The sequence below is a fragment of the Artemia sp. Qi Xiang Cuo genome, chromosome 7 (genome assembly GCF_049724085.1).
Source record: "Artemia sp. Qi Xiang Cuo chromosome 7, ASM4972408v1, whole genome shotgun sequence".
NCBI lineage: Eukaryota > Metazoa > Arthropoda > Branchiopoda > Anostraca > Artemiidae > Artemia > Artemia sp. Qi Xiang Cuo.
Window position 1 is genome coordinate 46,905,192 of NC_142800.1, and position 128,461 is coordinate 47,033,652.

General features: G+C 34.3%; 1 protein-coding gene across 1 annotated transcript; it reads right to left on the reverse strand.

Moving 5' to 3' along the window:
• Nucleotides 1-34,583: 34,583 nt before the first annotated feature.
• Nucleotides 34,584-120,139, reverse strand: LOC148950346 (uncharacterized). The gene is made up of 4 exons (XM_089091842.1): nucleotides 119,951-120,139; nucleotides 108,491-108,589; nucleotides 71,001-71,237; nucleotides 34,584-34,724 (listed from the first exon to the last, which is right to left on the reverse strand). The coding sequence occupies exons 1-4, from the start codon at nucleotides 120,137-120,139 to the stop codon at nucleotides 34,584-34,586; spliced, it is 666 nt and encodes a 221-aa protein (XP_088947968.1).
• Nucleotides 120,140-128,461: the final 8,322 nt, after the last annotated feature.

The window sequence follows — 128,461 nt, forward strand, 5'->3', positions numbered from 1 at the left end:
GCCACCACAGTTAGTTTGACTGTCCTCTGACCTCTGTAATTGTTTGACTGCCCAAAATAAAAGGAACCATTTTTTTTTTTTACTGTAAATACATCCTGAAAGGTAACATTGAGGAATTCTAGAGCTATAATGATTGAAAGATGAAGATGGTTAGACCAAGTTCTACGGACGAAGGATAATAGATTGCCATAGATTATGCCTTTTGGCCTTCCATATGGGGTCGTCTCCGAAAAGTAGGTCGTCTCCGAATGCGGTGGTAGGGAGTCATAAGAAGAGATTTCAAGTAAAATGAAACTTGATGGGAGGGGTAAAGAGTGAAACATCGAATAGATTGAGGTGGAGGAAAAATATGTGCCGCTGTCTTTTTCTCACGTGGCTTGGTGCTGCAATGAGTCGTTTGTATTAGCAACAGTAGTATAAACTAAAAAGGGAACATATAGTATTTATTAGACCTCCCAAATTAATGCAGTAGGGTTGACAGTAACATTTAATGTAGCCTAACTCAACGCCATGATAAAATTAAATTATGTGATTTTGGAATTGGCAAGCTCATGTTACACATAAAGGTGTCAATAACTTTCAATTTATTATTTGTTCTGTGTTATTAAGAAATATTTTTCATTAATACAAAAAAGGAATAGTTCTAGATATCAAGTTCTGTAAATTGTTAGTGTAAATTGTAGGAAGAACAATTGCAAATAGTCTTACAATTGACGATTAATGGCACGAATTGACGATGAATAGCAATTAATCTGAAAATATCTCCTAAAATTAGCTTTTCCAAGAAAGTAAAGAGTCATATTAAGACCTAGAACGAAAAAAATGAATTTATAAAGTAATCAAACTTAAAACTGCCAAACAGGTAGAAATTACTGTGCTGGATAAATGAAGTCCAAAATGAACAGAACTTAAAATAGATTGTCACATCAAACGCAAAGATAACAGACACTGCTACAGATGAAAAAATGAAACCGAGAAGCGAACGAAAACAATCAAATGAATATAAGTCAAACTTAAACGAACAAAATTACTGTAAACAAGAGTAGTGATACCCCCCTCCCCAATACCATCTAGATGCCAAAGTGTCCTTTGCGCTTTAATGAAAACAAATCAGTTTTCAGAAGTTTTTACTTTGTTATTACAATACTGTAAAGTGAGACATTGCTAAGAATTTCAGGAATACATATCTATAAAATTAACAATAAATATGATTTCATTAGTCTGCTAAGCAATAAATTTATCCTGAATTCTTTGCTTTTAAAACATTCATTTCAAAAGTATAGAAAATCAATTGTTAAATTGTGCCTAGGATCATGAATTTAAAATATTGCCCCAACAAACTAAGCTGACCACAGCCAACGCTCTAGCGTCGCCTGTAGTAAAGAGCCACAAGCCTTCAATCTATTAAAAAAAATTTGTACTGGGTCATTTCGTATGGAAGAGGTGGTCTTACAAACTTGGGGGGGGGGGTCAATTTGTTGGAAATTGAAACTTATACTACCATTTATAAGAGTTGAAACCGATTGGTGGGCAACCATCACCACTATCGTACCCGTTTGTGCCCCCCCCCCCCGTAGCCTCCATATGCAACCGATGAAAATTGTAAGATAGTCATATTGTTCAAAATATACGAAAGATTCAATAAGTATATCCCCGAGAATAATATGACCCTTACAGCCCCTGACAAAGGGATGTAAATAAGTGGTGAAATGGGTTGAACACTTTAGTCCTCTGAACAATCTGAAATTGGCCCAAGAGGAGCCTAATGTAACCATAAATTGGGGTCCGAAAAAGAGCCACCAACAATTTTTTTCCTGATTGGCTTGTAAACTATATTTTTACGTCCAAGAACTAATAAGATCTCAGTTCATAAGGAAACAATATTGCTTCTTTTCCAAAACTGACCCAACAAATGGCCATGAAAGGGTCAAAAACTTTTCCTTGGCCACTTGTCATGGAAGAGTGATCATACAACCTTGAGAGGGAGCTCATCTGAGATAGCCATTTTGTTCAAAATAGACTAGATACTCAATAAATATGCCTCCAGGAATGACATAACCCCTACAGCCTACTGAGGAAGGGATATAAACAGTGCAAATAGTCTATTATTTAAACTTTTCTTTTATAATGGAAACGTGGACACTTATTTGATGTTAGGTGAGTGATCGGCAGGTGAGTGATCGAAACTTTCCGAGATCATTCGTTGAGTCAAAAGTATTAAAGATTATATTATGGGGAGGAGGAGGGGGTGTATGTGAGAAAATGGGTCGAACACTTTTCTCCTCGAATCAACTTGAAATTGAACCAAGAACTGCCTAATGTACCCTAAACTTGGGACCCGGGATCTTAATACGGACAGAAAAATAAAAAAATATTGGTTTACCCCAAAAACTGGCCCAATAAAGGGCCATAAACGGGTCAAAAACTTTCTCTGGTCGCTTCCTATGGAAGAGTGACCATAGATACTGGGGAGGGGCTCATTTAAAATATCTGTTTTGTTCAAATAGTCATGAAGTCCAATAAATATACCTACAGTCAAGACACGACCCCTACAGCCCCCAGGGCAAGGGTCATAAATGTTACAAATTGTCAATTGTTTACGTATAAGTTTTGTTATGAAAAAAAGGGGCTTGATTGATATTGGGTGAGTATTATGTGTTCCATGGCTTCCACAACACAGATTGTAATGTTTTTCAAGATACCCTGGATTCCACAACACAGATAGCCAGGATTTTAAAGGGTCAGATAGCTGGGATTCTGCAACACCAGGGATCCCCGTAACGCAATGGAAGACACACCCCTGTTTTAAATAGTGTTACGTCAATTTTCCTTTTGGGAAGACACGCCCCTTGATTTTAAATGGTCCCTGTTTAAATGGTCAGGTGTTATGTAATAGAGGATGACGCAATCTTGCTTAACCTTGCTTCAGTATTAGAAAAACCTTCTTTCTCTTTAAAAAACCTACATTTTCATTTAAAAACCAGTGAGGATTCCTTCACCCCCAAGAATTGTGCTTATAAACCTTCTTTCTCTTTAAAAAACCTAGGATTTTCCCTTTAAAGACCTTTGAGTGTTCCTTTACCCCCAAGAATTTTCTTAAAAACCATCTTTCTCTTTAAAAAACCTATATTTTCATTTAAAAACCAGGGAGGTTTCTTTTACCCCCAAGAACCCCCCCGAAAAACCTACATTACTTTAAGAATCTCCTAAAAACCTTCCTTCTCTTTAGAAAACCTACATTCTCCTTTAAAAGCCAGTGATTCCTTTGCCCCCAAGAATTTTCTTTAAAATCTTCTTTCTCTTCAAAAAACCTAAATTTTCATTTGAAAATTAATGCAGGTTCCTTTACTCCCAGTATATCATTTCCCAGTATATCAGACGGCAATTTGGTTTTGTCTCGATTCTCGGGTATTTTCGACGTGGAGAACTGTTATAGAGACTATTAATTTCTATCGGTCAATGAATTCTTGAAAATTCATACCCCTCGTTAATTTCTCGAAAAACAGCAGGTAGTATTCTAACCGAAAGCCCAATATACAGACAGACATCCAATGTAAACAGAATTCACCTGCCATATTGTTTTCTATTAGACATGGTATTCCTAAAAAAACACCTGTCTTCTAACTAGATGCCCCATGCAATTCCTTTGTCTCCGGAGCACTATAAATAGACGCTAAAAGGGAGATTTTCCTTAAGTCTTAAATAATTTATTTAAAGCGACAAAAAAATTAAAAATGGAAGCCTTTTGAAAGTATATGGTAAAGACATGCCAAGAATTAAGCCTCTTTCTTTATAAGATAAATCTCCATAAAAAGTTATATTACTATTAGAATTTTCTCAGTAGTGGGGGGGGGGGGGTTCAGGACCGACGACAGCCCAATCCCCTTCGAATCCCGATCGAGAGACTTTTTTTTTCAAAGTTGTAGGTATTAGGCTATTCCCTGGGAGCCATAGGAAAAATAGCATTGGATTTTAAACGGAGCCCTCTGACGTCATTTGACACACCCCTTTTCTGAGTATGTCTTGTATACTTTGCTCGTTTTAAAATATGCTCTTTTCAATACGTTACCCCCCCCCCCCCCATTCAACAATGAATTATTTCAAAAAGAATTATTCTTTTACTCAAAAAAGTGTCCTTTCTACAATCTTTCACTCTTATGTCTAGAGACGCTTGTTAAAACCTCGGCATTCATCAAATGTGTCAAAATCTTTACACGCGGTTTGCGGTCTAAACAGAGACATATGTGAATGCGTCTCAAGAGAGGTGGATTTTCCTTAGCATGGAAAGGATTGTCATTAATTAAGCTTGCGAGGTTTCACGGCTCTACGTAATTCTAGACGGTCTGAAAGAGAGGACAATTTTCTCTGCAAATTAATGTATAATAATCATATTTAAGCCTGGAAATTGCGTTTAAGGAGAGAGGACGGAGCAATACAAATATTTATATACATTTTAGACAAAAAGTCTAGTTTTTAAGCTGTTTATTGCTCCTAAATGGTAAAAAATAGGATTTTCAGGTTAATTTCTAGCATGGAGTATATTTAAATGTCTTCTAAAGTAAGGGTATTTCTATGCCTACTGCCTGGTTTCTCACAAATTTTACTTTTCTTGGAAAGTAGTGACTTATTTAAAGGTGGGAGGGGAGAGGGCAATGGCAAAACTATGGTTTCCAATAAAGTTTTTATTAAGTTTCGCCTTCCTAGAAAGGAAGGGGTGGGTCTAATCAAATTGCCATAGATTATTTGATGACTATTTTATCCTTTCTTGAAAAGGGTTGACCTATTTTAGACAAGGTTTAAATATTTATAGCTTCTTTTTTTCTTCTCTAGAAGAGAGGGTACTAATTTTTCACTTCTTCTGTAACAGGGAGACATTATTTTATGCTAATTTATTCTATTTTTTCTAGAATTTTCAAATTCTCCCCCCACGCAACAGAAGGGAAAGAGGGAACGAGCCAACCCCAGTAAGGGCATCGGTCATCAAATATGCTCCCCCTTCAGGACTGGCACTGCCTATGCAACCCTTGGCTCCCCATCAAGAGAAGCCCGGTCCTTCCAGGGCTGTGTCATCCGCAGTGCCTTCCAGACCAGCTCTGCAAGCCCAAGATCCACACCACTGACCTGCCATGTTACCTGCAAAATCCGCAGTTCAATCCACGCAGTCCTCTATGCAAGCTGGCAGAAAATTAAAGAGTGAATGGGCGGCAGCTCACAGGATGGTGAGCCCCGCTGCTCCAACCCCTCAAGCCAGTAACATCGCTGCCGCAGGTGGACAAGCTCATGACATAGCTGGTCCCTCCACCCTCTATCAAACGTTGCCGGGGCCTTAAAGAGCCCACACCCAAGCGCCGCCAGAATTTGGAGATGTGAGTATATTTTTTTTCAATCAATTTTTTTACGAGGATCAGGCTATGGAAATATCTCACTATTTTTCAACATAGTAAAAGCTTGTCAAAGGTATTAAAAGGCTTTTCGCTAGAATACTAAAGTTTCCCCCTACCTCTTGTTTTAAATTTCACTGCCCCCCAAGGGATATCTAAATATAATATAATTTTTTTTTAATTGTAAACAAAACCGCTCTTTCTAATCTTTAATCTTTTCTGTCACCTCATTTTCTTTTCCTACTGCAGACATCATCGCAATTTTTTCAACTTAATAATGATATTTTTACCTGTCATAGAGCCTTTTCAGGCCTTGAAGGAGTTTTTATTCTTTTTTATATTTAGTTTTGACTTTTTGTTAGAATATTAGAGGTCTCTAAATAAGACTGTTTTTTCAATTTTTTTATGCCTTTCTTTTCACAATTTTCCTGCCTAGTAAAAGAATTTTTCTCGCTTCTTTCAGCCCTTGAAGAGAATTTCTTCACCATTTTCAACATTTTAGGGCAATTTTGACATGTTAGAGACGTTAAAGAGGTTTTACCTAGCTTTTCTAGTCTACCTTATTTTATTGTTTAAGTGGCTACTCTTACCTCTCCAGCTCCCCCCTAGTTTTAAATTTCATCGCCCCTCAGAAATAAGCTTGTTTTTCACCATTTTTTAGGCGTTGTAAGGAAACTTTTACACTAATAAGTGCTTACTCGTTTTATATGTATGGATTTTCCCTAGAATATTAAAGTTTCCCCAAAGTTTCAAGGGACTCAAAAATAAGGCTGCTTTTCAGCTTTTAAGGGCCTACTCGCTAGCTTTTGGGAGTCATCTGTGTTCCCCTCTAACAATCCACTGTTAGCTTCAGTCATACCTTCTTTTTCTTCTAGACTAGCCGGCTTTTCAAGTTTTTTTTCTCGCCATTTTTCTTACCTGTGAGTAGAGTGCTATGTACCATTTTGCTTGCCTTATGCTCCTTCCTGTGCTATTTGCTTGCCTTATGTTCCTTGGTACCTTTCCAGAGCATGTACTTATGGATTCGCTTGGTTTATGTTCCTTCATGTGCTATTTGCTTGCCTTATGTTCCTTGGTACCTTTCCAGAGCCTGTACGGATTTGCTTGCCTTATGTTCCTTCCTGTGCTATTTGCTTGCCTTATGTTCCTTGGTACCTTTCCAGAGCATGTACTTATGGATTTGCTTGGTTTATGTTCTTTCCTGTGCTATTTGCTTACTTTACGTTCCTTGGCACCTTTCCAGAGCATGTACTTATGGATTTGCTTGGTTTATGTTCCTTCCTATGCTATTTGCTGGGACCTCTACACCTTTTCAAAGAGAGTGAGTATCCTCTCACAACTATGCTTCCTGGGCACCTTTCCAGAGCATGTACTTATGGATTTGCTTGGTTTATGTTCCTTCCTGTGCTATTTGCTTGCCTTATGTTCCTTGGTACCTTTCCAGACCATGTACTTATGGATTTGCTTGCCTTATGTTCCTTCCTGTGCTATTTGCTTGCCTTATGGTCCTTGGTACCTTTCCAGAGCATGTACTTATGGATTTTCTTGGTTTATGTTCCTTCCTGTGCTATTTGCTTGCCTTGTGTTCCTTGGTACCTTTCCAGAGCATGTACTTATCGATTTACTTTGTTTATGTTCCTTCCTGTGCTATTTGCTTGCCTTGTGTTCCTTGGTACCTTTCCAGAGCATGTACTTATGGATTTACTTGCCTTATGTTCCTTCCAGTGCAATTTGCTTGCCTCATGTTCCTTGGTACCTTTTCAGAGCATGTACTTATGGATTTGCTTGCCTTATGTTCCTTACCGTGCTATTTGCCTGCCTTATGTTCCTTGGTACCTTTCCAGAGCATATACCTATGGATTTGCTTGCCTTATGTCCTTCCTGTGCTATTTTCTTGCCTTATGTTCCTTGGTACCTTTCCAGAGCATGTACTTATGGATTTGCTTGGTTTATGTTCCTTCCTATGCTATTTGCTGAGACCTCTACAACTTTTCAAAGAGCGTGAGTATCCTCTCAAATGGCCTTATACTTTGCAGGGACGTATAGGAATTCCCATACTATTTGCTGGGACCTCTAGACCTTTTCAAAGAGAGTGAGTATCCTCTCACATGGCCTTATACTTTGCAGGGACGTATAGGAATTCTCATACTATTTGCTGGGACCTCTACACCTTTTCAAAGAGAGTGAGTATCCTCTCACACCAATACTTCCTTGCTACCTTTCCAAACAAAGTGATAAAAAAGAAACATGTCTTTAGCAACTTCGTTCATCGTGATAGTGTATAAGATTGAAAACCTACAAGAAAACCTACGCTTGAGGCAGTGCAGTTTGACGTGCACATTGCAAAAAGCAACCAATCCTGTACCTATAAAGTGAACAAACACGTTTTGAGAGTATAATTGAGATTGTATAACACAACAAGACTGGTTTTTGAGGCAACACCCATTTTTTAGGGCCAATCAGAGAGAGCGGAGGTTACTCTATATACGAAAACTTGATTAGTGATTGGATTTGAATAAAAGGAGTGATTTTCATTCGCCCTTGAGATTTTGTATATAACGGACATGCGTTACGATTAAACTTTCATAAAGTTCTAAGACACCGTGGATAATGCATTTGTATTGACTTAGAATTGACATATTATTGACTTAGAATCTTTGGCTACAGTGATTTATAATGTGAGTTCAGTTTAGTAAATTTTCTTAATTTATTTCCAAATAAAATCATTTTACATAGTCACCCCTCCAGGAAATTCAAATTCAGGGCATACCCCTCCCTCCACAATACAAACTCTACTATATGATGTTTATTCTCGATAGAAAGCGTAAACTACACTCTTTTTTCCATTACGTAAACCCCATCTTCCCTCCCTCCTCTGTTTACGACTTTAATTCATTCATTAGAAATAATTCTTCCGCTCAAAAATGTCATTTTCCCATCATGCATTTAAAATTATCAAAATAGAATGTGCTCTCTCTGCGGTCTAAATAAAACCGTGTCTGATTAAGATTTTAATCCTCTTACAAGAGGGATGATTTTGTAAACAGCCTTCGCACGCGCATTGTCCAAATTATGAAAACAAAGGAACAGAAATGATTAAGGCCACATGCTTTGCGTAATTCTAGACGGTTTGAAAAATGGGTGAATTATTTACAAAATTAAAAGAGATATTTTTAGGACATTGGAAATTATTTAATTGTTTGTGTTCTATTTTCAAATGTCTTGTATGAAAGCAAATAATATTTCAGTTAAATCTTCAAAGTTTTACCTACATGGAAAGGAAGGGATAGGGCATTTTAAATGCTCTTATTTTCAATTTCATGGATTTTGTAGATGATTAAGAGGCTTTTATAAAAAATTTTTTTCTATAATACAATTATCCTATACTAAATTTTTCTTCTTTTTTAAGGATTCCGACAAATACTCTCCCCTTGAAAAGAGAGCAACATGGAACGATGCCACATCAATTCAAGCTGCAAGGCCTTCCATCTTAAGATATGCAGGTACCTTTACACATGCTCTAAGCCACCCATTGGTCACTCAACTTTTAATGCCCTGAGCCTCTCATGCCAGTGCCAGCTCTGCACAAACCCCTATGCAACCTGGCAGAAAACTGAAAAGGTGGGAGGCTTCTCATAATGCCTCAGCCCCGTCTACTCAAGATCGTGAGGTTGCCCCCCTTCATGCTTTGCCAGGGCCTTCAGGCACACAAATGCAGTTAGAATTTGGAAATGTAAGCATTTTTACCTCTACTTTCTACCTGGTTATAGAAATATCTACCTATTTCTTTCCATATTTTTTTAGCCTTTTCATTTCACCATTTTTCAACACAGTAAAAGTGTGTGTGTCAGAGATATTAAAATGTTATTTTCGCTATAATATTAATCCCCCACCCAACCATTGTTTTAAATTTCTCTGCTCTCTCCCCTCAGAGATACCTAAATATAATGTAATTTTTTTTTGCTTGTCAGAGAAACAACTCTTTTGCTATTAGTCAAAACATTGCATTGTCTATGCCACACCAAACTAGCGAATATTTATTGGGGGGAGGGGGGCTTTTTAGGTGTTAATTTTTTTTACTATGGATGAGGAGGGTAGCATGGAGAAGTTATTGGTGTCTTTAATAAAAACAGTGAACGGCGCAATTTCACGATTGCGTCACACCAACTACCCAATGTCATTATCAGATAAGGAGCAACGGACACTAGATAAGGGGACAATTTGTTGAGTTTGTAGGGGTGCTCTTGCCCCAAAAGACGCTGTCCAGGATCTTATTGACCCCAATTCAACGGGGAAAAGTAATTTCGGGGGTGGGCTCACAATTCATTTAATTTAAAAATTAAACAGCAACTCTTTCTTCCGGTTTTTATACATAATTCTAACTACGATCTGAAGTATTTGCTACCAGCAATGGCAAATCTTCAAAGAAATGGAACAGTGGATGATGCATGGGTGATTGACAGCTTTTCCTACAAAATCATTCCTAAATTGTCGGAAAAGTTGCTTGTTTTGGAATTTATGTGGAGATATGTTGAAGACGACATTAAGTACACAAATGAAATTCGCTTTTTAGATTCCTACAGTTTTTTCCCCAAATCATTGAGCGAATTAATTCAGGTGCAAAAAAACGATGACGGCTGCAATGCTTTCCCCCTTCTCAAGCAACAATTTCCAAATGATTTATATGATTTTGTTGACGGTCAAGGGCATATATCCTTATGATTATTACTGCTCCATGTCGAGATTCACTGAGGAAACTATTCCCTCGATCGAATCGCTTTAAGACATTCTACACGATCGTAGGTGCACCCCTGATGAATACAGTTTTGCTAAGAAAAAGTGTGGGCAGAGGGAGGGTGTAAAAATGGGTTTGACTACTGCAAGCTGTATTTGTGGAGTGATGTGTTAACTTTGTTAGACATTATGTGTAAAAATACGGACAAAATATACGAGAAATTTAATCTTGATTTAGGATATTATTTTTCATCTCCTCATCTGGTAATGGACCTCATCCTAAAAATTAGCGGGGAAAAAATCAGGCTGATCACCGACATCAATCAGCACCTGTTCATCGAGAGGTCAATGAGGGGTGGATACGTTTTTCGCGGAGATCGTATCTTGGAAACTGATCCAACTGGAGAGAAGACGGGGACAAAATCAGATGCAGTTTTCCTTATGAATTCTCTCTACCCCTTGGCCATGCCCCATTATGCGCTACCTTGCGATGACTATAAATGGCTCAATGACCCTCAAGCCTCCAATTTCCCCAACATTGACAGTGTTGAGGACAATGGGCCGGTTGGATGGTTTTTGAAATTGATGGGGAGATACCAGTTGAGCTTCACGATTCGGTAAAGGATTTTGTTTTTCCATGCATCAATAGACCTGTGTCTAGGGACTCTTTGAGCCCTCGCAAATGACGTTTGGTCAAGGTGGACGGATTGCATTGGTCACCTTCAAAACAAAAACTTATTGCCGACCTTCTGCCGAAGAAAAATAATGTTGTACATCATGTGGCTTTAAAATGGATGTGCAACAACGCTTTCAACTTCAAAAAGGTTCATAGAGCCCTCCAGTTTAGCCAAAAACCCTATCTGAAAATTTTTGTTGACACTTTTGTCAAGAAACGTTCTGAAGCGCAGACAAAAGCCGAAAAAGAAATCTATAAGCTCATTTTAAATTCGGCTTTTGGTAAAATGTGTGAAAGTGTTCGCAATAGGAATCGTTGTGACGTCGTGAGCGACCCCGAACAATGTGCTCGAATTATTGCCCATCCAAATTACACTTCCTTTAAAATCATTGGCCCGGACATGGTTCTATTGAATAGAAAAAAAAGAAGCATTGTATTAAATAAAAATATTGCTGCAGGCAGTGCGATCTTGAAGATCTCTAAGAAACTTCTGTTTAAATTCTACTACTATATGGCTTAGGTAAGGTGGTTGGAGAAGGGATACGTAGGGGTTTGCTGCAAGGACACAGATTCTCTACTGCTAAAAGTAAAAACCTAAAACCTAATTAATGATTTACCTAACGGTAAAATCATCTGCTTATGAATTATCTGTCCTAATGAGCGGGAGCCTCACTCGCCGATTGTGGACCTTTTAACGTCCACTCAGCTTTTATTTTTTAAATCATACCCGGAAAGTTACATGATCTTTCGGGATATTAATGTAAGTACAAAAATTAATTTTATGCAGATGCGCTAGACGAGGAAATAAAAAACGTTGCAAAGGAGTACCCACCTGCTATGTGGATAAGAATTTCGACATGGACATCTATAGGAATTGTATTGTTGAAAATACAATTCCACGAGCAAAATTGTTGGCAATTCATTTACTGAACTACAGGAACTTCACTGAAAATATAGAAAAAATTTCCATGAGTAACATTTCCGACAAGGTTTATGTTTGTCAAGACGGTGTGACTACCCTCCCCCTGGGGCATTATTTAACTTCCGACCGAGCCGAATGTGTTAGCCATAGGGAAAGTCTCAGTTTGAGTAAAGTCCAATAAATTTCCCAAAACCTTGGGGGGAGGGGGGCCTCGCGGCCCGGGGGGCACCTGGCCGGCCACCAGGAGGGAGGGGGCGCCGCCACTACCAAATGTATCTTTTTTTGTAAATATACATGTTGCATTCAAATTAAAAAAAAATTATTTAAAAAAGTGATATTATTCTAAGTGTATTTTTTCATTAAATGTTGTTTTTTCTTATAAATAAATAAAGTATATTTATTAAAGTGCTTTTTCTAGTGCATTTTTTTAAATGTTTTTTATTATAAATAAATTTAAAAAAAATCTCAAGTGTATTTTTCTGTAATGTATTATTTGTAAAGTGTTGTTTTTTTATGTTAATAATACAAGAAATATGATTCTTTATTGATTTTTTCTTCTCGTTATTCCTGAACGGAATAATAGGAAAATTATTTAGTCATTAGACAACTATAGTCTACAGTTAATTGTAGGTGAACTGTTGAAGGGAACACGTATCAATTTAAAACACCATTCAGATCGTTTCTGTGCGGTCCATCAATGTCAGGCAAAACGAAACTCTTATCTAAAATAATTAAAAATTGCGATAAAATTTTTTAGGAAAATCTGAAAAAAATCTGCTATAATTACATTATCTAGCAGGAGTCATGCAATAAAATAAAAGCAATTGGCATATTGGAATTGGTGCGTATAAAATTTCTAGTGGGAGTCGATATGTTCAACAATATTGAACTAAACTCTTTGATGATTTTTGACGATCTAGTTGCATCTTTTGAGTAATTGTCCAGGAAAGGCTGCAATTGTTCACCGTTTACTCTCATCATGAACAGATTCCCATTACTCTGGTTCTACACAACCTCTTTCATCAGAGCAAATGTAAGCGAATACTTGCATTGAACTGCCCCTACTATACCATCTGCAGGGTTTTTCATGATTCTAGCTCGCTAATAAACCTCAATAAACAAAAATATCCAGGCTCCCCCAAATTTCTGCTCTCTGCGCTCATTGGAACGGAAATTAAAAGTTCTAGTGCCCTTTTTAAGTGACCAAAAAAATGGAGGGCAACTAGGCCCCCTCCCACACTCATTTTTTTCCCCAAGTCTCCCGATCAAAATTTTGAGATAGCCATTTTGTTCAGCATGGTCGAAAATATTATAACTATGTCTTTTAGGATGACTTAATCCCTCGAAGCCCCCAGGGAGAGGGCTGAAAGTTATGAACTTTACCCAATGTTAACAGATAGTATTGGTTATTAGGACCCGGCTCAATGGTAACCGAAACTCTAAAAAACGGGAAGTGGATACAAATAGATACATCAAAAGAATTTGATTTTAATGCTGATTTCAAATATATAAGTTTCATCAAGTTTAATCCTACTCATCAAAAGTAACGCGCCTGAGAAAATTTGGCTGATTTTCGAAAAAAGGGGGAAAGACCCCCTAAAAGTTATATAACCTGAATGAAAATCACACCATCATATTCCTCGAATCAGAGAACTCTGCTGTTGATGTTTTAAGCTCCCATCTGCAAAAATGTGGAGTAATGTATTTTTTGCCAGAAGAAAGATCACCGATGTGTTCTTATTTGTTTATTGTTTTTTTTTCAGGGGTGATCGTGTCGACCAAGGGGTCCTAGAATATCGTGAGAGGGCTCATTAGAATGGGAATTAAAAGTTCTAGTGCCCTTTTCTAGTGACAAAAATTAGATGGTAACTAGGCCCCCTCCCACGCTCATTTTTTTCCCAAAGTCACCTGATCAAAATTTTGAGATAGCCATTTTGTTCAGCATGTTCGAAAATATTATAAGTATGTCTTTTAGGATGACTCAATCCCCCCAAGTTCCCGGGAGGAGGGCTGAAAGTTATGAACTTTAGCCAATGTTAACATATAGTATGGGTTATTGGGAAGTATACAGTACAGACGTTTTCAGGGGAGATTTTTCCAGGTAGTGGGGGGGGGGGTCGGCGGTTATGTGGGAGGATCTTTCCATGAAGGAAGTTTTCATTAGGGAAGGGACATTGCTATGAAGGGGACGCCGGACTTCCCAGCATTATTTAAAAAAAGATCAGAAATTAAATATAAAAAACAATTTTTTCAACTGCAACAGCAGCAACATCAAAACTTTAAACGAACAGAAAATATTACATATATGATTGGGTTCACCCCCTAGTCAATACCTCACTCTTTAAGCCAGAGATTTTTTATTACTTTCATAAGAGATATTTATTCTAATTAACGGCCTTTGTAATTAAGCAGTCAGTTTTAAAGAATTGGAACAAAATTTGAACTTTCGCTTAAAGAGCAAGGTATTGACTAGGGGGCGAACCCCCTAATATACGTATTAAGAATATATGAATATAGAAGTTCGTTACGTAAATTAATTCGTAAGTTGCGTATATTTATTACTAATAAAAACGTTCATAAATAAAATGAAACAAGTTTCGACAAACAAGTTTTGACTTTCTCACAACTATATTTTTTTTAAACAATAAAAATTTTTAGCGTAAAGAGCAAGGCGTTGGGGAGGGGACAGCCCCTTTCATATACGGAATAATTTCTGTTCGTTTTAAGTTTTAATGTTGCTTCTTACTTTCAGTTAAAATAAAAACTTGTTTTTTTTTATTTAATTGTATTTAAGGATGAAAAACCCCCCAGAAACCCAAGGGCGAAGGTTGTAAGTTCTACCCTGGGGGCATGTAAGGTTTTTGTAGATAGAGTTGTCATAAAACTTCAAAAGGGGCAAAAGGGACCTTGAAAGGTATGCCCACACTACTGCTAATAATTGCTGCAAGGCTCTAAAAGGTCCTTTTTGGTTGTATTTAAAAAAAGAGCATGGGAAACTTATCGAAGGAGGATTTGGTTCTGGACACTTGGCTAGAAATTCCTCAGCCCGGGCCATTAACTCCTCGGAGGCCTCCTTGACTGCTCTCGGTCCTCCAATGAATTGTGCCACAAGCTGGTCAATCTAGGCCTGAAAGAAATAAGTATGAATGGAAATAGCAGGAATTTTCTAAATTCTTAGCTATAAAATGAACATCCCCAGGGTCTTCTAATATCTCCCCCCTCTCACGCACACAACACTACTTTTAGCTTTTTCCTTTGAAGTATATAACTTGTGCCTTTAAAGCTTAATCAAAAGGTAAAACAAAAGAGTAAGCTCTTAAATCAATAAAAAAAAATAGAGTAAAAAGCTGACAATGTGAAAAATTCTCCTAACAAGTTGAAAAGAGCCTTATTATGGGAAGGCACTGACGACCCCCTCCAAAAACTAGCGAGTAGGCGCTAGAAAAGAGGAAAAAGAGCCTTATTTCTGAGGGACGGTGAAATTTAAAATTATGGGGAGGGAGCTGGAAAGGGAAGAGTAGCGACACTCGACAAGCCGAATACAACATTATTATGTTGAAAAATAGTTAGATATTTCCATAGCACAGGTAAGAAAAGTGGCGAGAAAAAAACTTGAAAAGCCGGCTAGTCTAAAAGAAAAAGAAGGTATGAATGAAGCTAACAGTGGATTGTTAAAGGGTAAAGGTAAAGGTAAAGGATGCGGCACTAGACCCTTAAGGTCCAAACCGGCGGTGCTGATCTCCGTTTCGTGGCCCTTCAGCCAGGAAGTGCAATGAGGGGCTGGGGGCCAGCCAACCTATGCTTTCGCAAACCCTTCCTGTTTACCTTCCCCAGATTTCTCCAGGTACCCATTTAGAGCTGGGTTGACTCTGGCTAAGCTTACAGGGTCACACCACTGACCCGCGTCCCAAACTAAGAAACTGACCACACCAGGGATTGAACCCGAATTCACGGATTCTCAGCCCAGCGCGCGTCCACTTAGCCAGAACGGCTAAGTGACACAGATGACTCCCAAAAGCTAAGAGACACAGATGACTCCCAAAAGCTAGCGAGTAGGCCCTTAAAATCTGAAAAGCAGCTTTATTTCTGAGTCCCTTGAAACTTTGGGGAAACTTTAAATTCTAGGGAAAATCCATACATATAAAACGAGTAAGCACTTATTAGTGTAAAAGTTTCCTTACAACTCCTAAAAAATGGCGAAAAACAAGCTTATTTCTGAGGGGCGATAAAATTTAAAACTAGGGGGAACTGGAGAGGTAAGAGTAGCCACTTAAACATTAGAAAAGCTAGGGAAAACCTCTTTAACGTCTCTAACATGTGAAAAATTGCCCTAAAAATTTGAAAATGGTAAAAATTCCCTTCAAGGTCTGAAAGAGGCGAGAAAAATTCCTTTACTAGGCAGAAAAATAGCGAAAAGAAAGGCCTAAAAAAGTTGAAAAAACAGTCTTATTTAGAGACCTCTAATATTCTAACAAAAAGTCAAAACTAAATATAAAAAAGAATAAAAACCCCCTTCAAGGCCTGAAAAGGCTCTATGACAGGTAAAATATCATTATTAAGTTGAAAAAATGGCAAATGATATCTGCAGTAGGCAAATAAAATGAGGTGATAGGAAAGATTAAAGATTAGAAAGAGCGGTTTCTTTGACAAGTAAAAAAAATTATATTATATTTAGATATCCGTGAAATTTAAAACAAGGGGTAGAGGGAAAATTTATTATTCTAGCGAAAAGCCTTTTAATGCCTCTGACAAGCTTTCTCTATGTTGAAAAATAGTTAGATATTTCCATAGCCTGATCCTCGTAAAAAAATAGATTGAAATAAAAAATATGCAATAATTTTTTCTCCTATTAATTTGTTATTACATTTTCATTAGAGATGGGTTAGGAAATATATTTAAGCAATAATACAAAATATTTCTTACGAAAAAAAAAATTATTACAAAACGAAAATAAGTAGACATAATTTCAAATTGTCACCAAATCATATATATATATATATATATATATATATATATATATATATATATATATATATATATATATATATATATATATATATATATATATATATATATATATATATATATATATATATATATATATATATATATATATATATATATATATATATATATACATATATATACATATATATGTACATATATATGTACATATATATATATATATATATATATATATATATATATATATATATATATATATATATATATATATATATATATATATATATATATATATATATATATATATATATAATAGAAACATAACAAAGTAATGCATAAACATAAAAAGTAAATAATGGAAACATAACAAAATATTTTTATTGAAATAACGACATATAGAATATCATCATAAAAATAAAAATAAATGCTTTTGAGTTCATTCCATAAAATACTTCATTATGTTTTCTCTTGACATGACACTTACATGTCAAAGAATAATGTAAAACAATATAAATGCAAGTATAAGTAAAACTACTACTACTACTACTACTAACAACTCACCGCAGCACCGAGCCGTCTGAGGCCAACACAACTACGCACGCTCCTCCGCCACCCCAATCTATTCAAGGCCTCCCTTTTTACACCCGCCCACGAAGTTCCCATTTCCTTTAAATCTTTCTTTATGACGTCCTCCCACCCCAGACGGGGACGACCTGCTTTCTGTTTAGCCCTCGACGGTTGGCCGGAAAGGACAATCGTCGGCAATCTGTCATCCGTCATCCGCACAACATGACCTAGCTACCTCAGCCTTTCTTTCATTATAGCCCTAGAGAGCGGTATTGAACCACATTTTTCGTACAGCCTATTGTTTGAAACAGGTCAGTCAACCGGGTACCCAGAACGATCCGTAGGCAATTTCTCTGGAAAACATCTAGCAAATCTTCATCCGCTTTTCGGAACGTCCATGCTTCAGAGCCATATTTGAACACTGTCATCACTGTAGCTTCCAATATTCCAATCTTGGTTTGCAAACTTATCTTCCTATTCTTCCAAACTTTTTTTAACTGTGAAAAGACACCTTGAGCCTTCGCTATTCTATTTTTAACATCTTCACTAGTAGAATGGCCCCTATTGATCCCGGGTGAACCACATAGTTTATGGTTTTTGTCAGTGAGAATGGAAAAACAGGATTTTTCTCACTTTGATGGATGTTTTCTGGATTATTGAGTCTAACGGGACAGAGTCAATGACACTTCCTTCAAGATCTTCAATTCCCCTTTCGTGAATCAATAATTCCCCTTAGAAAAAAAAAATGAATTCCCCTTTCTTGACAAATCAATCAACCAGGACATCATCTGTCAGACATTAAAAAACTTCGCCCAGAAACAATTCTCCAGGAATAGACCCAAGACATTAATAAAAACTTTGCCCTGGAAACAATTCTACTGGTCGAACTCCAAAAGATATTAATAAAACTTTGCCCTGGAAATAATTCTCCAAGAAACATCTTAGAGATGAAGAGTTTTAGTGCGGGAAAGGGTTTCCCAGTAATTTCAAATATGACAGCACAGGGATGCCAAAAACAAAAGGAACACGCTGAAATTACGTTGAGGGGCTATTTGGGCGAAAGTGTTTTAGACATTTTAGGGAATTATTTCGGCGAAACAGTTAGAGAAATTTTAAAAGAGGATTTTAGAAGAGGATTTAGAAGAGGATTTGAGGGTGAAACTCTGTGGTCGTTATAATACATACGTTCCATTTGAACAGTGTCGTGAGGTCCCTACCCCAACCCCAAAGGACACCAATCCCCTACCCCAACCCCGAAGGAAGCCCCCAGTCCCCAAAGGTCTCCCGGGCTCCCAAAGGACCACCCAGCCCTCATGGGCCCCCCAGACCCCCAAAGGCCCTCCCCGGGCCCCTAAAGGCCCCTAAGCCCCCATTTTTAATACTTTTTATGGCTTTATTATATCTTTTCAGAACAAGTTATTTTCTTAGTGACCGTCCTTAACCCATTTTACAAGTTGAAGTACCCATCCTTTTCCCCACAACTTTACTATACTGCTTTTTGAATGCTCCAACACCAAGCAATACTTTTCAAAGGCATTTCAGAACAAGTTCTTTTCTTAATGTCCCTCATAAACCCATTTTACAAATTGAAGTACCCAACCTTTACGCCCAATACTTTACTTTACAGCTTTTTGAATGCTCCAACAACAATCAATACTTTTCAAAGGGCATTTCAGAACAAATTCTTTTCATAATGTCCATCATAAACCCATTTTACAAGTTGAAGTTCCCATCCTTTTCGCCCACAACTTTACTTTACAGCTTTTTGAATGCCCGACACCAAGCAATACTTTTCAAAAGGCATTTCAGAACAAGTTCTTTTCTTAGTGACCGTCCTAAACCCATTTTAAAATTGAAGTACCCATCCTTTTCACCCACAACTTAGTTATAGGTAAGAGTTTTAGTTTGGTTTAGTTTTAGTTAAAAGTTTTTTAACTTAGAGTCTTAGCTTAGAGTTTTGTTAGAGTTCTAGTTTAGTTTAGTTTTAGTTAAGAGTTTAGAGTTTTTACTTTAGAGTCTTAGCTTAGAGTTTTATTCAGAGTTCTAGTTTAATTTAGTTTAGTTACAGTTCAGAATTTAGAGTTTTAGCTTAGAGTCTTAGCTTAGAATTTTACTTAAAGTTGTAGTTTGGTTAAGTTTTAGTTAAGAGTTTCGAGTTTTAGCTTAGAGCCTTAGCTTAGAGTTTTTGTTAGAGTTCTAGTTTAGTTTAGTTTTAGTTAAGAGTTTAGAGTTTTACCTTAGAGTCTTAGCTTAGAGTTTTAGTTAGAGTTGAAGTTTAGTTTAGTTACAGTTAAGAATTTAGAGTTTTAGCTTAGAATCATAGCATAGTTTTTGTCGAAGTTCTAGTTTAGTTTAGTAATAGTTAAGAGTTTACAGTTTTAGCTTAGAGTCTTAGCTTAGAGTTTTTGTTAAAGTTGAAGTTTAGTTTAGTAATAGTTAAGAGTTTAGAGTTTTAAAAAGCTTTCTGCAGATGCATTTTGTAAATTTGGCCCTGACCACGGTCTTTTACAGTTCTTTTCGTAGTTTAATTTAATTGCTAGTGTTTGTTGAGTTTTTTTTCTGTTTTTCTTTTTTATTATTATGTACTCCACTTGTACTACTTTTTGTTAGTTGTGGGTAATAAATGATTGATTGATAGCTTAGAGTTTTACTTAAAGTTTTAGTTTGGCAAAGTTTTAGTTAAGAGTTTGGAGTTTTAGCTTAGAGTCTTAGCTTAGAGTTTTTTTTGTTAGAGTTCTAGTTTAGTTTAATTTTAGTTAAGAGTTTGATGTTTTACCTTTGAGTTTCAGTTAGAGTTCTAGTTTAGTTTAGTTTTAGTTAAGAGTTTGGTGTTTTACTTGGCCCTGAGTTTAGAGTTTTTTAACAAAAGCTTAGAGTTTTTGTTAGAGTTGAAGTTTAGTTTAGTAATAGTTAAGAGTTTAGAGTCTTAGCTTTGAGTCTTAGCTTAGAGTTTTTTAGTTAGAGTTCTAGTTTAGTTTAGTTTTAGTTAAGAGTTTGATTTTTACCTTTGAGTTTCAGTTAGAGTTCTAGTTTAGTTTAGTTTTAGTTAAGAGTTTGGTGTTTTAGCTTAGAGTCTTAGCTTAGATTTTTTGTTAGAGTTCTAGTTTAGTTTAGTTTTAGTTAAGAGTTTGGTGTTTTACATTAGAGTCTTAGCTTAGAGTTTTAGTTAGAGTTCTAGTTTAGTTTTAGTTAAGAGTTTAGAGTTTTTTAACAAAAGCTTAGAGTTTTTGTTAGAGTTGAAGTTTAGTTTAGTAATAGTTAAGAGTTTAGAGTCTTATCTTTGAGTCATAGCTTAGAGTTTTTGTTAGAGTTCTAGTTTAGTTTAGTTTTAATTAAGAGTTTGATTTTTACCTTTGAGTTTCAGTTAGAGTTCTAGTTTAGTTTAGTTTTAGTTAAGAGTTTACAATTTTAGCTTAGAGTCTTAGCTTAGAGTTTTTGTTAGAGTTCTAACTTATTTTAGTTTTAGTTAAGAGTTTTGTGTTTTACATTATAGTCTTAGCTTAGAGTTTTAGTTAGAGTTCTAGTTTAGTTTTAGTTAAGAGTTTATAGTTTTTTAGCTTAGAGTCTTAGCTTAGAGTTTCTGTTAGAGTTCTAGTTTATTTTAGTTTTAGTTAAGAGTTTAGAATTTTTAGCTGAGAGTCATAGCTTAGAGTTTTTGTTGAAGTTCTAGTTTAGATTAGTTTTAGTTAATAGTTTAGAGTTTTAGCTTAGATTCAGCTTAGAGTTTTTGTTAGAGTTAAAATTTAGTTTAATAATAGTTAAGAGTTTAGAGTTTTAGCTTAGAGTCTTAGCTTAGATTTTTTGTTAGAGTTCTAGTTTAGTTTAGATATAATTAAGAGTTTGGAGTTTTAACTTAGAGACTTAGCTTAAAGTTTTAGTTTAGTTTTAGTTAAGAGTTTAGAGTTTTTTAGCTTAGAGTCTTAGCTTAGAGTTTTTGTTAGAGTTCTAGTTTAGTTTAGTTTTAGTTAAGAGTTTGGTGTTTTACCTTAGAGTCATAGCTTAGATCTTTTGTTAGATTTCTAGTTTAGTTTAGTTTTAGTTAAGAGTTTAGAAATTTACCTTAGAGTCATAGCTTAGACTTTTAGTTAGAGTTCTAGTTTAGTTTAGTTTTAGTTAAGAGTTTAGAGTTTTTAGCTTAGAGTCTTAGCATAGTTTTTGTCGAAGTTCTAGTTTAGTAGTAGTTAAGAGTTTAGAGTTTTAGCTTAGAGTCTTAGCTTAGAGTGATTGTTAAAGTTGAAGTTTAGTAATAGTTAAGAGTTTAGAGTTTTAGCTTAGAGTCTAAGCTTAGAGTTTTTGTTAGACTTCTAGTTTAGTTTAGATATATTTAAGAGTTTGGAGTTTTACCTTAGATAATTAGCTTATAGTTTTAGTTTAGTTTTAGTTAATAGTTTAGAGTTTTACCTTAGATTCTTAGCTTAGAGTTTAGTTAGAGTTCTAGTTTAGTTTTAGTTAAGAGTTTTTAGCTTAGAGTCTTAGCTTAGAGTTTTTGTTAGAGTTTTAGTTTAGTTTAGTTTTAGTTAAGAGTTTAGAGTTTTTAGCTTAGAGTCTTAGCTTAGTGTTTTTGTTGAAGTTCTAGTTTAGTTTAGTTTTAGTTAAGAGTTTTAGCTTAGAGTCTTAGCTTAGAGTTTTTGTTAAAGTTGTAGTTTATTTTAGTAATAGTTAAGAGTTTAGAATTTTATCTGAGAGTCTTAGCTTAGATTTTTTGTTAGAGTTCTAGTTTAGTTTAGATGTAGTTAATAGTTTTGAGTTTTACCTTAGAGACTTAGATTAGAGTTTTAGTTTAGTTTTAGTTAAGAGTTTGGAGTTTTACCTTAGATTCTTAGCTTAGAGTTTAGTTAGAGTTCTAGTTTAGTTTTAGTTAAGAGTTTTTAGCTTAGAGTCTTAGCTTAGAGTTTTTGTTAGAGTTGAAGTTTAGTTTAGTAATAGTTAAGAGTTTAGAGTTTTAGCTTAGAGTCTTAGCTTAGAGTTTTTGTTATAGTTCTAGTTTAGTTTAGATATAGTTAAGAGTTTGTTGTTTTACATTAGAGACTTAGATTAGAGTTTTAGTTTTGTTTTAGTTAAGAGTTTGGAGTTTTACCTTAGATTCTTAGCTTAGAGTTTAGTTAGAGTTCTAGTTTAGTTTTAGTTAAGAGTTTTTAGCTTAGAGTCTTAGCTTAGAGTTTTTGTTAAAGTTTTAGTTTAGTTTAGTTTTAGTTAAGAGTTTAGAGTTTTTAGCTTAGAGTCTTAGCTTAGTGTTTTTTTTTTAGTTATAGTTTAGTTTAGTTTTAGTTAAGAGTTTTAGCTTAGAGTCTTAGCTTAGAGTTTTTGTTAAAGTTGAAGTTTAGTAATAGTTAAGAGTTTAGAGTTTTAGCTTAGAGTCTAAGCTTAGAGTTTTTGTTAGAGTTCTAGTTTAGTTTAGATATAGTTAAGAGTTTGGAGTTTTACCTTAGAGACTTAGCTTAGAGTTTTAGTTTAGTTTTAGTTAAGAGTTTAGAGTTTTTTAGCTTAGAGTCTTAGCTTAGAGTTTTTGTTAGAGTTCTAGTTTAGTTTATTTTTATTTAAGAGTTTAGATTTTTTACATTAAAGTCTTAGATTAAAGATTTTTTTATAGATCTAGTTTAGTTTATTATTAGTTAAGAGTTTAGAGTTTAACCTTAGAGACTTTGCTTAGAGTTTTAGTTATAGTTAATGTTTATTTTAGTTACAGTTAAGAGATTAGAGTTTTATATTGTAGTCATATCTTAGAGTTTTACTTAAAGTTGTAGTTTAGTTAAGTTTTAGTTAAGAGTTTAGAGTTTTAGCTTAGAGTCTTACCTTAGAGTTTTTTGTTAGAGTTCTAGTTTAGTTTAGTTTTAGTTAAGAGTTTAGAGTTTTACCTTAGAGTCTTAGCTTAGAGTTTTAGTTAGAGTTCTAGTTTAGTTATAATTAAGAATTTAGAGTTTTAGCTTAGAGTCATAGCTTAGAGTTTTAGTTAAAGTTATAGTTTAGTAAAGTTATAGTTAAGAGTTTAGAGTTTTACCTTACAGTCATAGCTTAGAGTTTTAGTTAGAGTTCTAGTTCAGTTTAGTTTTAGTTAAGAGTTTAGAGTTTTAGCTTAGTCTTAGCTTATAGTTTGTGTTAGAGTTCTAGTTTAGTTTAGTTATAGTTAAGAGTCTTCAGTTTTTAGCTTAGAGTCTTAGCTTAGAGTTTCTGTTAGAGTTCTAGTTTACTTCTAGTTAAGAGTTTAGAGTTTTAGCTTAGAGTCTTAGCTTATAGTTTGTGTTAGAGTTCTAGTTTAGTTTAGTAATAGTTAAGAGTTTAGAGTTTTAGCTTAGAGTCTTAGCTTAGTGTTTTTGTTGAAGTTCTAGTTTAGTTTTAGTTAAGAGTTTAGAGTTTTAGCTTAGAGTCTTAGCTTAGAGTTTTTGTTAAAGTTGAAGTTTAGTTTAGTAATAGTTAAGAGTTTTAGCTTAGAGTTTTTGTTAGAGTTCTAGTTTAGTTTAGTTATAGTTAAGAGTTTGGAGTTTTACATTAGAGACCTAGCTTAGATTTTTAGTTTAGTTTAGTTTTAGTTAAAAGCTTAGAGTTTTTTAGCTTAGAGTCTTAGCTTAGAGTTTTTGTTAGAGTTCTAGTTTAGTTTAGTTTTAATTAAGAGTTAAGAGTTTTTAGCTTAGAGTCTTAGCTTAGAGTTTTAGTTACAGTTCTAGTTTAGTTTAGTTTTAGTTAAGAGTTTAGAGTTTTACCATAGAGTCTTAGCTTAGAGTTTTAGTTAAATTTAAATTTTATTTTAGATACAATTAATAATTTAGAGTTTTATATTAGACTTAGACTTATAATTAGAGTTCTAGTTTGGGTAAGTTTTAGTGAAGAGTTTAGAGTTTTAGCTTAGAGTCTTACATTAGATTTTTTGTTAGAGTTCTAGTTTACTTTTATTTAAGAGTTTAGAGTTTTACCTTAAAGTCTTAGCTTAGAGTTTTTGTTAGAGTTATAGTTTAGTTTAGTTTTAGTTAAGAGTTTAGAGTTTTATCTTAGAGTCATAGATTAGAGTTTTAGTTAGAGTTATAGTTTAGTAAAGGTATAGTTAAGAGTTTAGAGTTTTACCTTAGAGTCATAGCTTAGAGTTTTAGTTAGAGTTCTAGTTCAGTTTAGTTTTAGGTAAGAGTTTAGAGTTTTAGCGTAGTCTTAGCTTATAGTTTGTGTTAGAGTTCTAGTTTAGTTTAGTTATAGTTAAGAGTCTCGAGTTTTTATCTTAGAGTCTTAGCTTAGAGTTTCTGTTAGAGTTCTAGTTTAGTTTACTTATATTTAAGAGTTTAGAGTTTTAGCTTAGAGTCTTAGCTTATAGTTTTTGTTAGAGTTCTAGTTTAGTTTAGTAATAGTTAGAAGTTTAGAGTTTTAGCTTAGAGTCTTAGCTTAGAGTTTTTGTTTGAGTTTTGGTTTAGTTTAGTCATAGTTAAGAGTTTTAAATTTTACCTTAGAGACTTAGCTCAGAGTTTTAGTTTAGTTTAGTTTTAGTTAATAGTTTAGATTTTTAGCTTAGAGTCTTATCTTAGAGTTTTTTTAGAGTTCTAGTATAGTTTAGTTATAGTTAAGAGTTTGGAGTTTTACCTTAGAGACTTAGCTTAGAGTTTTAGTTTAGTTTAGTTTTACTTAAGAGTTTAGAGTTTTAGCTTATAGAAGCTGCTTTTCTTATTTTTTCCTTTAGGAACTTCATTAGACTATTAGCCTCAGTAATACGACCTGCTTTGAAAAAATTGATTTTTTTTCTTATAAGTTTTTTAAAAGACTCAGTAACATAAGGGTTATCTGTAGAACGCGTTTTAAATTTTTTCTCATTGAAGTTGAATTCATAATTATTCCTCAATAAATTTTGGAGGGACAAAGCCATGTAGTCAACGTCATTTGTTTGATACACAGTGGACCAATTTTCAGTAGTAATCCAGGAGCCAAAATTGAAAAGTCCTGAGTCAGTTATCTGGGATGTTGGATTCTTTCAGTTCTTCTATATCTGGCTTAACGTTAGTTCTTTGTGTTGTTGGAATTGACACATCTGGTGCAGCAACAGATGCTTCAGGGACTTTCAGGGGCCTTAATGACAACAGTAGGCATAGGTAGATCAGCAAAGCGATCAACGGGTATTCCCAGATTAGCCGGGACTTCTGACCATAACTAGGATAAATTATATTTAGCTCACAAATGCAAGATTTTCTACTTGAAAGTAAATATAATCTAGATGTCGAACAGGAAAGAATTGATCGATGCTTGGAAGTTGCCGGTGGTATTAAAAATATCGTTTGGTTAAATGAGCCTAGGGAGTGGGTTAGAGACTTTTCCTTCCAACTTACCAGAGCGTCAGGTTTAAGAGGGTTGATAGGATGAGTTCCTTTGGAAACTCCTCATATGTCATAGAGACCCTCAACCAGCAACTGAGCGTGGCCGTTCAAGCCCAATTTTGATTCGCTTGCCAAAATCTTGCCTTTTCCGACTTCGATACCTGGAGTATCCATCCCAATCTATTCAAAGCCTCCCTTTTTACACCCTCCCAGGAAGCTCCCATTTCCTTTAAATCTTTCTTTATGATGTCCTACCACCTCAGACGAGGACGACCTACGTTCCATTTAGCCTTAGATGGTTGGCTAAAAAGGACAATCTTTGGCAATCTGTCATCCTTAATCCGCAGAACGTGCCATAGCCATCTCAATCTTTCTCTCATTATAGCACTAGACAGTGGGATTGAACCATATTTCTCGTGCAGCCTACTGTTTACAACTACAACTACAGCCTACAAGTGGAAGGGCTGGGGAGTATAGCAAATGTACCACCATTAACCGGAATTTCTTCATTCTCCTCTTGAATACTCCTCCTCCTAGCCTACTTTTGTAAGTTTCTATACCGTTTGAAAAAATCTGACTAATGAAAAAAAATTATTAAAGTTTGATTCAAAGATAATAGTTTTGATTTATTTATCTTAGCAGTAAAAGTTGATTGCGAATTTCAAAAAAGCTTGATACGCGGACGTTTCTCCTTTTCCTTTGTATTTCTTCACTACTAGCGGGGCAATAGATTGAATAGATCATCGTAAAGCTGTTTAAGAGTTCATTTGAAAGTTAATGCTTACTCTAAAGGCTTTTTGTAAATTAGTGTGATGATGCCATAATGACATGCCTTATTTTACTGGAATGGGACTTATATGTCATTCCTGGATTCGAAGGACTGGAAACTACAAACAGTGTACTATTGAAATCTTCTTGGTCGAAATCCCTAAGCCCGTGGTTCTAAACCCCTCCTTGAATATTCCCTCTTCGAGTCCCTTTAGTAACAGGAAGTTTGAATATGCGTGGTCAAAGAAAGTGTAACAAAAAAATCCAATTAACGCTAAATAAGAAATACTAACAATTCCACAGATTAAAGAAAGTAATAATTTTTAATATGAAATTTTTTTTTTGAGAATTTCTAAGAGATTGAGACCCCTCGAAAATAATGTAACATCAAATCTAAATCCAAATTGAAGGGTTGAAACGGTCATTATCTTAAACTTGTTAACTATATCCCTTACCTTTAAGAACAAAGACAATCAATTTTCTTTCTTTCTTTTTCTATTGATAGCAATGATTTTCCCTTTTTTTCAGCGAAAGCAGGTTATCAGAAAATATTGGAGAGGGAGATAGCCAATAGGTCAATTCTTTTGTTGGCTTCTTACGAGTATCTTCAGGGGCACGCTAGCTTTGCAGGCTATGCACTTTTTTTCGATGTCTCCCCCCCCCCAAGTGGTTGGAAGTACAGGCATCTTGAGGAACATTGCTTGGGATGCTCTCTGATGAAAGTAAAGAGTGAAGTTGAAACTTAAAGGAACAAAAACGATTGTTTTGCAGCATCTGTAACACTTATCTATGAATTATTGCAAAATAGTTTCTTTTTTTCATTGATTTGATCCAAAAACGAGTCGGTTCACTAGAGAGAAATCAGCAAAAAGAAAGAAAACTCTTGTTTTAAATATAAATGTAGAACAATAATAGAATAATGAAAACCCAACAAATTTTGTTGCAAAATATGCAAAGCCACCTACTTAGCCACTAAGTTTTGATTACGCCACGTTTTTAGGACCGAATGTATATACCATGTCCAAATAAAGTTATATTAAAAAACAAAAAACAAAACAGGAGAGTTCATTTTTTTTTATAAGACTAAATGATTAGTCATTTGAACTTCACTATTCTGTTGATCCAAAGTATACAAGAATGGAATGAGATGGCACTGAAGACGTCAACCGAGTTCAAATTCTTATAGCTGATGAAAGTCATTTTATCTAGCAGCTAAGTCTTATATAGAAGGATCAAACACGTGATCGTTTTTTTTTTTTTTCATTTTATAACTGAAAAAAAACAAAAAAACGAAAAGTCTGTTAAACAAATATCTAATTAATAAAATAAAAAAAAAAAAAAAAAAAAAAAAAGAACCTCTTCATTGAAGGGTATGACAGTCTGCTTTCGTGAGGAAAAGAGCTATATTTGAGAGGTTAGAACAGTAACAAACATAACAAGCTGCACATATACATACTTATAATCTAATTATACTGAAATTCTGTTTTCTAGTTAACGCACTGGGGCAGTAGCTTTCGAAATAATGAGGACCAGAGCCAGACTCTAACTAACAACATATTTGATAAAGAGGAAAAGTTTCCGACCTATTTTACATGTTGCTAAGAAATAGTTGACAAATGATTAGGATAAATAGGATTAAGTGTTTGTGCAAGAAAATAATTCATCTGGTCATCCCTATCAATTTGCTTTAAACGCTATGCATGTAAATTTGTTTGATGAAATAAAATAGCTTATTAGACAGGATATAACCACACAAAAATAAATACTTACTGATACGATTCTTTTTTTATAAATTGTATTTATACATTAGTACGGAAAAAAGAAAGGAGAGGAATATTTCCCCTTAAAATCGGTCCCAACATTCTGAATACGTGTACAATATATACTTTATACTTTAATATTGTTAGCATTAAATTTGTTTCGAATATAAAATAAGTCTAAGATTGATGGTAATGCGAAAAAGGTATAAAACGGAACATACTTCAACATAAAGTCATGCAAGATTTAGTGCTTAGCGACGGTAATATTGTACATAGTCTACAAAATTATTTTTCTATGATATTTTTATGCACAATCTATGACATCACTTCCAGGATTGAAAATGATGAATCGATGATAATACCATGCAAGACAAGCTACTTTACTTGACTTTACAATGTTTAAGATGATAGAGTAATTATTTATTTTATGCTCAACTTAGGACAATTGACACGGTCATCCACAGTAGAGACATCACCGCAAATCCCGTCCCTAAGCTTCAAAGACTAAATTTTCTTGAATGAAAATTCTTTAACTTACCAGGCCCCACAACGTCTTCATATTAAAAATGAAAATTTCTTCTAGAAATCGCTCCGATTTAGAAGAAAGTCAAAGCACTAATAAAACGACAGTAATTCATCTTAGGTTTTTTTTTTTTACTAATTGTTGTCCATTGAATATCTCTCATTTAACGCCGGATATACTGCTAACCTAAATTTTCTATTTTGAAAAATTGTGAGCCAAAACAATGCGAGGTGTTTAGGAGACAGTCATGAAAAACCCTTGATGCTGACACTCTCCGAAATTTGAAATTATCCACTTTTTTCGGCTGACTTCATTAAAATATCTTACGTAGAGATCACTTTATCACCCCTTTTAAGAAAACTATCCACACATATACATATCTAATGAGGACTCACTAATGAGTTTTGTGGTCTAATTTTCCAGATATTAATATAAAAACGCAACTGTATTTTTTATAAATATATTTTTCTGTTTTATTTTGTAATTAGCAATTTACTGGAAAGCTAAAAAAAAGACATTTTTGAAGTAAAAACAATACTTAGTGAAAATAAAATCATAATCATAGCTGAAATACAGTTCAACAATTTCAATTTTTAAAAGGATTGACACAAAGATATAAGAAAAAATTCAAAGATAATAAAAGCGACTATCTAACAAAGCATCCGGTACTCTTCTAACGTTCTGTCCTATCAAATATGCACATTTCTGGGCATATTGACACGAAGCAGGGACTCTAATAGCTCCTGGCCAGTTATAATACGTAAATGTCAATTTGTAAGAGATTCTTTGCAGCATGTCTGGAGGAACTTTGGATTCAGAGTCCAAGACGATATAATGGGTGAGATAGACTGTCCCTTGGCTTACATGTTGCGAAACGAGGAAAAAATCATGCTTAAAAAAAAGATGCTTTAAATAAATTACTACGAGGTTGACAGAAAGATTCCTCAAATAGACTTCCTTTGATAAAAGTAAAAGAATGAAAAAAAAAATCATATTTCAGCTATATATTCTATGACCCTCATCATGACACAGAGAAAAAAAACAAACAAAAACTTAAGAGGCCTTTAACGTTTCCTCAGCCAAATTAGGGTTAAGCCTGGACTGGGAAGCTAGAGCATGTGAAACTGATAGGAGACTTGGGCCCTATGGTTTAGTCTATTAGATACGCATAAACAGTTCTTGGTAACGAGCAATAAGTAAAAAACGAAACGCGCCCATAGTAACCATAACTCTAAAATGGCACCTTGATAACAATAAAAATATCGAAGAATCTCAACAAAAGAGGAAATTTGAAAATTAAAGGAAAAGAGGAAACGCCCCATAAAAGGGGTTCGAGCTTGATGAAATTGCAGAATAACGTTCAGAACGACAAAGAACCTAATTGTGGAGATTTCAAGTTTGTTTTGCACAAAACACGAAATTTGGTATCCTCCCAAGAAATTTGGCAATGGTTGCATGTTTATATGTTTCCATTCCACTCCTCCAGGGGTGATGATATTGAAGAAGAAGTGGTTATATAATATCGAAAGAGGAGTCATTTGAGTGTTCAGGGTCATTTTTAAGCAGCAATAAGTCATGCAGCAGGAAAGTACTGATTTCGGCCATTTTGTGCTGTGAATTAGTTCCTGGCCTGAACAGGGTCAAAACGCTATCAAGAAAAAATGTTCAGATATTTAACAGTTCATAATCATTATCATTTATGATCTTAAAAGTTTCAGATCTTGCTACAGCAAAACATTGTCGAGAAAAATTCTGGGTAAATCGGCTTAGAACAATCAAAAAGTTGTATAAATATCCTCCCAGTTTCAAAGGTCATGCTGCAACATGGTGCCACATTTGTGCCGAAACATCAATACAGTCAATACAATATGGAGGGTGTAAAAATATGCACCGTGATACTAACTTTTATATAGTGTTTCATTTCTACACACTAGTTATTTGAGCATGGCGGAAAGTCAGTAGCTATTTTGGGAAGAGCAGAGGGAGGGCCCTAGCCCTCCCAACAAATTTAAAGGCCAAACTTTCCATCGTTCGTAAGAGGTTCTTGCGATGAATATGAAGAAGGAATTTAACCTCTAGCATCCCCTTATTTTGAATAATATACCTGGACTAAGCTTTGGACATGGATACAATGGGGAGAATGGCTCCCCGATTATAACAATATGTGAAGTAAAATTTACATTTACATGATACTATTAGGCGGCAGGAGAGACTTTTTAGGATAAGTACGGAACGAATTGAACATTGATGGGCATTGTAAGCTAGTTGCTAAGTAAATTTATTTATATTGATTAGATGTTCATTAATTGATTATTTCTCATTATTTTGTTTGTTGCAATGACCTGATGACTGCTCTTTGTAATAAGTATCGTATGGTTACCTGCACAAAGGCAAAAAAGGAAGTACATTTTCCCGGAAGCAAAATTTTTCTAGCGAATCTTTCCGTAAAAATATAAACATCATTTCTCAAAAACTATTTTGACATGTCAGGCCCATCTGAAAAAAATTACAGGGAATCGTCTTTTTCAGGGATGGTTTCCATTGTCGAAGCATTGCTATGCAAAAGTTAAATTATAGCATTAAGGTCAGGAGCAGTTGGGGCGGGATGAAAAATCCTCTATATTTCCACACAAAAGATATTAACAATGAACAAAAATTAAACCTAAACACAAGTTTTTCAAATTAAAGTCAAGAGCGACATTAAACCTAAAAGCAAATAGATATTATCCTGTATATGAGGAGGCCGCACCTCATACTCCAACTCTTTATGGTTAAGTTTGATTTTTTTTTTTTCACAAATGCATCAAGAACGAATGGTCAAATAAAAGAGCAATGTGATAAAGCGATGCTTTTTCTTACTTTTATTCCTTTACATTTTTAAATTTCTTCCCGTCGTAAGTTTAGCTTGGCTATTTACTTGTCTTCGAAAAAACTGTTTTTCGACAAGTTTTTTTTAATGAATTTGAGTAATTTAGAGTAATGATTCGAGGACTGTTTTAATTTTAGTTTTAATAATCACATTTTATAGCAAGTCTTATTTTATTTATATATGCACTTTGCTGAGAACTGCCCTTGGATATAGAGCGGAAATATTCATTTACGGTTCAAAAAAATTTCACTTACATAAATGAATTCCCCATTGCTTTACCTGTTTTTGATTTTATTCAAGTTCGCAATTTGAGTTTTTCAAATGCATTACGAAACAGTTCTTATTTAAAAAATAGCCAACGAAAACTATTCAGAGCTGTCTATTTGAATTTTTTTACCATGGTTCACAAGTGTCGCGCTCAATCGTAGAAAGGTAAATTTTTCCTTCAAAATGCAGGCCAAAATCTGACTAAACATCATATTTTACATGGAAAAAGCGTCGCTGAACTTGGAGAAAATGTCAGCTCTACTTGGTACCGTTTTAGGTTCCGTCTTTTCGATGTTTGACATGAAAAGTTGAAATACTAATTCGAAAAGCACATGTTTTCATGTATATTTAGACGTTTTGTAGGGGGAGAAGAATTAATCCCAGTTCCTCTAGAATTTCACGTCAATATAAATTCTGCAGGATGTGTCTCAGAAATATCCATCATTAGAATGTCTAATGCGGTCAGACTGGAGATAGAAAAAATCAAAACCACAATTTTATAAAACACATCAATCAAAGAAATATATTCAATTACATTAAAATCAATTAAAAAATATATAAATTTGCAGTTATCTGGTTTTAGTGTAGCTTACTTACCTTGGAGAATTTTTTTGCCCAATTTGACATTTTTTTTTAAATTTCTAACTAAAAACTTACTAATTAGCTAAAACTGTTAAGCTAAATGTATTAAATTTACGATTATAGTCTTTGCTACAAGAAAAAGTCTTACATATCTATTTAAGATAGTCACAAAGATTTTAATTGAAGATGATCAGCCCGCATTTGTACATCCAAACATCGTAATGTAGGCAGGGGCTACTTTGATTGATGTGACATTAAAGGACACCCTAGAGGGTAAATCATTTTGATCAAAAGTTTCCATCAATCAATTGATTAAAGCATAATTGACCGTCTAGGTACCTGTTTGATGCTTGAGCCAAGCGTTGATGGTGATTGATAGAAAGTTTGAATGACCCAATCGGTTCTTTGACGGTCAATCGTGCTTTAATCAGTTGATTGATGGAAGTTTTTGATCAAAATGATTGACCGTTTAGGGTGTCCTTAAGTCAATTCTACTTAATTAAGAAAATAATACAAAACATAAGCCCACGCAAAATAATTCAGTCATAGCTTGATTTTTTAAATAACCACCAAAGTCTGAAATCACTCAAAACACGGGGTTAATTTACAGCAGAATTTGTACTTTTTTTGACATTACTATCAAATAATCTCAATAACTGAAAGAGGTAGGAGAAAAAAATCAAGGCAATCTGGCAATCATGAGAGACTTTACGTGATTTTTAATTCTTACGTGAAAAAGAGTATTTCAAATATCAGATGCATCTAAACAGCAAAAGCAACGATACCATTTCCATAAGATCAATGGAGAAATTTCGTCCGAAGAAATTCAAAGTTCCCGCAAATTAAATACATTCACAATTATTAAGCAATAATGAAAAGTAAAAAATACACACGGCCAATTTGAGAAAAGTCTGAATTGAGTAAAATGTCATGATTTTTGTTTATGTCCTTTAACCTCCACTATGCTGTAATTTATTCTTATATAAATATTACAGAATTGACCAATAACGAAAAAAATTTGAATCACTCCTACAATAGGGAACCTGTTGAAAATGAGAATAAAATTCAAAAACCGCTTTGCTGGAGGACGAAGAAATTCTAATATTCAGAGTCGAGTTTTCATAACTTTAAGTTACATTTCAAACATGCATATTCTTTATCTCAATAAATCGTATATTTTTCAGTCTATTCCATTTATTCCCTCCCCAGGGAAAAAAAAATTGAAGGGAAATATTGAAAAGAAGCAGCCAATGTGTGACGCTCTTACGAGAGAAACGAATAAAACATAACAAATAAAGAATGTAAGTAGAAATGAGTAAAGCAAAAAGAAGGAGTCGGAGAAGAGAAGGGGTCGAATACAAGGTGCATTGTTCATAATAATTTCGGGGTATGGACACGCTCAGAGGATCAAGACAGAAAGTAATCGGTAAATGTGGCTTTTTCACCATTACTCAAAGGTATTTTACTGTAAACCCGACCAGCTGTCACCGTGTGTCCACGGGTGCAAATACCATGGGTTGGGCATCAAAGAATTAGATAACTTGTTCATACTGTAAAATCAATCAGCCCTACTAACTACATTTATGAGCTTCTACCCAAAATATCCAGAAAGTTATTAGTTTGAAGCCGTTAGACTAGCTGCTACGTCTGGCTTACTTGGCTTACGTTTCTACGTATTTTGGGCATATCTCAAATATACATACCTTCAATTTTCTAAACCTCTATTTTGAATTTGAGTCCAGTGGCGGTTGTGACCTCTATTGCCCCTTAAGAAAAATCCTTCATTAGCACCCTCCAGTCTACCACAAAAATTTTTAGGCCAAATTCTAACAAACTTTCATTTATTATCAAGATAATTTTCAAATTATTAAATAATTAATAATTTGCTTTGTAATAAGTTTTTCATCTATTATTTAAATTAATAATAATTTCAAGTTAATGTTTTAAGTTATTATTGTTTAACTATTTAATTAATTTAAATTTTCATTTTACTAGTTAATTAACAATTTATTAATTATTTTCATTTAGTAACTGTAATTTCTACTTTATTTTAATAAAAACAAACTTCAAAATTACAAAATGATGATTATAGCCATTAGAATAATTATTTGAAATAAAGCCCCCCTAAAGTTTCTGTGTCTGGGGAAACTCCCCTCTCAGTGAACAGTAAGCACATTCACTGATACTAACAAACCATACACATCATGTTAATTTTTAGATACAAGAAAAAATTCACAGAAGTTTTATTTCTATATATAATAGAAAATTACTCTTTTGGCTTCAATTAGTCCATCACGATCACTATCCCTCTCGTCCCTTGTCCTCTTGTCATTTTGAATTTTGTTTGATGCTCCACAATAATTTTGTCGTAAGTCTTGAGGGTTTTTGTGGCCCCATCTTTGTACTCAATATGTGAAGTTCCTTCCTGAAACAAATGTATAACATTGAGTGACAGTTAGTTATGTGGTATTTCGCTATTAATCAAGACCTACTACGATTTTTAAAAAATAAGGTTTACACAAGCAGAAAAAATCTCAATACAAGAGCAGCGTGGGTTTTGCGAAAATCAATTGTGCTGCCATATCATATTCATCTGCAAGTTTCGCTTAAGGAATCAAGTGGCAAACTCAGATAATCATGGTGTTTATTGACTTCCTGAAAGCCTTAGACTCTATTCCCTACGAAGCTATATGGAAGATTCTACTGCACTATGGGATTGTACTGAATATTCCCAACATAATAAAAGCACTAAATCAGGATGTTATGTGCTATACAGACAGGGAGCGGTTTAACAGAGCAGTCCGCTTCAGAATACTTCGTGCACCAAGGCCGCATTTGGCGCCGCTACTATTCGCAATACTTTGTTCTCCGTGAATACAAGCTCAAATTTGGGGTTTAGCTACACTCGGAAACGTCTGAAAGAATAGAAAATTTTCCAACAAACTGAAGATTAGAATTTATTGCAGCAACGTTATGTTTGTCCTCACCTATGGTTGCGATACCTGGGGTTTCAATGCGAAATAGTATACGCAGTTTCATTACTTTCACAATAATTGTCTAAGGTCGATATTAAATACAGACTAGTAAGTATACCAGGACCTAAGTCTAAGTAATTAAATTCCAAACCAACTAAGAAAAAGAATTGAATTTCAAGCAGTTTGTGTGTTATTTTGAAGAACAGCCCTATGATCAACATACGTCCTGCAAAACAGATAGACAGATGTTGGATTCGGGCAACATTCATAATATTTGTTTTAGACCCCGGCACCGCGCCGGCAGATCGACCGAACGCCGCCGACGAGAGGCCCGGTCGAACGCCGCCGAAGTGTCGTAACGCCGCCGGCGTGCCGCAGGCACGCCGCCGCCGACAGAGACGGCGGCGTTCGGTCGACTTTAAATTAATTTTGCGGCAATTCTTTATTGCGTCAACCGCAAAGTCGGAGCTTTTCCTTCTCGTGTGGTTTAGTATTTCGATTTTCCTGATTAGAAATCAAGCAGGGCTTGCACTATCTCCAAATTTTCGGGTATTTCCCCGAAAATCTATGCGTCACCCCGAAAAAAAAATTGGTTCCCCGAATCCCCGAAAATCACGCAATCACGGCGCCATCCCTAGCGATTTATCACCAGTGACTTTCCCTGCCAAATATTAATTTGCATACCATAATTCTTCACTACTTTCTTGTTCATTATTTTTGTCTCTCTTGTTACTTTGCATAAAAACCAAACAGATGCAATATGCAATTGCAAATATTGCAATATACACAGTTCTTCACATGTTGACAAAAGACAGTATCGTCTTTATGAAATGAGTTTAAATCATTTCGAATGTAGTTTCCCAATCGCTATTTCTAACATCGTTCGTAGTCAAGAATTTTATTTTCAAACTGAATAGTATTATAGAACAAATTCACTACTATACAGCTTTAGCCTTCAGTTGGATTTTGAAATTGACAGCCGACAGATTGTTTCTACAGCTGAATTGTAAGTTTGCATTTTTTTTTTACTGTTTTTAGATAAGATTTCTTAAATGTGTAATACTCAATTGTTGAACGCCTGATAGAAAATACAATCTTCTTTCTGAAACTTTTTGACCCCCCCCCCCAAAAAAAAAACTTTCTATTGATACAAAATTTAGCTATAGACTAAGTTTTGTATAAGGTTGGGGAATTAAAGATTGAACCTGAAGTTATCCAAAAATTATTATTCATAAATAAATTGTAAATTATTGCCTATAGGGGGGTGGGGGGGATAGGGGGCTATCATTTTTAAATGATAATACCTCATTTTTTTTTATTGAAAGAAGGGATGCCAAAAAGATAATTATTTTTTTCATTTAAAGTGGAAACAGAAGAAAATGATATCAAATTCCCTGGGAAACCATTGAAATACTTTGATAGACCCAGGGCCCCCTATTAAGACTTATTCATTGTCTTGCGTATTTTGTAATCTCTGGTAAGGCTACTGGCCTAATTTTACTTTTGTTTGTTGTCCCTTTTAATTAGCTCATGTGGACTCTATTTAATAATGCGATAAATTTTAGGATTATTTTCTGCATAGTATGAGTTGTATGGGAATAATTTTGACACAGTTGTTGTTCCAATTCTACACATTTCGTCATACCCTCAATTTTTTTCCAGGAACACTAAGCTGTTGACGTTATTTTGCGTGTTTGTTTGAACAATATTTGTTAATTATTAATACCTAGATAATTATTAAGTAACTTATTTTTCTAATGAAAGCTGAGACAGTATCCTATCAAGGTGGTATCCAGAGAGGGGGGGGGGGTAGGGGGTATTACATTTAAATGATAATATATAAAAATTTTTTTTATTGAAAGCAGGGATCCCAAAAAGTTAATTTTTTTTTTAATTTAAAGCAGAGACGGCATTTTATCAAGGTGGTATCCAGAGGGGGGGGGGATGAGGTATCATATTTAAATGATAATACCTGGATGATTTTTTTTTTTTGAAAGCAGGGGTGCCAATAAGTTAATTTTTTTTATTTAAAGCAGAGACGGTATCCTATCAAGATGGCATCCAGGGGGGGGGGGCATAGGGCGTTATTACATTTAAGTGATATTACCTTGATTTTTTTATTGAAAGCAGGGATGCCAAAAAGTTGAAAAGTTGACAAAAATTCTCTTGATGAATAACGAAGAAGATCAGTTTCCAGCCAGCGACTTGTGAATTTTTGAACTCATGAATAGGCTCGAATCTGTTGTAAATTTAAGCTGTGATTTGAGAAAGACTGATGAAAACATTAATGTTTGCGGTCTGCATTGATCACGCCGGCGGCGCGCCACCAACATCTTACCGGCGGCGCGGCGCAGCGTGCTGTTTTTGGCCCCGCCGCCACCGGTCTTCCCTCATCGGCGCGGCGCCGAGGTCTAATTTGTTTGTTCGAAGTTTCAGAGTCAACGTTATGATGACTTTTTATAAGTATCATTATTAACAAATGGGTCACACACACAAAAAAATACAACATTGAAATATTTTGTTTTAAGTAAAATCTAACGCTGAAAATGGAAGAACTACTATCGGAAATGTAAAAGATGAGAGGTGAGGTTACGGAGAAGTTGCAGCAAATTGAAAATACCGTTGCCAGCGCTGGATCTGCACGTAGAATGGGCTACGTTTGAGAAGAAACAGGATAGAAAAGTTAGTTCTTTGGAAACTAAAGTTCAGCAACTCTCACTAATGTTGAAAAAGTTAGAATTTGAATCTAAGAAAAATAACTTGGTGCTATACGAGTTCAACCCAGAAGCAAGGGGTCGTTCGCTAAAGGATGACTTATTATAGTGTTTTCGTAGGGTCGTTCCCAGTTTAGACATTCACTGGAGTGACATTAAAGAGGTGTTTAGAATGAAAACTCGTTCTGGAGAAGTCTCAACGGTCTGTATTAGATTCACAATTAAAGATGACTCGCTTATACGGAGCAATCGATATCTGAGAGAATACGGACTGAAAGCGACCCCTGATTATACCAAGGCTAAAAGGGAGGCGAGAAACAAGTTGAGACCGATTCTAGAGCATGCGAAATGTGAAGGTAGATCCGATGCATTCTTACAGGAGACGAAATTTCAAATAGGAGACCAAACGTTTTATAACGACTCTGAAACTCAACGAGAGATTCAAACTGTCCGAAATTCTAGCGGGACAAGTATGAATTTGGTCAGTGGGGAAAGTGACAGGGTTGCAGTTGGGAATATAGAATCGTTTATGAGTGATGTGTCCGATACTACGGTCATAAACGGCAAAGCGACAGAGACACAGGCAAGGATGTCTCAAGGGCCAGTGGATTCGGAAGTTAGACCGGTACGGATTCAAAAAAGACTGGCGGCGAGAAGACTGGAAGATGCAAATTGCTAACCCAATACTAGAGTGAGAAGAGGGACTAAGAACACGTCGGAAGGAAGAGTCTGGGAAGGACGGAAGAGAAGCAGAGGCTTGATATCGGACACACGAATCAAATTCTTTTTTAAAACTAAGAAGCATATACTCACTCCCAAATTATTCACTCAATCTATGTCTAAAATATTGGTTAAAACAAATACATCGCATAGAAGCACGAAATTCCTCTAGGGCTTATTTACCTTTTACTTCCGCCGGAAACGTGTTCAAGACTTGAGGACCAATATACATAATAGAAAGTTTAAATCTGGTTGCGATTGGAACTGGTGTTCTAACCAATTCAACATTTCTAGTTTCATTACTATGTTCACTTTCTTTATAAAATTCCGAAGAACATGCAGGTAACAAATTAGAAAAATAATTTATAGTTAAAAAATTATTCATAAAATATAACAAAACCGAAAAATGGGAAATATGGTAAAATTTCTGGGAAAAATCACTGTGTCAAATTTCTTACAGCTTTATTTTGTAACACATGAAGCGGGTATAAATGGCTAGTGAACGTCGACGACCAGCGTTTAACACAGTAAACCCAAATATGGATAAATAAGAGAAAAATATAACATTCTAATAACCTTTACGGGGAAAAAATTCTTCGCTTGTGCAGAATTCCAAAATTTTTGGCTAATTTTGTACTTATAAATGCAATATTATCTTTCAAACTTAGGTATTCATCTACCCTGACACCAATATACTTTACAATACTTTTCCGTTTTACACGTTTATTTTCTGACTCGATTTCTTCAATCCATGGCTAGTAATTCGCACTTCTGCTATAAAACACGAAGATTCTTTTCTTCTGATAACAAGCAGCTTGTTCACTCACATACACCTTTCGATTATCACCATTCCTTGTTTCATGCCATTTTTCAAATCTGCTTCTGTTTTCGCAGCCATTATAAACTGAGTATTATCAACAAAACTTGGAAATATTGCTCGCACCAAGCTATCATTGTATCTTGGCGTTGACAGCTGTTTGAGGCATCGATTAAGATCATTAATGCATACAATAAATAACAGAGCACCCAACACAGACCCTTGTGGAATACCGTAACTCACTGCTATCTCTTCTGGCAGGAATTTGCCCGGCAATACTCTTTCCGCTCTCCCTTCAAGAAATGAAGCATTAATTTCAGAATTTTAAAACGGATTCCAGCATTTTTAAGCTTAGCCAATAAAATCTCAAGATCAACATAGTCTGAAGCCTTCATAATATCCATAAAAATTGAAGCCACCATTAAACCTGAATCCAGGCAATCGTTAGCAAATGTAATCAAAGATCATAAAGCATGCTCATTAGACGTATTTTTTCAAGAGCCAGATTAACTAGAGTGAAAAGAAACATCTTTTTTTCAAAATAATCTACCAATCATCTGTAAATTAGTGTCTTAAAAACAAGAGAAATCACTTGAAGTAGAGATATCAGACAGTAGTTATTCATATCTTCCTTATCGCCTCCTTTACACAGAGGCATAACCAACTGGCTTCTTAAGTAATTAGGGGACACTCTAAATTCAAAACATTGATTAAAAAGGTGCAACATATGACTGGTTACAATTGGGCAATTTTTTTTAACTGTTTGCAAGATTATAAAGTCCATTCCAGCAGCTTATTTATTCATACTTTCCAAAGTATCCTCAATTTTACATGATTTCACTGGTTGAAGATAAATGATTGTATCACTTGCTTCAGGAAGAAAATTCTGGTATGTACCATCACCATTTATGCGCTCCACACATGTCGATTTGTTTAGCCCATCTTCTGAAAAGTGGGTACACAAGTCACTGGCCAAACCACTATCCGAATACAACGGGGGATTACTTGGAATTATTGGTATACTATTTGGGTTTATTACCGGCTGAATCAGTTGCTAAGTTTTTTCCGGGCTTCCTTCAAAATCTTTAAATTTCTATTTTTGTTTTTTTAACGACTTTATAACTTTCTAATAAATTCTTTACCATGTTCTTTATCAGATATCGAACCTTGAGTCGTTCTCCTTTTATACATCGCTTGCCTTTTTTTCACTGAGGATAGTAATCCTTTTACCAAATGTGGTATCAATTTCTGTACTATCCTGAAGAACCTCAAAATCTGCACTTTCTAGCTTCCACTTAAACTTCAAACGCACATTTCCATCTATAAAGGGCACCGTTGACAAACTTTTATTATTGGGACTAGGATCAGTTATTCCAGGCACAGGTATTGCAACCCCAAAATAGTCGGATACATTATTAATAATTACTGTATCGCACAAATAATTACTATTTACGAAAAAAATATCCATTATAGACTCCGAAGTTTCTGTCCCTCGTGTGCAAATGTTAAGTGCAGGAAAAAAACCAAAATTAACCTTGTGCTAAAAAATGTCTTGCCTTACTATTTCTACTAACTATATTAAAATCAATATTATAAACTCAACATATAAAACATGAAATTCTTGAACTTGGCCACTTTCCCAAAAATTCATTTATCATTTCGATAAAATCTACAACATTATCTGAAGGTAGTCTATAAATTACTACAACCATAAGTTTATTATTTGTATGAGGAACCATATCACTTACATTAAGAACCATAGACTAAAATTTCATTTCAAAATTAATCACAAAATTTGATCTAATCTGTTCATCAAATTCACTTTTTACATACACAGCTAAACTACTAAGTTGGTGCAGTACCCTATTTTGTATATACATTTTATAACCTTCTTTTTCTAATAAAGCAAAATTATCATTCCCCAGCAAAATTGTCGTTAGCGCCAGGATATGCAGCTCAGTTTAAAGACATACCTCATCAAGGAACTCATACGTTGTACTTATTCCATAACATTTCATGTTTTAGACTTTCATTTCTCTCATATTCTTCTAATCACTCATCATAGGTAGCGCCATCGCGCTGCCTAAGTAAACAACGATGTTGGATCAATATATTATTATTTTTTTTTGGTCAATTTTTCACAAGCCAGATCACTTCGTATCGAAGGAGTTGTCGTAGAAACTTAGAAAAGGGCTCATTCAGTTGGAAATTGGAGTGGCTTGTGCCCTTTTTAATAGTCGAAAATGACTGGAAAATGACACCCCTTCCACGCCAACCATTTCCCCAAACACATCCAATCAAAATATTGAGATAGCCATTTTTTTCAGCGTAGTTGATTTCCAGATAGAAAATATGTTTTTAACAAAGACACTTCCCCACAACCCTCGGGGGAAGGGTTTTAATTTATGCCTTGGGACATATAAGAACGATGTTGGCACAATGTATTATTTATTGTTTTTTTTCTTTAGACCAGGGCACTTCGTATCGAAGAGGTTGTGTAGAAACTTCGATAAGGGCTCATTCAACTGGAAATTAGAGTGGCATGTGCTCTTTTTAATAGTCGAAAGTATTAAAAAGGGCAACTAACAACCCTTCCCCGCCCAGCATTTCCCGAAACACATCCAATGAAAATTTTGAGATAGACATATTGTTCAGCTTAGTTGATTTCCCAATAGAAATTATGTTTTTGAGGAGGATACTTCCCCACAGCCCTCACCGCAAGGGCTGTAAGTTATACCCTGGGGGCATATAAGGTTTTTTGTAGAAAGTGTTGTCGTAGAAGCTTCAAAAAGGCTCATTAGATTGGAAATTCAAAGGGGTATTGCCCTTTTTAATAGTCGAAAGTGATTGGACGGCAACTAACACCCCTCTCACGCCCACTTTTGCCCCTAACACATCCAATCAAAATTTTAAAATAGCCATTTTTGTTCAGCGTAGTTGAAAATTCTGAAAATTAGGTCTTTGAGGATAACTACGCCCCCAGAACCCTCAGGGCAAGGGTTGTAAGTTATGCACTGGGGACATATACGGTTTTTATAGAATGCGTTGTCGTAGAAACTTCAAAAAGGGCTCATTCGATTGAATATTGAAATGGCTAGTGCCCTTTTTAATAGTTGAAAGTCATTGGAAGGCAACTAATAAACCTTCCACGTCCACCATTTCTCCAAACATATCCACTCAAAATTTTTAGATCGCCATTTTGTTCAACGCAGTTTAAAGTTCTTGAAATTATACCTTTGAGCAGGACACTCCTCCCACAGTCTTCAGGGCAAGGGTTATAAGTTATGCCCTGGGGGCATATAAGGCTCATTCGATTGGAATTTCAAAGGGCTAGTGCCTATTTTAATAGTCGAAAGTGATTTGAGGGCAACTAACCACCCCTCTCACGCCCACCTTTTCCCCAAACAAATACAATCAAGATTTTTAGATTGACATTTGATTCAACAGAGTTAAAAGTTTTGGAAATTGGTTCTTTATGGATGACAGCCCCTCCCCCCCCCCAAAACGCTCAGGGCAAGGCTTGTAAGCTATACCCTGGGGGCATATAAGGTTTATATGGAAAACGATGTTGTAGAAACTTCAAAAAGAACTCATTCAATTGGAAATTGAAAGGGCTAATGCCCTTTTTAATAGTCGAAAGTGATTGAAGGGCAACTAACCCCCCTCTCACGCCCACCATTTGCCCAAACACATTCAATCAAAATTTTGAGATAGCCATTTTGTTCAACGTAGTTGAAAGTTCTGGAAATTAGGTCTTTTAGGATGATAACTCCCTCAGAGCCCTCAGTGGTTTTATAAGGTTTATGTAGAAAGTTGTTGTAGAAATTTCAAAAAGGGCTCGATTTGATTGGAAATTGAAATTGCCCTTTTTAATAGTCAAAAGTGAGTGGAGAGCAATTAACCAACCTCTCACGCCCACCATTTGCCCAAAAGAATTCACTCAAAGTTTAGAGATAGCCATTTTTTTCAAAGTGGTTGAAAGTTCTGGAAATTATGTATTTAAGGATGACGAACTCCCCAGCGACCCCAAGGCAAAGGTTGTATGTTATACCCTGGGGGCATATAAGGTTTGTATAGATTTGTCGTAAAAACTTCAAAAGGGGCTCATTCATTTGGAAGTGAGAGGGCTTCAATTGGAAATTAAGAGGGCACTTTTTAATAGTCGAAAGTGGTTGGAGGGTAACTAACAATCTCTCACGCCCACCATTCCCCCAAACACATCCAGTCAAAATTTTGAGATAGCCATTTTGTTCAACGTAGTAGGAATTTCTGGAAATTAGGTCTTTGAGGATGAGAGCCCCCCAGCCCTCAGGGCAAGGGGTGTAAGTTATGCTGTGGGAGCATTTGAGTTTTTTTAAAGAGTTGTCGTAGAAACTTCTAAAGGGCTCATTTGATTGGAAATTAAAAGGGTTAGTGCCTTTTTTAATAGTTGAAAGTGATTGGAGAGCGACTAACTCCCCTCTCATGCCCACCATTTCCCCAAACACATCCAATCAAAATTTTGAGATAGCAGTAGTAAGCTAGTATGCACTCCAGCCAGTGATTGCGTAATAAGCCTTACCACGGGCCAGGCATCTATATATTTGAACCCTACGCCTAAGGCATAGATATGCGTGTTTAGGTTTTCAATGCATTGGACGGTTACCAGGGTCATTTGCAAAGAGGTATCATTTCTATAGTAATTTGAAATATCATATGGAATTTGCTTGATGGTATATACTTTGCGTACGTGCCCGTACCAAAACAGGTTGTGTGTGTACTTTCAAGTAATTGGGTTACCAGGCTCATTTAATACCGGTCCTATTAAGGACAAGTTTTTTCTGACGTAGATTTCTAGTTCATGATATACAAGTTTGTTTTTTTTATGTTAAATCCGTGGTCATTCATCTGTAAGTTGATTAGTAGGTTTTTTTTTAAAAACTTGGCTATTCGTTTCATGGGTTTCATTAATAGAACGAGTAATGCATTTGAAAAGGGTAATTACTTCTTTAGTTTACGAGATTTGCGAATTTTTTTTTGCGAAAAGATATTTGCGAAAAGATATTTGCGTAGACGCTTACAAGGGACATTGCTAGAAAGTATTCAATAGCTTAATTGAAAAGTAACGATAGAATGACATTGTGACTTGACCTAGCTTTACCTCGCCGATGTGGTCTGTATAATACGTAAGTAACGTTTGAAAAATATTGTCAATTTAAAAAGAACGGGATGAAAGGTGTTTGGAGGGGGGTGGGGTGCATAGTGGGGTGAGGTGCACGAGGGTTCAGTTAAAGAGGAGACAGTGGCACGGAGGGATTTCGGTTATCCACGGGGTCAGTTACACGGGGGACGCAGTTGCCCGGGGGCAATCCCTTTTTTTTTTCGTAAATCGGGCTCCCTGTTTTCAAAATCCCTTTTTCTTCTGAGGCTTGGAGCATTTGGTGACTAGATATTAAACGTAATGAAATTTAGCACGGAGGTTCAGTTGTACAGGTGTTTCAGTTATACAGGGGTTCAGTTACATGGGTGTTCTTTGTGTTAAATAAGTAGTTTTTGTATCTTTTAAAAGAACTTTACGAGGATTGAGAGACTCAGTTGACTAATTCCATATGATTTTTCTTTACTTGATGCTCATTAAAAACGAAATTTTTGTGTTAATTAAGTAGTTTTTTTATCTTTTAAATGAGCTTTACGGGGATTGAGAGACTCAGTTGCCTAATTCCGTGTGATTTTTCTTTACTTGATGGTCATTAAAAACGATATTTTTGTGTTAAATAAGTAGTTTTTGTATCTTTTAAAAGAGCTTTACGGGGATTGAGAGACTCAGTTGCCTAATTCCGTGTGATTTTTCTTTACTTGATGGTCATTAAAAACGAAATTTTTGTGTTAAATAAGTAGTTTTTGTGTCTTTTAATAGATATTTACGGGGATTGAGACACTGAGTTTCAATAGTACTATTTAATTGTCTTTTATATTTTTAATATATATTATTTAAGAGTAATAAAAATTTTTAGAATTTTTTTCTATTAATAGAGAATTACGGTGATTGAGAGACTCAGTTGCCTAATTCCGTGTGATTTTTCTTTACTTGATGGTCATTAAAAACGAAATTTTAGTGTTAAATTAGTAGTTTTTGTATCTTTTAAAAGATCTTTACGGGGATTGAGATACTCAGTTGCCTAATTCCGTGTGATTTTTCCTTACTTGGTTGTCATTAAAATCGAAATTTTTGTGTTACTTAAGTAGTTTTTGTATCTTTTAAAAGAGCTTTATGGGGTTTGAGAGACTCAGTTGCCTAATTCCGTGTGATTTTTCTTTACTTGATGGTCATTAAAAACGAAATTTTCGTGTTAATTAAGTAGTTTTTATATCTTTTAAAAGAACTTTTCGGGGATTGAGATACTCAGTTGCCTAATTCCGTGTGATTTTTCCTTACTTGGTTGTCATTAAAAACGAAATTTTGTGTTAAATAAGTAGGTTTTTTATCTTTTAAAAGATCTTTATGGGGATTGAGAGACTCAGTTGCCTAATTCCGTGTGATTTTTCTTTACTTGTTGGTCATTAAAAATGAAATTTTTGTGTTAAATAAGTAGTTTTTGTATCTTTTAAAAGATCTTTACTGGGATTGATAGACTCAGTTGCCTGATTACGTGTGATTTTTCTTTACTTGGTGGTCGTTAAAAACGAAATTTTTGTGTTAAATAAGTAGTTTTTGTATCTTTTAAAAGAGCGTTAAGGGGATTGAGAGACTCAGTTGCCTAATTCCGTGTGGTTTTTCCTTACTTGGTAGTCATTAAAAACTAAATTTTTGTGTTAAATAAGTAGTTTTTTCTATCTTTTTAAAGATCGTTAAGGGGTTTGTGAGACTCAGTTGCCTTTTTCCGTGTGGTTTTTGTTTACTTGGTTGTCTTTAAAAACGAAATTTTTGTGTTAAATAAGTAGTTTTTGCATCTTTTAAAAGAGCTTTAAGGGGTTTGAGAGACTCAGTTGCCTAATTCCGTGTGGTTTTTATTTACTTGGTCGTCATTAAAAACAAAATTTTAGTTTTAAATTATTAGTTTTTGTATATTTTAAAAGAGCTTTAAGGGGTTTGAGAGACTCAGATGCATGTTTCAGTGTGGTTTTTCTTTTCTTTGTGGTCATTAAAAAAGAAATTTTTGTGTTAAATAAGTAGTTTTTGTATCTTTTAAAATAGCTTTAATGGTTTTGAGAGACTCTGTAATGCACTAGTTTTTCAGTAAATACACTCAATATCCTAAAAGTGTTTAATTCAAAATTTTTTAGAACTTTGAAATTTCTCAACTTTATTTATTTCTTTCTTTCTGTACATAACTTAAAATATCAAAATATGCTTACAGTTCTAACAATTGCGCTCTGTGATTGGTCAGAGACACGATGTGACTTTCCCACTGGCATTCTATGACAGGTTATTGACAGAACTCTGTGATTGGTCAGAGACACGATGTGACTTTCCCACTGGTATTCTATGACTGGTTATTGACACAACCTAATCTATTGCATGTATTAAATCAGTATTTTTTACTCAGTGGAACGATAAACACATAAGTCATATCTTTAAAAAAAAAGTGAAGATGGAACATTTTAATAAAGTGTGTTTACATAAAAGGGTTATTTTAGCATTGAATGCCGACAAAGAGAAATATTTAAACTTTGAAACAAGTACAGGTGGTAGCACTATTGGAAATGTCTGCATGCATTGTCATGACAGTAAGGAATTAAATTTCTTTGGAATACCGAAAAAATTCAACTCTTATGTTGGTGGTTATGCGAGATTGAGATCTCCAGAGATGATTGCACTCAAAGAGAATGCCAACATAAAAATAATCATTGATGATAGAGGACAACTCCTTGCTACTGTTGCAGGTAACACATTACCTACTGATACATCCAATCGTCACCTTTCAGGTATTAGCATTCAACGGAAGGTCAATAAAAAAAAGGCGTACTCTTATACTAATATCGTAAACCATATCTTGTCTACGTGCCGAAACTGTTACCTGTGTAAAAATAATTTGATAATAGACAGTGAAATTTCAAGAAAAATAAAAAGGGCATTGTCAGAAAATATCACTATGGAATCTAAATATGAATCGATGAAAAACAAAACACCAGCAAACGTTACTGACATTGGTCAAACAGTCATTGAACCAAATAATACCAAAGACGAAAAGCATATTGAGCCTTTTGATGAGACACCAGTAAAAATTGTGTATGACTCAAAATGGAATAATGATTATTCTACTGATTACGAACTAAGAGAAGACAATAGCTATAATATCAAGAGAGAACATGGTGAACTATTTTATGGAACAGATTCAAAATGTCCAAAGTTAATTGTTGATATTAATAATGTATCATAATATATTTATTGTATTAATATTCTACATAGCATTATTTCATTAAAAATATATTTTGCATTACATTGTTATGTGATAATTATTTTTAGAGTAAGCTAGCATATCAAACGTTTAGAATGTCTAATAAAACGTCGGAGATGTAAGAAAAGGAATTTGCATACATCTATTGTCAGACACATGGGGACAAATTTTTCTTGAATTCACCTCCTTGATAAATAAAAAAAGACATTTCATTCAAGAAATTATAACGAAACTCTAAGTAAGCTACAAACTCTGTCTTGAAGTTACCTCATGGATACACAATACAGAAATTTCATTTAAGAAATTATCAAAAATTGTAAGTAAGTAGCAAATACTTTCAAAAATATGTTAATACGTTTAAGCAATATATATCTTTAAGCTTTACCCGTCTTTATTCTTTAGAATAGTTTTATTCATTTCATTAAATTATGAAGAAATTGTAAGTAAGTAACAATAGCTTTCTTGAATTCGCTTCCTGGACACAATACATATATTTAATTCAAGAAATAATAATAAAATCGCAAGTAAGTAATAAAGTCTTTATTATTTTCCCCTATTGGATAAACAATACTGAAATTTAATTCAAGAAATTATGAAGGAATTCTAAATAGGTAACAAAATAATGTTAACTCATGGATACACAATGCAGAAATTTCATTTAAGAAATTATCAAAAATTTAAAGTAAGTAGCAAATACTTTCTTGAATTCGCCTCCTGGGTAAATAAAAAAGACAGTTCATTAAAGAAATTATGAAAAATTGTAAGTAAGTAGCAAATTCTTTCTTGAATTCACCTGCTGAATAAACAAAAAAAGACATTTCGTTCGAGAAATTACGACAAAATTCCAAGTAAGTAACAAACTCTTTATTGTTTTCATAACTTAGATACACGATGTAGAAATTTAATTCAAGAAATTATGAAAAATTCTCATTAATGAGAAATTTCTTTCTTGAAGTCAACTCTTGGATACACAATACGAAAATTTCATTTAAGTATTTATGAAAAAAAACAATTTCTTTTTAGAAGTCAACTCTTGGATACACACTACAGAAAAGTCATTCAATAAATTATTAAAATATTTTTAAGTAAGTAACAAACTCTTTTTGTTTTCACTTCTTGTATATATCGTACAGATACTTCATTCAAGAAATTATGAAAAAAATCGCAAGTAGCTAACTTTTTTTTTTCTATCTATCAAACAAAATTTTCACTTAGCTAAACGGTTTAAATGTTTAATTCAAGAAATTAGGAAAACATACTCATTAAGTGACACTTTGTTTCTTGAAGTCAACTCATAGATACACAATATGGACATTTCATTCAAGAATTTCATGACTTAGATACACAATGTAGAAATTTGATTCAAGAAATTATGAAAAATTCTCAGTAAGTAACAATTTCATTCTTGAAGTCATCTCTTGGATACACAATGAGTAAATCTCACTCAAGAAATTATGAAAATATTTGTAAGTAAGTAACAAACTCTTTATTGATTTCACCTCTTGGATATACATTACAGATGCTTCATTCAAAAAATTGTGAAAAAATCGCAAGTAAGTAACTTTTTTTCTCTTTATCACAAACAATTTTCACTTAGCTAAATGATGTAGAAATTTAATTCAAGAAATTATTGAAAAATTCTCAGTAAGTAACAATTTCTTTATTTAAGTCAACTATTTTATAATCAATAATTAAATTATATAAAATATATGATTACAATAGTTCAACTTATGATCTATTTCTTTAACTAATTTACCTACTTGAATAACAAACCATAAAGTTCGTACTAGAAACTATAATATACGTCGTAGTACGTATCAAACTCCATATTGTTTTCTCGTTATATATTTACGAGCAAGTAATTAAATAAAATAATTTTTTACAAATTACTCAGTCTATTTTGAAATTTATTTCTTGTTTTACACGGTTGGATAAAAAAAAAAAAAAAAAAAAAATACAATTCTTAAAATAAAAATTGACAAATAAAAAAGAAATAAACAAACTTATTTTTTTTAACGATTTAGATAAACTTTTTAGAAATAAAATAAATGAAATTAAGAAAAAAATTATCAGTAATTAACAATTTCTTTCTTGAAGTTAACTCTTGGATACACAATACGGAAATTTAATTCAAGAAATTATTAAAATATTTTTAAGTAAGTAAAAAACTCTTTATTAATTTCACCTCTTGGATATACAGTACAGATACTTCATTAAAGAAATTATTAAAAAATCTCAAGTAAGTAGCTTTTTTTTCTTTATCACAAACAATTTTCACTTATCTAAAAGATGTGGGAAATTTAATTCAAGAAATTATGAAAAAATTTTCAGTAATTAAAAATTTATTTCTTTAAGTCAACTCTTGGATACACAAAATTAGGAAATTTCATTCAATAAATTAAAAAAAATATTTGTAAGTAAGTAACAATCTCTTGATTTATTTCACCTCTTGAATATACAGTACAGATACTTCATTCAAGAAACGTGATTAAACACGTTTTGAAACTACATGCTATTTGTATGCCTTTCCTTGGCACCTTTCCAAACGAACAGGGATTCCCCACTGGTTCCTACACATTGCAAAAAAGTGAGCAGTACGAAAACTCCACGTTTTCAACCAGACTGTTTTTTTAGGGACCAATAAGGAGAGATATGCAAATTCTACATAGGTTTATTTCATTTTTTTTAGGTTCATCTAGACGTCGTTACGGGGGCGCCCGGAACTTCGTGTAAATGTACCTTTAAAAAAGGAAATTAAGCTCTGTCGACTTTGCCTATCTCTCCGTATTGGTGCCTCAAAAAACAGGCTGGTTGAAAACGTGGAGTTTTCGGACTGCTCACTTTTTGCAATGTGTAGGAACCAGTGGGGAATCCCTGTTCGTTTGGAAAGGTGCCAAGGAAAGGCATACAAATAGCATGTAGTTTCAAAACGTGTTTAATCACGTTTCTTGAATGAAGTATCTGTACTGTATATCCAAGAGGTGAAAACAAAAAGAGTTTGTTACTTACTTACAAATATTTTTTATAATTTCTTGAATGAAATTTCCGTATTGTGTGTATCCAAGAGTTGACTTCAAGAAAGAAATTGTTACTTACTGAAAATTTTTTCATAATTTCTTGAATTAAATTTAACACATCTTGTAGATAAGTTTAGAAGGTTTGTGATAAATAAAAAAAAGCTATTTACTTGTGATTTTTTCATAATTTCTTGAATGAAGTATCTGTACTGTATATCCAAGATGTGAAATTAATAAAGAGTTTGTTACTTACTTACAAATATTTTCATAATTTATTGAATGAAATTTCCGTATTGTGTATCCAAGAGTTAACTTCAAGAAAGAAATGGTTACTTACTGAGAATTTTTTTCATAATTTCATGAATTTAATTTCTACATCTTATATCTAACTCGTGAAAAAAATAAATTTTGTTACTTACTTAGAATTTTGTCATAATTTCTTGAACGAAATGTCTTTTTTTTGTTTTTTTTTTTTATCCAACAGGTTAATTAAATAAAGAAATTTCAAATTATAATTATAATTTTTTAAAAATTTATTTAATTAAATTTATATGTCGTATATCTAACTCGTGAAAAAAATAAAGAGTTTTTTACTTACTTAGAATTTTGTAATAATTTCTTTATAGAAATTTCTTTTGTGATTGTCCATCAGGTAAATTAAAGAAAGAATTTGCTTCTTAGTTACAATATTATCATAATTTCTTGAATCAAAGTTCCGTGTTACGTATCCAAGAATTGACTTAAAGAAAAACATTTTTGCTTAATTATAATTTTTAAATAATTTCATGAATTAAATTTCTACATCATTTAGCTAAGTGAAAATTGTTTGTGATAAAGAGAAAAAAAAGTTACTTACTTGCGATTTTTTCACAATTTCTTGAATGAAGTATCTGTACTGTATATCTAAGATTAGAAATAAATTAAGAGTTTTTTACTTTGTTACAAATATTTTCATAATTTCTTGAATGATATTTCTGTATTGTGTATCCAAGAGACGACTTAAAGAAAGACATTGTTACTTACTGAGAATTTTTTCATAGTTTTCTGAATAAAATTTCCACATCGTGTATCTAAGTTATGAAATTCTTGAATGAAATTTCCATATTGTGTATCCATGAGTTGACTTCAAGAAACAAATTGTTACTTACTGAGAATTTTTTTCCTAATTTCTTGAATTAAATTTCTACATCGTGTAGCTAAGTGAAAATTGTTTTTGATAAAGAGAAAAAAAGGTACTTACTTGCGATTTTTTCATAATTTCTTGAATGAAGTATCTGTACTGTATATCCAAGAGGTGGAAACAAAAAGAGTTTGTTACTTACTTACAAATATTTTCATAATTTCTTGAATGAAATTTCTGTATTGTGTATCCAAGATTTGACTTCAAGAAAGAAATTGTTTTTTTTCATAATTTCTTAAATGAAATTTCCTTATTGTGTATCCAAGAGTTGACTTCAAGAAAGAAATTGATACTTACTGAGAATTTTTTCATAATTTCTTGAATTAAATTTCTACAACGTGTATCTAAGTCATGAAAACAATAAATAGTTTGTTACTTAATTGGAATTTTGTCATAATTTCTCGAACGAAATGTCTTTTTTGTTTATTCAGCAGGTGAATTCAAAAAAGAATTTGCTACTTACCTACAATTTTTTCATAATTTCTTTAATGAACTGTCTTTTTTATTTACCCAGGAGGCGAATTCAAGAAAGAATTTGCTACTTACTTAAAATTTTTGATAATTTCTTAAATGAAATTTCTGCATTGTGTATCCATGAGGTAACATGAGTGTGTTACCTATTTAGAATTCCGTCATAATTTCTTGAATGAAATTTCATTATTGTGTATCCAATAGGGGGAAACAATAAAGACTTTATTACTTACTTGCGATTTTATTATTATTTCTTGAATTAAATATCTGTATTGTGTCCAGGAAGCGAATTCAAGAAAGCTATTGTTACTTACTTACAATTTCTTCATAATTTAATGAAATGAATAAAACTATTCTGAAGAATAAAGACGGGTTAAGCTTAAAGATATATATTGCTTAAACGTATTAACATATTTTTGAAAGAATTTGCTACTTACTTACAATTTTTGATAATTTCTTAAATGAAATTTCTGCATTGTGTATCCATGAGGTAACTTCAAGACAGAGTTTGTAGATTACTTAGAGTTTAGTCATAATTTCTTGAATGAAATGTATTTTTTTATTTATACAGTATGTGAATTCAAGAAAAAATTTGTCACAATGTGTATGACAATAGATGTATGCAAATTCCTTTTCTTAAATCTCCGACGTTTTATTAGACATTCTAAACGTTTGATATGCTAGCTTACTCTAAAAATAATGAACACATAACAATGTAATGCAAAATATATTTTTAATGAAATAATGCTCTGTAGAATATTAATACAATAAATATATTATGATACATTATTAATATCAACAATTAACTTTGGACATTTTGAATCTGTTCCATAAAATAGTTCACCATGTTCCCTCTTGATATTATAGCTATTGTCTTCTCTTAGTTCGTAATCAGTAGAATAATCATTATTCCATTTTGAGTCATACACAATTTTTACTGGTGTCTCATCAAAAGGCTCAATATGCTTTTCGTCTTTGGTATTATTTGGTTCAATGACTGTTTGACCAATGGCAGTAACGTTTGCTGGTGTTTTGTTTTTCATCGATTCATCTTTATAGTCCATCGTGATATTTTCTGACAATGCCCTTTTTATTTTTCTGGCAATTTCACTGTCTATTATCACATTATTTTTACACAGGTAACAGTTTCGGCACGTAGACAAGATATGGTTTACGATATTAGTAGAAGAGTAGGCATTTCTTTTATTGATCTTCCGTTGAATGCTAATACCTGAAAGGTGACGATTGGATGTATCAGTAGGTAATGTGTTACCTGCAACAGTAGCAAGGAGTTGTCCTCTATCATCAATGATTATTTTTATGTTGGCATTCTCTTTGAGTGCAATCATCTCTGGAGATCTCAATCTCGCATAACCACCAACATAAGAGTTGAATTTTTTCGGTATTCCAAAGAAATTTAATTCCTTACTGTCATGACAATGCATGCATACATTTCCAATAGTGCTACCACCTGTACTTGTTTCAAAGTTTAAATATTTCTTTTTGTCGGCATTCAATGCTACAATAACCTTGTTATGTAAACACACTTTATTAAAATGTTCCATCTTCACTTTTTTTAAAGATATGACTTATGTGTTTATCGTTCCACTGCGTAAAAAATACTGATTTAATACATGCAATAGATTAGGTTGTGTCAATAACCAGTCATAGAATACCAGTGGGAAAGTCACATCGTGTCTCTGACCAATCACAGAGTGCTGTCAATAACCGGTCATAGAATGCCAGTGGGAAAGTCACATCGTGTCTCTGACCAATCACAGAGCGCAATTGTTAGAACTGTAAGCATATTTTGATATTTTAAGTTATGTACAGAAAGAAAAAAATAAATAAAGTTGAGAAATTTATAAGTTCTAAAAAAGTTTGAATTAAACACTTTTAGGATATTTAGTGTCTTTACTGAAAAACTAGTGCATTACAGAGTCTCTCAAACCCCTTAAAGCTATTTTAAAAGATAAAAAAACTACTTATTTAACAAAAAAATTTCGTTTTTAATGACAACCAAGTAAAGAAAAACCACACGGAAACAGTCATCTGAGTCTCTCAAACCCCTTAAAGCTCTTTTAAAATATGCAAAAACTACTTATTTAACACTAAAATTTAGTTTTTAATGAAGACCAAGTAAAGAAAAAACACACGGAATTAGGCATCTGAGTCTCTCAAACCCCTTAAAGCTCTTATAAAAGATGCAAACACTACTTATTTAACACAAAAAGTTCGTTTTTAAAGACAACCACGTAAACAAAAAACACACGGACACAGGCAACTGAGTCTCTCAAACCCCTTAAAGCTCTTTTAAAAGATAGAAAAACTACTTATTTAACACAAAAATTTCGTTTTTAATGACTACCAAGTAATGAAAAACCACACGGAATTAGGCAACTGAGTCTCTCAAACCCCGTAAAGCTCTTTTAAAAGATACAAAAACTACTTATTTAACACAAAAATTTTGTTTTTAACGACCACCAAGTAAAGAAAAATCACACGGATTCAGGCAACTGAGTCTCTCAATCCCTGTAAAGATCTTTTAAAAGATACACAAACTACTTATTTAACAAAAAAATTTCGTTTTTAATGACCAACAAGTAACGAAAAATCACACGGACTTAGGCAACTGAGTCTCTCAATCCCCTTAAAGCTCTTTTAAAAGATACAAAAACTACTTATTTAACACCAAAATTTCGTTTTTAATGACCAACAAGTAAGGAAAAACCACACGGAATTAGGCAACTGAGTCTCTCAATCACCGTAAAGTTCTTTTAAAAGATACAAAAACTACTTATTTAACAAGACAATTTCGTTTTTATTGACCATCAAGTAAACAAAAATCACACGGAATTAGGCAACTGAGTCTCTCAATCCCCCTAAAGCTCTTTTAAAAGATACAAAAACTACTTATTTAACACAAAAATTTCGTTTTTAATGACCAACAAGTAAGGAAAAATCACACGGAATTAGGCAACTGAGTCTCTCAATCCCCGGAAATTTCTTTTAAAAGATACAAAAACTACTTATTTAACACTAAAATTTCGTTTTTAATGACAAACAATTAAATTAAAATAACACGTAATTAGGAAACTGAGTCTCTCAATCACAGTAAATATATTATTAAATATAAAAAAACAAATAATTAAAAAAATTTATTAATATATAAATTACAAAAAATATCAGAAAAAAACAAATGACTAATTAAACTTTTTCTCTAAATACCCATAAAGATATTTTAAAAGAAACAAATACTACTTATTTAACACAAAAATTTCGTTTTTAATGACCATCAAGTAACGAAAAATCACACGGAATTAGGCAACTGAGTCTCTCAATCCCCGTAAAGCTCTTTTAAAAGATAAAAAAACTACTTAATTAACACAAAAAGTTAGTTTTTAATTAAAAACAAGTAAAAAAAAATCACACGGAATTAGCCAACTGAGTCTCTCAATCCCCGTAAAGATCTTTTAAAAGATACAAAAACTACTTATTTAACACAAATATATCGTTTTTAATGATCATCAAGTAAATAAAAATCACACGGAATTAGGCAACTGAGTCTCTCAATCCCCGTAAAGTTCTTTTAAAAGATACAAAAACTACTTATTTAACACAAAGAACCCCCATGTAACTGAACCCCTGTATAACTGAAACCCCTGTACAACTGAACATCCGTGCTAAATTTCATTACGTTTAATATCTAGTCACCAAATGCTCCAAGCCTCAGAAGAAAAAGGGTTTTTGAAAACAGGGAGCCCGATTTACGAAAAAAAAAAGTGGTACCCCCCGGGCACCTGAACCCCCTTGTAACTGAACCCGTGTATAACCGAAATCCCTCCGTGCAACTGGATCCTCTTTAACTGAACCCGCGTGCAACTCACCCCGCAATGCAACCCACCCCCTCATAACACTTTTCAGCCATTTCTTTTTAAATTGACAATATTTTTCAAACGTTACTTACGTATTATACAGACCACATCGGCGAGGTAAAGATAGGTCAAGTCACAATGTCATTCTATCGTTAATTTTCATTTAAGCTATTGAATACTTTCTAGCAATGTCCCTTGTAAGCGTATACGCAAATATCTTTTCGAAAATATCTTTTCGCAAAAAAAAAATTAGCAAATATCGTAAACTAAAGAAGTAATTACCATTTTCAAATGCATTACTCGTTCTATTAATGAAACCCATTAAACTAATATCCAAGTTTTTAAAAAAAAACCTACTAATCAACTTACAGATGAATTACAACGGATTTAACATAAAAAAAAAAAACTTTTATATAATTAAATAGAAAACTACGTCAGAAAAAAATTGTCCTTAATAGGACCGGTATTAAATGAGCCTGGTAACCCAATTACTTGAAAGTACACACACAACCTGTTTGGTAGGAGCCCGTACGCACAGTATATACCTTCAAGCAAATTCCATATGATATTTCAAATTACTATAGAAATGATACCTCTTTGCAAATGACCCTTGTAACCGTCCAATGCATTGAAAACTTACACACATATCCATGCCTTAGGCGTAGGGTTCAAATATATAGATGCCTGGCCCGTGGTAAGGCATATTACGCAATCACTGGCTGGAGTGCATACTAGCTTACTACTGATAGCCATTTAATTTAACTTTGTTGAAAGTTCTGGAAATTACGTCTTAGAGTATGACAACCACCCTAACAGCCCTTAGGGTAAGGATTGTAATTTATGCCGTTAGGCATATAAGGTGTTTATAGAAAGCGTTGTCGTAGAAACTAAAAAAGAGCTCATTTGATTAGAAATCAAAGGGCTTGGCGCCCTTTCTAATAGTCGAAAGTGATTGGAAGGCTTGACATTTTTATAGTAAATGTCAATGTGGGTATAATGTATTATTTTTGTTGTTGTTGTTGTCTATACCAGGGCACTTTGTATCGAAGGAGTCGTCGTAGGAACTTCAAAAAGGGCTCATTCGATTGAAAATAGAAAGGGCTAATGCCCCTTTTAATAGTCGAAAGTGATTGGAGGGCAAATAATCCCCCTCCCACGCCCACCCTCCCAATTGCCCATTATCTCTAAAAACTAAATGTTGCCTTAAGATTAAATCAAAATGCACTGTGTTAAGGCTAATTCCCAATACGGCATCTCAGCAGTATCCCAAAAACGACTGAGGGTATTATGTTCAATCTTTCAGGGCTACTTCTGCTCTTAAAATTTAACCAAATCAAAATAGCGTACAAATGAATGTGAATTGTCAGTTTAATATACATATACTGATATTTAGTAATAAAAATGTTAATGTTATTTGATTTATTAAAGTTATGAAAGTAAAAACATTTATATTTTTTAAGTAAAGTGGAAGTTATGTTCTGGCCTTGGGAAGGCATAGGGGTTTTTAGCCCTACTCATGTTAACTTCTCCTCGTTTTGAGTTTGACTCGGTTATTTATTGTAATTTCTGTTCGTTTTGGGTTTCATTTATTTATCGAAGCTGATTTGTGATAGTTTCACGCTTGGTAGATTGTTTGATTTTTTTTTGCTCATTTTTGTTTAAAGGAGTTCTTTACTTTTCTTTGAAAACCTTATTTTGAGGAAACAGTTTTTTAAATTAATATCACAAAAAAAAACATACCGGGAATAAGCACATCCAACATTTCTCACTTGCATCATAATCCTGATACAAAACACCATCTATAAATCTACGACCATCCACTTGGCTTCTTTCAAGTTTTTTAACTTACTAATTAAATTAACCATTATCCAAAACCAAGTATGGGAAAGAGAAGGTTAAAAGAGAAGTAAAGAACCCCAACTTCCCTAGATAACTTCTACGTCTTACAATCTCCGAGGAACTTATTAACTAACTTAAGAAAAAAGAAACAAAAAACAAACTGGTCGATGTTTATACGCATTTAAACTCCGAAATAAAAAAAATCAGTGGGCTTAATATGGCTTTTCTCCCCTCTCACAACAATAGGTTTCGAACCTTGCTCAGGTCATTTACAATTCTAGGTTCCGTTCATGTTGTGGAAAAAAAAAAATGTAAATCTGACTAGAAAGGTAAAGACCCGTGAGCTAAAAAACAAAAGGTACTTCCATATTAAATGACACACAATCAAGAAGTTTGATTAGTTGCATCAGAAAATAACTGGTTTTCCATTCTTTATTCGTAGACAATTAGCATGAGTTCACTAAAATAAACTACTTTGTATATATATTCCAATTCAGGGTATATATTTGCACACTAAGACGGTGGGGTAAAATTCATTTCCTACCCAAACGAATGTTAAATTTGCGTTCAGGATGCAGTTCTGACTATAGATGTAAGTTTGAATTAGGGGGGGGTCCAGGGCCGCTGACAGCCCACCCCCTTTGAATCCCGATCCGGGAACTTTTGTTTAAAAGTTGTAGGTATATGGCTATTCCCTGAGAGTCTTCTGACGTCATTGCAGCCATAGCAAAAATTAACATTGGATGTTATTGTTGGTTGTGTTGGATGGGATTGTTGGTTTTTGGTTATGTTTGTTGGTTTTGATAAACGGTTGATGGTTATGTTTGTTGGCTATGTTTGTTGGTTGCTGGTTATGTGGTTTGGTGGTTGCTGGCTATGTGGTTTGTTGGTTATGTTAATTGCATGTAGGATTTTAGTTGTTGCTTATGTTTGATGGTTATGTTTGTTGGATGTCATTGTTAGTTATGTTTGATGGTTATATTTGTTGGTTATGTTTGTTGATGTTTATGTTGTTGGTTATGTTTGTTGGTTGTTGTTTATATTGTTTGTTGGTTATGTTTGTTGGATGTTGGTTGATGGTCATGTTCGTTGGACGTAGGTTGATGGATGTTATTTATGTATTCTGGTTATGTTTGTTCGTTATGTTTGTTGAATGTTGGATGTTGTTTGTTGCTTATGTTGGTTATGTTTGCTGGTTATGTTTTTTGGTCATGTTTGTTGGTTGTTTCTATGGATATATTTGAAGATAAATGCTGTTACTAGCCAATGCCGCCCCTTGTTTCTAGGCAAAATTCCTGGGTGTTTTCTCCCCTATAGATGTCTAAACATGCCTCCCAGGTGACAACACTCCCCAAGATACCTTTCTGTTATAAACCTTAGAGGGATTTTCAGGTGTCCCCTTCGAGGATCCCTTGTGTGTTCTAGGAACTCTATAAATACCCTGGGTAAGGACGAAACAGCATCCGTCTCATCTAGCCAGATGAAGACGTCATAAGTATCTGAAATAATGGAAAATTCCTACAATGAAGTAAGTGTCTTTCTCTATAGCATTTCCTGAACCTCCTTCCCCCACCAAAAAACCTCCCATTTTGCTTTGTTTATACTCGTTTTAAAGCATACAATACGTTCTTTTCAAAGTGTACAAACCCAATCCCCCTTACCTTCGTTCGAAAACAATTAATCCTTTGAAAAAGAATTATTCTTTCATAGGCAGCGCGCTAGCGCTGCCTAAGTAAAGGACGATGTGGGCACGATGTGTTTTTTTCTTCTTCAGTCAGGCACTTCGTATCGAATGAGTTGCCCTAGAAGCTTCGAGAAGGGCTTATTCGATTGCAAATTGGAGTGGCTAGTGCCCTTTATAATAGTCAAAAGTGATTGAGGGCAGTTAGCCCCCCCCCCCCCACGCCCATTATTCCCCCAAACACATCCAATCAAAATTTTGAGATAGTCATTTTGTTCAGCGTAGTTAATTTCCACATAGAATATATATTTTTGAGGAGGATACTCCCCACAACCCTCAGGGCAAGGGTTATGAGTTATGCTCTGGAGGAATATAAGGTTTTTATTGAAATCGTTGTCTTAAAAACTTGAAAAAGGAATCATTTGATTTGAAATTAAAAGGGATAGTATTCTTTTTAATAGTCGAAAGTGATTTGAGGGCAACTAACTCCCCTCTCACACCCGCCTTTTCCCCAAAAACATCAAATCAAAGCCATTTCATTTTGAGATAGCCATTTCATTCAAAGGCTCATTCGATTAGAAATCGAAAGGCCTAGTGCCCTTTTTAATAGTCGAATGGGATTGGAAGGCTTGACATTTTTATAGTAAAGATTGATGTGGGTATAATGTATTATGCTTTGTTGGTGCTTTTGTTTAGACCAGGGCACTTTGTATCGAAGGAATTGTCGCGGGAACTTAGAAAAGGGCTAATTCTATTGAAAATAGAAAGGGCTGATGCCCTTTTTAATAGTCGAAAGTGATAGTGGGGCAACTATTCCCCCATCCATTCCCACCCGCCCAAGCCAGCCCTCCCATTCCTGCTCTTAAAATTTAACTAAATAAAAACAGCGTAAGCGAATCCAAGCTATCAAAGAAAGTAAACAGATTTTTTCGCGAATGGTATCAAGTTTTCCATTTCAGGTCAACTAGAGGAGGTGTGAAACTAAATTAAACAGTACTATTTGTGTCCAGATTTTTAAAAGGGTGTATGTTGTTAAAAATTGCTGAAAATTTTTCTCCAGCATACAAATAGCAAGCCAAACTATGAAGTCTTAAAAAACAAAAATATTTAAAGTATTATTTTCTTTTTTCTTGAAAAGACTATGTCAATATAAAACGAACAGAAATTAATTTAAAAAACTTTTTAGACAAAATAGTTTTTCAAAGAAAAGTAAAGAACTCTATTAAACATAAAATGAGCAAAAATTATTTGTGTTTTCCCGCTAGCTTTTAGGAGGGGGAGTCATCTGTGTCCCAACCCCATGTTAGCTTCATTTATTCCTAATTTTTTTTTTAGGCCAACAACAAGAGCGATCGGCTAGTAGCCCAATTCATTGATGAGGGAGGTACATCAACAGAGGAAGCCACCGACAAAATGGTAGTGTAGGCCGAAGAGTTTATTGCCAGATGGTCAGAAGCAAATCCCCCTCGGTAAGTTTTGCAAGACTTTAAAACATAAGCTTTAAAACTCTTAACTACTAGTAAGGAGTTCCATGAATGGTCTCTCAATACAACCAAAAAGGGTCTTTAAGAGCCTGGTAACATTTATAAGCACTAGTGTGGGCATAGGGAATACCATTTAATGCTTCATAATACAATGATGCATTCCGGCAAGCAGCAGAGGGTGTACAGTTCCAAGGGGGCATGGTACCATTTCATTATAGAATAATCCATTCCAGCGACTTCTATACTCATTCTCTTTCATAGAGAAATACGTTTCAGGGAGCTAAATATGCTCTTATTATTCTTCTAGGTTCACACAGCGACATCGTAGAAAAATATTCAACAGCCACCACTTGAGTTTCGCGACACTGAACGGCTAGTGAGTTCCCCGAAATTGATCTACACAGTTTAGCACAGGATCTCGGCCTCAGCAGTAACTTTTAAGACAATACTTTAGATGGTGTGCCTGTAAGCAAGTTCAATACAACTCCCACCAAGGACAGTGATTTAGGGAAGCAAAGTGGAGCTGGCTCGCCTCCAGTATTGCCACAATTATATTTAGTAGATACCATTTCACATAAAATTCACGCGTATAGGGCTGAGTTTGACGATCCGTTCAATTCCTTATCAAATGGTAGTATTCACACGGATCCTATAGACACCACAAACTTCTATGTCAGCATGAATCGGGCACTTCTTGAACATCATATGCAAGACGCGGGAGGACAGAACAAAATAAAAACATCCATCACGTTTAAAATCATTTTTTAAACGTAAGTTCGGGCGTTTTGCACGATCATCATATACAGAAGAGAATGCGGTCGCTTCATCCGTACTTGCAAAATTTTGAGGGCGTGTTTTTGGATTGGGTGGGAGAAATTTTTAACAGGATGGAGGGATACAATGAGAACGGGAGTGAGTTAGTAGTTTTGTTTATTGAAAAAATAGAATTAAATATAACTAAATTAAAAAAAATGTTTTTAAGAGGTGGGAGGGGGAAAGGTAACTAAAAAATACGAGACAAATTTAAAGGGGTGTCAGGGTGTAAAAAACTCGCTTTGACACGGGCTTGGAGTGTCTCAAATATTCTGTCCTTGTGGCTGGATATAAAACCCGGAGGGATATTATAACAGGATGGAGGGATACAATGAGAACGGGAGTGAGTTAGTAGTTTTGTTTATTGAAAAAATAGAATTAAATATAACTAAATTAAAAAAAATGTTTTTAAGAGGTGGGAGGGGGAAAGGTAACTAAAAAATACGAGACAAATTTAAAGGGGTGTCAGGGTGTAAAAAACTCGCTTTGACACGGGCTTGGAGTGTCTCAAATATTCTGTCCTTGTGGCTGGATATAAAACCCGGAGGGATGACGCTAGTATATTAGGATGGCTTTACTGTTAATGGTGGTGGGGAGGAGGGGGGTCTGAATTTCCAGAAGTAAATTTTAGTTGTTGAAAGGGGCATTATCCAATAACACTCAAAGGGATTGCTATTTTTTAAAGAGCAAACGAGCATTTGAAAGTTGGGGTTACAGTTCCACAATTTGACGAAGAATACGAAAAAGGGGAGCTTCGTGATAAAAAGAGGTAATTTATTCCGTAAGGACACCGTCCGTTGACTCAGTGAAACACTCGTATGGCTTCTTTACGAGCCTGCCAAAGATCCTGAGTCAATTGGACATTTCTTTCCCATCCCCCATATTAGCACGATTTTAAGTGAGGGTAAAGGGTACACTTGACTTCATTACTTTACAATGAGTCTATCAGGTTTCCATTCCGAACTAAAATTAAATAACCATTTGAGACACTGCAAGCATCATGGGTACCAGTCTGTTGAAATGGTTTCAGGGGACAATGCCACCTTACGGATCTAAAGCTTTCCGAACACGCTATTGCAGAGCAACAAGGTGTCATTGGACATAGAAGCTGCACTCACAGATGCGTCCGATCCGTCAAATTTGAATTATGTGAAGAAACATAAAGCCATTGCAGTCTCTTTTGCGAATGCGCGAAGAGATTCAAGTAATACCGTGCAATTTGTAGATTTTGTTGAGATGTTAGGCGGAGAGGATTGTGTTGGTACAGCTATGGTTGGTCTGATTAAAACAGCAAATGAGGCAATTTCGAGGTCACGCTACACACTATCCAATGAATCTATCACCAGAAGACGAGTTGACTAATAAAAATCAAGACATTTGTCGGGTTTGTAAGAAAAATTAATGAGGGGGATGCGAAAGCCCGGAACCATGACCATTTATGGCAGGAAACTTCATCAAGGGGGAGTAACTTTCGGGAGGTTGAGCATAATTCGTGTAGTTTAAATGTTAGACAGCAATACCTTTTACCGGTTTTACACGCAGAATTGTAAATACGATTTGAGATTCATATTACAAGCGTTGGCAAGATTTCAGAAAGGTGAAGTTGTAGATGGCGCATGGGTAGATGGTTCTTATTCTTATAACATCATACCTAAATCATCTGAAAAGTTGCTAGTCTTTGAATTTAAATGACAAGCAATTGATAATGGTAAAGGGTACTTGAATAAAATCCGTTTCCTTGGTTCCTTGAGTTTCTTCCCCAAATCTCTATGTCAATTGATTCAAGTACAGAAAAGTGACGATTTTAATAGTTTCCTCCTCCTTAAACAGCACTTTCCACATGAGCAACTGTATGATTTATGAACGTGAAAGGGCATATACCCGTACGAGTACTACAGCTCCACCTCGAAGATAAGCGAGGTAAAATTACCGCACATCGCAGTTTTATAATTCACTTTGCGATTGTCAATGCACCATTGCCGACAATGAATTTACGAAGAGAGTTTGGGCAAAAGGAAGGTTGTAAAAATTGGTGGGATTATTGTAAAATGTACCTGGCAAGTGATAATTTGACGTTATTGGATTTTGTCTGTAAATATAGGGACAAACACGTAGAGTTTGGGTTGGATTTGGGGCATTATTTTTCCACTCCTCATCTGGTGATGGATTTAATTCTTAAGATTAGTGAAGCAAAAATAGGTCTGATTGCCGAATGCCGAAGTAGATCAGCACCTGTTTGTAGAGAGATCTATGCAGGAAGGGTACGTTTTCATGGGGATCGTATCCTTTAAACCCAACCGACTGGACAACGCACCGATGAAAAGTCGGACACCGTTTTTCTAGGATATGAATTCTCTCTACCTGTCAGCAATGTCTCACTTTTATTTGCCGTGTGGGAATTACCAATGACTTGACGATCCTTCTGCTACAGATTTCCCACACATTCATACTGTTGAGGAAAATAAACAACAAAGATAGTTTTTCAAAATTGACAGTGAAATACCTCTTGAACTTCATGACTCGGTAAAAGACTTAGTTTTCCCCTGCTTAAATAGACCGGTGCCTTGGGACTCTTTGAGTCCCTACAATTTATCTTTGGTAGAGAATACAGGTATGCATTGGACACCTTAAAATCAAAAGATAATTGCCGCCTATAATTCAAAACGGAATATTGCTGTACGCCACGTTCTTTTGCGGTGGATGCTAGCCAACGGTTTCGATGTCACAAAGATTCATAGAACCTTCCAGTTTAATCAAAAACCATATATGAGGACGTTTGTTGACACTTTTCTCAACAAACCGTCTTTAGCGAAAATAAAGAAGCAAATCTTGAAAGTCATTTTAAATTCGGCCTTTGGTAAAATGCGTGAGATTGTGTGTAACAGGAGTCGTTGTGACGTTGTAACCGACCCAAAAGAATGTGCTCGAATCATTGCGGATCCAAACTTCACATCATTCACGATTATAGACTCCAATATGGTCATTTTACATAGAGAGAAAATATACGTGGTTTTAAATAAAAACAATGCCACTGGCAGTGCCATTTTAGAAATTTTGAAAAACTTATGTTGGAGTTTTATTACATTGTGTATACGCGCCAATGGCCGGGGTTGGGAAAAGTTCAGGCGTATTATGGAGATACGGATTTCTTCCTTTTGAAAGTTACAACAAATAATCTGTTACATGATTTGGAAAATGGAGAGTACATTAGGTCTCGGATAGATTATACAAACTGGGATGAGTCCCTCTACCCGGAACTGGTAAAACACCAGGCCCCAAATCAGCTGCTGAAATGAAAATCCAAGACAGGGAGCGACTTGGTATCCCAGGGGGTATTTCCCGGTCCGAATGTGTACTGTGTGCAAACGCACAATGAGACTACCAAAAGAGTCTGCAAGGGGGTGCCGTCATACTATGTAAAAAAAAATTTCAATATAAGTGTTTATAGCAACTGTATAGAGAATAATTTAGTTCCCAGAACTAGTGTCATGGCCATTTGCTTTTTATAATATAGAAACTATACAGTTGGAGTAGAGAAAATGCCATTGCCACCATATCAGACAATGTCTATGTACTCGAGGGTAGTGTGAAAGTACGACCACAAGGCCACTACCTTACTTCAGATCGAGTTGAATGTGTAAATTATAGAAAACAACTCGTTTTGAAGAAAGCTCTATAGTTGAGGGAGTTGAGGGTATACGTTGATATGATAAGGTTTTATCAGCCAGGTTCTTGTCTTACCTAGTTTGCTGATGACGCTGCATTAATATTTTCTAGTCAGTTGTTACATAGTCTGATTTTGAAGGTTAATTACGTTTTAAAAAATGTCCATATTTTTACTAGTTTAAGCTTACTCTCTGTTAATATTGTGAAATTTAGTTTCATTTTAGATTCAAGAGTAGGTGAGCCCCAGGAAATCTATACACAGTTATTATATTTTTACCTTACGCTGACTAGGATTGTAAAATTAGAGCAGAATTAGTGTTTTAGTGAAGGGTCTCGTATTATTAGGAAAAAAAGAGTCATTCCTAAAAATGAAACAGAAGGTTCTCTCTAAAAGAAAAAGAAGAAATGATTATAATGCTTTGTTCTAAATGTATATTTATGATAGACTAACTGAAGATAGTGAACTGAACAGGTATTCTATACAAATTATTTGTATGTGTTTAGGGTATAGTTTTATGTTTAATTAATAATTCTTTGTTTTGAAAGTTACTATGTAATAACACTAGTAACAAAACATTGGCTATAACAGCAGATCTACCCTAACCCATTTCAACAATTGATTTTACCCTCCCCTCCCCTTTCTAGAAAAATAAATGTTTGTATCAGTAACAAGTCACTCACTCTCATACTTTTTCTTGGTTAGTTTTCCCAGGACTTCAGATATGAATTCTGAAGCTTAGATTTGTAAGTAATTTTTAAACTTTATATGTTGACGTAGCCACTATGATCATGTTTTGTTTTAATTGTGATGACCCCCTTCCTTCCCTCTCAATCAAAAAGGGGTTACCGCTCCCCAGATATGGGTAGCTAATTAAATATAGATAATTTTACAGTACCTAGCTTAAGCAAAGAGGGTCACTGGTGACTGGCAAACATCTCTGAGCATCATGTACAGTCATTTGGGCGGAGAGGTTATTTAAGAGTTGTAAGAAAGGAGTCAAAGCACATTATAGACAACTAAAACTATCAAGGACTTTAAATTATTCATCTTAATGCACAAACAAATCAGCAATTAGTGATTACGTACTGAATTAGATCTTGAGGGTCGACTTAGATATATGAAAACTAAGTAAACCCTCAACCCATGAAATTTCAAAAATCTATGAACTTTTCCTCACTTTCTATTCGAATTATCATATATTTATTTTTACTATTTACCCTTAAATATTACCCTTAAAGAAATAAAATAATTTCTTGTGTAGTTAGAGTCGAATTACTATTCATTTGTCTTCAGGAATGCAAATTTTATCCTTATTCTATTGGTATTTTAAGATTGTTAACTGTCAAAACAGGGTTGAATTAGTAAGCCAACCGAAGGTGTGTTTTGAAATAAGGCAATTGCTGGGTTCTGTTTACAACACGAGGTAGACTCAAACTTAAACCAGTCTCAATTTGTGCATTTTTATATCCTGTTTTGACAGTTAACGATCTTAAAATACCAATAGAATAAGGTTAAAATTTATAATAAGGAAAGGATTATAACACGCTATGCGTCAAAAAAGGTGAAAAAACTAGATTTTAGGGACTTTTTTCTAATTTGGAAAGGAGTTGGGTATATATATATATATATATATATATATATATATATATATATATATATATATATATATATATATATATATATATATATATATATATATATATATATATATATATATATATATATATACATGTATATATATTTAAAGTACTAATCAGTAATCTATAAGTCAGATTTGAATCCTACAGTTTAGCTTTGTAAGTTATTTTAAAGCTTTCTTTATGTGATAATAATCACTTTGACAATATTTTATCTTATATATGATCACTTCCTTTATTCTAAATTACCATATTTGACATTATTAAGTAAGAGAGTGTCACGTGTTTGATTCACTTGGCAATCCAATTTTCTATTCATGCGGTCATAGGATTTTTTATCTTTTTCATACTATGTTACTCATTTATGCATAAAATAAAGAAAATTACTAACCTATTCCGTAGAAAGATCATAATCGAAAACATTTTCTGAGACACAAATTATATGATTCCAAAATAGTCAAGTTCTGTATTGATTTCTCACTTTATATAGCCAATTTCAAGTCCAGGGGTTTCCCTAGTAGTTCCAGTCCCAAATTAAGAACAATAATCTTCAATAGTTATGTAAACCTAACCTTACCTTGTACTTTGCGTGCTTCTCTACACCTTTGATAGGAAGTAAGTAGCCACTCACTCCCAAGAAGCTTTGTATTGATTTCTCACTATATATAGACAATTTCAATAGGGAGATAGCGAGTAAGTAGCCCCCTAAAATAGGGAGTAAGTAGCCCCCTCATTCCTAAGGTCAAGATTCTGGGGAAAACCTAACCCTACCTTGTACTTTCCTGCTTCCCTACACCTATGATAGGGAATTAGTAGCCCCCTCACTCCCAAGGTAAATGTCATGGAGGAAACCCATGGATATTTTTGTCAAAAATGGAAAACCTTGACCTTGGGAGTGAGGGGATATTTACTCCCTATCAAAGGTGTAGGGAATCACGTAAAGTATGGGAATGAAGGGCTACTTACTCCCCATCAAAGGTGTAAGGAAGCACAATAAGCACTACCTCAGATACTACTGGCTCACCATATGCTTGGCCTTGTTTTTTGTCCAGCCTGACTTTTTGTTTATTTTTATTAATCCTGGAGCAGTGGCAATATCAAACCGATAATGATAACGAATATTAAGCAATGAGCGACTCGTGCTAAGAGTAACTGAGTGTCTAATAAAAAGAGTTTTTGATAACAATACATATACATATCAAAATAAGTGACTTCTAATGATAATTTTAAATTGATTTAAAATACATTCAATTTATATACACCCATGGAAAGCTACATACCTGAGAAAATGTTACTCATTTTTGTAAAATGGGCAAGGCATCCCCTAAATGACAAGTCACTTTGATGAAAATTCCACTAATTGTTACACCAAAACAACCATACATTCTTTTTTATGTGAGGAAGGTCACCTTTACCTCAATCTTCCCACTTATTCACGCTATAGTCTGAATTCTGTATCCCCAAGGTCTTGAAGATGACTGTTCTACCACAAGGAAGAGTGGAGTGGAATTAAAATATTTTTACAGTATCCCTAAAATGGAAGAGCTAGTTGATTAGCATTTGCTGTAAACAAATACAATTATCAATTCAAACGTTGTAAAATGACAATCTGTTACATATCTAGTAAAGTCACAAACAGTTTCAATATAACATTATGAAACTTTAGCGTAGAGAGGAGGGAGATATGAACATAGAGATAAATCTACAAAATGATGCAGCAAGTAGTCTAGAAATGACCGTAACAAAAAAACTGAGGAGAATACATTGATCAAACACCAAAGTACACATAGGCAGAAGTTACTGATTCCTTGCTAGTTTCTTTCATTTCCATTGTACCCAAAACACCGTTTAATTTAACCCTAAGCAACTGAACGCCCGTGCAAGTGAACCCCGTGAAACTAAGCCACCATATAACTGAGCCCCGTGCATCCAAACCCCCGTGTAACTGAACAATCATGTAAAAGAACCCTTAGACAGCTGAATCGTATTTAAATGAAGCCTTGTGCAACTCAAACCCTGTAAAACTCAACCCCCCGGCAACTCAACGCCATATAACTGAACCCCCGCGTAAATGAACAGCCATGCAACTGTATCCTCTTGCAACTGAACCCCTGTGTAATTGAACCACCATGAAACTAAATCACCGTGAAACTGAATCATCGTGCAGTTTAACTGTCGTGCAATTGAGCTAACATACTCAGCTTTTCAATATTCTACAAGTACAACACAATATTATTTGGTAAAACTCAAGTTAGAATCACCGTTTACACGCTCAACCTTATCAAACTTGTTTTTTTTTTCATGTCATAACACAAATGTTAGTTAAGATGATTCATAAGAAATTCTGTTTTATGGTCACAAAAACAAAGACAATCAGACATCACAAGCAATTAAAGCCATATTTACATCTCCTTTGTATGTCTGTTAATGGGGTTCGTTTCGGCCTTTCACTGTCTGCGAGTCCGGGCGTCTACCCACCCACCAGAAAAATACTCCCCGTGGACCCCCTCCAAGAAAATACCACCCACTAAAAATACCCTCCCATGAAAATATCTTCCTAGAAAATACTCCCCCAGCAGTTAGTTGGTTTGTGGGTTATTTAAAGTGCAATCACTTTTGACTAAAAAAAAGAAATTGGAACTCTCAATTTCTGATCGAACGAGCCTCCTCCGACGTTTCTATGACCATAAGGCTGAGGGAAAGGGAATGAGGATGGGGCAGTTCCACCTCCTATACAGAATAAATTCTTCTTATCTTAATGTTGCCCTTTACTTTCATCACAACAGCACAGACCAGAAATATTCCCAGCAATCAAGAGAGATAAAAATTGATTCCACATTTTTGGGCCTTTTTTAACGTTCCCCAAAATTTGTGTTCTCAAAAAAAAAAAAAATCGATTCCACATTCGTTTTCAAAATTCCTGAAAATTTGTTTTTGTGATTAAATTCTACTGTAAAGATCAGAGAATATTTTTTTAATGATAAATTTTTTTAATATTTGGAATATTTGTTCAAAATAGACTTTTTAAGTTATCACTTACAGAATGTACAGGAAGAACAACTGTAGCTGTGGTTAGAGTTTCAAAGTTAGTTCACCTCTCTTCAGGGCCTCTTCTCAGGGCCTTTCTGATTGTTTCAAGTTTTCATATAAAACTCCTTTAATTGGGTTTTTCTTACTGGTTCATTACTTTTTTCCTCTCTCTCTCCCTCTTTGTTTCTTATTATGCTATAGTAAAAATCTTATTTTTAATTTTATTTGCAATATTATTTGATACCTCTATGGATTCAAGTAAAACCCAACGGCGTAAATTTTTTTCTGAGAATCTGTTCAACAAGGAATCAAATAGAAAAAAAGACATTGTTTGCCAGCTTTATTAAGTTCTCAATTAAGACATGAGACCCACCAAAACTATTTGAAAAAATGTCCAACTTACGATTTGCCACATGAAGGTCTGTCCAGTTTCATGAAAAAGTACGTCTTCACCGGGACCGTAGATCAACACCGTCTTTTGCAACCCATTCAATGTACATGTAAATTTTCCTTCTTCATCGATTTTTTGATGGTTTTGTTCTAAATAGGGTTTCAAAAAAAGATGGAACACGCCAAGAAAGTTCTGGTCGAGCCAATAATTTAAGACTTTCCGTTGTAAATCTACAATAAAGGGAAGACCCTTTAAAAAACAACATCCCTTTTATACAAACAAGTAATTTTTTACTGTTTTAAAACACTAACTGTTTTAAACTTAGCCTAAAAGTCCCTGTTAAACATCTATAATCTTGTCTTAGTGGCGTTTCATATTGGATTTATTAAGAGTTTCAGAAAATAATAGCCCATAGGTAGGAAGCATGAAATTATGTGATATAAATTTAAGGAGGAACGATGGAGTTTATTGGCAAGGAGCAGTGCTGATGATGAATAAGGAAGCTGCCCAGTCTTTTCTAGATTAAGAAGTTATTAATTAGTAGAAGGCTAGTAGCTTATTTTACGACTAATAAATGGAGGGCATCAGGGACAGTAGTAAAAGCCCCTGTAGAACTGACTGATGGAAATAATTGTGACTGAGACAAATTTTACCTACAGCTACAGGAACAAATAGACGGGGTCCAACGTAGAAATGCGGTTTCTTTATTAGTGAATTTTAATTGTCATAATTATTTGATATTAATTATTGGTATAATTTATTTGGTTTCAAAATGGTCCATAAGTTAGAATTTTATTCACAAAAGGGTAAGGCAGCTATACTTTTTTGATTGTATTAATCAAAAAAACTTTTGGCAAAAAATAAGTTTAAAAAAAAATTGAAGAACTCCATTAAACCAAAACTGAACAAAAATAGAATCAAATAGTCAACCAAGCATACAACTACCACAAATCATTATCAATAAACAAATGAAACCCATAACAAACAAAATTAAAATAAGTCAAACTCAAAACGAGCAGAAATTAATCTGAGTAGGGTTGTAAACCCTATGCTTTCTAAAAGCCAGAATATAATTTATATTTTACTGAAAAAAATATGCATTTTCAGTTTAATACACATATGCTGATATTTATTCCTTAAAATCTGAATTAATTTTTCTTTTATTAAAGTTATAATAGTGAAAACATTTAAAAGAGTTTTTTCTGGTGAAGTACACATTATATTCTGGCTTTTAGAAAGCATAAGGTTTAGAACCCTACTCAGATTAATTTCTGCTCGTTTTGAGATTGACTTATTTTAATTTCTTTTTGTTTTGGGTTTCATCTATTTATTGATACTGATTTGTGGTAACAAAATGGCTCTATCAAAATTTTGATTGGAAGTGTTTTGGAGAAATGATAGGCATGGAGGGAGGCATTTGCCAACTGATCATTTTTGACTAATAAAAAAAGGCACTAGTCCTCTCAACTTTCAATCGAATGAGCCCTGTTTGAAGCTTCTACGACAAAACTTTCTATAAAAATGTTTTATGCCTCAAATACATTACTTACGACCCTTGTCATGAGGGCTATTGGGGGAGGGTTGTCATCCTCAAAGACACAATTGCCAAGCCGTTCAACTATATTGAACAAAATGACCATACCAAAATGCTGATCGTAAATTTTTGGGGAAATGATTGGCTTTGGGGGGGGGGGGGGATTTCCCCTCAAAATACATCCGACTATTGAAAAGGGCAATAGCCCTCTTAATTTCCAATCGAAAGAGCCCTTTGAAGTTTTTACGACATCACTTTCTATATGACATTATATGCCCCCAGGGTATAACTTACAACCTTGGCCCTGAGGGCTGTTGGGGATTGTGATACTCAAAAACATAATTTCCAGACCGTTCAACTACGTTCAATAAAACTGCTATATCAAAATGTTGATTGAAACTGTTAGGGGAAATGATGGGTATGGAGGGGGTGGCATTCAACCTCCGATCGGTTTTGACAATTAATAAGGGCACTAGCCCTCTTAATTCCCAATTGAATGAGACCTTTTTGAAATTTCTACGACAACGCTGGCAAAGACTAAATTTGCGAAACTTTCAACTGCGTTGAACAAAATGTCTATCTCAAAATTTGGATTGGATATTTTTGGTAAAATGGTAGGGTTGATAGGGGCTTTAGTTACCCTAACATCGCTTTTGACTATTAAAAAGGGAACTAGCGCTTTCAATTTCAAATTGAATGAGCCCTTTTCGAAGTTTCTACAACCACGCTTTCTATAAAACAGTATATGTCCCCAGGGCATGAGTTAAAATCCTTGCGCTGAGGACTGTAGGGGGGGGAGTGCCATCCTCAAAGATATAATTTACGGACTTTTCAACTACGTTTAAAAGAATGGATATCTCAATATTTTTATTCTACGTTTTTGGGGAAATGATGGGCGTGGAACGGGTGTTAGTTTTTCTCCAATCACTTTTGACTAATAAAAAAGGCACTAGCCCTTTGAAGTTTTCAAAGTTTCTATAACATCGCTCTATAAGAACCTTCTATGACCCCAGGGCATAACTTAAGAACCTTGCCCTGATGGGTGAGGGTGGTTTGTCATCCTCAAAGACATAATTTCCAGAACTTTCAAATACGTTGAACAAAATGGTTATCTCAAAATTTTGATTGGATGTGTTTGGGGAAATTGTGGGGGTGAGAGGGAGGTTAGTTGCCCTGCTAATCACTTTCGATTATTAAAAAGGGCAATAGCCCTTTCAATTTCCAATCGAATGAGTTTTTTTTGAAGTTTCTGCGACAACTCTTTCTATAAAAACCTTATATGCCCAAGGGTATAACTTACAACCCTTACTCTGAGGGCCCTGGGGGGATATGGTTAGGGAAAAGGTGGGCATGAGGGGGCTAGTTGCCCTCCAATTACTTTCGACTATTAAAAAGGGTACTAACCCTTTGAATTTCCAATCGCATGAGCTTTTTTTCAAGGCTCTACGACAAAGCTTTCAATAAAAACCTTATATACCCCAAGGGCATAATTTACAAACCCTATCCTGAGGGCTGTGGGGGGAGTGTCCTCCTCAGAGACATAATTTCCAGCTTCAACTGCCTTGAACAAAATGGCTATCTTAAAATTTTGATTAGATGTGTTTGGGGAAATGTTGGGCCTGATAGGGGGGCTAGTTGCCCTAAAATCACTTTCGACTATTAAAAAGGGCACTAGCCCTTTCAACTTTCAGTCGAATGAGTTGTTTTTGAAGTCTCTACAAAAGCTCTTTCTATAAAAACCTTATGTGCACCCAGGGCTTAACTTACAACCCTTGCCCTGAGGGGTCTGTTATCGTCAAAATCATAATTTCCAGAACTTTCATCTACGTTGACCAAAATAGCTATCTCAAAATTTTGATTGAATATGTTAGGGGAAATGGTGGGCGTGAGAAGGGGGTTAGTTGCTCTCCGTTTAACTTTCGACTATTTTAAAGGACATTAGCCCTTTCAATTTCCAATCGAATGAGCCCCTTTGAAGGTTCTACGACAACACTTTCTAAAAAAATCTTACATGCCCAAGGGTATAACTTCAAACCCTTGCCCGTACGGCTCTGAGGGGGGTTTTCATCTGAAAAGACCTAATTTCCAGAACTTTTAACTAAGTTGAATGAAATAAATATTTCAATCTATTAAAAAGGATGGATGTGTTTGCGGAAATGGTGGGTGTGACAGGGGAGGGGGGTAGTTGCCCTCCAATTACTTTTATCTATTAAAAAGGACACTTGCCCTTTTAATTTTCAATCAAATGAGCCCTTTTTGAAGTTTTAAGATAACACTTTCGATAAAAACCTCATATACCCCCAGGGCATAACTTACAATCCTTGCAGTTTTGCAGTTTTGCTATCTAAAAATTTTGATTGGATGGGTTTGGGGAAAACGTGGGCGTGAGAGGGGGGTTAGTTGCCCTCAAATCACTTTCGAAAATTAAAAAGGGTACTATCCGTTAGAATTTCAAATCGAATGAGCCCTTTTTCAAGTTTCTATGACAAAGATTTCAATAAAAACCTTATATGCCCCTAGGGCATAACTTGAAATCCTTGCCCTGAGGGTTGTGAGGAAGTGTCCTCAAAAATATATTTTCTATCTGGAAATCAACTACGCCGAACAAAATGGCAATCTCAAAATTTTCATTGGATGTGTTTGGGGGAATAATGGGCGTTGGGAGGGGGGGAGCTAGTTGCCCTCCAATCACTTTCGACTGTTAAAAAGGGCACGGGACCTTTGAATTTCCAATCGAATGAGCTTTTTTTGAAGTTTCTACGACAACGCCTTCTTTAAAAACCTTTTATGGCCCCAGCGCATAACTTAAAACCCTTGCCCTGAGGGTTGTGGGGGAGTGTCCACCTCAAAAACATATTTTCTATCTGGAAATCAACTACGCTGAACGAAATGGCTATCTCAAAAATTTGATTAGATGTGTTTGGGGAAATGATGTGCGTGGGGGGGAGGGGGGCTAGTTGCCCTCCAATCACTTTCGACTATTGAAAAGGGCACTAGCCCTTTGAATTTCCAATCAAATGAGCCTTTCTTTAAGTTTCTACGACAACACCCTGTAAGTTTCTTCTATAAAAACCTTATATGCCCCCATGGCATAACTTAGAACCCTTGCCCTGAGGGTTGTGGGGGAGTGTCCTCCTCAAAAACATATTTTTATCTGGAAATCAACTACGCTAAACAAAATGGCTATCTCAAAATTTTGATTGGATGTGTTTGGGGGGATGATGGGCGTGGGAGGGGGGGCTAGTTGCCCTCCAATCACTTTCGACTATTAAAAAGGTTACTTCGAATTTCCTTCGAATAGCCCTTCGATTTTCCAATTGAATGAGCCTATTTGGAAGTTTCTACGACAGCACCTTCTATAAAAGCCTTATATGCCCCCAGGACATAACTTAAAACCCTTTCCCTGAGGGTTGTGGGAGGGTGTCCTCCTAAAAATCATATTTTCTATCAGGAAATTAACTACGCGGAACAAAATGGCTATCTCAAAAATTTGATTGGATGTGTTTGGGGAAATGAGGGTCGGGGGGGGGGGGGCTAGTTGCCCTCCAATCAGTTTCGACTATTGAACATGGCACTAGAACTCTTAATGTCCAATCGAATGAGGCCCTTTTGAAGTTTCTACGACGACTACTTCCATATGAAGTGCCCAGCTCTAAAGGAAAAAGAAATAATAAATAGTACATTGTGCCAACATCGTTCCTATATACCCTCAGGGCTTAACTTAAAACCCTTGTCCCGAGGGTTGTGGGGGAGTGTCCTCCTCAAAAACCTATTTACTATCTTGAATTCAATCACACTTAACAAAATGACGATCTAAAAATTATGATTGTATGTGTTTGAGGAAATGATGGGCGTGGGAGGGGGGCAAGTTGCCCTCCAATCACTTTCGACTATTAAAATGGGCATTAGCCCTTTGAATTTCCGATCGAATGATCATTTTTTGAAGTTTCTACGACAACACCTTCTATAAAAACCTTATATGCCCCCAGGGCATATCTTAAAACCCTTGCCCTGAGGGTTGTGGGGGAGGGTCTTCCTCCAAAACATTTTCTATCTGGAAATCAACTACACTGAACAAAATGGCTATCCAAAAATTTTGATTGGATGTGTTTGGGGGAATAATGGGCGTGCGTGGGGGGGATGGCTAGTTGCCCTCCAATCACTTTCTACTATTAAAAAGGGTACTAGCCCTTCAAATTTACAATCGAATGAGCCTGTTTTTAAGTTTCTACGACAACGCCTTCTATAAAAACTCTATGTGCCCCCAGGGCATAACTTAAAACCCTTGCCCCGAGGGTTATGGGGGAGTGTCAAAAAGATATTTTCTATGTGGAAATCAACTACGCTGAACAAAATGGCTATCTCAAAACTTTGATTGGATGTGTTTGGGGGAATAATGGGCGTGCGTGGGGGGATGGCGGGGGGGGGATAGTTGCCCTCCAATCACTTTCGACCATTAGAAAAGGTACTATCCCTTCAAATTTCGATCTAAATCAGCCTGTTTTGAATTATCTACAACAACATCTATAAAAACATAATATGCCCCTAGGCCATAAATTAAAACCCGTGCCCTAAGAGTTTTGGGGGAGTGTCAAAAAGATATTTTCTATGTGGAAATTAACTACGCTGAACAAAATGACTAACTCAAAATTTTGATTGGATGTGTTTGGGGGTATGATGGGCGTGGGGGGTGCTAGTTGTCCTCCAATCTCTTTCGACTTAAAAAGAGCACTAGCCACCCCAATTTCCAATCGAATGAGCCCTTTTCGAAGTTTCTACGACAACTCCTTCGATACGAAGTGCCTGTCGAAGAAAAAAAAAACAACACAGTGTGGCCACATCGTTCTTTACTTAGGCAGCGCTCGCGCGCTGCCTACGGTAGTTTGTTATTTAACAGGAACTTACATCACTCCCCTCTATGCTGTGTCTGGTTTTCAACTGATGGAACTACCCAGCATTTCTTATTTGATTGTGGTCTTGTCCAAGTCTTGAGAAGGCAGGGGGGTTGTCAGTCCTACTCTTGTTAATTTCTGCTTATTGTGCGTTTGATTGGGCTATTTATTGTAATTTTTACTCTTTTTTAAGTTTCGTTGATTTATTGATAGCGAGTTGTGGTGAAAAAAAAAACACCCGAAAAAAAAATTATTTTATTTCTGATCATTTTTGGCTAAGTAGAGCTCTTTACTTTTCTTTGATTTTTTTTAAATTAATTACATTAAAAGATAAAATTGGAATTATTATCAGTTCCTTGGAGACCAGTCTCAGGTACCTACTCTGCTTTGGTCCGTGCTTGGCCGACGATATTAAGTTGCCTTTCCCAGAGGCTATTGTCAATTTTAAACAACTGAAATATCATACGATATCAACCACTTTGCATCTTTTTATTATGACTAATCTTAATGACTTGAGTACAAGAATGTTGTACTAGCCTACTTATGTATTTACAACTATTGAATATCATTATTTTTCAGTAAAATTAAAGCCGATTTTCATTTAATTTTAATGCTTTTGTTAGGCTCTCCCAAACCCACTGAAATTTGCCGAAAAAACTATTTAAGATTTCATTCTTTTTTTCTTCTTTTACTGCCAAGACATATATCTCTATTGTTTGTTATATTTCAATTGGTATCATCAGGCAAAATATTACTGAAAATCGTAATTGTAGCATACTCTAGTTTGTAATAAATTTTCGACATAAATTCTACATAAGAAAATTGAACCAGGTAGCCCCTTGAGCACTACATACTGAACCATCTTTGTCCCAGTTATGGCTAGTCATTTCTGTCTCTTATGGAGTAAAATACCAACTACAGATGGGAAAAATTGATAAAAATCTAAATCAGTAATTTTTGGTGCATTGCACCGCTTAACATGGCGCAAACCTGATATTCATTTTTTTTTTTTTTTTTGGGCAAAAAAAATGAAGAGACAATTTCAAAAGAGAAACAACAGCAAATAAAACGTCATGTCGGCTCTAGAAGCTTGCACATTTCTGGGAAACCGATGACTACACTAGATTAATCCATGGACCTCACATAAAACATTAAAATTAATCAAATTTGGTCTGCTTACTTTCGTTTTCAAGAAATATTGATGAAGACATAAGGAAAAAACCCAAAATCTTGGGTTCTATTTGCTTGTAGAATACGTAGTGCCAACTGCGCCCTCTACTTTATTTTAATAAAAATTAAATTCCAAAAATTAAAAAATGCCTATAACCATTAGATTATTTATTTGAAATCTGCACTCCTGAGCTTTTTGTGCCCGGGATAAGCACCCTCTCTGCCCCCCTATAATCACCACTGCCTTTAGTTTATTAATAACTACACCATTTTTGTTTCGTTCTTCTTGGTTGAGCTGTGTAGAAAGAGGAATGAAAGAAAAGCAGCAATTTACCGTAAAATTGATATTTTTTTAAGGAAAGCTGTTGTATTTTAAAAGAAGTAAGAAAAAAATTATGTAAAGTCAAATTGAGTCTTATTTTTTGAAAAACATTTTTTTAAACTTATATGAAAAAAACGAAAACTAAAAACTTTTAGAATATAATTAAACAAAATGCAAATACAGCAGGTTTATTCTGTCATTAAACACAATCATTTCGCTTTTGTGTCTACTTTTCCAAGAGCTATTGAATTATGTATATCTTTTAGAACAATAGGTTGATATATCAATAGTTCTTTCACCCTACGCCATAAACTAATAACCATGATTTTCTAATAACTATGTAATACATAGTAAATAGTTATTAGTGCTCATCCTGTATATCTTACGGTTTTTTTTCTCTATGAATTGTGTAAATTGAATCAAACAGAGTTATTTGAGACCAATTGAAAACCCAACCACGCCCTGAGGACCAAAACTGGCGTACTGAACCATCTTTGTCCAGGTTATGGCTAGTCATTTCTGTAATGTTTTATTTTTTTTAATTTATTAAATCTAAAACTAATAAGATTTATAAGACTGAATATCAACATATATTAAATTGTCAATCCATATTTTTTTTCCAGTTTTCTTGGGCATGATGGTGATTTTTTTCTCAATATTGTGAGAAATAGAAACAAACACCTCAAAGTAAGAATTGTTTTCAGTAAAGCGCACATTATTTTCTGGTTCTAGAAGGTAAGAAGGCTTCAACCCTACTCCTGTTAGTCTCTGTTCATTCTGAGTTTGACTCGATTATTGGTTGTAAATTATGTTCATTTTAGCTTTCGTTTATTGATTGACGGTGATATACGGTACTTTTACGCTTGGAAAATTATTTGATTTCATTTCTCGTCTTTTAATTAATATAGCTCTTAACTTTTATTTGAAAAACTTTTTTCATGGAAAAAGTGCTTCAAATTAATTTCATAGGAGACTAAACCTTGCTGCTGAACAACATACTATTCCGACAGACTCGCACATCGCGTCATTAAGTTGCATGGAAGTTGAAAATGACGTCTTAGCAAATCAAAAAGTTCCCCCCTTAAATTGCCTTTGTTGAAACCTTATACAAGAAAATTACAACCCCCATCATTAAACAACAAGAAAAAATCACTTTTAAATGGCCAGCAGTGATACGTCCTCTTATTTTTCTTAGCGTCTATTGAGGCACTGGAACATCATAGATAGCTGTTAAAGGACTCATAAAAGAAATTTCTCATATATTATCGTCTTTTTTCCATATTAGATTTGATAAAGCCATCATAAAGTGGTATATGGTGGTACAGTGGTACACTAAAAGCGCAACTTGCGCGACATTTTAGGAATGGAAAGGCTGGTCCGGACACCTGGATATCATAGGATATTAATGGGTAATGTATGAATTATTTTTGTATTTAATTTCTTTTTATAAGTTTTGATTTAATAAGGCAATCAAAAAGTACCACATGGCACCTAAAAAGCAAACTATGGGTTCATTTTTAATTTTTTTTTAAATAAGAAATAACAAAAAAGGCCGTGTCCAATGAAAAAACTCGACGGACAAATTTCCCCCACCCCTGCGGAAATTCTCCTCCATGAAGAATCTCCACTGGAAATTTCCCTTACATTTGAAATAGCGACAATGTTTTTAATTTCAAGTACTCGAAAAATGTGCGAGTTTGATTAAGAGTATTCAGAAAATCTGAACAATTCTTGGCAGTATTGCGGTGGTAGAAACCTTACTTTAACTAAAATTTGTCAGAGATGCCAATCGGAAGGGAAAAATTGTCACTAAGAGTTTAAAAATTACTTTCCCCTTTGTATCTTGGTAAAAAAAAAAACAAAAAAAATGAAATCTAGGAAAATTAAGCAATTTTTCTTGTGTAAATCAGGGTGAGGGGGATATACACTTCTAGAAGAGGGGGGGGGCGGGGCAATGAATATTTTGTATGTCTAAAATTTCCTTCACCAAGCGAAGCTTGGTCTCTTAGTGCAGCATGTTAAAACTAATAACAATAGATAAAGAGTATGGGTTAATATCGCTTACATGTGAGCATAAAATTTCTAAATTGGTAGAAAAATATACATATATTGTTTGGAATCACTTTATCCTGCTTGGAGCAAATATTTCGTACAGCATGCTGATGCAGAAATAAAAGACACGCAAGTAGCTGGCCTTACATGAAATGCGACTAATAACATGAATAATCTTCAGAGAATTTATATCAATTCTTTTTTAGGAGCTGGTTATAAGAAAAATTTAGAAAAGCAAAAATAGCAAGAAGTCAGCGTGGTTTTGAACATAGAGGGAAAATCTACATGTATGGGCTGTATGTGAATCCAAAACGCAAGGAATAGAACGTTATCAGCACTGACTAGTCGGTAGTAGTGGGGGCGTAAAAAAGTTCAACAAGGCCCATACGGACAACTCCTTTCTTCTATAGGTTCAAGAAGAATGTTTAACGGCGATTGGTTTCAACTACTTGGAATGAGGTCCGTATAATACACAAGTTTTAATAATAAGCTCCTAGCTTCTTGCACCTGATTCTAGGTGACATTCCCACCCTTGGCAAGAGTTCAAAGGTTAGGTCAAGTGTTTATTCTATGACACACACCTTGCAAGTTTCCCAGAGATATTTACTTGGAATGTGGTCCGTATAATACACAAGTTTTAATAATAAGCACCTAACCCCTCACCTCCGTTTCTAGCGCATGGCCTTTGACGTCACGGTGCACACCCACCTTTGAATCGCATTACACCACGTGACACACCCTCGCCTCTAGATAAGTGGAACTGCAGAGTGCAGCCACCTGTTCTATTAAAGGAAATACACTTGGCATGACTCCGTGACATACCCCTCTGGACTCTAATTATGTCATACGACTTACCCCATTTCAAACAGACAGGTCTAATATGCTTACCGCCATTTTGCGTAGCCCTACCACAGGAATTCATGGGGGAATCCCCACTTATAGCTAACGCTTTACGTAATGATTGCGCATCCCTCACTGCCAGATACTACCATTTTGACATTTTTCGCCCAAAAACCTTTCTTTTTTTTCGGCGTTTCATTTTTCGCTCAAAACACCATTCATTTTTTTCTATAGTTCTTGATCCTGCCAGGACTCGAAAGGTCATTGGTACAGCGCCTCGAGCAAGTCGTCCAAGAAACCTTTGTCAATATTTTGTATCTTGAACCGTACTCTAAAAATAAACTATTGTACGACACCTGAGATTCCCCATTTCTGGCAAACACTAGAATAGCGTGTTTACAGCCAAACTTGATACACTCCGGGGGGTAAATGCGTTGAAGATATTAATAAAAAGGAAATACGTGTCTTACTTGTCCCAAACAATAAATCTTAAAAACACAGACAATGAAAATAAAATATAAACTGACAAACAATAAAACATAGAAAAAAAATAAAAGATGTAAATGTCATATTATCATATACGGAAAATTACCATCTATTATAGAAAACTGCAGGCTTCTAGCCAACAAAACCGCAGGGTGGGGAGTGATATTAGATTCAATTTAGACCATATTAAGAACTGCTACCTGTTAGATTTTCATCTCTTCCATTGGAAAAATTCTTTAATGTCCACACCTTAACTTTTAAGCTGTAGTCTAACGCAGAATGACATTACATGACCCCCCCCCCCCACCCCCCAACCCAAGCATAACTTTCTTCAGGCATTTCATAATACAAATTATGGTTTTAAATCACGTGATTCAACCCAAGCCAATCCTGATGCCCCGCAAAAAGCTCCAAACTACCAGAGCATTTCACCCATGTGACACCCCCCCCCCCCCCCTCTCCTGGTTGACCTGATATTAGTGAGATTACCCATTTTTTTACAGTCACTAGAACATCTTGTTTACTGCAAAATTTGATACACTCCGGGGGGCTATTTGCTCTCAAGATATTAATAAAGGGAAATGCGTGTCTTACTCGTGCTAAAAACTACATCTTAAAAACACAGATAGTGTAGATGAAAACAAATTGACAAGCAATAAAACATAAAAAAAAATTACGAAAAATAAAGTTGAAAAAGCCGTATCGTTAATATACGCAAAAAAGTACCATCTATTATAGAAAACCGGGGCTTCTAGCCTGCAAGCCCAGAGGGTAGGAGAGAGGAAATTATATTAGATGCAATTTAAACCATATTAAAAGGTTTTAAGGAAATACACCTTTTTCATTAAGATAAATTTATGGTTATTTCACAATATCCTATCAATAGGTTCAACCCTCCTAGTAGCTGCATTCATTTTCAGAGGATGCATTGATAATAGATGTAGTTTTAGGTATTATTGCGGCTTTAAAAGGATAAAGAATAAAATGCGTAATTTAAGGAAAGACGAAGAGAGAGGACTCCAGGGGGGGGCCATTTTCTCCATCACCAGCTCAACACTGTTTTTTTTTTCATCGTTACGCAAAGCGCTAATTTTCTGGCGTACATTTATGCTTATCCTGCCTCCCTCCACTAAACACCTGTCTCATGGTCGCCTCCAAGGAAGTGTCCAGTACCCCCCCCCCCCCGAACGGTTTCTCTTAGCCCAGGGTACATTTTTCACAAACGTATCAAAACACGCAAAAGAGGAGACAATCTATTTCGAGAAATTCTTGTTATAATCCACCCCGTGCGCTGTGGGGGAGTTTGGTCTGTGTCAACATTTTTTGGGAGGACGGAATCCAGCCATCCTATGCGCCATGGGGGAGTTTGGTCTATGTCTACTCATTCCTGGGATGAAATCCGGGCTTCGGCTAGGCGATAAAAGAGGTTAAAAACGGTCTCACTCGAGATAATTTAAAGGTATTAATAATAGGGAAATTATCATATAATTTCTACGGCAACCCTTTAACGTCAGAGCATCCCTGTTTCTAGCACTTAGCTAGAAAGATTCGTGCCCAGGCAAAATTCAAATATTTGATAAATTCTTATTCAGGAAGACCCCCTGGATTTCCCGTAATAAGGTTTAATATGAATGATGCAAGCATATCTCACAAACAAGTCTAAAAGGGCCCCATGGACCTCCAGCATGCCGCATACACATGCGCATTGCGCATAAACGTATCCTAAACAAAAATACCTAATGGGAGAGCTTGAAAGATCACCTTGCGAGAAGGGTAGATGTCCAAACCAATAAAAAGTATACTTATGGTTCAGAGCAGAATGGTGCTACGACACTGTATTCACACTAGCATCAGCTCTCCACATGACACCCCGCACCCTTTGAAAACAGAGAAGCCCCCCTCTTCTTTCTTTGCTAGTGTTTGATACAATAAGTAATTCATCTTACAATGTTACACTATTACTCCCCTTGTGATATACCCCTGTCATCGCCCCATCTCCCACAAAACGCTTTTCAGACAATTCTCGTTAAAATTTTATTTGCAAGTCATTCATTCGGGTTTTCACGAGCAATTCGACCCACAGTACAGCGCTATAACTAATCGAAGGCCCCCCCCCCTCTGTCATCGCCCCGTCTCCACAAAAACACTTTTCAGACATTTCTCTTTAAAAATTATATTTCAAGCCATTCATCCGGGTTTTCGCGAGCGATTCGAGCCACGGTACTCTAAGACACCCTCTGTCATCGCCCCAATCTTCCCCAAAACACCTTTTAGACATTTATCGTTAAAAATTTTATTTTTCAAGTCATTCATTCGGGTTTTTGGCAGCAATTCGACCCACTGTACAGCAATATAACTACTCTAAGACCCCCCTCTGTCTTCACCCCCTCTTCCCCAAAACACTTTTCAGACATTTCTCGTTAAAAATTATATTTCAACTCATTCATCCGGGTTTTCGCGAGTACTTTTGCCACAGTACAGAACTATAACTGCTCTAAGACACCCCTCTGTCATCGCCCCATCTTCCCCAAAGCACTTTTTAGACATTTCTCGTAGAAATTTTATTTTCAAGTCAGTCATTCGGGTTTTCGCGATCAATTCGACCCACAGTACAGCACTATAACTACTCTAAGACCCCCCTCTGTCTTCACCCCCTCTTCCCCAAAACACTTTTCAGACATTTCTCTTTAAAAATTATATTTCAACGCATTCATTCGGGTATTCGCGAGCAATTCGACCCACAGTATCACAATATAACCACTCTAAGACACCCTTCTACCATCGTCCCTTCTCCCCAAAAACACATTTCAGTCATTTCTCGTAAAAATTTAATTTTCAACCCATACATTCGGGTTTTTCGCAAGCAATTCAGCCTACAGCACCACACTATAACTACTCTAAGACACCCTCTGTCATCACCCCAAAAACACTTTTCAGAAATTTCTCGTTAAAAATTTTATTTCTAGCCCACTCATTCGGTTTTTTTTGCAAGCAATTCGGCCCACAGTACCACACTATAACTACTCTAAGACATCCCTCTGTCATTGCCCCATCCCCCAAAAACACTTCAGACATTTCTCGTAAGAAATTTTATTTCAAGCCCACTCACTCGGGTTTCCGCAACCAATTCGAGCAATAGTACAGGACTATAATTACTCTAAAACATCCCTCTGTCATCGCACCATCCTCCACACAACATTTTTCACACAATTCTCGTTAAAAATTTTATTTTCAAGTCATTCATTCGGGCTTTCGCAAGCAATTCGGCCCAGAGTGCAGCACTATAACTACTCTAAGACAATTCCTCTGCCATCAGCCCCCCCCCCCCCACCCCAACCACAGACAATTGAAGTAGCATTTTTTCGTTATGATGAAAACTTATCTGTTAGAAGTAACAAACTTTCTGTCAAACATACACAATTTTCCTTAGTAGTAACAATTTTTTCGCTATGTTAAAAAGTTTTCTGTCAAAGATACCAAATTCTTTTCATGGAGGTAACAATTTTTTGGTTATGATGACAATTTATCCGCTAGAAGTAATAAACTATCTGTTGAATACATAATTATTCCTAGAAGTAGCAATTTTTTTCGTTATTATAACACGTTTTCTGTCAGAAGTAGCAAGGTTTCCTTACCACTAACAAATTGTCTCTTCGAAGTAACAATATTCTTCCTTAACACTAACAAACGTTTGCTTAACACACCTAAATTTCTCTTAAAAATAATATTTTTCCTCAGTGATAACACGTTTTCTGTTCGAACTGCAAGTTTTCTGTCAAAGATACCAAATGTTTCTTAAAAGTAACATTTTTTTGATTGTGATAACAACTTTTCTGTCAGAAAAATACAAGTTTTGCTTAACAATCACAAATCTTCTTTTCAAAGAAACAAAACTGTTTCTTAATACTACCAAACTATCACTTAACACTAAGAAATTTTCCCTTCGAAGTATCAACTTTTTTCCTGAAAACTAACATACTTTTACTTAACCCAGTCAAATTTCTCTTAGAAATAATATTTTTCGTCAGTGACAATACGTTTTCTGCTTGATATAGCAAGTTTTCTGCCAAAGATACCAAAATTTTCTCTTAGAAGTAACAATTTTTTCGTTATGATGACAACTCATCCGCTAGAAGTAACAAACTTTCTACCAAACACACAAAATTTTTCTTAGAAGTAAAAATTTTTGTTATGATAACAACTTTTCTGTCAGATGTAGCAAGTTTTCCTAACAAATCTTCTCGTCAAAATAACAACATTCTTTGTTAATACTACCAAACTTTTACTTAACACTAACAGATTTTCTCTTCGAAGCATCAACTTTTTTCCTTAATACTAACATACTTTTACTTAACACACTCAAATTTCTCTTAGACATAAAACTTTTCGTCAGTGATAACACGTTTTCTGCTTGAACTAGCAAGTTTTCTGTCAAAGATACCAATTTTTTTTTAATAGAATTAACAATTTTGTCGTTATGTTGACAACTTATCCGCTAGAAGTAACAAACTTTATTTCAAACATACACACTTTTCCTTAGAAGTAACAATTTGTTTTCGCTATGATAACAAGTTTTCTGTCCGAAATAGCAAGTTTTCCTTAACACTAGCATATTGTCTGTTCGATGTAAAAACATTCTTCCTTAATACTAATATACTTTTACTTAACACACCCAAATTTCTCTTACAAATAATATTTGTCCTCAGTGATAACACGTTTTCTGTCCGAACTAGCAAGTTTTCTGTCAGAGATACCTAATGTTTCTTGGAAGCAACATTTTTTTAATGGTGATAACAACTCTTCTGTCAGAAGTGGAAAGTTTGGCTTAACACTAACAAATCTTCTCTTTAAAGTAACAAAATTCTTCCTTAATACTACCAAAATTTTACCTTAGACTAAAACATTTTTTCTTCGAAGCATCAACTTATTTTCCTCAATAATACTAACATACATTAGCTTAACACACTCCAATTTCTCTTAGAAATAACAATGATTATTTCGTTATGATGACAACTTATTCGCTAGAAGTAACAAACTTTGTACCAAACATACACAACTTTTCTTTATGATAACAACTTTTCTGTCAGAAGTAGCAAGTTTTCCTTAACACTAAAAAATCTTCTCTTCAAAGTAACAATATCCTTCCTTAATACCACCAAACTTTTATTTAACACTAGCAGATTTTCTGTTCAAAGCATACACTTTTTTCCTTAATACTAACATACTTTTACATGACACATTCAAATTTCTCTTAGAAATAACAATGATTATTTCGTTATGATGACAACTTATTCGCTAGAAGTAACAAACTTTGTACCAAACATACACAACTTTTCTTTATGATAACAACTTTTCTGTCAGAAGTAGCAAGTTACCCTTAACACTAAAAAATCTTCTCTTCAAAGTAACAATATCCTTCCTTAATACTACCAAACTTTTATTTAACACTAGCAGATTTTCTGTTCAAAGCATCAACTTTTTTCCTTAATACTAACATACTTTTACATGACACATTCAAATTCCTCTTAGAAATAACACTTTTCCTCAGTGATAACATGTTTTCTGCTTGAACTAGCAAGTTTTTTCTTTGAAATAACAATTTTTCGTTATAATGACAACTTATCCGCTAGAAATAACAAACTTTCTGTCAAACATACACAATGTTTCTTAGAAGTAACAATTTTTTTCGTTATAATAACAATTCTTTTGCCAGAAATAGCATGTTTTTCTTGACCCTAACAAATTTTCCCCTCGAAGTATCAACTTTTTTCCTTAAAACTAACACACTTTTACTTAACACATTCAAATTTCTCTTACAAATAATATTTTTCGTCAGTGAGAACACGTTTTCGGTTCGAACGAGCAAGTTTTCAGCGAAAGATAAATATTTTTTCATAAAAGTAAAAAATTTTTGATTGTGATAACTTTTCTGACAGAAGTAGCTAGTTTTTCTAAACACTAACAGATTGTCTCATCGAAGTAACAACATACTTCCTTAATACTAACACACTTTTACTTAACATTAAGTTTCTCCTATAAATAACAAGTATTTTCTTAACAGTAACAATTTTTTTTAATAGCTCCAACTTATCCGTCGAAGATAACAAATTTTTCTTAAAAGTAACAATTGTTCGTCACTGATAACACGATTTAGAACTAGCAAGTTGGCCAGCAAAGATAGCATATTTTTCTCGAAGTAACCACTTTTTTTCCTTAATACTAACAAACTTTTACTTAACACACCCAAATTTCTCTTGGAAGTAACATTTTTTCGTCAGTGATAACACGTTTTCTGCTTGAGCTAGCAAAGATGCCAAATATTTTCTGAGAAGTAGCAATTTTCGCTATAATGACAAGTTATCTGTTAGAAGTAACAAGTTTTCAATCAAACATACCAAATTTTTCTTGGAAGTGACCATTATTTTGTTTATGATAGCAAATTTTCTGTCAGAAGTAGCAAGGTAACCTTAACATTAACAAATCTTTTCATTGAAGTAACAACTTTTTCATTAATACTAACAAACTTTTACTTAACACTATCAAATTTCTCTTAGAAATAACAGATTTTTAACAAGTTTTTGTCAAAGTTAGGTTTTTCTACGTTTAAGTTAGGTTCATCTAACCTAGGTTGTCATGAGCGCTCATGAAAACCTGGGTTAGATGAACCTAACTTAAACGTAGATCAACATTTGACACAAAACTTGCTAGTTCAAGCCGAAAACGTATTATCACTGATGAAAAGTGTTATTTCTAAGAGACATTTGAGTGTGTTAGGTAAAAGCATGTTAGTTTTAAGGAAAAAAGTTAATGATTCGAAGAGAAAATCTGTTAGTGCTCTGAAGAAAATCAGTAGACAATCTGTGGTAAAAGTTTGGTAGTATTAAGGAAGAATGTTGTTACTTTGAAGAGAAGATTTGCTAGAGTTAAGGAAAACTTGCTACTTCTGACAGAAAAGTTGTTATCATAACAAAACGAAAAATTGTTACTTCGAAGAAAAATTATGTATGCTTGATAGAAAGCTTGTTACTTCTAACGGATAAGTTGTCATCATAACGAAAAAGAGAAAAATTTGATATCTTTGGCAGAAAACTTGCAAGATCAAGCGGAAAACGTGTTATCACTATCGAAAAATATTATTTCTAAGAGATATTTTAGTGTGTTTAGTAAAAGTATGTTAGTTTTAAGGAAAAAAGTTGATACTTCGAAAGGAAAATTTGTTAGTGTTAAGTAATAAATTGATAGCATTAAGGAACAATGTTGTTACTTTGAAGAGAAGATTTGTTAGTGTTAAGCAAAACTTGTTACTTCTAGCGGAAAAGTTGTTAAACATTTTTCTTGAACCTATAGAAGAAAGGAGCAGTCCGTATGGGTCCTGTTGAACCTGTTACGCCCCCACTTCTGTCGTTTCAGTTACGAGTTTTGAATTTAATAATTGGAAGTCAAAGATTAGAACAATTAAATGATTCCTATATCTGACCCCCCCCCCTTACTAGCTTCTATTACTAAACTACAACCGATTCGACCTATCTTTAGCTAGAGTACGAAAATTATTATAAAAAGAAGGAACATTATTATACTTTTTACAATAAAGCAATAAGTCATATATACTTTTCGATGATTTCTTTTTCATATTTTCCAATGAAAAAGATTTCTTGTTTTTCAGTGATTCCATTTTGTCCTATTTGCAGATGAAGAGTGTACTCATACCTATTTTTGAAGCTTTTAAAACAAGAAAATCTTAACTTGAACTGATCGAACCTAGAAAGTAAAAGACCATCTACTATCAGGGGAAAAATTTGACCTAAACAGACGTGGCAAAATAAGAAGAATAGTACATTTTCGCAATTTTGGCATTAACTAGACTCACCAATTTACTTGATGACAAGGTTACAAAGGAGGTATAGTCGTGTAAATATTAATGTGGAACAAATTGGGAAGCATAATGGACTCCTGTTTTTTTCTTATTTTTTATATGAGAAACGAAGATGGAATAAAAAAAAAATTCTGATAAAATTAAAGAAAAAAGCTTAAAATTAATCGAACAACAGTTTTAACATTAATTAATAATTTATATATAATTTGCTTGGGGCCACTGCCCCCCCCCCCCAACGACGCTAATGACTGTTTCTTAAGATAAAGGCATTCAGTTAGAAATCTCAGGAAACGGCGAAGATTTTTTACTAAATCACAACATACTATGTACATGCAGGCTGTTAGAAGAACAATTGAAGCTTAGACAATTTCATGTTATTTGTTTTTTATCCTATTATTTTTTCATTTATTATTTATTTATAATTATTTTATAATCTATGTATAATTTATTATTTATTTTGAAATAATGAACCTAATAAGTTTTCTTTTGGAGCTTAGGGTATTTAATACTTTTTTTTCTTCCACTCATCCTTCTATTTTATGACATCTAATACTATACCAAAGAAGCATTCTTACCTAGCTTTGATAATTTCATTCTTTTATTTTCTACTTCATAAATTTTTCAATTTCATTCTTTTCTAATATCCTTAAAAAGCATTCTTTTGAAGATTTGACGTTTTTTAATTTGGTAGCTTTTTTACCGATTTCTTCCGTCAAAATTAAATGTTTCTTTCTTTAACAATTTTTCCTTTACTGATTTTTGCTAGAGACTGCTGACCATGAATTTTGTCAGAATAACATTTTCGTTACTAGAACATTTCAGCTATTATCACAATATTTCTATTGTTATTCCTATTATTTTAATATTTATTGTTTTCTAATATTCCATATTTCTGATAGTATCTGTATATCTAGTAATGCAATATTTAAGCGGAAAATATTCATGTATTATTATAATAAGGCACCACTTTCCTTATATCATGGCATTGAATCATAGTCGTTATCTCTGCTGTCATTATTAAAATTTTATAGATTTTTTTTTCATGATACTTACTATTATAAATGAAGTTAACATATACAATATAAGTAGGATAAACGATCACTTGTCGGATAATATATATGTATGTATATTATATATATATATATATATATATATATATATATATATATATATATATATATATATATATATATATATATATATATATATATATATATATATATATATATAACGAACAGAAATTATTCCGTATATGAAAGGGGCTGTCCCCTCCTCAAAGCCTCGCTCTTTACGCTAAAGCTTTTTATTGTTTAAAAAAATAAAGTTGTGAGACAGAGTCAAACTTTAGGGTAAATAGCGAGGTGTTGAGGAGGGGACAGCCCCTTTCATATACGGAATAATTTCTGTTCGTTTTAAGTTTTAATGCCACTGCTTACTTTCAGTTTAAAAAACTTGTTTTTTTATTTAATTTCTGATCGTTTTTTAGTTAATGCAGCTTTTATTTTGGCTCGCCGTCAATGAATAAGTAAACAAAATTTGCATAAAAATTTTACTTTTCTTTTGCTAAATGGCTGTCTCTAAATTTGGTTCTGACGTAATTTACAAATTAACTTACGCAACGAACTTCTATATTCGTATATTTTTCTTCTGGAATAAAAAAACAATGTTGCAGATTTTTGCAGTTATGAGCTTGAAACCTATGTTATAGGGTTTTCTGATACGCTGAATCTGACAATGTGATTTTCATTAAAATTTTTTCAATTTTGGGGGATGTTTTCCTCCTCTTTAAAAAATCAGGTAAGTTTTTTCAGGCTCATAGCCTTTGACGAGTAATACTAAACTTAAAAAAATTTATATATTCAGAATCAGCATTATAAGCCCATTCTTTTGATACATTTATTGACATCAAAGTTCCGTTTTTAAAAGTTTCGCTCACTATTGAGCCGTATCGCTTGTTTTTTTATTGTTTTTTTTTTATTACGTATATGTTATTACGTATATGATGGGGTTCTCCCCTTAGTCAATACCACGCTCTTTAAGTTAAAATTTAAAAAAAAAATTTAATTAAAAAACCCCTTAATCACAACGGCCGTTTAATTAGCATAGATAGCTCTTTTGAAAGCACTAAAAAAAACTGTAGCGTAAAGAGCGAGGTATTGACTTGGGGGAGAACCCCCTCATATACGTAATAATTTCTGTTCATTTTAAGTTCTAATGTTGCTTCTTACTTTCAGTTGAAAAAACTTGGTTTTTTTAAATTTAATTTCTGATCGTTTTTTCAAATAATACTTGGAAATCCTGCGCCCCCTTCATAGAAATGTCCCTTACCCCAAAGAAACATCCTCCACGGAAAGATTCTCCCGAGTAACCCCCTTCCCCCCACCAAAAAAAATTCTTCCTGAAAATGTCTGTATGCTTCCCAATAACCAATACAATATGCAAGCAATGTGCAAAGTTCATAACTTGCAGCCCTTCCCCCGGGAACTGTGGGGGGATTAAGTCATCGTAAAAGACATATTTATTAGATTTTCGACTATGCTGAACACAATGGCTATCTCAAAATTTTAATTAGGTGACTTTGAGAAAAAAATCAGCGTGGGAGGGGGCCTAGTTGCCCTCCATTTTTTTTTGGTCACTTAAAAAGGGCACTATAACTTTTAATTTCGGTTCCAATGAGCCCTCTTATGATATTCTAGGATCACTGGGTCAATACGATTACCCCTGGGAAAAAAAAACAAATAAACACGCACCCGTGATCTTTCTTCTGGCAAAAAATGCAAAATTCCACATTTTTGAGGATAGGAGCTTGAAACCTCTTCAGTAGGGTTCTCTGATACGCTGAATATGATGGTATGAACTTCATTAAGGTTCTATAGCTTTTAGGGGTCTTTCCCCCTTTTTTCGAAAATCAGCCAAATTTTCTCAGGCGTGTAAATTTTGATGGGTAAGATTAAACTTGATGAAACTTATATATTTGAAATCAAAATTAAAATCTGATTCTTTTGATGTATCTATTGGTACCAAAATTCCGGTTTTTAGAGTTTCGGTTACCATTGAGCCAGGTCGCTCCTCACTTACAGTTCGTTACCACGAACTGTTTGATACAGAAAAGATGAGGCTTATCGACTGAATGCCATCAAGTCTGTGTCAATCCGGGGAAACATCAATTACAGAGATAATGAAGAGTATCGTCAAAATACTATTAAGGCTTCATCAATCCAGAGAAACATTACACACTGAGATAATGAAGAGTATCATCAAAATTACATCAAATCAGTCTCTAGAAAAAAAAGAAACAAATACACACAAATCATACACAATCAATACACACACACAAATCGTATCGCACAAATCATATTGAAAAGTTTACTGTTTACAATATGTTGAAGATACAAAGGGATTGATTTTTCTTTTCGTATGGAACAGATGAGAAAAACATCAAACAAAGTCATCAAATTCTAAAAAAAATTTTTCATAGAAGCCACAGGTTGACGAAAAACGCACAATCCTGTTTCATAAGCCCGTATAAGCACAATTCGACTCTGGCTAATAACAGGCAATCAAGTTTATTTGTACGAAATTATAGAAAAAATGGGTATATAGGTCCAGGACTGTAGCAAATATAAAGTCAGACTTAGAAAACTTAAATACTATCTTTTATATGTACAAAAAAAATAACAGAAAGTATTCAACCATTGATCTGGGTTGCAGCGGTAGCTAGCAACCTAGTAAGAGACGACCACGTCCAATGTTAAGAAATATAAAAACCCATAGCTCCGAAAAAAAAAGTCAGATCATTACATAAAGGATCGATATTATGAATGGGATTTATAGATAGCAGAATATCAAACAAAAGAAATCGACCCCGGGTGGGCTTGAACCACCAACTTTTTGAGGTTCCAACTGATTTTTTGAGGATCGTATACAGTAAGGACCAAACTTCATCCCATAGTAACTAAGTTAAGATTATAATTTAAGACTCAAACAAGTAATTTGTTTGCTTTGGTATAAAATACTTGTAGCGGTGGGATTCGAACCCACACCACCAAAAAGTCTGGTAACTAACACCAGTACCTTAGACCGCTCGGCCAAGCTTCCTCACATAGCTAAGTGATTATTACGTATATTGCCGAAAATGATTACCCAGTATCATATTTATATCATTATCAAACAGTTCGTAGTATATAGTAAAGAAAGACATCTAGCCCATGTTAACTGAAACATAAATAGGGATTATGTAGTTTTCATCGGTATCAGGGCTGTAGAAATGGCTGAAACCTAGTGAAGAACAAACCATGGCACATATTATAATAAGTTAGCTGCCTGACTCTCTGAAGTTCGTCTCTTACTATTCCAAATAAGAAAAAACCATAGGGTTTTTCCTGTTTGTGATTTTTTACATATTCAGTCATAGAATATTACTTAACTATAGTATAGGTTAGTAAAGTTTACATAATTATAATAAAGAACGAATATTCTACCAATTGTCTACTAATAACCATATATGCCGTAATAAGTGACATGACGTAATATCTAACAAATATTGTGTACTAATAAACATCTATGACGCAATGAGTGACGTGACGTAAAAATTGAAAAATAGATTATTTTATTTTAGTTTTCAGTTCAGAATCGCTAAAGTTATAAGCTGCAAAAGTATTTATAGTATTTGAGCAATAATCAGGGTTGCAGCGATAGCTAGCAACCTGGTAAGAGACGATCACGCCCCATAGTAAAAACTAAAGTAACCCATAACTCCTGAAAAAAGATTCAGATCAAATTATAGTTCAAAGACAAAACGCCGTAGGCTTTTTCCCTGTTTGTAATCATAAAGCATAGAACGAACTCCAGTTGCAACTGACGTCATCATAAAATTTTACTATAATCCGGTTTGCAACGGTAGCTAGCAATCTGGGCTGCATCGGTAGCTAACCACTAGTAAGAGACGATCACGTCCAATTTTAAAAAATATAATAACCCATAACTCCTAAAAATAGAGTCAGATCAAACAGTTTGTGGCAATAAGGACCTGTATAGTAAGAGCGACTCGTCAAAATAGTAACCGAAACTCTAAAAAACAGAATTTTAATATCAATAGATACGTCAAAAGAATCAGATTTGTATGCCGATTTTAAATATATAAGTTTACTCAGATTCATCAAAAGTTACGAGCCTGAGAAAATTTGCCTTATTTTCAAAAACAAAGGAAAACACCACCCCTAAAAGTCATAGAATCTTAATTAAAATCACACCATCAGATTCAGCGTATCAGAGAACCTTGCTTTTTTAATAAAACAAAAAACAAAAAAATTGAGAATAGAATCACTTTAAAAAAAACAAAAACTGCATCTTAGATGTCTTTTCATATTGCAGTCTTTTCAAAGATATTTGATATTTTAAGCAATCATAACCGATTGTGTACTAATAACCATATATGAAATAATGAGTGACGTTACGCAAAAATTAAAAAATCAATTTTTATTAAAAAAAGGGGAAAAAATATGCCGTTTAGACAGAATGCTGTAGTAACTGCCACTTTTCTTGATTTTCAAGCCAATAGAAATCCCTTGCTGTTCAAGCCAAGGGACAGAAAGTTTCTTACATAGGGGTTTTGGACAAGACGGTTTACTTTTTGTTTTGATTTAGGCAGAATGCTGTAGTAGCTGACACTTTTTTTTATTTTGAAGCCAATATATTTACTTTGCTGTTAAAGCCAAGGGACAGAAAGTTCCCTGTATAGGGGTTTCACACAAGGCAGTTCTAATTGTGTACTTTTTGATTTGATCTGACTCTTTTTTTTGGGAGTTATGGGTTTTTATATTTCTTAACATTGAATATTATCGTCTCTTACTAGGTTGCTAGCTACCGCTGCAACCCGGACATCCAAAAAAGCTTAAATAGCCCCCATTTACAATTAACTATATCTTTTATGTGATTAACACAGTACAACTTCAGTATATATATATTTATATATATATATATATATTTTTGTTGACACCCCCAAAAATTACTGCATTTTACATAATAATGAGTAATTATATAAGAAAAAACCGTATTGGCAAACACCATTTAAGATAAACTATATCGGTTCTTTATGTAAAACCTGCTTACAAACCGGAAAAAGCCTACGGCTTTATCTCTTTTGAAATAGTAAGAGACGAACCTCAAACAATGAAGTAGCTAACTAAATTCAATGTAGCCTATACAATGGTCTGTTCTTCCAATGATCGTCTTTTAATGTAATATGAGGTGGAAAAAGATATATATATATATATATATATATATATATATATATATGTATATATATATATATATATATATATATATATATATATATATATATATATATATATATATATATATATATATATATAAACTACTAGTGCTACTACTACTAACAACTCACCGCAGCACTAAGCCGCCTGAGGCCAACAGAGCTACACACGCTCCTCCTCCACCCCAATCTATTCAAAGCCTCCCTTTTTACACCCGCCCACGAAGTTCCCATTTCCTTTAAATCTTTCTTTACGACGTCCTCCCACCTCATATGGGGACGACCTGCTTTCCGTTTAGCCCTAGATGGTTGGCCGAAAAGAACAATCTTCGGCAATCTGTCTTTCTTCTTCCGCACAACGTGCCCTAGCCACCTCAACCTTTCTTTCCTTATAGCCCTAGAGAGCGGTATTGAACCACATTTTTCGTATAGCCTATTGATTGAAATACGGTCAGTCAGCCGGGACTCAGAAGAATCCTTACGCAATTTCTCTGGAAAACATCTAGCAAATCTTCATCCGCTTTTCGGAGCGTCCATGCTTCAGAGCCATATTTGACCACTGTCATCACTGTAGCTTATAATGTTCTAATCTTGGTTTGCAGACTTATCTTCCTATTCTTCCAAACTTTTTTTAAATGTGAAAAAACACCCTGAGCCTTGGCTATTCTACTTTTAATATCTTCACTGCTCCCACCATCTTTACTGATAATACTACCAAGGTAAGTGAAGCTGCCCACCTGATAAATCTTTTCATTACCCAACGTCACCTTTTATCTTCACTTATTCCTAGCCTTAGTGACTTAGTCTTCCTAACAGTAATTTTCAAACCAACTCTAGCACCCTGAACCCACAAAACCTCTAAAACTTCATTCATTTTGCTCACCCTTTCATCTAGTATGCTTAAATCATCAGCATAATCCAAGTCCAGGAGACTTTTTCCTCCCCATTTGATTCCGTGGTCTCCCATTCTCTCATTCCGTGGTCTCCCATTGCAAGGTTCTCTGATACGCTGAATCTGATGGTGTGATTTTAATTAAGATTCTATGACTTTTAGGGGTGGTGTTTTCCTTTGTTTTTGAAAATAAGGCAAATTTTCTCAGGCTCGTAACTTTTGATGAATCTGAGTAAACTTATATATTTAAAATCGGCATACAAATCTGATTCTTTTGACGTATCTATTGATATGACAATTCTGTTTTTTAGAGTTTCGGTTACTATTGAGACGAGTCGCTCTTACTATACAGGTCCTTATTGCCACAAACTGTTTGATCTGACTCTATTTTTAGGAGTTATGGGTTATTATATTTTTTAAAATTGGACGTGATCGTCTCTTACTAGTGGTTAGCTACCGATGCAGCCCAGATTGCTAGCTACCGTTGCAAACCGGATTATAGTAAAATTTTATGATGACGTCAGTTGCAACTGGAGTTCGTTCTATGCTTTATGATTACAAACAGGAAAAAGCCTACGGCGTTTTGTCTTTGAACTATAATTTGATCTGAATCTTTTTTCAGGAGTTATGGGTTACTTTAGTTTTTACTATGGGGCGTGATCGTCTCTTACCAGGTTGCTAGCTATCGCTGCAACCCTGATTATTGCTCAAATACTATAAATACTTTTGCAGCTTATAACTTTAGCGATTCTGAACTGAAAACTAAAATAAAATAAAAATCTATTTTTCAATTTTTACGTCACGTCACTCATTGCGTCATAGATGTTTATTAGTACACAATATTTGTTAGATATTACGTCATGTCACTTATTACGGCATATATGGTTATTAGTAGACAATTGGTAGAATATTCGTTCTTTATTATAATTATGTAAACTTTACTAACCTATACTATAGTTAAGTAATATTCTATGACTGAATATGTAAAAAATCACAAACAGGAAAAACCCTATGGTTTTTTCTTATTTGGAATAGTAAGAGACGAACTTCAGAGAGTCAGGCAGCTAACTTATTATAATATGTGCCATGGTTTGTTCTTTACTAGGTTTCAGCCATTTCTACAGCCCTGATACCGATGAAAACTACATAATCCCTATTTATGTTTCAGTTAACATGGGCTAGATGTCTTTCTTTACTATATACTACGAACTGTTTGATAATGATATAAATATGATACTGGGTAATCATTTTCGGCAATATACGTAATAATCACTTAGCTATGTGAGGAAGCTTGGCCGAGCGGTCTAAGGTACTGGTGTTAGTTACCAGACTTTTTGGTGGCGTGGGTTCGAATCCCACGCTACAAGTATTTTATACCAAAGCAAACAAATTACTTGTTTGAGTCTTAAATTATAATCTTAACTTAGTTACTATGGGATGAAGTTTGGTCCTTACTGTATACGATCCTCAAAAAATCAGTTGGAACCTCAAAAAGTTGGTGGTTCAAGCCCCCCCGGGGTCGATTTCTTTTGTTTGATATTCTGCTATCTATAAATCCCATTCATAATATCGATCCTTTATGTAATGATCTGACTTTTTTTTTCGGAGCTATGGGTTTTTATATTTCTTAACATTGGACGTGGTCGTCTCTTACTAGGTTGCTAGCTACCGCTGCAACCCAGATCAATGGTTGAATACTTTCTGTTATTTTTTTTGTACATATAAAAGATAGTATTTAAGTTTTCTAAGTCTGACTTTATATTTGCTACAGTCCTGGACCTATATACCCATTTTTTCTATAATTTCGTACAAATAAACTTGATTGCCTGTTATTAGCCAGAGTCGAATTGTGCTTATACTGGCTTATGAAACAGGACTGTGCGTTTTTCGTCAACCTGTGGCTTCTATTAAAATTTTTTTTTAGAATTTGATGACTTTGTTTGATGTTTTTCTCATCTGTTCCATACGAAAAGAAAAATCAATCCCTTTGTATCTTCAACATATTGTAAACAGTAAACTTTTCAATATGATTTGTGCGATACGATTTGTGTGTGTGTATTGATTGTGTATGATTTGTGTGTATTTGTTTCTTTTTTTTTCTAGAGACTGATTTAATGTAATTTTGACGATACTGATACTCTTCATTAGCTCTCTATTTAATGTTTCTCCGGATTGATACAGACTTGATAGTATTTTGACGATACTCTTCATTATCTCTGTAATTAATGTTTCTCCGGATTAACGCAGACTTGATAGTATTCAGACGATAAGCCTCATCATTTCTGTATCAAACAGTTCGTGGTAACGAACTGTAAGTGAGGAGCGACCTGGCTCAATGGTAACCGAAACTCTAAAAACCGGAATTTTGGTACCAATAGATACATCAAAAGAATCAGATTTTAATTTTGATTTCAAATATATAAGTTTCATCAAGTTTAATCTTACCCATCAAAATTTACACGCCTGAGAAAATTTGGCTGATTTTCGAAAAAAGGGGGAAAGACCCCCTAAAAGCTATAGAACCTTAATGAAGTTCATACCATCATACTCAGCGTATCAGAGAACCCTACTGTAGAGGTTTCAAGCTCCTATCTTCAAAAATGTGGAATTTTGCATTTTTTGCCAGAAGAAAGATCACGGGTGCGTGTTTATTTGTTTTTTTTTTCCAGGGGTAATCGTATTGACCCAGTGGTCCTAGAATATCGTAAGAGGGCTCATTGGAACGGAAATTAAAAGTTCTAATGCCCTTTTTAAGTTACGAAAAAAAAATGGAAGGCAACTAGGCCCCTTCCCACGCTGATTTTTTTCTCAAAGTCGCCCAATTAAAATTTTGAGATAGCCATTTTGTTCAGCATAGTCGAAAATCTAATAAATATGTCTTTTACGATGACTTAATCCCCCCACAGTTCCCAGGGGACGGGCTGCAAGTTATGAACTTTGCACATTGCTTGCATATTGTATTGGTTATTGGGAAGCATACAGACATTTTCAGGAAGAATTTTTTTTGGTGGGGGGAGGGGGTTACTCGGGAGAATCTTTCCGTGGAGGATGTTTCTTTGGGGTAAGGGACATTTCTATGAAGGGGGCGCAGGATTTCCAAGTATTATTTGAAAAAACGATCAGAAATTAAATTTAAAAAAACCAAGTTTTTTCAACTGAAAGTAAGAAGCAACATTAGAACTTAAAATGAACAGAAATTATTACGTATATGAGGGGTTCTCCCCCAAGTCAATACCTCGCTCTTTACGCTACAGTTTTTTTTAGTGCTTTCAAAAGAGCTATCTATGCTAATTAAACGGCCTTTGTGATTCAGGGGTGTGTTAATTAAATTTTTTTTTTAACTTTTAAATTAAAGAGCGTGGTATTGACTAAGGGGAGAACCCCATCATATACGTAATAACATATACGTAATAAAAAAAAAACAATAAAAAAACAAGCGATACGGCTCAATAGTAAGCGAAACTTTTAAAAACGGAACTTTGATGTCAATAAATGTATCAAAAGAATGGGCTTATAATACTGATTCTAAATATATGAATTTTTATTAAGTTTAGTATTACTCATCAAAGGCTACGAGCCTGAGAAAACTTACCTGATTTTTTAAAGAGGGGGGAAACATCCCCTAAAAGTGAACAATTTTTAATGAAAATCACTGTCAGATTCAGCGTATCAGAAAACCCTATAACATAGGTTTCAAGCTCATATCTGCAAAAATCTGCAACTTCGTATTTTTTTTCCAGAAGAAAAATATACGAATATAGAAGTTCGTTACGTAAGTTAATTTGTAAATTACGTCAGAACCAAGTTTAGAGACAGCCATTTAGCAAAAGAAAAGTAAAATTTTTATGCAAATTTTGTTTACTTATTCATTGACGGCGAGCCAAAATAAAAGCTGCATTAACTAAAAAACGATCAGAAATTAAATAAAAAAACAAGTTTTTTAAACTGAAAGTAAGCAGTGGCATTAAAACTTAAAACGAACAGAAATTATTCCGTATATGAAAGGGGCTGTCCCCTCCTCAACACCTCGCTCTTTACCCTAAAGTTTGACTCTGTCTCACAACTTTATTTTTTTAAACAATAAAAAACTTTAGCGTAAAGAGCGAGGCGTTGAGGAGGGACAGCCCTTTCATATACGGAATAATTTCTGTTCGTTATATATATATATATATATATATATATATATATATATATATATATATATATATATATATATATATATATATATATATATATATATATATATATATATAATATACATACATATATATTATCCGACAAGTGATCGTTTATCCTACTTATATTGTATATGTTAACTTCATTTATAATAGTAAGTATCATGAAAAAAAATCTATAAAATTTTAATAATGACAGCAGAGATAACGACTATGATTCAATGCCATGATATAAGGAAAGTGGTGCCTTATTATAATAATACATGAATATTTTCCGCTTAAATATTGCATTACTAGATATACAGATACTATCAGAAATATGGAATATTAGAAAACAATAAATATTAAAATAATAGGAATAACAATAGAAATATTGTGATAATAGCTGAAATGTTCTAGTAACGAAAATGTTATTCTGACAAAATTCATGGTCAGCAGTCTCTAGCAAAAATCAGTAAAGGAAAAATTGTTAAAGAAAGAAACATTTAATTTTGACGGAAGAAATCGGTAAAAAAGCTACCAAATTAAAAAACGTCAAATCTTCAAAAGAATGCTTTTTAAGGATATTAGAAAAGAATGAAATTGAAAAATTTATGAAGTAGAAAATAAAAGAATGAAATTATCAAAGCTAGGTAAGAATGCTTCTTTGGTATAGTATTAGATGTCATAAAATAGAAGGATGAGTGGAAGAAAAAAAAAGTATTAAATACCCTAAGCTCCAAAAGAAAACTTATTAGGTTCATTATTTCAAAATAAATAATAAATTATACATAGATTATAAAATAATTATAAATAAATAATAAATGAAAAAATAATAGGATAAAAAACAAATAACATGAAATTGTCTAAGCTTCAATTGTTCTTCTAACAGCCTGCATGTACATAGTATGTTGTGATTTAGTAAAAAATCTTCGCCGTTTCCTGAGATTTCTAACTGAATGCCTTTATCTTAAGAAACAGTCATTAGCGTCGTTGGGGGGGGGGGGGCCGTGGCCCCAAGCAAATTATATATAAATTATTAAGTAATGTTAAAACTGTTGTTCGCTTAATTTTCAGCTTTGTTCTTTACTTTTATCAGAATTTTTTTTTTATTCCATCTTCGTTTCTCATATAAAAAATAAGAAAAAAACAGGAGTCCATTATGCTTCCCAATTTGTTCCACATTAATATTTACACGACTATACCTCCTTTGTAACCTTGTCATCAAGTAAATTGGTGAGTCTAGTTAATGCCAAAATTGCGAAAATGTACTATTCTTCTTATTTTGCCACGTCTGTTTAGGTCAAATTTTTCCCCTGATAGTAGATGGTCTTTTACTTTCTAGGTTCGATCAGTTCAAGTTAAGATTTTCTTGTTTTAAAAGCTTCAAAAATAGGTATGAGTACACTCTTCATCTGCAAATAGGACAAAATGGAATCACTGAAAAACAAGAAATCTTTTTCATTGGAAAATATGAAAAAGAAATCATCGAAAAGTATATATGACTTATTGCTTTATTGTAAAAAGTATAATAATGTTCCTTCTTTTTATAATAATTTTCGTACTCTAGCTAAAGATAGGTCGAATCGGTTGTAGTTTAGTAATAGAAGCTAGTAAGGGGGGGGGGGGTCAGATATAGGAATCATTTAATTGTTCTAATATTTTACTTCCAATTATTAAATTCAAAAATCGTAACTGAAACGACAGAAGTGGGGGCGTAACAGGTTCAACAGGACCCATACGGACTGCTCCTTTCTTCTATAGGTTCAAGAAAAATGTTTAACAACTTTTCCGCTAGAAGTAACAAGTTTTGCTTAACACTAACAAATCTTCTCTTCAAAGTAACAACATTGTTCCTTAATGCTATCAATTTATTACTTAACACTAACAAATTTTCCTTTCGAAGTATCAACTTTTTTCCTTAATACTAACATACTTTTACTAAACACACTAAAATATCTCTTAGAAATAATATTTTTCGATAGTGATAACACGTTTTCCGCTTGATCTTGCAAGTTTTCTGCCAAAGATATCAAATTTTTCTCTTTTTCGTTATGATGACAACTTATCCGTTAGAAGTAACAAGCTTTCTATCAAGCATACATAATTTTTCTTCGAAGTAACAATTTTTCGTTTTGTTATGATAACAACTTTTCTGTCAGAAGTAGCAAGTTTTCCTTAACTCTAGCAAATCTTCTCTTCAAAGTAACAACATTCTTCCTTAATACTACCAAACTTTTACCACAGATTGTCTACTGATTTTCTTCAGAGCACTAACAGATTTTCTCTTCGAATCATTAACTTTTTTCCTTAAAACTAACATGCTTTTACCTAACACACTCAAATGTCTCTTAGAAATAACACTTTTCATCAGTGATAATACGTTTTCGGCTTGAACTAGCAAGTTTTGTGTCAAATGTTGATCTACGTTTAAGTTAGGTTCATCTACCCCAGGTTTTCATGAGCGCTCATGACAACCTAGGTTAGATGAACCTAACTTAAACGTAGAAAAACCTAACTTTGACAAAAACTTGTTAAAAACCTGTTATTTCTAAGAGAAATTTGATAGTGTTAAGTAAAAGTTTGTTAGTATTAAGAAAAAGTTGTTACTTCAATTAGAAGTTTTGTTAATGTTATGGATAACTTGCTACTTCTGCCAGACAAATTGTTATCATAAACGAAAAAATTGTTAATTCCAAGAAAAATTTGGTATGATTGATTGAAAACTTGCTATTTCTGACAGATAACTTGTCATTATAGCGAAAATTGCTACTTCTCAGAAAATATTTGGCATCTTTGCTAGCTCAAGCAGAAAACGTGTTATCACTGACGAAAAAATGTTACTTCCAAGAGAAATTTGGGTGTGTTAAGTAAAAGTTTGTTAGTATTAAGGAAAAAAAGTGGTTACTTCGAGAAAAATATGCTTTCTTTGCTGGACAACTTGCTATTTCTAGCAGAAATCGTGTTATCAGTGACGAAAAATTGTTACTTTTAAGAAAAATTTGTTATCTTCGACGGATAAGTTCGAGCTATTAAAAAAAATTGTTACTATTAAGAAAATACTTGTTATTTCTAAGAGAAATTTAATGTTAGGTAAAAGTGTGTTAGTATTAAGGAAGTATGTTGTTACTTCGATGAGACAATCTGTTAGTGTTTAGAAAAACTAGCTACTTCTGTCAGAAAAGTTATCACAATCAAAAATTTTTTACTTTTATGAAAAAATATTTATCTTTCGCTGAAAACTTGCTCGTTCGAACCGAAAACGTGTTCTCACTGACGAAAAATATTATTTGTAAGAGAAATTTGAATGTGTTAAGTAAAAGTGTGTTAGTTTTAAGGTATTGACTAGGGGGTGAACCCAATCATACACGTAATATTTTCTGTTCGTTTTAAGTTTTGATGTTACTCCTTACTTTCCGTTGAAAAACTTGTTTTTTATATTTGATTTTTGATCTTTTTTTAAATAATGCTGCGAAATCTGGTGCCCCCTTCACAGCAATGTCCCTTCCCCCATGAAAACTTCCTTCATGGAAAGATCTTCTCACATAGCCCCCGACCCACCCACCCCCTACTACCAGAAAAAATCCCCCTGAAAGCGTCTGTATACTTCCTAATAACCAATACTATATGTTAACATTGGGTAAAGTTCAGAACTTTCAGCCCTCCCTCCCCGGGGAGTTCGGGGGATTAAGTCATCCTAAGGGACATAGTTATCACATTTCAACCCTGCTGAACAAAATGGCTATCTCAAAATTTTGATCAGGTGACTTTGGGAAAAAAATGAGCGTGAGGGGGGCCTAGTTGCCCTCCACTTTTTTTGGTCACTTAAAAAGGGCACTAGAACTGTTAATTTCCGTTCCAATGAGTCCTACCACGATATTCTAGGATCACTGGGTCAATACGATCACTCCTGGGAAAAAAAAACAAACAAAAAACAAATAAACATGCATCCGTGATCTTTCTTCTGGCAAAAAATGCAAAATTCCACATTTTTGTAGATAGGAGCTTGAAACCTCTACAGTAGGGTTCTCCGATACGCTGAATATGATGGTGTGATTTTCATTAAGGTTCTATAGCTCTTAATGGGTCTTCCCCCTTTTTTTGAAAATCAGCCAAATTCTCTCAGGAGCGTAGCTTTTGATAGGTACAACTAAACTTGATGAAAATTATATATTTGAATTCAGAATTGAAATCTGATTCTTTTGATGTATTTATCGGTATCAAAAACCCGTTTTCTAGAGTTTCGGTTACCATTGAGCCGGGTCGCTCTTTACTTACAGTTCGTTACCACGAACTGTTTGAAAATCACTGAATTTATTGCAATGTTAATTTTCCTATGCTTTGAAAAGAGATCTTGCTCTCTGACCGGACATGTCATCAAAATGAATTTGTGCACAAGCGATCTTTAAAAAAGGCTCTAAAATTTGGCCGGTTTATTTTTTCCAATTTAATTCCCAGGAAATAAGAAAAAAAAAATCTAAAGTGAAACCTGGTAGCTTTTTTTGAAAAAGGTCTGGAGCGTAAAAAATTGAAAATTTGAAAAATCGGAACTGCTATTAATTTTAAAAAATGCTTTAAAATTAACTGGCTGGATTGAAAATTCTAGATTTTTAAAATTTATTCATCCACGATTATTTTTGTGTTTTTACATTTTTATGTCTTGCAGGTCGTGAATAAAAGCGACAAAGTCGAAATTAACTTCAAATTGTAGCTCTTGTTTTAGTTTCTGTATTCTAAACTTTTCAGCTTTCTAATTCGAATCGTTAATTTCATATTTATTTGTGGAAAAAAATGAATTCTGATTTTGTTCTACAGTTTTACTTAACCCCACTTTACACCCCCTGGCTGGAAACATACCCAAGGCTAGAAAGGGTTAAAACATATTTAATCTGAGTTTAGCTGTTGAGAGAATCACATAATGACTAGGAGGAAAACGAATGACAAAGGATGGCTAAATCTAAAATAATTGCGGGAAGTACATAATTTATAAGTAATTGTTTGGAATAATAACTTGATTTAAGATTTGATCAGTAGCAGTTTTAGGTCTCCTAATGGAGGGGGGGCATCATAATAGTGTGAAATAATACAACAACTCCCCCCTCCCTGCCAAGGCTTGGAACCACCAATGTATTTTATTAAAACGGTGAGAGAAACCATAGCGTAAATGATAAAAAAGACCCTAATTGAAATTCTTTTTATGTGTCTTACTTTCTCTCTACCGACTCAATTTTACTTATAGAGGTGTTCTGGGGTATTTTCAGCTGGGTTTGAATTGTAAAGGAAGGTGGAAGATATTTTCCGCCGGAAGTGGGATTTTCCGTGGGAAAAATCTTCCTGGTGAAATTATTCACAGAAGCAGTTATAAACTGGGAGGGGGATAATTTTTGTTTGGATTAAGAATTTAGTTTAGTATTTGTTCATTAATGGTTTTAGGCCTCATAATCATGGGGGGGGGGGCCAAGGTATACCAAAGGAGCGTAAACATATGAAATAAAATGAAGTTCATGACACGAAAACAGGGAGAGGTGCAGCTGTCCCCAACCAAGGACGTCCATTTTATTTGATTAAAACAGTGAGGGTAACTATCGCGTAAATTAAAAAAAAAAATCACGGGCAATAAGGTGGGAGCAAACTCGCTTCTCATAAGCAGCCTTGGATGGAAGGAACTAAAAAATGTAATTAAAGCGTAAATTAGTCTAGATTGGGCAGTATTCAACGTGTAGTGTATGGGTAGCGAGGTTTGTAACATAAAAAACTACAGAATCATCCTCCTAAATGAAAAAATATGTTCTTGTTTGAGACGGTTGAAAAGGGCAAACGGTAACCAAGGAGGGTGTGAGAGGGGTAATGGGCAAGAAGAAATTAAGTTTCTTAATGTATTTGGTTAGTTAGCAAAATCTCTCACTCTAGCTTATGTGAGAGGATATTTCCAATGAAGAGTTTTTGTGGGGGAAGGGCATGGGAGGAAGAGCTAGATTTCCGAGCAATAATTAAAAACCTATAAGAAATTAAATAAGAAATTAAGTTTTTCAGCTGAAAGTAAGGAGCAACATTAAAACCTAAAGCCAACAGAACTCATTACGTATATGAGGGAGTTGACCATTCCTCAGTAGCTCGATCTTTACACCAAAGTGTTCTGTGAACTCCAGTTAAACAAGCATTGACTAAGCTCTAGTGAAATCAGAAACCATTCTTCAGGGTATCAATGTACTCTAAAATAAAACAATATTTGGTAAATTTACAGTTTACAACATAATTAAAAAATAGCTCTACAACATAAGTTTCTTAGTTGTGTAAGCTCAGTTTAACCTCAGAGGGAGAAAGTATCTATGAGGATGATGTTACTTAAAAATACTGAATAGGCAAATTATAAAGAAAATTTAAGATATTACAGAAAAAATAGCCGAAAATTCAATATTACAGGGGACGAAAAAAAATATTATATTGATAAACTTGCGTAAACTAACTATAGAAGAGAATAAGCATTCATTACCGAAATTTGACTTTTGTATGTTTAGAAAAATCCATACAGTGCTGATATCTTCCCTTTTCTTTTTTTTTATTTCTGCAGTGCAGAAATGTTGTGTTTGGGCTTGATTTAAGAAAAATAGAAAAGGAAAAGCAATACAACCTTCAAGAGGTCCATTTTATGCTCTTTTCTACCTAAAACACTGCTGAAAACGGATTATAATTACTTAAATATAGATTAAATTCCAACTCTTATTAGTTTTCAAGCCTGACATTCGCCGACAGCAAATCATTAGTAGTCAACTGTTGCATCATAACTATGTCTTATTCCAAACTTGACTAGGTAATGTGACGTCCAAAAATCTTGTACCAATACCGCAAAAAAAGGAAAGAAAAGTCTTTTAGAAATTGTCTCAGAATCGAGACTTCAATATAGAACCGGAATTAATAAAAAAAAATAGTGCAATCGCCCCACCACTAGTAGATACCCTTCCTTCACTCCTAGTTATGCCTCTGTGGGAAACTAAATTTGCTATTTGACTTACCCAATATATACGGGTTCTCCTATCTTCATTGTTCCAATCTTCAGGAACTAATCTGTAGCCCGGTCCCACAACTGGTCCTTGATGTTTATTAACGGATAACTAAAAAGAAATGATTATATAAGAGTGGATGGCAACTTAAACTGACAAATAATATCATTAAAAAAATATAATAAAATGGGATGCACCGAATTTATTCGACCAAGACTGCAAAGGGTTGCACATAGTGGCGATTTTCTTAGTAAGCAATTATAATTCGATTAAAATTATTTTCAGTTATATTATATTAAGTATACTAATTGCAAGAAAACGGCTTAGAGCAATAATAACGATAAATGTTCATTTTAAAACTGCGTGTCTAAATGCAAGATTTGGAAAGTTTTTAGGTGTGAATGTGGTCTCTTGGAAAACCACAAATTCCTCTATAATAGTAAGATACATTTTAAAACTTACTGGGATGCTCAAATACTTCCTTATAGATATTGTTTTTTCCTATTACATTCTCTTTTTTAGGGTCATGATGATGATCATCATAATCATTTTACCAATAAGAGATTAGAACAACCTAAAAAGGTCTCAGGATATTTGGTTGTTTTTTTAGATTAAAATGACTGTTAAGCTAACCTAAAAAGGTTAAGCTAACAGCAAGAACGAGTTTTACTAGTGTGATAAGATTCTATAAGCATCTACAAAATTCTATAGTAATTCCTGATAATGAAGGAAAAAAACTTAACTGTTGGAATTACCTGTAAAAGTTTTATTCTATGTGGTTTGCTGTGCCATGGGACCAGATATGGTTGCCTTGCCCAGATCAAGAAGATTCAATATGGTTGACATCCATTTGCGACAATCTTGTGCTTCTTCTTTAGTAAATCCAAGCCAGCAGCTCTGCCACTTTCTGCCAAAATTTTGGAGTCCATCAATGAGGTCAAGTTTGATGATAACAGTATCCCACCAATTCTTCAATTGAACCACCAGGTTGCCTATGCCAATCTAACAAAGCAGCAGCTAGAAGCACTTGCTTGATTAAGTGGTCACCTAGTCTTCTCAAGATATAGCTGAGCCAGCATAGTTTTGAATTTTCCAAGCCCAATTGAATCCTCAAAATTTTACATAGACAGAAGTAGTCTAAGAACTATATTTCCAGCAGATGAAGCAACATCATTGGCAAAGTTCTAACTGCAGAGAAGAGAACAGATCTAACAGCTGCTTTATATAAATATGATTTTTTTTGCATCTTGCAGGAGACAAGTTCAGATTTGGTAGTCTTGGGTTAAAAAAAATTGATTTCAAGTCAGGTTTTGCCCATCAATCAAACAGACAGAATGTTTCTTTCCATTCAAAGTCAGCTTTGGCACTAGAGGATGAAGTATAGCATTATTTGTTTTTATTGTGTAGGTCTAATGGGATTGCAAGCACAACTGACAAAGATATGCAGTAAAAACCCTTTCAGTTAGTCTTATGCTGATGATAAGACACTTCTAATATCCAAGACTCATAGTCATAGGGTAAAGGCACCAATGATTTGACAGTGCAATTTTGGAACCACGGTCGAAATTTTCCTTCAAAACAGGTTAACTCTGCTTAGTTGTGACTTGGAGCCCCATCTCTTGAAGCCTTCGTTATATTTTGGCAATGCAAAATGTGGAAACCATATCTAATACACCCTGACAAGAAGAGAATGTTAAGTTCAATCATTTTCCTGTTTTCTACACAAAATGAGCTCCTAACAACTTTTTAGTTATGTAATGTTCAAACTATCATTAACTGGTTATTTTTTGGCGAAAAAAAGTTGGGATCAGCCGCAATGCATCAAGATACATCTTATCTTTTCTAAAATAAAACCATACTGACCTTTTCTTAATAAAATAAAATTAAAATGGCAGCTTATATTATGTTGACAAAACTATGGTCCAAGAGTCAAAAATTCTTCTCTGATGTAGTGGAATGCCAGACCAACTAAGAATGTTCCTTCAGCCAAATTAAAATGTAGATGTTCGCTTCTCTTACGAGATTCATTTCTTTTGAGAATATCTTGTAGTAACCTTGTCAAAATTTTCGACAGACAGCAACAGGCCCTGTCAAAATATAGGCGACTCTGTCTAAACTTCACTGAACATGTAAAACAGATGAGAAACGATTGGTGTCGAAATTAAAGGGTCCTCTGACAAAAACATAGTTGTCGAATTTATGGGTACTTTCTCAACAACGAAATATTTTGATGATTATTATTTGTAATACTGTAAAACATTAATTTTTTTTCAATCTCAGTTTTACTGATTTGATGCTAGATTTTTCCATCACCTGGGGAACTGCTGCTTGGTCTCCTGCTATGTTCATATTTTTAAGCATTTGACTTGGTTGATCACAACACTGTAATTCATTTACCACAGAATAAATTTGAAGTACACCCTATCTTAGTGAATTTCATACAGGTTTTTGTTCAAATAGATCCCAAGCTGTGAAATACAAAATACTCTCTCAGAACCCCTCCCTACTTAGCATGGAATTCCTATCCCACCTAAAATGCTAATGAAACATGTTAAACTCCTTGGTGTCACAAACTTCTAATAATCTTAAGTAGGACATGCATATTTCAAGAATTCTGGACTTTCTGGACAAGGATAGTCAAAACTAATCTTTTTTTAAATGGATTAAACTGATAGATTAACTTTGAAATGGCCAAAAAATGACAACACATTAACTGTCAACAACAAAGAAATCTTTTCTGTACCATTGAATCTGATAGAAAGTGGGCCATTCCAGATAGCAGTTATAGAGACCTATATCACACTACTGTAGCACACATAATATTATAGAGACCTAGGTCACACAATTACACTCCATATGATTATCCAATTTAATCCTTATACATAAGGCAATATTTTCAGTTTTTTGCTTCCACTATGTGAATAGGATTTGATACATTTAAAAATGCTGAAGAGAAACAAAGAAATAAAGTAAAAAGAATAGGCATACTGAATCCACAAGGATCCACCCACAAGTGTTCCCCAAGTATTTCAACACATGTCAAATTGGGTTCGGACTTACGTCAAAAACAGGTAACTTTTTTTTCTGTCAAATTTGTAGATGAAAACGCTCCACTTTAAATTCCACTCCAAGTCTTTAAATTAAGCCTTCTGGAGTAGATAATGTTTTTTTTTTTTTTTTACTAAAGCCGTAGAATCATTGGTTCCTTTACCCCATAGGTGAAGAGATCTGACAAGTCTATTCTAGATTTCAATTTTTGTTCAAAAGCTATATTTGATGATTGAGCAGCAGACAACAAGTGAGCAAGGCAAATATTTTTGGGGCACATGAAATCAAATTCCAAACTTGGTTTGAGCTGTTTCCATTTGCCTCATTCAGATATCCATGGTACTTGATTTTTTTCAAAACTTCAATTTCTTTTTTTTGTCATAAAAACAAGCTAAACCAAACATCAGGATTTCAGCTTTAGGAATACTGATTTTTATTCACATAAGTAAAGTTGTCTATACCACTTTGAAAAACACACCATTTCTTGGGCTTTCGTGTCACTCTGAGGCAGAGGACCAAAGCGTTTGGAAGAGATATATGTTATTCAGGTATAGTTTGAGGCCAGCCAGCTTATTACCAAAGCTCAGAATGGCCCTGGATATATTGTGAAGTAAAAACAATATGACATTGAGGTTGCAGCCCTTTCCTACACAATGCTCATTGATAAACTTTGTGGATAGCTATCTGTTGGCCTGGAGTCAGACTAGTGCATTGTTGGTTTTGTTACTGCATAGTTATATCATTTGCATTGAGGTATGTGTAATCATACACTACTAGTGCTAATCTAGTGTAACTGAATTAATGCTCCAAAAGATGTGAGCACTACAAGCAATGCTGAAAGCAACTGCTACTAGTGTTATTGCTTGATTGGAAAGCCAATGCCTGGAATGATAGGGTTAGTACTGGCTACTAGCAGCACTACAAGCAAATGTTGGACAATGCTATAGACAGTACTTATAGCGTCCCCCAATATGTGGTGAAATTCCTGAAATTATCACATTTTCGAGGAAATAAAATTTGGTTCTAAAATTCACAAAATTCATCCAAGAACCAATATACCAGCTTCCCTTTTCGCAAAACTAGGTCCCCAAATTAAAACCTTCACTATAGAGTGAAGACCACAGAGATTGTGGCTGGGCAAAAGACAGAAGGCAGACAATTATTTGGTCTTGCCTGAACCACACTCATTACTTACCAATCTTGCCCCTTCTTCAACCCCTTTTAGGATAGGCTATAAGAAATTAATGGGAGTGTTTATCTTTTGCTGCTGTAATCGGCAAAGCAATAGTTTCAAAGGTTATATGCTGGAATATCCTTAGAGAACTACCTATAGAGAATGAAAAATGTTAACAATTTTTGCTTTATTGTATGAACAATATGTAATTGTAATTAATACATTTTTGATATTTCAGTTTTTTTTCCACATTTTATAACATAGGACTATTGATAAATTTCTGAATAGTCTTTCTTCAGTTTTGAATCATCCCTGAAACAGAGCAATTTTTTCAAAATTTGTCTATGGAGGATGCTAAAGTATTTGTAGTGGCTTCAACATGAAATTCATAAAAAAGTCCATTAACTAAAGACAATTCTATGAAAAATTAAAGTAAAGATAGTGTTTTGTTTCAGAAAAAGGTGAAAATAATAGACTTTTCAAAATTAATGAAATATTATTTAGAAAATTTATAAATTTCTTTAAAAAAAAGTGAAAAATGCCAAAATAAGTGAAGAAAAGCTTAGCTGCATGCAAAATGTGTTAACACCAATTATTCAGCATATTATAAAGTAAGAATTGTTTCAAAAAATGTTTCCTTTTCTAGGCATGCACACAAACTTTCTGATTGAGCAGAATTTATAAGTTAAAGGCATTTTGCCTTAAAAACCGATTTCATGGTTTTTCACACTTTTTACAACATATAGGCTATGGTTGTGTATTCACAAAATTAATGAATCACATTTTATTTTTGGTTTCCTTGTAATTTGCAAGTAATTTGCAATTGTAATTTGCAAGTCCTTGTAACAGTTTTAAAGTTACTAAATAAATAATAGTTTTTCCCAAATTATTGGGAGGGGGCAACTAACCCCCTCAAACAATCCCATTGATGGTGTAAGTCAAGGATCAGCTCAGTATATAAAGAAGCCTGTTCAAAAAACAATTCTTACTTCATAATTAAATAAAAGATACAAGTCTTTTCAACTGCAAAAATAAGGAGCAATACTAAAGCTAAAACAAACAGAAATTATTACATCTGTGAGGGGGGTTTGCTCCCTTGTCAATACCTTGCTCTTTATGCTCAAGTTCAAATTTTGTTCCAATTTTTTAAGAATGACCCCTAAATCACATAACTCTTTTAAAAGTACGGTACTAAAAATAATTTAGTGTAAAGAGCAAGGTATTGACAAGGGGGCAAACCCCCAATATACATAATAATTTCTTGTTGTTTCAAGTTTTAATGGCGCTTGTTTTTTTATTTTATTTCTGAATGTTTTTTAGCTAATGTTAAGAAATCCAGCACTTCCTTCATGGAAATTATCTTCCTCCATGAAAAATTCATCCATGGAAATATCCTTGAATGTAACCTTCCCCCCAGATATAATCCCCCTGAAAATGTCTGTATTCATTAACAGCAAGAACAAGTTTTACAAGTGTGATAAGATTCTATAAGCATCTACAGAATTCTACAGTAATTCCTGATAATGAAGGAAAAACACTTAACTGTTGAAATTACCTGTAAAAGTTTTATTCTATGTGGTTTGCTGTACTTTCTGTGGGACCAGATATGTTTACCTTGCCCAGATCTAGAAGATTCAATATGGTTGACACCCATTTAAGACAATCTTTTGCTTCTTCTTTAGTAAATCCAAGCCAGCAGCTCTGCCACTTTCTGCCAAAATTTTGAAGTCCATCAATGAGGTCAAGTTTGATTATAACAGTATCCCACCAATTTTTCAATTGAACCACCAGGTTGCCTATGTCAATCTGAACAAGGGGCAGCTAGAAGCACTTGCTTGATTAAGTGGTCACCTAGTCTTCTCAAGATATAGCTGAGCCAGCGTAGTTTTGAATTTTCCAAGCCCGATTGAATCCTCAGAATTTTACATAGACAGCAGTAGTCTAAGACCTACATTTCCAGCAGATGAAGCAACATCATTGGCAAAGTCCCAACTGCAGAGAACAGATCTAACAGCTGCTTTATACAAATATGTTTTTTTGCACCTTGCAGGAGACAACTTCAGATTTGGTAGCCTTGGGTTAAAAAATTTGATTTCAAGTCAGGTTTTGCCCATCAATCAAACAGACAGAATGTTTCTTTCCATTCAAGGTCACCTTTGGCACTAGAGGATGAAGTAGAGCATTGTTTGTTTTTATTGTGTAGGTCTAATGGGATTGCAAGCACAACTGACAAAGATACGCAGTAATAACCCTTTCAATTAGTCTGATGCTGATGATAAGACACTTCTAATTTATAAGACTCACAGTCATAGGGTAAAGGCACCAATGATTTGACAGTGCAATTTTGGAACCACGGTCGAAATTTTCCTTCAAAACAGGTTAACTCTGCTTATTTGTGACTTGGAGCCTCATCTCTTGAAGTCTTCGTTATATTTTGGCATTGCGAAACGTGGACACCATATCCAATACACCCAGACAAGAAGAGAATGTTCAGTTCAATCAGTTTCTTGTTTTCTACACAAAATGAGCTAACAACTTTTTAGTTATGTAATGTTCAAACTATCATTACTGGGTTATTTTTTGGCGAAACAAAAGTTGGGATCAGTAGCAATGCATCACGATACATCTTATCTTATCTTCTCTAAAATAAAACCATAATGACCTTTTCTTAATAAAATAAAATTAAAATGGCAGCTCATATTATATTGACAAAACTAGAGTCAAAAACCAAGAGTCAAAAATTCTTCTCTGATGTAGTGGAATACCAGATCAACTAAAAATGTTCCTTCAGCCAAATTCAAATGTAGATATTGGCTTCTCTTACGAGATTCATTTCTTTTAAGAATATCTTGTAGTAACCTTGCCAAAATTTTGAACAGACAGCAACAGCCCTGTCAAAATATACAGTAGGTGACCCTGTCAAAACTTCACTGAACATGTAAAAAAGATGAGAAACAATTGGTGTCGGAAATTAAAGGGTACTCTGACGAAAACATAGTTGTCGAATTTATTGGTACTTTCTCAACAACGAAAGATTTTGATGATTATTATTTGTAATACTGTAAAACATTAATTTTTTTTCAATCTCAGTTTTACTGATTTGATGCTAGATTTTCCATCACCTGAGGAACTGCTGCTTGGTCTCCTGCTATGTTCATATTTTTAAGCATTTGACTTGGTTGATCACAACACTGTAATTCATTTACCACAGAATAAATTTGAAGTACACCCTATCTTAGTAAATTTTATACAGGTTTTTGTTCAAATAGATCCCAAGCTGTGAAATACAAAATATACTCTCAGAACCCCTCTCTACTTAGCATGGAATTCCTATCCCACCTAAAATACTAATGAAACATGTTAAACTCCTTTGTGTCAATAATTTTTAATAATCTTAAGTAGGACATGCATATTTCAAGAATTCTGGACTTTCTGGACAAAGATAGTCAAAACTAATCTTTTTTTAAATGGATTAAAGTGATAGATTAACTTTGAAATGGCCAAAAAATGACAACACCTTAACTGTCAACAACAAAGAAATCTTTTCTAGACCATTGAAGCTGATAGAAAGTGGGCCATTCCAGATAGCATTTATAGAGACCTATATCACGCTATTGTATCACACATTATATTATAGAGACCTAGGTCACACAATTACACTCCATATGATTATCCAATTTAATCCTTATACATAAGGGAATATTTTCAGTTTTTTGCTTCCACTATCTGAATAGGATTTTATACATTTAAAAAAGCTGAAGAGAAACAAAGAAATAAAATAAAAAGAATATTCATACTGAATCTGCCAGGATCCACCCACAAGTGTTCCCCAAGTATTTCAACACATCTCAAATTGGGTTGGGACTTACATCAAAAACAGGTAACTTTTTTGTTCTGTCAAATTTGTAGATGAAATTGCTCAAATTTAAGAAAATTTGAGTTTTGTACCCTTTTCTGATAAAACTTCAAACTTCTGATCAAACAGTTAGATTTGTAGATATTCTTTCTACATACTGAGACGTTTTTCAAACCAAAAGTCTATAAATTAAGCCTTCTGGAGTAGAAAATATGTTTTTTTTATACAAAAACTGTAGAATCATTGGTTCCTTTACCCTATAGGTGAACAGATTTGACAAGTCTCTTCTAGATTTCAATTTTTGTTCAAAAGCTATATTTGATGATTGAGCAGCAGACAACAATTGAGCAAGGCAAATATTTTTGGGGCAGATGAAATCAAATTCCAAACTTGGTTTGAGCTGTTTCCATTTGCCTCATTCAGATATCCATGGTACTTGATTTTTTTTTTCAAAACTTCAATTTCGTTTTTTGTCATAAAAACAGGCTAAACCAAATATCAGGATTTCAGCTTTAGGAATACAGATTTTTATTCACATCAGTAAAGTTGTCTATACCACTTTGATAAGCACACCATTTCTTGGGCTTTTGTGTCACTCTGAGGCAGAGGACCAAAGCTTTTAGAAGAGATATATGTTATTCAGGTATAGTTTGAGGCCAGCCAGTTTATTACCAAAGCTCAGAATGGCCCTGGATATATTGTGAAGTTAAAACAATATGACACAGAGGGTGTAGCCCTTTCCTACACAATGCTCAATGATAAACTTTGGGATAGCTATTTGTTGGCCTGGAGTTGGACAACTGCATTGTTGGTTTTGTTCCTGCATAGTCCATCATTTGCATTGAGGTATGTGTAATCATACACTACTAGTGCTAATCTAGTGGTACTGAATTAATGCTCCCAAAGATGTGAGCACTACAAGCAATGCTGAAAGTAACTGCTACTAGTGCAATTGCTGGATTGGAAGGAGAATGCCTGGAATAATAAGGTTAGTACTGACTACTAGCAGCACTACAAGCAAATGTTGGATAATGCTATAGACAGTACTTACAGCATCCTCCAATATGTGGTGAAATTCCTGAAATTTTCACATTTTTGGGGAAATCAAATTTGGTTCTAAAATTCAAAAAATTCATCCAAGAGCCAATATACATGCTTCCCTTTTTTCAAAACTAGGTCCCCAAATTAAAACCTTCACTACAAAGTGAAGGCCACAGAGATTGTGGCTGGGCAAAACACAGATGGTAGACAATTATTTGGTCTTGCCTGAACCACACTCATTACTTACCAATCTTGCCCATTCTTCAACCCCTTTTAGGATATAAAAAATTAATGGGAGTGTTTCTCTTTTGCTGCTGCAATCAGCAAAGCAACACTTTCAAAGGTTATATGCTGGAATATGCTTAGAGAACTACCTATAGAGAAGGAAAAATTTTAACAATTTATGCTTTATTGTATGCAGAATATGTAATTGTAATTAATACATTTTTGATGGAGCTAAGCTTTGTCTTAGCTTATTTCAGTTTTTTCTACATTTTCTAACATAGGTCTATTGATAAATTTCTGAATAGTCTTTCTTCAGTTTTGAATCATCCCTGAAACAGAGCACTTTTTTCAAAATTTGTCTATGGAGGATGCTAAAGTATTTGTAGTGGCTTCAACATGAAATTCATAAGAAAAAGTCCAGACAATTCTATGGAAAATGAAAGTATAGACAGTGTTTTGTTTCAGAAAAAGGTGAAAATAACAGACTTTTCAAAATTAATGAAATATTATTGAGAAAATTTATAAATTTCTTTAAAAAAAAGTGAAAAATACTGAAATAAGTGAACAAAAGCTTAGCTGCATGCAAAATGTGTTAACAACAATTATTCAGCATATTATAAAGTAAGAATTGTTTCAAAACATGTTTCCTTTTCTAGGCATGCACACAAACTTTCTGATTGAGCAGCAGTTATAAGTTGAAGGCATTTTACCTTAAAAACTGATTTCATGGTTTTCTTGCCCCCCCCCCTGGCTGAATGATGCTGCCTTATTTTTATATTTTTGTTCTGAGATTTCTATTATTTAGCATTAAAAGTAGCAATTAGACGTAGTTTCCCCCACCCCCCTGGAATTCAGCTAATGGGCGCCCATGCTAGACATGAGATCCTATGCTTGTGAACACTGCTTAAGAAGACAATTCTTACTTTAAAATATGTATAATGATCCTAGTTAACATCTTATCCAAGGGGAGAACCTTTATCCTCAAATTTTTCCTTCTTTTTCCAACTTAAAAGAAAAAAATTAAAATTTTTGTCATGCTTTGAAGAAAATGTGTAAATCTTTTGAAATTGTTGCTATAAATTGTTTTTTATAGATGGTGTTCATCCTCTTCATTGTTAATTCCATTTTTTTTTAAATGATTGATAAAGCAATAGCAAAAATACAAAATATTGCTATCAACATACATACTGTATGCATACAGAGTATATACCCCCACTCCCCTAATGTGAAAATGTATAACCAAAATTTCATTCTGAACTTATATATTAACAAATGACTGCACCCTAAACCCTAAACATATCTGAATTGTGGTATATATTTGCACATTGGGGAATAGGGTGGGGGCAAAACTCATTTATGATGCAGATGAAGGTCATATTTAGAATCAGAGTGCAATTTTGGTTATTTATTTGTACATTACAGGGGTGGGGGTATAATAATTTTTTTTAATCATTGAAAAGCAATGGTGAAGCAAAAATACAAAATTGTCACTTTTTGTCACTGCTTCATCTATCATTAAAAAAAAAAACAGAATTAACAATGACCACAATGAACACTATCTATAAAAAACAATTTAGATCAACAATTTCAAAAGATTTACACATTTTCTTCAAAGCAGGGCAAAATTTTTTATTTTTTTCTATTAAGTTGGAAAAAGAGGAAAGATTTGAGGATAAAGATTCTCCCCTTGGATAATATGTTTACTATGATCATTATACATATTTTAAAGTAAGAATTGTTTTCTTAATGTGTCTCCTTATCATAGGCAAGAATTGTAAATTTTTACTGCAAGGGATACCAACAGATGGCTAATTTGACAGAGAATACACACAAATCATGAAATTAGCCAAACAGTATTATAAGCCTAGGGGCACAGCTGGACATAAGGAATCATGTTAAGAAAACAATTCCTAGTCTATAACATGTAGAATATTCATAGCTAACACATTTTGAAGGGGGAGAACCTTTATCTTAACTTCTCTCCTTATTTTCCTAAGAAAATCATGAATTTCTTATGGGCCTAACCTAGCCTATAGTTGCATCCTGAATCTAAATATAGCATTTATTTGCATCACAAATGAACTTTAAATCCATGTCACCCATATGATGGATGTCTGTAAGCACTTACTGGATTATGGATAAGAATCGAATTGTAGTCCTTTTCCCTGGAATAGAAACCAGAATGAATCTGGATCTCCCTATCACAGCAACATTCGTGAAGGAAACTTTTCGTTGTGTTTCTTTGATCAAATAAATCTTTAATGTATTTTAAACTGGATGAATAAGCAAAATAAAATTCCTCTAGAGACAGAACCATGTTGTGTTTGAAATTTGAAAACAAATTCTTGAAAAAAACAGCACTACCAAATGTCATTATGTAAAAACAGTAAAAATCAAGGCGAAAACAGGTGAATTTCCGCTCAAAAGTGTGCAAATCACAAATTCGCAAGAGGTCCCTCTCACCGTTACAACTCTTACTGTTCTGTCATTTTCAAGTAATTATCCCCAAGCTCATTTGAGCTTGTTGCAGTTATTGTAATGACTTGTTAGAATTAACAAAAGAGACCGTTTTTGCCTCAAGAAAAATAGACGATTTGTGCTCAACCATTGCGTGGGGTTGCTGGGTTGTCATTGCTAGTGATTTGTTACTATTTCTAGCGATTTTTCCTGTCCCATAAGCAAAAAAAATTTTAATCAGCACATAAATCATCAGACTATTGAAGAAAATCACTGAATAAAAGAAAAAACTCTATAATCAAGTTATATTATTTCCTACAAGCAGCAGCCCTGTCTAGTTGAGCTCAACTTGTGTTTTATTTATTTATTTATTTATTTATTAAATGAAAACCCGTCTGCAAAACTTTAAAAGGACGGAGCAAAATATGAAATAAAGCTAAAGAGAAGAAAACGATGGGTTTTGTTGATAAATATTGACAAAACCCATAAAAATCAAATAAAAACGCCAACTTATAAATAGATCAAGGACAAAATAAGAATAAGAACAAACAAAGCAAAAGCCTATTCAGACATACAACATCAACATATTCATACATATATAAACAAAAAAAATAGATCTCCACAACAAATTCACGCAATAGACACAAATCTCGTATTATCGAAATTAAACGGTGTACCAGTCATTTTGTAATTGTTCAGAACTAAGCCTTCGGTTAAGCTTATTAATCAGTTTAGAGATTGCGAATTAAGGGTCAGCAAGTCCATACTTTCCAAATAATGGAGTGAAACAATTACAAACCATTTTATTATGAAAAGTATTTTTGCGTGAAAAATTGACTGGTTGAAATTCTAAATAAACCAAGGTTGTCATAGTTTGTAAATGTAGAATTTTGCTATTTATAACCATTGGTTACTTTTATTTAGTGTTAAATTTCAGACCAATAAAGCATTGGGGATGGGGGGGGGGTATTGTAAAATAAAAAATCTTCTGAAACAAAAAATAGAATTCTAACCTCACAAAAGTAAATTTTAGAATTTTTTTTGTTTTAGGCTTATGTGGACAAATGGGTATTATTCTACAATATACTGCTTATAGGTTATTGATAAATACAAACAGCAAGTAGAAACAGCAGGAAATTGTGTCTTAAGATTGTGGAACCTTTACCCTAAATTAATTTTTTGGCTTTATATCCAAATGCCGTCTTCAGCAAAACAAACGAAAAAAAAGTAATAATAGAAACTCATTACCATTAGAACTAAAATCTTTTCAGAGCAGTCTTAGCATCCAAACTTCAGTGAAGCCAAACCAGGACTCGGTTCCTGTCCTTTCTTAAAAAAAAAAATATTTTAGCATTTTTGCCACACTACTACTGTAACGCTCCTCATCCATCCCAATCTATTCAGAGCCTCTCTCTTTACACCCTCCGAGGAGATTCTCATTTACTTCAGATCTTTCTTTATGACATCCTCTCACCCCAAACGAGCATGATTTGATTTTCCTTCAGCTCTAGCAGGTTGAAAGACAAGGACAATCTTTGGCAATCTGTCATCCTTCATCTGCAGAGCGTGCCATGGCCATTTAAACCTTTCTTTTAATTAATTTAAAAAACTTTTTCCACAAAATAAGTTTTTCAAAGAAAAGTAAAGAACTCCATTAAACAAAAAATGAGCAAAAATAAAATCAAATAATCTACCAAGTGTGAACCTACAACTAATCAGCATCGATAAATAAATGAAACCCAAAACGAACAGAAATTACAATAAATAACCGAGCCAAACTCAAAACGAGCAGAAATTAACATAAGTTGGGCGCTAAACGCCTATGCCTTCCCAAGGCTTGAACAAAATTTGCACTTTACTGAAAAAAATACAAACGAATGTGTATTGTCAGTTTAATACACATATACTGATATTTAGTAATCAAAATCTTAATATTATTCGATTTATCAGTACTGTTATTTAGCAATCAAAATGATAAAATTATTTGATTTTTTAAAGTTATAAAAGTAAAAACATTGATATTTTTTTCAGTAAAGTGCAAATTTTGTTTTAGCCTTGGGAAGGCATAGGCGTTTTGCATCCAACTTATGTTAATTTCTGCTTGTTTTGAGTTTGACTCGGTTATTTATTGTAATTTCTGTTCGTTTTGGGTTTCATTTATTTACCGATGCTGATTTGTGGTAGTTTCACGCTTGGTAGATTGTTCGATTTATTTTTTGCTCATTTTTGTTTAATGGAGTTCTTTACTTTTCTTTGAAAAACTATTTTGTGGAATTTTTTTTAAATTAATTTCTGTTCGTTTTATATTGACATAGTCTTTTCAGGTAAAAAGAAAATAATAATTCAAATCTTTTCGTTTTCTTAAGACTTTATAGTTTGGCCTGCTATTTGTATGCTGGAGAAAAACTATCAACAATTTTCAACAATATACACCTTTTTGAAAATCTTGACACAAATAGTACTGTTTAATTTAGTTATACCTCCGCTAGTTGACCTGATATGGAAAACTTGATACCATTTGCAATCTGTTTACTTTCTTTGATAGTTTGGATACCCTTAAGCTATTTTGATTTGGTTAAATTTTAAATCACAGAAAAAAAAGGGTTGGCGTGGGAGGATGGGTGTGGGAGAGTGGGAGTGGAAGGGGGATTAGTTGCCCTCAAATCACTTTTGAATATTAAAAAGGGAATCAGCCTTTTCTATTTTCAATAGAATGAGCCCTTTTCGAAGTTCATTCCAATCGAATGAGCCCTATTCGAAGTTTCTACGACAACACCTTCTATAAAAATCTTAAATGCCCCCAGGGCATAACTTAAAACCCTTGCCATGTGGGTTGTGGGGGAGTGTCCTCCTCAAAAACATATTTTCTATCGGGAAATCAACTACGCTGAACAAAATGGCTATCACAAACCCGGAATTGGTTGTGTTGGCGGGACTGATGGGCGTGGGGGGGGGGCTAGTTGCCCTCCAATCACTTTTGACTATTAAAAAGGGTATTAGGCCTTTGAATTTCCAATCAAATCAGCCCTTTTGTAGTTTCTATGACAAGGCTCTCAATAAAAACTTCATATACCCCCAGGGCACAACTTACAACCCTTGCACTGAGGGCTCTGAGGGGGCTATCATCCTAAAAGAGAAAAATTCCAGAACTTTCAACTACGTTGAACAAAATGGATATCTAAAAATTTTAATTTGATGTGTTTGGGAAAATGGTGGGCATGAGAGGGGCTTTAGTCGCTATCCAATCACTTTCAACTATTAAAAAAGGTAATAGCCCTTTAAATTTCCAATTGAATGATCCCTTTTGAAGTTTCTACGACAACGCTTTCAATAAATCTTTATATGCCCCCAGGGCATAAATTACAAACCTTGCCCTGAGGGTTGTGTGGGGGAGGGGTTGTCATCCTTAATGACCGAATTTCCAAAACTTTCAACTACGTTGAATAAAATGGCTGTCTAAAAATTTTGATTGGATGTGTTTGGGGAAAAGGTGGGCGTGAGAGGGGGGTTAGTTGCCCTCAAATCACTTTCGACTATTAAAAAGGGTACTAGCCCTTTGAATTTCCAATCGAATGATCCTGTTTTTAAGTTTCTATGACAACGCCATATATAAAAACCTTATAGGCCCCCAGGCCATAACTTAAAACCCTTGCCCTGAGGGTTGTGAGGGAGGGTCCTCCTAAAAAACATATGTTCTATCTGGAAAACAACTACGTTGAACAAAATGGCTTTCTCAAAATTTTGATTGTATGTGTTTGGGGGAATCATGGGCGTGGGGAGGGGCTAGTTGCCCTCCAATTACTTTCGACTGTTAAAAAGGGCACTAGCTCTTTGAATTTCCAATTGAATGAGCCTGTTTTGAAGTTTATACGACAACGCCTTCTATAAAAAACCTTATTTGCCCCCAGGGCATAAATTAAAACCCTTGCCCTGAGGGTTGTGGGTAGTGTCCTCCTCAAAGACATATGCACACACTTTCGTCAAATAATTCATCTTCACTTTGTTTAAATATGATATCGGTGGTTATCTTTCCAATGTAAGACAATTACTGATTTTATACAAATAATAAACTATGTAGTCTCGATAAGTAACCATTGAGTGCCACTGGTACGGTCACATAGGGTCGATGAGCAGTCATAGAGTACCTTTGGTATAGCCGCAAGCATATTTCATTTAATTTTAAGATACGTAAAAAAAAGCTGAATAATTTTCCAAGTCCATAAAAATTCAGTCCAATAAAAGGGTGCTACTACAAACATTGTGTTTCTAATAGTAAAAGTCACGACTTGGCTTTATGTTGCAGCAACTTGCTAGTAGTAGTTCTATTTTAATGTTTTTTGCAAGCCAATCTTAGTATACCTTCAACTTTTTCAGATATTTTCCTAATAAAACGTAGCTGTATTGGCCTCAGGTGTCCTTATATTGCAGTGAGTTGCTAGTAGTAGTAGTAGTATTTCATGTTTTTGCATGTCATTCATACTATAATCTATAAATTTTCTAATATTTTCTCGATAAAACGTACTTTTATTGACCTCAGGTGGCTTAGTAGTGCAGTACGTTGCTAGTACTAGCAGTATTATCATTTTTTTGCAAGCCTTTCATAGTATTATTTAAACATTTCTACATATCTTCTTGATAAAATGTATCTGTAATGACCTCCGGTGTCTTTATGTCATAGTGAGTTGTTAGTATTAGTTCTATTTTCATGTTTTTTGCAAGCCATTTGTGCTATACCTTAAACATTTTCAGATATTTCCTTGATAAAACGTAACTGTATTGGCCTCAGGTGTCCAGTGGCGGATCCAGGGGGAGAGGGGGCACGCCCCCCCCTAGCGTAGTCTAAAGTAGTGTAATTTACTTAATTAGTAGAAGGGGGGTCCGACTCGTGACAGGACCACGTGGTCCTGTCCGCATTTTTAATTCTGTCGGGGCTCCTAATATGGGCATAGCCTCCCTAGGGAGAACACGTGGTTAATGGGGTCAATGACCTAAATTTCCAAGGTCGATGTTGTTGTTGTTGTTGTTTTGGCCATGTGCATAGTCATTAGGGAGAAGATGTGGTTAATTAAAGCGATTGGGAATTTGGAACACCTGTGCTGTCAGTCATTAATCAAATTGTTCCCGGGCAAAGTTTAATAATGTCTGACAGGTACTGTCAATCATTAATCAAATTGTTTCCAGGCGAAGTTTAATAATGTCTGACAGGTGATGTCAAGATTGATTGATATGTCACGAAATGGGAATTAATTTGTTGTTTCTAAGAGGAATTATTGATTCAAGAAAGGGGAATTAATTTGTTGTTTCTAAGGTGAATTATTGATTCACGAAAGAGGAATTAATTTAATGTTTCTAAGGGAAAGGTGGGGAAGAGATATATTGATTGCGTAATCGAAGGGAGAGAATTCCCGAGAAATTAATTACATAATCGGTAGAACCCTATAAGGAGCTCGTGACGGGAATCCATTTATGGGCATAGAATGACGTAATCAACTAGGACAAATGGATTTCTGAGAAATTGATTACATAATCGGTAGAACCCTATCAGAAGGTCATGACGGGAATTCATTTATAGGCATAGAATGACGTAATCGACTAAGACAATTCTATTTCTGAGAAATTGATTACATAATCGGTAGAACCCTATCAGGAGGTCCTGACGGGAATCCATTTATGGGCATAGAATGACGTAATCAACTAGGACAAAAGGATTTCTGAGAAATTGATTACATAATCGGTAGAACCCTATCAGAAGGTCATGACAGGAATCCATTTATGGTCATAGAATGGCGTAATCGACTAAGACAAGCAAGTTGCTTTCATAATGGCCATCCTACACCAATTATCCATCTGGAATTAAGTAAATTCGTTTTCATAAAATATTCATTACATCATTTTTGATAACTCATCACCACTACACTGTTTTTATTGATAATTTAAGAGCACGTTACTTTCTTCTTGCCCCTCCTAAACCCATTTTCCAACTTGAAGTACTTTACTTTTTCACCCACAACTATACTTTACAGCTTTTTGGATACCTCAACATCAAGAAATACTTTTCAAAGACCATTTCAGAGCAAGTTACTTTCTTAATGTTCCTCCTAAACCCATTTTCCAACTTGAAGTACTTATCTTTTTCACCCACAACTATACTTTACAGCTTTTTGGATACCTCATCACCAAGAAATACTTTTCAAAGACCATTTCAGAGCAAGTTACATTCTTAATGTCCCTCCTAAACCCATTTTCCAACTTGAAGTACTTATCTTTTTCACTCACAACTATACTTTACAGCTTTTTGAGTGTCCCAACACCAAGAAATTCTTTTCAAAGAGGATTTCAGAGCAAGTTACTTTCTTAATGTCCCTCCTAAACCCATTTTCCAACTTGAAGTACTTATCTTTTTCACCCAAAACTATACTTTACAGCTTTTTGAGTGTCCAAACACCAAGAAATACTTTTCAAAGAGCATTTCAGAGCAAGTTACTTTCTTAATATCCCTTCTAAACTCTTTTTCCAACTTGAAGTACATATCTTTTAAAACCTCAACAATACTAAACAGCTATTAGTATCAAAAAACACAAAGAAAAACATATAAAAGAACAATTCAGAGAAATTTACTTTATTAATGATCATCCTAAACCCATTTTGCAGCTTGAAGTACTTATCTTTTTCACCCACAACTGTACTTTACAGCTTTTGGATACCTCAACACCAAGAAATACTTTTCAAAGACCATTTCAGAGCAAGTTACTTTCTTAATGTCCCTCCTAAACCCAATTTCCAACTTGAAGTACTTATCTTTTTCACCCACAACTGTACTTTACAGCTTCTTGGTTACCTCAACACCAAGAAATACCTTCCAAAGACCATTTCAGAGCAAGTTACTTTCTAAATGTCCCTCCTAAACCCATTTTCCAACTTGAAGTACTTATCTTTTTCACACACAACTATACTTTACAGCTTTTTGGATAACTCAACACCAAGAAATACTTTTCAAAGACCATTTCAGAGCAAGTTACTTTCTGAATGTCCCTCTTAAACCCATTTTGCAACTTGAAGTACTTATCTTTTTCACCCAAAACTATACTTTACAGTTTTTTGGATACCTCAACACCAAGAAATACCTTTCAAAGACCATTTCAGAGCAAGTTACTTTCTTAATGTCCCTCCTAAACCCATTTTTCAACTTGAAGTACTTATCTCTTTCATCCACAACTATACTTTACAGCTTTTTGAGTGTCCCAACACCAAGAAATACTTTTCAAAGACCATTTCAGAGCAAGTTACTTTCTCAATGTCCCTCCTAAACCCATTTTCCAACTTGAACTACTTATCTTTTTCACCCACAACTATACTTTACAGCTTTTTGAGTGTCCCAACACCAAGAAATAACTTTCAAAGATCATTTCAGAGCAAGTTACTTTCTTACTGTTCCTCCTAAACCCATCTTCCAACTTGAAGTACTTATCTTTTTCACCCACAACTATACTTTACAGCTTTTTGGATACCTCAACACCAAGAAATACATTTCAAAGACCATTTAAGAGAAATTTAATTTCTTAATGTCCATCCTAAAACCATTTTCCAACTTGAAGTACTTATCTTTTTCATCCACAACTATCCTTTACAGCTTTTCGGATACCTCAACACCAAGAAATACTTTTCAAAGACCATTTCAGACCAAATCCGATTCTGACTGGCTAGACGAACCACTATTTCCGTCAAGTTGTAAATTTTTATTCACCAACCCATTTACTTAGTTTTTTTTGCATACTTAAACACCCATATATTCACTTCAATGGCCATATCAGAGCCAGCCCCATTCTAATTGTTTCTCACGGGATATACTTAAAATTTAAAATGATTATCTTTTTGATAATCACCAATACTTTAAAACTTTTTGGATGCTCCAACACCAAGCAATACTTTTCAAAGGCATTTCAGAACAAGTTCTTTTTTTAATATGCTTCTTAAACCATTTTTACAAATTCTAAATTTTTCCATAGTAGATAGAAAAAGCTATATCATAGCTGTGAATATTTTCTCGAAGGATAAGCAGTTCTATTTCAATTTTAAATTTTCTCAATGAAGTGAAGACAAGTTCAAGTTCTCTTCTGAATTTTCTCAATGAAAAAGAAATTAGTTTTTATTCAATTCTATTTTTCCAAATAATATAAAAATG

Bases quoted from the DNA above. Each gene is read 5' to 3' on its own strand.
- LOC148950346 (XM_089091842.1), bottom strand. From the start codon at position 120,139: ATGGTTCTGTCTCTAGAGGAATTTTATTTTGCTTATTCATCCAGTTTA. The intron at 71,238-108,490 runs GTAAGTCAAATA...TGTTTTTTAAAG, and splicing joins GGAGAACCCGTATATATTGG to GGTCTTCCCTTTATTGTAGA. The intron at 34,725-71,000 runs GTAAGTTGGACA...CATTTGTTTCAG, and splicing joins AGACCTTCATGTGGCAAATC to GAAGGAACTTCACATATTGA.